At 40.2% G+C, this 136,080-nt stretch overlaps 1 protein-coding gene across 2 annotated transcripts; it reads right to left on the bottom strand.

The window, feature by feature from the left end:
• Positions 1-14,470: 14,470 nt before the first annotated feature.
• Positions 14,471-107,309, bottom strand: LOC124788106 (histone-lysine N-methyltransferase E(z)). Of its 2 annotated transcripts, none has more exons than XM_047255224.1 (14): positions 107,175-107,309; positions 106,367-106,505; positions 103,139-103,347; positions 92,104-92,295; positions 84,589-84,854; positions 80,839-81,002; positions 61,211-61,311; positions 52,863-53,040; positions 39,924-40,144; positions 31,777-32,038; positions 24,092-24,262; positions 21,850-22,032; positions 16,101-16,266; positions 14,471-15,536 (listed from the first exon to the last, which is right to left on the bottom strand). In XM_047255224.1, exons 2-14 carry the CDS (start codon positions 106,500-106,502, stop codon positions 15,476-15,478), a joined length of 2,310 nt encoding a protein of 769 aa, XP_047111180.1. In that variant the 5' UTR covers positions 106,503-106,505; positions 107,175-107,309; the 3' UTR covers positions 14,471-15,475. The 2 variants fall into 2 exon arrangements, with proteins under 2 accessions (XP_047111180.1, XP_047111181.1); XM_047255225.1 differs by lacking the exon at positions 107,175-107,309 and adding an exon at positions 107,010-107,028.
• Between the last annotated feature and the right edge of the window lie 28,771 nt (positions 107,310-136,080).

The following is a 136,080-nucleotide window of genomic DNA, read 5'->3' as shown; positions in this document are numbered from 1 at the left end:
CTATGTGTAAGTCGTTATTTCTATCTTGGATTTCCCCACGGATCTATCAGCTGCTATCTCAGTTAGCCCCTCTGCGGGAACCTGCCTCTCTGTCCTTCCAAGAAATGTGTGACTTATTGTCTAACTATTACCGAAAAAACACCCACGTCATTGCCGCCCGCATGGCGTTCTACCGGTGTCGTAAACAGCCCCATCAATCTTACCGGGCTCGGGCGGCGGAACTACACGATCTGAGTAGGAAATGTCAGTTTGTCACGGACACTCATCATGAGTCTTATGCTGATTCAATGGTTAGGGATGCTATTCTATGGCTTGCTCCTGATAAAGAAGTTCGGTAACGTGCCCTACAACTGCCAAACACGTTGTTGTCGGAAGTTCTAAGCATCGCTCAATCCTTTGAAGTGTCTCACGCTGCTGGCGCACAAATAGACACGTGGTGTGATGTAGGCGCTGTACAGTCAACTTTCGACATGGACAATTTGCCTGTTTCACAGGAGAATGAAGATGTGGCGGCGGTTCACTCGTGTAAACAACGTCGCGTTGGGCCGCAATGCTCGCAGCGAAAACAGCAACCACAGAAGCAGGTTCGTTCCACACCTCCTTCTTGTCCACATTGTTTCGTACAGCATGACAGGGCCGCATGTCCAAAACATTGGGCCACGGGTAATTCATGTAGGAAAAAAGGCCACATTGCTTCCGTGTGTCAGTCCGCTAAAGTTCCTGTCGACGAGGACGAGGCATCGGACATGGATGTTAACTGTGTGCTTTCTCAAACAAATAAGTTGTTTGTTACTGTTCGTGTTCTGGATAAAGACATTCGCATGCAAGTGGACACTGGCTCTGCAGTAACTCTCATTAATTCTCACACGTATTTGGAGTTGGGCTCCCCTCCCTTGTCTCCAGTTACACAAAATCTGAGAACTTATAATAAACAGAAAATTCCTATCATTGGCCAGTTTGATGCTTCCACTGCCTACAAGTCTGTTGTTAGGCCCCTCACGTTTTATGTGGTGGATCATGCGGGCACTGAAAACCTGTTCAGTTATGATGCTTTCCAGTTGTTCGGGTTCTTCATTGATGATGATGTGCACCTCATATCTGAGGATATTCCGTATCAACAGCTGGATGGATTGTGTTCTGAATTTTCGTCCGTGTTCTCTGCTGGTCTGGGTCGTGCCAAAGATTTTGAAGCCCACATTACTCTTAAACCTACAGCTCGCCCTAAGTTTTTCCAGGCACGCCCTATTCCGGTGGCGTTGCGTGCACCTGTCAAGGCTGAGATAGACAGGTTAACAGCTTCAGGGATTCTCCTTCCTGTTACCTCCAGCGAATGGGCATCGCCAGTCGTGGTGGTTTCTAAACCAAACGGGAGTCTGCAATTGTGTGGTGATTTTAAAGCCACTGTCAACGCTCAGAGCCTCATTGACACTTATCCTCTTCCCCGTCCTGAGGAGTTATTTACCAAGCTCGCTGGGGGCCAGTTCTTTTCCAAACTTGACTTTTCGGAGGCGTACCATCAGTTGCTGTTGGATGCTTCTTCCAAGGAATTTCTCGTCATCAACACTCCTTGTGGGCTGTATCAGTACCAGTGGTTACCATTTGGCGTCGCTAGTGCGCCGGCCATTTTTCAGCGGTTTTTGGACCAGCTCACAGCTTCCGTTCCCGGCTGCATAAACTATCTGGATGACATTGTTGCCACGGGGGCCTCCACTGAGGAGCACCTTCGCAATTTGCGTTCACCGTTTCGGGTTTTGCATTTGGCTGGGTTGAGGTGCAATCTGGACAAGTCACAGTTCTTCCAACCCTCCATTGTGTATCTTGGTTTCCACTTGTCCCGTGAGGGTGTACGTCCTATATGTCAGCACGTTGCGGCCATTAACGCTCTACCCCGGCTGTCTACGGTCAAAGAACTTCAGGCGTTTCTAGGCAAGATTGCTTATAATCACAAATTCATTCCAAACGCGGCGGCGATAGCTCATCCTCTGCATCAGCTGTTATGCAAAAACGTCCCTTTCTGTTGGTCCGACGAGTGTGAGCAGGCTTTTGTCCGCCTGAAGGCTCATTTGCAGTCGGCGCCTTGTCTTGCCACATTCTGTCCTGGTCAGCACTTGGTTCTGGCGACTGACGCGTCACAGTATGGCCTAGGGGCTGTTCTCGCCCATCGGTATGAGGATTGGTCGGAACGACCCATCGCCTATGCTTCCAAGACCCTCACCGATGCGCAATGGCATTACTCTCAAATCGAAAAGGAGGTGCTCGCTATCATTTATGCTCTAAAAAAGTTCAGCGTTCTTTTGTATGGTTCTAAGTTTCACCTCATCACCGACCACAAGCCGCTGGTTTCTCTGTTCAGCCCATCGGCGTCACTTCTGGATAAGGCAGCTCACCGCCTACAACGTTGGGCCTTATATTTGTCTCGTTTTCACTATGAGATTCACTATCGCCACACGGCCCAGCATGCCAACGCTGACGCATTGTCGCGATTGCCGATGGACCCTGACCTGGTTTTCGATCATGAGGAACTACTCTGTTTCCACATTGATGAGGAAGAACGTTGTGCGGTCGAGGGTTTTCCACTTACAGGTTCACAGGTCACGTCGGCTACTGCGCGGGACCCGGTCCTGCGTCAGGTGATGGGTTTTGCTCAACGGGGTTGGCCGGACAGGACCAAGGGCTGGGCATCGGATCCCCTTCGCAACTACCATGCCTTGCTCCTTCATCTGTCTGTTCATGATGGTGTTGTTCTTCTGGCCACGGATGGTGCATCTCCACGGGTCGTGGTGCCAGCCTCTCTTCGCAAAGATGTTCTCAAACTGTTGCATGAAGACCATTGGGGTATTTCTCGGACTAAGTCCCTGGCCTGCAGGCACGTTTATTGACCTGGTATTGACTCGGACATCGCCCACATGGTTGCTGCGTGTGGTCAGTGTGCACAACAACTGGCTGCACCTTGTACAATGCCCTCTCCGTGGCCTGATCCGGCGCAGCCATGGGAACGGGTGCACGCTGACTTTGCCGGCCCCTTCCTCGGTACTTATTGGCTACTGTTGATTGACGCCTTCTCGAAGTTTCCATTTGTTGTTCGGTGTCCGTCGCCCACCACTGCAGCGATGACGCTGGCTTTGTCCAAAATCTTTGCGCTAGAAGGTCTTCCATCCACGATCATCACAGACAATGGCCCTCAGTTCTCTTCGCAGGCCTTCCGTGATTTTTGTACTGGACAAGGGATTCATCATGTTACAGCACCGCCCTTCCATCTGCAATCAAATGGGGAGGTCGAGCGCCTTGTCCGCACTTTCAAAAGCCAGATGAAAAAATTCCCTAGTGATTTTTCCACAGATGACGCTCTGCTGCAATTTTTGAGTTCTTATCGCTTCATGTCTCTGGGTGATCGCAGCCCTGCTGAACTCTTGCATGGCCGCCAACCGCGCACTCTACTGCACCTGCTTCACCCTGTCAGGCCTTGTGCTGTGTCCCCTAGTGCGGGAAAATACTCGGTGCGCGCCGACGTGTGGGCACGAGGGTATGGATCTCGCCCTAAATGGATTCCAGGGGTGGTCAAGGCTCTTCGCGGCCGCCGGCATTGTGAAATACGTATGGACGACGGCATGGTTGTTCACCATTACGACCAGATGCACCCACGAGTGGTGGCCACGCCGGTGCCACCGCCCCTTCCTTCACCTCCACCAGCCCGAGAAGCCAGTCCTGTCGCTGCTGCCGATCTACCGCACGTGTTGATGCAGCCGACGTCGCTACCGCTTCCAAGTACGGCGGAACCGGCCCCCAATCGCGACGCCGCCTTCTCTGGGACCCATCTCACTGGAGCACACCCCCAGGTCCACGACACCTATGGATGCTGATCCGGAGTTTTCACCCATCATCTCGTCCAGGAGGCACATTCCGCGCACGAGCTTCCGTACTGGACATTTTCGACCATACTCTCATGTCTCTCCGCGGGATCTTCTCGGGGCCTCACAAGAGGCCATGGATGTCTCCGCACAGTCCATGTCTCCAAGGAAGTGAGTGTTTTTTTTTTTCAAGGGGGGAAAAGTGTTGTGACACTATTAAGACACATTGCAGAAACGGTAGCACACTATAATGTCAAAACACCCAGGGATGCCTTGGATGGAATCATCCAGTTGTACAATAATCCCCACCCGCACACTGCCAATCGAATGAAGGCTGACTGATGACATCAGAAGTTAAGTCCCATAGTGCTCAGAGCCATTTGAACCATTTGAATGAAGGCTACACTTCATTGATTTGGTTGGGAAAGACAGCTACATCCTCTGTGCTGCCTGTACGTTTCACCAAGTGATTTTCACACATTTGGCACCCTGAAGAAAGACATGCATGGACATCAAACAAAGAAGTGCAAGAGTGGGTGCAGTTGTGGGTCCGCCTGCAGCTGACCACGATCTACAAAACATGAATTGATTGTCTCATCTCCCAGCGGGATAAATGTATTAATCTTTGTGGTGATTACTTTTAAATGGAACCATTCCATGGTCCCGTGTGATGGGTGTTCGGTTTACATTTGACTGCCACTTGTTTGTGACATGTCATATGTATATTTCACATTTCATTAATCATATTCCATTTACATTATCTTCCTTGTACGTACTGTAATAAAATCCTTTAAGCGCTTCATACATGTCACTGCAGACGTAAAAGACTATCAGATATATAGCACCTACTGAAATATGAAACAGTTCTTAAAATGAATGTCTCCAGTTGCTGTAATAATAAACAAGTGATGTTAGTGTTCTGCTTACAAATTTTGTCCTCAGTCATAATGAGAAGCCAGCAAAAAGCATCAAACTACATATGTAGTGCGAAGGAAAGCTGGATCTGCAATTCAGTGTTAAGTACACTACCTCCATGGATTTCACGTTTACTACACTTCCCGATACTGCACCAGAACAAACCACATTAAAAATGATGCATCTCGGAGAGATCTTTCATGCAGTGTATCACTAAAACTGTGCATTTTCATAAAACATGAGTACAAATACTTAAACCACCAAATATGGCATGTTAGCTTTGCAAACACTGTAATCAACAGGTTGGTTGATCAGTTACCTAGTGTTCTCTTCTGTCCACTCCATTGCAAATGCCTGTTCACAGGTAGAAGTATGGAAAGCTCATACTAGCGATCCTTGTGCAATATTCATGGGAATGCACATTTGCTTGTTTCACTTGTGATCAGTTTAGTGTAAAAGGAGTTTTATGATACAGAAGTAGAGATTGACAGCAGGGCTCCTTGTGGTCTGGCAGTGAACTTTGAATACACAAAAATATGATGCAAAAATCTGCATTTCTACTTCTTTCATTTACACTTTATGGTTAGCCTAGTAATCTGGTAGTGAGGTACATGTCTGAAAACTTTGAGGTTTTTGTTACCTTGCAAACAATAGTATATCTGAGAACTCTCAATCAAAAACCAGGATCAAGTTCTTGGGGCAGGGATTCACAGTCATGTAAACTTTCATAAATAACAGCATCGTTGCTGTAAAGTTGTTTATTTGTAAAATTCAAAATTGCAATTTCAACTGTGTGGCCATTATCAAGTGGAAATAATTACATCTTAACCGATGTGAAAACCTGAAAGTCATCAGATGTCACATGACAGAGAATGATTATGACTTCTTATGTATATGCTCTATTTGAATAGTGTTTTGAATGTTGCTCATACTCTGCTTTATTTCTGCTCGCATCCACTAGTATTTGGTGAAGTAATTGGTTCCACATTTCTATGTCTACATACATACTCCGCAACCCACCACACGGTGCGTGGCGGAGGGTACCTCGTACCACAACTAGCATCTTCTCTCCCAAGCTCCACTCCCAAACAGAACGAGGGAAAAATGACCGTCTATATGCCTCTGTACGAACCCTAATCTCTCTTAGCTTATCTTGGTGGTCTTTCCGTGAAATGTAAGTTGGTGGCAGTAAAATTGTACTGCAGTCAGCCTCAAATGCTGGTTCTCTAAATTTCCTCAGTAGCGATTCACAAAAAGAACGCCTCCTTTCCTCCAGAGACTCCCACCCGAGTTCCTGAAGCATTTCCGTAACACTCGTGTGATGATCAAACCTACCAGTAACAAATCTAGCAGCCCGCCTCTCAATTGCTTCTATGTCCGCCCTCAATCCGACCTGATAGGGATCCCAAACGCTCGAGCAGTACTCAAGAATAGGTCATATTAGTGTTTTATAAGTGGTCTCCCTTACAGATGAACCACGTCTTCCCAAAATTCTACCAATGAACCGAAGACGACTATCTGCCTTCCCCACAACTGCCATTATATGCTTGTCCCACTTCATATCGCTCTGCAATGTTATGCCCAAATATTTAATCGATGTGACAGTGTCAAGGGCTACACTACTAATGGAGTATTCAAACATTACGGGATTCTTTTTCCTATTCATCTGAATTAATTTACATTTATCTATATTTATAGTTAGCTTCCATTCTTTACACCAATCACAAATCCTGTCCAAGTCATCTTGTATCCTCCTACAGTCACTCAATGACGACACCTTCCCGTACACCACAGCATCATCAGCAAACAGCCGCACAGTGCTATCCACCCAATCCAAAAGATCATTTATGTAGATAGAAAACAACAGCGGACCTACCACACTTCCCTGGGGCACTCCAGATGATAGCCTCACCTCCAATGAACACTCACCATCGAGGACAACGTACTGGGTTCTATTACTTAAGAAGTCTTCGAGCCACTCACATACTTGGGAACCAATCCCATATGCTCGTTCCTTAATTAGGAGTCTGCAGCAGGGCACCGAGTCAAATGCTTTCTGGAAGTCGAGGAATATGGCATCTGTCTGATGTCCTTCATCCATGGTTTGCAAGATATCATGTGAAAAATGGGCAAGTTGCGTTTCGCAGGAGCGATGCTTTCTAAAGCCGTGCTGATGCATGGACAGCAACTTCTCTGTCTCAAGGAAATTCATTATATTTGAACTGAGAATATGTTCGAGAATCTTGCAACAAACCGATGTTAAGGATATTGGTCTGTAATTTTGAAGATCTGTCTTTCTACCCTCCTTATATACAGGCATCACCTGCGCTTTTTTCCAGTCGCTCGGGACTTTACACTGGGCAAGAGATTCGTGATAAATGCAAGCTAAGGAGCCAATGCAGTAGAGTACTCTCTGTAAAACCGAATTGGAATCCCATCAGGACCTGGCGATTTATTCGTTTTCAACCCATTCAGCTGCTTCACAACCCCAGGGATGTCTATCACTATGTCCTCCATACGGGAATCTGTACGAGAATCAAACGGCGGTATGTCTGTACGACCCTCCTGCGTGAAAGATTTCTCAAATGCTTAATTTAAAATTTCAGCTTTCATTTTGCTGTCTTCCATTGTCAGGCCAGACTGATCAGTGAGCGACTGGATGGAAGCCTTCGACCCGCTTACCGATTTTAGGTAAGACCAGAATTTCCTTGGGTTTTCAGCAAGATCTTTTGCTAAGGTATGACGGTGGTAGTGGTCGAATGCTTCGCACATTGCTCTTTTTACAGCAGCACAAATCTCCACTAACTTTTGCCTGTCCTCATTCTCCCGATTTTTCTTGCACTGCGAGTGCAACTGCCTTTGCTTCCTGAGCATTCTTTGAATTGCGTTGTTAAACCACGGTGGGTCTTTTCCGTCCGTAACCCACTTTTTCGGCACATACTTGTCCAATGCGTGATTTACAATGTGTTTAAAATTTTCCCATAATTCTTCCACGTTCATAGTATCGGAAGCAAATGAAGTCGATTCATTTACTAGGTGGGATGCTAACAACTGCTTATCTGCTCTTTCTGGTAAGAATACTCTCCTAGCTTTCTTGACTGACTTTTTAACTTTCGTAACCATAGTCGTAATGACAACATCATGATCACTAATCCCTGTCTCAACACTGACACCGTTGATGAGGTCTGGTCTATTCGGGGCTACCAGATCTAAAATATTTCCATTACCCGTTGGTTGTCGATTTAGCTGCTCAAGACAGTATTCGGATAATGTGTTCAAAAGTAATTCGCACGACGGCTTGTCTGTACAACCTGTAATGAATCCATAGACATTCCAGTCTATACTAGCTAGGTTGAGGTCGCCTTCGACTAGTATAGCATGATCCGGGTACTTCTGCGATACAGAATGTAGACTCCCATTGAATGATTTTAGAACTGTCACGATGGAACCTGGTGGCCGGTAATAACACCCCACAATTTACTTTATTTCCCCTAGCCCTGTTAAACGTATCCAGATAACTTCACAATCACACTCTACTTCGACCTCAGTAGACACAATATTTTTGTCAACTGCAATGAAGACACCACCTCTGTCTTTCCGATAAATGTTCCAACCCTCACTAAATATTTCAGAACTTCCTATCTCAGGGTTCAGCCAGGTCTCAGTCCCGAGAATAATTTGCGCCCCACACGCTTCCTGGAGGGCAGTAAATTCAGGAACTGTATTCCGAATACTCTGAAAATTTACTGCTTATATCTTTATAGCTGAAGTGTCTTTACACTGACCACGTCCTGATTTCCCTGCCTGCATGTCGACTAGTGAGTGATCATCAGGACACCTCGCACTACTGCCTAGCCTGAAAAATCCCCATGTGCACGCCATTTCAGTTCATATAAAACAGAAGCTGGTTTTGTCATATAGTGTTCTGTGAGTTCATGTACATTTGTTACTGCTTATGAATCAGTATGTGAACTGTTCAATTTAAATGTGTTGGAAGTATACTGTTCATATTCAATTTTTTTTTATATTTTTTTTTATTTCCCCACATCTGTTTTCCGTACTTTCTTGCATTTGATAGAGAACTGCATGTTAAAAGCTTTTGAGACAATTGGTATCCTGCCACGGAATGACTACACATTTATACTTTGTATTGTGTTGCTTCTTGCCACTAGGTGTTAAGACAAAGGCGTTTTTCATTGCAAGTGCTAGAAAAGCAACAGTAGTTACACAAATGTGTTCACATGATACTGGCAGGTGCTACAAAAGTACATCAGCAGATGTCAGTTTAAAAGCAAATAATACACACTCTCGTGCTTTCATCATAGGATAATTGGAGTTTACTAAATTCAGTAGCATTTACAGTGGTGGTAGTACATTGAAAGGAAGAAAACTGCAACTACTCCATCTTTCACATTGTGATTTACTTTACCTAGACACCACTGGGTCAGTAAGTGAGAGATGAATACTGCAGCCACTCACCAATTCTGAATTAATGTGGTTGCTTGTAAAGTGTGTGTCAAGTCTTGCAGAAGGCCAGATTTTTAGCTGTTCTGCTACAGAGCAACAAGCAGACACATCAAAAATCAGTACGGAAATGTTAAGAAAACTTCTCCATCAAAAGTCATCTTGCTCAAACAGTCCACGGGTGTACTGCCAGTCAATAGTGTCCAACGAGCACAATATTTCGGTAATCAGACATGTCGCCATCAAGTGCGCTGACGAACTGAGTTCCTGATGGCGGGTGGCCATCTTAAATCCCCTCCCCTCACAAGGCGTTCTCTCCGCAGTCTTTGCATCAGCAGTCGGTGAGTCGCTGGCGTCGGCATCTTTGGTGGCGTCGGCATCTGTGGTAGCGTTGGTGTAATTGCCTTGTCCGCCCTAGTCTTTTGCTCACCAAATAAAACGCGAGCGTCATTGGGAAGTGTCAAAGATGATCTCGGTTTGAGGAAGGCCGGCATATAACATATTCCGTGTCAATGGGGGAAGACTTATATTGGACAGACAGTGCGCACCATCGAAGATTGTTGCTGAGAACATCCATAGGCACACTGGACTTTGGTACTGCAACAAGTCGGCGGTCGCAAAGCACCGTTTGTCTGAAAAACACAAAATGGATGACCAACATACCAGGGTCTTAGCACAGACATCTAAATACTGGAACAGCATCGTTAGAGATGCTATCGATATTCGTACCAGGGACGGACTTGTCAACCGAGATTGTGGCTACAACCTCAGCAGGGCACGGGAACCAGCACTGAGTCTAAATAAAAAGACGCTCAGCAAAGGAAACGAATGGGCGACTAGGGCGGACGAGGCAATTACACCGACGCCACCACAGATGCCGATGCCAGCGTCTCACCAACCACTGACGCACGCGCGCAGACAGCGGAGTGAATGCCTCGTGAGGGGAGGAGATTTAAGACGGCCGCCCGCCCTCAGGAGCTCAGTTCGTCAGCGCACCTGACGATGGTGACATGTCTGATCGCCAAAATATTGGCCCGTTGGACACTATGGATCGGCAGTACACCTGTGGACTGTGAGCAAGAAATATGCTGAGAGAAACTGAAGAATCACAAATATCATCTTGCTGCTTACCATACCTCATAGTGTAAGAGCAACAAACTTACAATATTATACAACTGATAATGCCTCTTTCCGTTTCTAAATGGCTCTAAGCACTATGGGACTTAACATCTGAGGTCATCAGTCCCCTAGACTAAGAACTACTTAAACCTAACTAACCTAAGGACATCACACACATCCATGTCCGAGGTTGGATTCGAACCTGCGACTGTAGCAGCAGCGCCCTTCCGGACTGAAGTGCCTAAAACCACTCGGCTAATGCAGCCGACTCTTTCTGTTTCCGCCAGCATAATTTTTGGTTTTTGTGAAAACATAATTTTATTTATGAAGTGCCACATTTACAACCTACTTGAGTATGATACAGGATAGCAACTAAACACAGATCATTTTGAAGCACCAAGTGAGTAATATCTTACTAATTCATGCCAATATAGGCACACTTGTGTTTCAGGTATGTTGCATTTAATTTGTATTAGTATGGAGTATATTGTAAAGGTGTTTCCACTAGTTTATTGGCCAAAACAGTAACCATCAGAGAGAAATTAATCATCAACAATGTATGCTCTCACATTATCTGAAACAGTCTGACAAAGCTCAGATAGTTTACTGATTCCATAAATGTAGAAACCTCCTAGTTCTGAGTTAAAGATGTTGTCAAACCAGGTTTGCAGAGCATTTTTGTCCGGCAATGAATTTTCTTGTCGGTTGTTTAATAAGGAGTGGGAAAGGTAGGCATTTGACAGCTTAAGATCAAAATAATAAGTGTGTGAGGGATGACTTCCCAAACAACTTGCTGGATAGTTTTGTTTGTGCAACCAGCAGAGTGTATTAAAGTGTAGCAGCAATGTGTGATGATGGCTTGTTGGTTATTTTTCTTACACTATGAGCCAAGGTGTCTTAGTAGTTGGTAACAAATAACTGCTGCGATGGACAAACACCTGTGGAGGAGTTTGTAGTCCACAATACTTTTTTTGAACCATCAAATGCAAAATATTATGTTCACACTGACTTTTGCTCGAGTACATGTCTTTTGTTAGGGCACATATGTTAACTACTTCTTAAGAAGTTAACATAACTCATCACAAGTAACTACACTGCACAGGAATGATCAGTGAACTGATGACTTTCAAACAAAAATGTAGTAATAGTCTCCTCTTTGCTTTTTGTTGCTTTGAAACTGAGTATGCAATACTCAAACACCCAACTTCTAAAACTTGCCTACTGAATGCAAATGTCACATGACGGTTAAATGACTGCAGGTCATTACGTTTTATCAAAGACGTCTTGAATGTGGAAAATCATTCATTCCAGAACGATCTTTCTTCAAACAAAAAAATCCTTTTGTGATGTGTTTTGTGCAAAATCATTCGCCTTACACAATACAACAGTTTTGAGCTGCTTTCACCCTTCTATTAAATCCAAAGTGAACATGCCATGTCTGTTAGACCTTTTTCCACTTGTGATTCTATTTTACATGGTTTAGACAATGTTCATAAGTTTCAAGTAAGCAAACTCCAACGTGTAACTGCAAGATAAATATTACAATTTCAAGGAAGAAAATTACAGTTGATAAATATACCCATGCCACCACAGTCAACTGGATGGACAGTGCCTGACAGGTGGCATACGGCTGAAGGTCACCGTAGGGCGAGCAAAATCTCTAGGGTGAACTGTTCTGATCTAGACACAGCCACAAGCTGATTTGTGAAATTATTTCTTGAAGTTTCTGCTGCTACTATTGTGTTAGAATATGAAGCGAATTATCTTTGGCATTCCATCAGATTGAGAACTTAAGCGGAGGAGTGGACTCGAACTCATGCCTTGCATCTACATTGAGCGACTCTTACCACTGGATTACGAGCTGATACAGCAGACAATTCCTCATCCACCAGTGTTGCCAGACTGTGTATGTGGCCAGAATTAGAATTCTGAGGGGCAGCTGGTTTTGTTGGACCTCTTAAGTGAACTTAGTTCCTGCAGCGGCTGGCCGAAGGACAGATTTTATGTCTAAGACTGTACATTCCTGTCCGTGGATGTCTTGGTGGCTGGACAGTTTCCTAAGTATGAGGTCCTGATAGCAGACCTAACTTCATCTGCCACTCTCTTTAAATCTAATTGACTTCTTCTCGAAGTTTTTACATACATGACACTGCATCCTCGAATAACTACAGTGAAGCTTTTTTTATCATTTGTTGACACATAATGCTTGATTAACACAGACATTATGATAATGATGTTGAAACATCAGTGCTATGGTGGAAGTCTGACAATCCTGTGACTATTCTTTAATCACATCCACAACATATTGTGGAAATTATATCTTGCTTTATTTCACAAGTTATCCAAGTTCTCTGCCTTCCCCATATCATCCTGAACATGCACATGGTGATATATTAACCAGTTAAAAATGCTGCCTCTTTTCACTGGCATCATCAGACCTCCCTGATTAATAACTGTATAATATGGGCCAATATCTATAACAATTACAGACTTTTATAGTAATTGCCCTTTGAACAAATTATGAAGTTATCATGATTGCTTTCTTTATGATGGTCTTTGTTTTCCTTGATTTTTATATGAATCTGGAAGAACTTCCAGCATGCAGGATACCTCTCTTCACGGAACAGCAGAACATCTGCCTACTACCATTTGTCCAATCTTTTATAATAGAATGACTGGCATTAATTCGGACTTAATACAACCACACAATGTCCCCAAAAAGTACATTCAAAATTTCTCTTTAAATATGGGCAGTACCAGACAATGATGTCACTTCATTCCATAATGATCCTGTGACCATTAATTTTCTTCGATAGGGAATCTGGAGACTTCACAACTGTTAAGAAATAATTCTTGTTGCCACCGAATAATTCAGCCTCGTACACAGTACCACTCAGATTATTTAAGTCTGATGTTTCTTTTTTTGATAACAAGATACATTACATCCCACTGTGTGTTGCTGAAATGAATCCTAATTCTTCTGCCTTCCTCTTTTTAGTTGGTGTCTTAGCTGTTCCACAAAGTATTTTGCTTTTTCACTACAGTGTATTGATGCATCTTCAAAGCTTCTGCAATTCTTATCACTAATCTTGTCAGATGCAGCAGAGGTGTTATATGGTATCTCTCTCCCTTTTTGTTTTTAAATATTCTCAGACTGAGCACACTAACTCACATTTATGAACAAACAAAACATGAGCACATCACTGAATTTCTGGTTTAGCAACTGTATTTTTCTGTCGTGATTAACTTCACATACTGTAAAATTAATCCACTGGCAAAATAAACAAAGCAAATAATGATAACAATTCATAACAGTTACACTTCAAGCTGCAACTGCCATCCAAAAGTGTCTTAATGGGGATCTGAAGAGGAGGGTCACAGCCACTTGATGACAGGGAATAGAAGACAGGATCAACTGTACTCTCTGAATAGCTTTTGCTACAATAGCTGCCCTGGAACCCACTTACCATCAGTCACTTAGTAATTTTGATCAAAGTATAGTTAATCACCCTTTCATGCAGCAGACATGATTTGTATCTAGTTAAAAAAAAGAGGATAGGAGTTTAATGTCCCACGGATGTTGGGGTCATCGGATATGAAGCACAAGCTCAGACAGTGAATGGAACTGCCTACGTATAGTTAAGAAGAATCTCTCCAGCATTCATTTTAATCAATTTCAGGAAACAATTAATGAAACCGCAGAAAATTTAAATCTGTATGGGGAAGTGATCCCCCCTGCTCCACATAAGAGTCCAGTGCTTAACCACAGCACCATCTCTCTCTCAGCGTATCATCTCTGAATGTTGGTTCCGTATGAAACTGTTCTCTACCTGCTGCACTTTACACGACCTTGCAGTCTGTAACGGGAATTCATAATCATCATGTAGAAGACAAAATAAAATACTGCAGGATCAGAAAAAGTGAGAAAGGGTACAGGCTGAATAATGACGAAGGCTGATTGAACTGGATAATTAACTCTTCAAAAAAAGTATAAAACAAGTAAGACTAGAAAGTAAAGTTCTAATAAACAAACTACAATGCAGTTTGCGGCTTTTTAGCTGTTGGCAAAACAGGTGTAATAGGAAAACCAACTTTAGAAAAACATTTATTTTATTTGTGGTCATGAAAGTACACTAAAATGACATCTTTGGATTATGACTACAATTCAACATTAATATTTTCTTTACAAAAGTAACTATGTATTCTTACTGGCAAAAACTTCTTGTAAAAATATAAAATTAAATATGAATCAGCAGTGAAACTTGTACACACACATTTCAAGTTCCATAAAAAGGCTAATTCTTAATAATTTAACAATTGTTCAACCTAGTATTTATTTCCATGTTTATCAGCTGTGGACACATTTTTGTGTGTAGACCAAAAACAAGAACAGAACCAAAAATTAAATAAATATGAACACTGATTATTAATATTCACTTAGTTTAGCACATCTGTTTTACAAATTGGGTGCATAAGTCATGATTTTGTACAAAAAAAACTGACACTTCATTCAGGAACTCTCAGGCTGGTGATAAGTATGTACCAACTTCTATCAACTGCATTCTGCAGGAATTTTTATACTGTATGATAACACTCCATGACCTAATTTGTTATCTCATACAGACTTTGTACACTATGGCACAGTAACTAACCAAATGTGCACATACCAGAGAGCATTACTGTTTCTGTAACTGCAACAGTAACACTTCTGATTCACTACTACAAATGCTACCTTCAGGAGCCTAGTCCTAAATAATCCAAAGAAATAAAAGCAACATCATAGTAAATAAATGCAGTAAAAAAAATGCTCTGATGGTTTCCCAGAAGCTTCACACAAATTGCTATAACATTTAACAACACACAGTTTGAAAGGAACTCCCAGACATACATTTTGACAATATATAACAAACATAGGTTACAACTTGGTATGACAACCATAAAAATTTTCTGTTATGGCTTATGCAGATACTGCCAACAATGTAATTATTATTTACATTCAATTTGTTCATTAATTCAATGCCTACATATAAGGTGTCCACTTCTCAAAGGGTCACAACAATAAATATGAATACATAGCAATTCAAATTCAATTGCAAAACTAAATGCAGCTGTCAAAAAAGATCAATATTTTATAAGAATTCCATCTCTCGCTCAATTCCCACAAACTTCAACTGTTCAGTTGGTCCATACCTGCAAAAATGGTAAAGGGGAAAAGTCATAAGTTGTCTTTAAACTCAGAAAACAGAAATTTCAACAAGGCAGGTGAAATTTAAAATACTGCTACGAGTGCCCCTGTCAAGACAAATCACATTACATTTGATATTATAATGGTTTAAAACTGGAGGACATTCATTCCATGATTAATGTCTAATTTGTAACCTCTGTTTCAATTCTGTTCTTGTTTCCTTTTTTTCTTAATGTATGTTCTGTTATATTATGCAATTATTTTCAAGTAGGTTATTAACAGCAATTATTTTGGATAGATTTCTGAGTCAATGGCCAAATCCAAATCTCTTTATTTGTGAAATATTTACTATTTTGTGAAAAAATGCAATGTGGACATGCAAGAATTACTTAGCTCTTGGAATTATTAAATTAATAGTGCCCCTAAAAGCCTTTTACGCACATCGTGTTTTGCTCAAAAACAGTGCATCGTGCTCACCTTAAGTATGGCATAAAATGATGAATGAATAAATAAATAAAAGGATGAGTGCTCAAAACAGTTAATAACTTTGAACAATTCATATTTCTAACCTGTAATCAAAGAACAGTTCTTCTCCAGGCTGTATGGCACGTTTAGCAAAAATACCAATTCTGTGGTCCCCATTCACCATCATAACTTTTGCGTAACAATTAGGGTTTATAGAATGATTAGCAAAGCGTATTTTATTTCCTTTGCGGGTTGCATCAACCACAAAATCTGAAACAAAATTAGTGTACATATATTACTTTTAAGGAATGTGAAACCAATAATTTAGCATATTAGGTTTGCGCTAAAATGAATTAAAATAAACGCTGAGAGGAAATACAATGAACATCATATTCACAATCTAGTCTTACTTATAACTGTAACTTTCAATCTCTTCATTTAAATTTGCTATTCCTTATGCATTATGGTTCCTGGAGAAGCCAAAATGTCTTTCCATAACCCTTGTTCTGTCCTGATCAAGAAGAAAGTTACTTTCTGTAAATGACATGCAGAAACCATGACATAGTAATTACACACAAACGGCAAAAACCCTTGTCAGCATATTCTTCAGTGATCAACAAATGTAGAAGCAGGTGATGTCAAAAGACACATACTTATTTGCACAACAGAACTGTTTATTTTACTACTCAAAACATCTCTTACAATTTCTTAAAAAATCTGCTTATTCATGAGAATAAAAAATTAGTTTCATGAAATATTTATGCTTTATGCTCAACTAACTAATCAATACACAATTAAGATATTTAAAAAGTATATAACGCAGTAATCAATTCAAGGTTTGCATGACTTACTAATGCAGGAGGCTACTACCTTCACAACTGTAGCTGATCACAATTCAACCTCACCCCTCTTCCCCCCAAAAAGGAATTCACATCTCACATCACTGCCACACATATGATATAAAACATATCTGAAATACAAATTTCTCCCTAGTATGATGACCTGCTTTGCAGTTATGTTGTGGTATCTGAGAAGATTGTACAGGTGTACAAATTATAATGGCTGAGAAATGGAAACAAAAATCAGTCAAATTATTTCAGGCTAATGAAATTGAGAAAATGACATCAACCCAACCAAGTTCAGTGACTCAAAAAATATGAGGGGCTGTAAGGGGCACTTCTATCAATACTCAGTCCACCCTTTACAAATCGCAGGTTCTCTGCAACATTTGAAGCTGAGAATGTGTTTTCCAGCAGGAGGCACTGTCTTCTTGTTTTGTTCAACAATGCACAAGCCCTACTATTCATGCCTTTTAAATGATGTGAAGTTAGTTGACACAGGTGGTTTTTTGTTGAAAAATCGCATGCAGTCAAGTTGCATAAAAAAATATGAACAGTTTGCAGAAGTTGACAAAATACAAGTCTGGAAATTTTCTGAGAAATGGTGGCACAACAGTGAATGATAACTGGTTAATTCACAAAGCGTGTGTGTTATTACACATGAACAAAGTGTAAGAATCAGTATGTCATTCTTCGCCAGTAGCATTTGTTGGTGGGTTATATTATTACTTGACCAATTACTGGGACACCTGTAAATTTTTATAGTGTGATAATTTAATTTGGGAAATCAATACAATAACGGCAAACTCCAGTGTGACTAAATTTAACTACTAATATGAGAATGGTGGGGTCTAACCACTGTTAGGAACTGTGTTACTTACAATCTCAATAAACTAAGTAATTATATGAACTGTTGTCCTTATATATAAAAAGAGCTGCTGTTATTTCAGGCAACACAGATTTCGCATGATGTGAGTTCTCCCTGTTAACCTCTCCTAACCCACATCTCACTGCTGCAAAGAAAACTGTTTCAATTAAGTATCAACAAAATATAGAGTGAGGGAGCTTGCAATGCTACAGAATATTGTAAAAAAATGAAAGTGGGAAACAAGCACTGTTTCTCATTTACAGGCACCAATACAGCATCATAAAGATGAGAACATTTCATTTTTCTAAACACCCAAGAACACTTGTCCACTTGGCATTCTTTGCTATTTCTGAGTGTTCTGTGGCTGTTTTGTATGTAGTGGTGCAGCCAACAAGAGAAAATCATCAGCCAGACCTAGCAATACACTTCACTAATCCTCAGTTGCTACCATGTATGACATTCTTTTTCTACATACTTGTAAAAATACCATTAGAAATATCTGAGTTATCAACTACTTTGAGAACCAAGCTCTTTTGAACCTGAACTTCAAATGTATTCCAATATTTTAAAAATATTATTAATGTGGCATGAATGTAAGGCTCAGTATGTTGCAGAGGTGTTACAGTAAACTCTGGTTTCTGAAGGGATCCAATAAACTTACATCTACAGTAGGCAACTGATACAAATACCTGTGAGGGATGATACTGGAAAACAATCCTCCTTACTCTCACTCCCTCTGCCCTGCAGTTACCCATGACCTTTGCTATAACACACAAAACATATTACCTTACCAGCACACCTCCTCATTGTCAGCCCTGTTGTGTTTCAATGTATGCTGTTTGTGGTTAACCATTTTCTTTTTTATTTTTATTTTTTTTTTTTATGCGCAACATGACTGACAAAGGGAAAAATCCTAGTGAAAAGTGCATGATGCTTACATGTCATTGTATGACAGAAACAAATGGGTTTTAACTGAATAAAATGGAATATATTATCAGGATGAAAAATTACATTTCCATTATTGCATATGAAGTGCCAATATTAATGAAACTATTTCTAAAGCAACTGCTGAAATCCTGTAAGCAAAAATGGAGAATTTGACTAATATTATTGTGGAAGTATCAGTGCACTATGAGGTGAGACCATCTGAGATATTTATGGCACTTGAACCTCATCTACTGAGTCACACATACAATTTAAATGGGGTGAAATTTATGTATTTTTTAACAGTGCAAATTATTCTGCTCTAGAGTACATCACAATGAACCCCTACTCATTGCTGCGTGCATTCTTCTCAGCAGCGGACAGTACGCACATCTTGAAGCAAGACATGACAAAACCAGTAAAACTATGATATTTAATGAGGTTGTTATAAGTTACACATTTTTCACTAGATTATCTATGGACAAACCAGAGGATAAACAATATGTTATATAAGATACAAAAAATACATCATTTGTGAACAGCAACGTGAGGCGTAAAATTTTAGATGTCCATCTACTACAAAACTAGTTATCTCTGAAATTTCACGAACTGCAGATCTGAGTCACTTTTTGTGTGAGACATTGATAATTACTCAAATTCTTTCTTAAGCCATACCATACAAAGTGATCTTGCAGAAGCACTTTCTTCATATCTTAAAGCTGCCATTTCTTGTCACACTAAGACAAAGGCACTAAAAGAAAAACAACATTTAAAAAAATGTCACTTTCCATAAGAGGTGAAACCTTCCGTTGGCAAGAGAGAACTACAAATTACTCACAGAATTATGAAAAGTAATACAGGACAAAGGAGAGAAAGTGAGACACAATAAGAGAGAATCCTAGCTTTTAATGACTTCCCATTTGTGACTGAATCCATTCCAACATTGTTGTTGTTGTCTTCACTCCTGAGACTGGTTTGATGCAGCTGTCCATGCTAATCTATCCTGTGCAAGCTCCTTCATCTCCCAGTACCTACTGCAATCTACATCCTTCTGAATCTGCTTAGTGTATTCATCTCTTGGTCTCCCTCTACAATTTTTACCCTCCACGCTGCCCTCCAATGCTAAATTTGCGATCCCTTGATGCCTCAGGACATGTCCTACCAGCCGATCCCTTCTTCTAGACAAGTTGTGCCACGAACTTCTCTTCCCCCCAATCCTATTCAATACCTCCTCATTAGTTACGTGATCTACCCACCTAATCTTCAACATTCTTCTGTAGCACCACATTTCGAAAGCTTCTGTTCTCTTCTTGTCCATGTTCCACTTCCATACATGGCTACAAACCATACAAATACTTTCAGAAACGACTTCCTAACACTTAAATCTATACTCCATGTTAACAAATTTCTCTCCTTCTGAAACGTTTTCCTTGCCATTGCCAGTCTACATTTTACATCCTCTCTACTTCGACCATCATCAGTTATTTTGCTCCCCAAATAGCAAAACTCCTTTACTACTTTAAGTGTCTCATTTCTTAATCTAATTCCCTCAGCATCGCCCGACTTAATTTGACTACATTCCATTATCCTCGTTTTGCTTTTGTTGATGTTCATCTTATATCCTCCTTTCAAGACTGTCCATTCCATTCAGCTGCTCTTCCAAGTCCTTTGCAGTCTCTGACAGAATTACGATGTCATCGGCGAACCTCAAAGTTTTCATTTCTTCTCCATGGATTTTAATACCTACACCAAATTTTTCTTTTGTTTCCTTCACTGCTTGCTCAATATACAGAATGAATAACATCGGGGAGAGGCTACAACCCTGTCTCACTCCCTTCCCAACCACTGCTTCCCTTTCATGCCCCTCGACTCTTATAACTGCCATCTGCTTTCTGTACAAATTGTAAATAGCCTTTCGCTCCCTGTATTTTACCCCTGCCACCTTCAGAATTTGAAAGAGAGTATTCCAGTTAACATTGTCAAAAGCTTTCTCTAAGTCTACAACTGCTAGAATATATAATGGAATATATAATGGAATGTTGTCTACTCCCGGGGAATTGTTACGACTCAGGTCTTTCAGTGCTCTGTCAAACTCTTCACGCAGTATCATATCTCCCATTTCATCTTCATCTACATCCTCTTCCATTTCCATAATATTGTCCTCAAGTACATCGCCCTTGTATAGACCCTCTGTATACTCCTTCCACCTTTCTGCCTTCCCTTCTTTGCTTAGAACTGGGTTTCCATCTGAGCTCTTGATATTCATACAAGTGGCTCTCTTTTCTCCAAAGGTCTCTTTAATTTTCCTGTAGGCTGTATCTATCTTACCCCTAGTGAGATAAGCCTCCACATCCTTACATTTGTCCTCTAGCCATGCCTGCTTAGCCATTTTGCACTTCCTGTCAATTTCATTTTTGAGACGTTTGTATTCCTTCTTGCCTGCTTCATTTACTGCATTTTTATATTTTCTCCTTTCATCAATTAAATTCAATATTTCTTCTGTTACCCAAGGATTTCTACTAGCCCTCGTCTTTTTACCTACTCGATCCTCTGCTGCCTTCACTACTTCAACCCTCAGAGCTACCCATTCGTTTTCTACTGTATTTCTTTTCCCCATTCCTGTCAATTGTTCCCTTATGCTCTCCCTGAAACTCTGTACAACCTCTGGTTTAGTCAGTTTATCCAGGTCCCATCTCCTTAAATTCCCACCTTTTTGCAATTTCTTCAGTTTCAAATCTACAGTTCATAACCAATAGATTGTGGTCAGAGTCCACATCTGCCCCTGGAAATGTCCTACAATTTAAAACCTGGTTCCTAAATCTGTCTTACCATTATATAATCTATCTGATACCTTTTAGTATCTCCAGGATTCTTCCATGTATACAACCTTCTTTTATGATTCTTGAACCAAGTGTTAGCTATGATTAAGTTATGCTCTGTGCAAAATTCTAAAAGACGGCTTCCTCTTTCATTTCTTCCCCCAAATCCATATTCACCTACTATGTTTCCTTCTCTCCTTTTTCCAGCTTAGTATGTTAGAAATTTCCTCTACTTATTTTCAATTGTACTTGTATGTTACTGATGATTTATTTCTTACATAAAAAGAATTAGTAATGAAAAATTATCAAACACTGGAACCAAAGATTATATATAAAATTATAATGAAGATACAATATGAGTGTTGACTATTATATGCTAAATGGTCTGCAAAGAGAAGCTCACCATTATTCAAATTAAAGAGGAAGCTACACATATACTTGTCATAAACTTTTCCTCTCCGATCTGCTTCATCCTGTGATATGATTTCGCCACAATATTCCGAAATAAATTCATTTTTCTGTGCACTGTCTTTAAGAAATATCCCCCATCCAGCAACGTCAGATGGTGCCATAAGCAGGTGTTTATCTGTAAATATACCAGATATTTTGACAATCAGAATGATAGCACGTTAACAAAAATGTAAGCTAAATCTCAGGTACTTAAACTTTAATTTTCTCCAATTATATTTGTTTTAACACCGCTCACTTCATACTGTTTCAATCAATCTGGATAGGTTTTATTACTGTTGATTTACTTGCACAATACATCACTATATAGTAACTGTGGTCATTGTAATGCACTCATTGCTACTTGATTTCAATTATGTAATAGCTAACCAGACAAATTTCCTCATCTTTGTGCACAAGGTTATATGCAAGGTACGATTTGTCATCATAGATTCTAAAAAATGGTTTCTGATAACATGGTCATACAATTACACATCAACAACAGAGGGTTGGTAGCCCAATTTTATCTGATCACTGAGCAGATGAAATCAAGATAACATTACAAGAAAACACAAAATACTATGCTTCAGGAAGCTGTGGAAATACTTCTATACCTGGCACGAATTCCTGGAAGATAAATTTGTCTTGCGGAAAATTTGAACTTTTGGAGCCTCCAGTTTTTCAGACAGCAGTTGACCTACAGAAGCTTCTTTGAACTAATGTTATCTCTGTATTGAAACAAAAACCACACTGTTGAATAGCTTCTCTACAATCTAGTCCGACAGACAAAGCAGCTCATCAGAATTCCTTTTTATCAGTTAACACTTTCACCCATCATCCATGTGATCCCCAAAAATGAAAGTCCCAAAATCAGCTACTTCTTCACTTCATGGTGTACACTTGTAGCCCGTTCAGTTTTTCACTGAAGCCATCTGTTCAGCAGTCATTCAACATCTCTCATTCCTACTTGTTTATCTCATCTCAGTTTCACCAATAAAATCAACAGTGCAAAGGCACTCACCACATGCAATTAAAACAATCACTAACATCTCGAAAATAACTTATCAACCATACATGCATAGCAACTTCTTTTATACCGAGTTGTGAACAGAACGCTCGTATTCGCTATCTCAGGTCAAGTCAGTAGCCATCATGTAAGTAAACTTTCCAAGACATCAGGCCAACTGGTCTGAACAAGATTCACATGTCTGATTCATAAAGTATACTACCGGTTCTCACTATCTCAACAACACAGAGAGACAACAATATTCACCTTATGACTGTATGGTAGATGATGGTTGAGCTACAAGTGGTGAAATTTCTCTGGATACCAGCACAACAAATGAGCATGTAGACTCCCTAATGAGGACGTGACATACAATGAGCAATTCAGCCCATCTGGCAACATCTCTGAACTTAAACGGAGGACATATAATGCATGGAAGTAAAATTGAGAAGAAATAGCATCGCTGCCAGTACAACAATCTGACCGTGTTTCTTTCCGCAAATGGTGCTATATATATTCAATATGCAGTAGATGACTTCTAATGGCAACAATGAAAGATATGCTTCAGTTACAGAAACTCCCTTCATGACTTCCATACGATAGGCATCAGAGACTCCCCAACTAATTAGTGGGACACAACATTGTAAGGCACTTCTATTGTTCTATATCTTTCTACCCCTTCTGTAATCAGCTAAAATTGTTTTTGTTGCCATTACTGCAATATTTTATCAACTATTATGATCTCTGTATGTGCTGACAGAACATTTTTAAATAGATGTAACACATATGTAATAAGGTGGTGACTGCATGTTATACACGACAAACACTAATACAAAATAATCAAAATAAAATGAATATGGGTTAAAATCAGGCATTATTAAAATCAAAGTTTCCTGACAAGCCTATAAAGCTGCCAATTAAGCACAAGAGACTGACTTAACAGTTCAGTCCTCCTGAAGGTATGTGGAAGACCAAAGTTTGAATCATCACAAGTGGGGCAATTTTATGTTAAAATCAAAATTCCACTTCTATACCAACATTTAATATAACAGAAGGGACTGAGAATGCCTAACATCTTCATTCTATCACGTAAACATAAATTTAATAAGTTCTTCAGTTATCTGCACAAATATTATTTACAAGAGGAGAATATAGTGAAGAACAGTGATTAATCATGTTCAAAAAAACTTACGTAATCCACGCTGAACACTGACATTTTTACAAGAAATTTTGGAAATATCAAATTGCTCAGCTCCACATGTAACACACAAATCTGGATCACATTCACGAACAGCTAAGTAACATGGGCATTGTTTTGTGTTACACTGTGCCTTACAACGGCAACCAGGGAAGCGGTTCTGGCCTAGAAACATAAACAAGTAAAAAACTTAGAGAGTATACTGACAGGAATATGTATATTCTTAATGACAATACTGTAGTGACAATATTATAAGACATGAAATAGTTCAAACCATACAACACCAACACGAATTTTCCAAATGACTTAACCCTACAAAATAGAGATGGCATTATCAGATATGAGAAAAGTTAAATGTGTCACCAATGAACAAAAAGAAAGAAACAATAACAAAAATAACAGACAAATGATGTTTGTATGTAATCTAAGAATAAAAGGGACAGTGGGCAAACAGATACAAGATACAATAAACTAAATACGTGCATTTAATACTCAAACACATTAGTTTAACTTCACGGGAATTATCTCGTCTGTTTGGCCAGAAGGTAATATAAATGTATATGGATTTCATAGGGACAGAAAACATGACGTAAGTATTTTATGTGACGTAGTGAATTGGATATCAGTCAAAACTTGACTCAAATATCATGAATACTTCAATAATTTAATAGGAGTATTTATGAATATCAATCAATACAATTAATTATTAATATATACAATCTATAGCTAGTCTTATAAGAAATTTTGTTTTGGTGGTTAAAATGAACTTCACAAATGGAAATTCATCAGATTTGTTAAAAATTCAATGTTACAGAGTAATTCAGAATCCATTCTGAAGCAGACACAATGCTTGTAAATGAAATACTTTGTACAGTGTCAGAATAAGTCTTTAACTGCACTTTAAGTAATAAGAAACAATATAACACTAAATGTGGAAGAGAAGTCAGTGGAAACAAAAAGATACATATAGGGTGAACCAATCTTTGATAACTTGAATATTTAACAACAATGGAAATTCCATGGCCACAGCAAGTGCATTTGGGTGTGTGTGTGTGGTTGTGTACATGAATGTATCTGCTTCTACTAGAGAAAGAGCAAGAGCTCAAAAGCTACTATTCAACAGTTTTCTGTTACCTGTTTCTATGCATCACATTTCAATCAGTTATATGTGAGTGGTTGTCTTAATGTATGAATATTTAATGAATCATTCAAGCTAGTGAAACAGTGTTTCCAGCAAATGTTATGTAAAAGACCAAATAATTTGCTGTACTGTTGACAACTGCATCGTCTTTATGGGCGAGTATATATTTTTTTTTGCTAAATAGAATTACATACTTTTTTTCAACAGCGCTCAAAACCTTTTAGATATAGTTCAGCAATATAATTTTTGTTATGGTCTTTACTGAAGTTTTCTCAAAAACATGTAGGTAAATTTGAAACACAAATGTCAACGGAAAGATCAAATTGCTTTTTCTCTGCCGAAGGACTAAGCAACATTGAGCGAGATTTGCCTCAAAGCTGGAAACAGAGGCACAAACTCCACCCTTGTAAGGAGAGAGTGTATCTTGCTGCCTACCTTGGCGCTTGTATTTGGTATATTATTTAGCTAACTTTGTGAACATATCACTATATACTGAAACAAATCCACCAAAAATATACAAAAAATATACCTATTCCAGAAAGCAGATAACAATTCGTCTGACATCTTCTTGAGAGGCAATCTCCATTCGTTCCAAATTAAAAAATGTAAGTGTAGACCAGACGTGGCTTGAATTCAAAGAAATATTATTGACAGCAACTACGAGATTTATACCAAATAAATTAACAATATACAGAGCTGATCCCCTTGGTACCCAAAATGGGTCAGAACACTGTTGAAGAATCAACGAAAAAAGCATGCCAAATTTAAACAAATGTAAAATCCCCAAGATTGATGATCTTTTACAGAAGCTCAAAATTTAGCAAGGACTTCAATGAGCAATGCTTGTAATAGTTTCCACAACGATACTTTGTCTTGAAACTTTGCAGAAAGTCCAAAGAGATTCTGGTCATATGTAAAGTATGCTAGTGGCAAGGCACAATGAATGCCTTCTCTGCATGACTGTCGATGACAGTGCTCCTAAAGCACAGTTATTAGACACAGCCTTCCCGAAATTCCTTCTCCATAGAAGGTGATGTAAATATTCCAGAATTCAAAGCAAGAACAGCTGCCAACATGAGTAACTTAGAAGTACATAACCTCAGAGTAATGAAGCAACTTAAATGACTTCATAAAAGCAGACTGCAAACCAATTAGTTTACCTTCAGAGTATGCTGATGCGACAGCCCAATAATTAACAATCATATACAATCACTCATTCAATGAAAGATCCATACTCAAAGACTGGAAAGTTGCACAGGTCATAGCATTATTCAAGAATGGCAATAGGAGTAATCCACTAAATTACAGGTCTGTATTGTCAACGTCGAAATGCAGTAGGGTTTTGGAATGATATTGTGTTCAAACATTATGAAGTAACTCAAAAAGAATGGTCTATTGACACACAACTAGCTCTTTACCCACATGAAGTGCTGAGTGATATTGGCAAGATATTTCCAATTGATTCCATATTTCTTGATTTGCAGAAGGCTTCTGACACTTACCTCACAAGCAGCTTGTAATCAAATTGTGTGCTTATGGAATATTGTCTCAGTTATGCGACTGGATTCCTGATCTCCTGTCAGAGAGGTCGCAGTTTGCAGTAATTGATGGAAAGTTGTCAAGTAAAACAGAAGAGATTTCTGGAGTTTCCCAGGGTAGTGTTATAGGCCCTCTGCTGTTCCTTATCTATATAAATGATTTAGGAGACAATCTGAAGAGCTGTCATGGTTGTTTGCAGATGATGCTGTTGTTTATCATCTCATAGTCATCAGAAGATCAAAACGAGCTGCAAAACAATTTAGATAAGATATCTGTTCGGTGAGAAAATTGGCAATTGACCCTAAATAATGAAATGTGTGAAGTCATCCACACATGCTAAAAGGAATCTGTTAAACTTCTGTTACATGATAAATCAATAAAATTCAACTAACCATGGCTGGTTTCAGCACTTTCACTGCACTACATACGCCAGCGCATCTGCCTCCATTGTGGTGTCCAGTGCTAAATGCTTCCCCTCCTGAAAAGGCCTCGCAGGGCCAAAAACAGCCAGGCTTGGATCGCAACCTCTGACACAGAATCAGACAGGCTGCCAGGCAGGAGACCAACCCCCGAGGGAGGCAATATCAAGGCCACCTCGACCGTCGAAGGGAAATGGGGGGAGGGGAGGACAAATGGAAGGGAAAGAGGATGGGTCAAAACTCAAGGGCTCTATTTCGGCAGGTGTATCGTGAGCCTGTCTGGGACTTGAGGCTGCAGGCAAAGGGAGAGTGGGGGAAGGCACGGCAATGTTAGGCATACTGCTTCACGTGAGAGCCCACTCCTGGAACAGCGTCGAGACCAGCCTGCTGCAGAGTTAATCAGAACACTATGGCTGCAATGCCCCAACAGGGCACGGACGAATGATTTGCACGATGGATACAATGGTGCCTAATGAGATCCATAACAAACAACTGATGACATTCCTGGCCCATGAAGACACCTGGCAACCACCCCTGCCATCAGCTGAAGGACCGGGCCCAAACGACATCTCCAGGAGAAAAACGTGTTGGGCCAAGATAGTTTGTGGCATGTGACTTAGGGTGCAACAAATCTAGGAGATCCCGTGGCTGGTACTCGTGCAAATGTTCTGCTGGACTGCACCCCCTGACTGGCATTGCCCAGTATGTAGCCAGAAAACGTGACAATGCATAGTCACGGGGAAAGGCAGACAAAGACTTCTTGATTCGGTTCTTGAATGTCTGTGCCCCAACAGGGCACGGACGAATGATTTGCACGATGGATACAATGGTGCCTAATGAGATCCATAACAAACAACTGATGACATTCCTGGCCCATGAAGACACCTGGCAACCACCCCTGCCATCAGCTGAAGGACCGGGCCCAAACGACATCTCCAGGAGAAAAACGTGTTGGGCCAAGATAGTTTGTGGCATGTGACTTAGGGTGCAACAAATCTAGGAGACCCAGTGGCTGGTACTCGTGCAAATGTTCTGCTGGACTGCACCCCCTGACTGGCATTGCCCAGTATGTAGCCAGAAAACGTGACAATGCATAGTCACGGGGAAAGGCAGACAAAGACTTCTTGATTCGGTTCTTGAATGTCTGTATGAAGCGCCCCATCTCTGATTTAGAAGCTGAGTGAAAGAGGGCAGTAGTCAGATGCTGGATAGCACTGCGAATACAAAATTCTTCAAACTATCTCGACACACACTGCCTACCGCTATCAGACACAAGGGTCCTAAAGGATTCCTCAACGGCAAAAATAGCCGACAATGTGTGAATAGCGGCAGTCTACGATGTGGATGACAGCTCGGCTATTTACAGGAAACTGGACAATGCCTGCCCACCACCAACCACAAGTTGCACAAAACTGGAGCAGTAAAACAAACATGAACGCTTCCAAAAGGTTGCTCCAGGATCGGTCAAGAGAACTGGAATGGTAGTGTATCAGGTTTTGTCCATGGGCCCCACAAGCCCATACTGGATGTTTGATGCCGCAACTGATTGTCGGCCAGTAGACGTGATGTAGAAGCAATGCCTCCATACCAGTCATACCCAGTGTGACAAAGCACATTGCAACTGGAGTATGTGAAGATGCAATTTTGGAGGGACAATCACTTGACAGCAATGCTCCCCCACGGCAAGCATGAGGATCTTATGGAAAATGTTGAGTCAAGCATGTCAAACCAACTGGACAGCTGAAATAAATTTCTGGAAACGTGGGTCTTGTGTTGTAACAGAAAACCTGACAGGGTTTGCAGCAAGGTATAATCAACAAAAAGCCTCCTGCCGATCGAACTCTGGATTGGACCCCACCAGTAGCCGCAACAGTGCATCAGCAGTGGGCAGTGGAATTGTAACAAATGCCATAGCAATAGTTACTAAAAAAAAAAAAAAAAAAAAAAAAAAAAAAAAAAAAAAAAAAAAAAAAAAAAAGAGGGCCCACCTCTGCAATCCTTGGGTAGTCCTGTCCAGCAGCTTGAAATGAGGGGCACATAAGGAAACGAGCGACTTGTGGTCAGTAATGAGAAGGACTCTCACCCCCATAAGGGAAAATGTTAAACTTTTTAACTCTGAAAATAATAGCTAGCACCTTTTCCACTTATGAATAATTACACTGTACAATGGAAAGTATCTCCAATGTGCAAGCGATGGGGTGTTCACTGCCATCCAAGTTCTAATGGAATTGGATGACACCAATGCCAGTTATGAAGATGCCAAACGTGTGTGGACTGGGGAATGAAATATGCATTACACAAAATCTTGCCCAAAAAGACTGGAGCTCCTTCAGGTTCTTGGGTGCTAGTAGGTTGACAATGCTTTTGATGTGGTTGTCCTCGGAGACAAGACCAGCTTTACTAAGCACATAACCCAAAAAACTGCACTTTTCCAGCTTGCTAGGTCATTCTGCAGGAGGCATTGGAAAACTGACTGAAGGTTTTGTAAATGCTTCTCTCGAGTAGACTCCATTACCTACATGTCATCAAGGCAAGTTCCACAACAGGGAATGTCCTGAATCAACTGCTCCAAATACCATGGATAAATTTGGGCACAAACGAGTTTCCAAAAAGCAAGTGATTAAACTGATAAAGCCCAAAAGGGGTGTTGAGGACCAAGGAAGTCCAAGAAACTGTGTCCAACAGCAACTGTAGGCAAGCAACATGCAAGCTGATGCGTGAAAAATCTGGCCCTACGACAACGTCACAAACAAATCCACACGGCACGGAATTGGATATGAATCTCAGCCACACTGCATGTTAAGTGTTAGTTTGAAATCTCTGCAAAGGTACATGATGGTGTCGGGCTTCTGAATTACCATCAAAGGGGTGGCCAAGTGGCTCAACAAAGTAGGAGGACCGATACCCTGATCCTGCAAATGATGCAACTCAGCCTTTACCTTGTTGTGAGTGGTGGAGGAAAGCATGACAATATTTAGGTACTGCAATGGCTTAATTGCCTCAGAATTTTCTTCCTGGTCCAAGGTATTCTCAAGCAGCAGGCTGTATGACCACAGTAAGTGAGTACAGTTCATGACAAGGAACAGATTGAGGCACTAAATGCACTTTGTCAGTGATCTGGAAGGCAAACACAAAAAAAAAGGGTCAAGACAAAAAATATTTTGCACTTACAGTGAAATCACTACCGACAATGTAAGTGCTTTTCCAGATTATTATAACATGCGAGGATGGAGTATAGCACCCTGTCAGCAATGCAGAAATGCCATGTCTGTGGTGCCCAAAATTAAGACTGGGCAAAGAGAAACAAAAAATCAGGAGCGTCACATGTATGACAATATCCTTTGATGCCACTTTACTATCTGCACAGGTTTGACAATCCTGCTACACTACACTGTCAGCACGGGTGCTTCATGGGCCGATGGTGGCTCGATAATAACTAAGGACGAGAACCCCATGACAGGAAACAAAATTCGCTTTGCTAGTCGACCTAGAGGAAGCAGAGACCCTGAAACCACATACAAAAGTACATCAGAATAAACTTAGCACATGGCTGGCACAACCAGCCAACAGCTCAGCACTCGGAAACAACACTGGCATGAAGTGCAATGTGAGGTCTGCAGTGGTTGAACTCAGGGTAGGCACTGGTCCACTTGGCTTACAGTCACCCACAGGTAAACACTTCTGTCAGCAGGTCTGCCATTACTACACATTGCATATGCTCTCCATGGACAGTTATCATATTATTCGGCTGCCCTACCCATGCCAGTTCAGCTGCCTCGATCGTGATGTCCGCTGGTGAGGATATTAAACTTTCATACACTGCTAAACAACAAAACATAAGCTATCAGAGGCAACAGGCATTTTTTCTAAAAGATTGTTCATTAGTATTCCTGTGAATCAATTCGAGCAGCTTCTTTCTGTAACTCATGGATGACAATCTCAGTTCACCAAGGATGGTATATAGTATCAACTAGAATCTTACTGTAAGTCTTGGTTCTAACTTTGTTAACAAGACTGGGTTAAAATTCTATTCTCTGTGTGTTTTGATGACATGGTAGTTCACTGAATGATATTTTTCATTTCAATAAAAAGTGAGGTTTTTGCCAAGCCATGAAGGCCCAACGGATGTCTACCAGCTGCCGTGACATCCTCTGCCTCGCAGCATCATGCAGGTGCAGTATGGGTATGCATGAGGTCAGCATACTTCTCTCACAGCCATGTTGCAGACTATCCAGACTGCAGAGCTGCTACTATTCAGTCAAGTAGTTCCTCAATTGGCATCATGAGGCTGAGTGCAACCTGTACAATTCTCCCACCCTTTTCAGTAAAAGCCAAACTCAAAATAACTCTTACACCTGTGACAAAACACTTTGAACAGATACTGTGCTTGCTAGTTTGGAAACAAAAAAATATGCCTTTCACAAATGCCAGTATACTGAAATGGATAAATTAGAACAGATTAAGGATTCGAGGAAATGGGTAAATACCTCAGTGGCACCTTGTCATTGTTTCCAGCTTGAATTCAAATTACTCTTAATTGACAAATACAGAACAAATTAATGTAAACAAAGTAAACTTACAGTCAGAGCTACATTGGCAAAACTTTTCACAGAAGTTCTGGGCACCAATACAGGGACACAACTGGTCACACGGTTGATTGGGATGATCACAGGGTGTAAAGTTATAAACATGGTTTGAGCTGGAATCTTTCTTCAGCTGAATCTTCCGGCAATGCATTGACCACAATCTATGCTTCTTCTTCTTCTTGCGTGGTGGCGTGAAATCTTTAAGCGATTCTTCTGTAATTATATCAGCTGATTCCTTCTGAGCAAATTCATATACCTATAACAAGACAAGTCAACACTACAACACACAAATTTCTGTTTTAGTAAAATTCTGCCCATAATTTTTCTCAAAGTAAAGCTTTCACAAAAAATTATATTAATAAAGAGTGAGAAACAAGGTTGAGTAAGAGCAATGCTATGAAGTTACTGAAGCTGATAGAAGACAATGGATACTTTATAAATTAGAACTTCCCACAGAGGCAACTGCCACTGCATATTTCTTCACAGTCACCAATATGCTTGAAATCAGTTTCAAATTTACAAGAAACCTTCTCCTCTTTGCCAGTAAACACTATTTCTCTAACAATATTATTATATTCTTATCTTTCCAATTAACGTTAACTTCATGAACACTGGGGAGTATTTTTTTGCACTCTGTTAAAAAATATTTTAACAAATTAAACACCATACTGAGAGGATGCATAAAATGACTTAAATTACCACAGAGCAATATGCCAGCAGAACAAGTTAATATCATGCTGTACATGGTTTCTGTCTTTGTATTATCCACCAAACTCAAAACAGGTAGTCTTAAAATTACATAAAGTACCACCTCTTAGTCCTGGATTATAGTGGAGCGGCACAACAGAGCAGCAAGTTTCCTTTAATTTATGTCTATGGTCACAAACTTTTTGTAACAGATTACCGGTTTCGGTCTTTAATGACCATCATCAGATCTGCAGCAAAAATGGGAAAAACATAAATACACTCGCAAACTGTCTACAGCTTAAGAACAACACACAGACCATAATGAAAAGTAGTACTGACAAAATTTACATTTGTGTGCTTTAAATATGAAGAGGCATACTGTTTCATAAAAACAAAGTCCTAATGTACTGGTGGCACTGTCAATTGTTAAATGCGGATTCAGCACCAGCATCGTAAATACATATAAATAACATCACATGCACAACTCATGTTGTCGGTAGTACTACTGTTTAAAACAAGATGCCGTACAGTAGCCACAAGATGTTGGTGTTGTAAGTTCACCAGATGTTGCTAATGTCGGCATATACTAGTTCTCAATAATTCATTGAAACAGCGAAAAATAAAGGGGGTTACAATAGTTGAAGTCTGTAATAAGCTTATAACGTATAAAAGGCATTACAGTAATAAAAAGCAATAAAAAGAAGAACACGACAAAAGAAAGATTGTTAAAAAGAGGAAGAGTTAAGAAACAGTGGTTGACATGTGCTCTAATGCCAATATTCTAGTTAATGACCTGAATATTAAACACCGTTGATAGTGCACCGGGTAATATTAAACAACCATAAAACAAATCGCTAAAGGAGTCACAAATGAAAGAAAACTTAGTGCTGCACATAATCAGTGCCCTCTGTTAGCGCTAATGTGAGAATTCCACATAGGCGGGAAGTGGTTGGAGGAACGCGACCGGCAGAGGGCCCCTCGTACCCTGCGGCACTCCGTTGCAAGAAAAGAATTATAAAATTCCATAACAGTGGATGATCCACATTATCTGATTAATGCAGTCTATGAAATGAATTGAGAAGGAACAAGAACATACTAGAGTAAGGCGTAAAATGTATGAAAATGAAATAAATATGTGAGGCACTCAATACTAGGTGAAATTATCAACACACTATATACAACAGAGGCGTGCAGTGATTAGAGTAAAACATTGTCAAATAAAGCAAAGTAGGCATTGGGCACAAAGTCATTTTGCCAGTTAAGCAGTTTAGTTGGTTCTTTATTTTTTGCTTTATAAATTTAAAGCTCCTCTAACAAATTAGGAGCATAGCCTTTTTCCACTCTGTGAAGAATACACGTACGATTCTCAATGCTCCCTATGGAATGACCAGTATCAGATAATTTCTGTCCCAAAGCCGTTTTGTGTCATGGCTGTGAGTTTTCTTTAAATCTCAATTTAAAAGAGCGGCCTGTTTGACCGATATAATATTTGTCACAGCTAATGCAGTCAATCCTGTATACTCCAGAGCCATCAAATTTATCATAGTTCCCTTTCAGTTTATATTTTATTCGCAGTTTTAGGGTGTTATTAACCTGAAAGCCACATCTGACATCAGACTTTTAAAACATTTTTCTATTTGCAGGGACATTTTGCCGTTAAATTTCATAGGAATGGTTTTCATTCTATCTTTTCGTCAGTACTACTTTTCATTATGGACTATGTATTGTTCTTAAGCTGTAGATAGTTTGCGAGTGTATTTATGTTTTTCCCATTTTTGCTGCAGATCTGATGATGGTCATTGAAGACCGAAACCGGTAATCTGTTAACAAAAAGTTTGTGACCATAGGCGTAAATTAAAGGAAACTTATTACATATACGGGCCACTGTTTTTTGGCGACAATGTCGCAGCCTGTGAAACAACAGAGCAGGTTGGAGCTGCACGTTAGGCAATTACCGCAGCAGAGCTTTGGGCCCAGGTATAGTGAGGACAGGCAGTGGTGCGGCAGCAGGCAGGCCTGTGACGAACTGCTTATCATTTACTGAATCATCACAGTTATTGTGATATTTCAAAATTAAGCAAGCTACTGCAAAAAACTCAAATAGTTTGGAATGAAAAGCAGAGGTTGCTATACATTTGTGTTTGGTGCGTGTCTGGTGCAAGTTAAGTCATCTGTTGCTGCATACCAAATAAAGTTAATATATTGCACTATTTTTAAACTTGGGATGGACTCTATAGCTCACTCTATTCTCAATATTCATAACATACTTGTGTCTCGTAAACAGTCTACGGTATCATAATGAGATTTTGGCAAATGATAGCATGCAAAGAGGAGAGTCGATTGCCATTCATAACATCCTAGTATCTCATAAACAGTCTGAGATATCGAAACAAGATTTTGGTACACAATAACCTGCAAAGAGGAGCGTAGGTTGCATATTGTTACTATGTGTAACTTCCTTATCTAGTGCGACATAAAAGTAACTACAGATTTTTTTTGCAATGGAATAATGTAATTTTTTAAGGGTCATCAACAACTCATGAAACAAGAATTGTTACAGGTTTGTGGAAACCAGGCGGAGTTTTCGAGACATGGCTCTGACATTCACAACAGGATTCATAACCACTGTAGTAAGACTTGTGCACTCACCTAACAAAGTGTGTATGGCTGTCTCCAGCCATGAGACATGAGTGCCTTCTGAAAATGATTTTCTAAATACTGTAAATGATTTATACATCAGAACTTCCCAAATACAGTCAGTAATCTTGACAGAAATCATATTCATCTAAAATACTCAGAAAATTATGGTAAAATGTTTATAACTCTAAAACATATTCTTTCAATAATTCTACAAGTAGTTGCAGATCCTCACAGGAAATTCATTATAACCCATGTTGGGTGACACGGGATGGAAAGAGAAGACGGTGATTTCATTCTTCTAGTGTATTTCGCTTAATGCAAGAAGGGGAGGTTAATATACTGTCAGACTCTCCACTATTAAAGACGTCAGGTGTGTTGCCTTTTGCGTTCTTTGGAGATGAGGCATATTCATTGTTGAGGCATTTCAGCGGCTCTTACAGTCAATGAGTCGTAAAACCAGGGAAAGAATATTTGGACAAATGCTTTTCCAGACCACGACAAATAACTGAATGTGCTTTAGGAATAATGAGAGCGAAGTGAAGCATATTTTGGATGCCAAGAGAAACTTCAGCAGACTTTGCTGAAGTTATTGTGAAATGTACATGTTCTCCACAACATTGTCATTGACCTAGGATTCCTAAGTTTCAACGAGCAACATGTAGTAGATATTGAGCATTCTATACAAGGCACATACCAGGCAGGATAAAACTTAAACAGAGCTTCAAATAAGACTGTTTCAAAAACACTTTTAATTTTTTTGTATAATAAAACATGATTTTCACATATTTGTTTGCTGTGCTATTTCAACTTTATTATAGCCTATCATTTTAAGGCAAGAAAAGAAATAAAAGATTACAGAAATGTATTCTGTACTTGAAGTTTGTAATTCTGCTGCCACCTACTCAGATAACTTTTCCAAAATGAATAAGTTGTGATGATGCTTGTTTCAGTGGTTCCATAAAGGACAAAGTGTAAACACAACTGCTATCAAGGCTTATGCTGATGCTATTTTCTCAACAGTACAAGAAAGTAAACACAAGTGCCAGAACAGTACTGACTCTGCTACCCACAGCAACATCCAAATGCTGCTGGCATTGCCCGAATGCAGCTGGAAACACTCGAACGCTCTGTTCGCCGCACTCAGAAGCAAACATGTTTGACACACTCAGTGCAGCTCTGTGCTGCTCTGCTTTGCACTGCCCTGCACACAGCGTCACTATAAACGTGCGCACTCAGCAGCACTGGTTTGTTTTGTCGTCGCTGTTCTGCTCACCACGCACTGCTCTGACTGTGCCACTCCACTGTAACCGCAGCCTTAGAATGACATAACATGGTCTAAGACATTTGCTACAGGAATCTTGGCATTCTTTTTTGCAGTTACCATAAATTAGATATTTCTCATTTACTTTCAGCTTAACACAGCAAGCACTACATGTATCTCAGCACCTACTGGCAGATAGATCTCAAGTAGCATTGATCTACAACATACAAAACACATTTGTAAATATCCATCACCTCATTGGAAAAGCATAACTTAAGTTTAAAATGTTAAGCAAAAAATGGGGGAAAAAATTAAACCTTGTACGCCGAAATAAAAACCCTCCAATTGTATCATATAAAGATTCAAGCAGTTTGTGTCACTGTCAATAGCCGCACACTATGTCAGGGAACAATATTAATCACCATCTCATATCTTGGGGCTATTCCACAGGTGCAAAAACTAACCTCATGTTTTGAGTCATATAGATAATACACTATAACCCATTTTTATATTCCCACAAAGTTTTCCTGTCATTTACAACATTTTCATTTATCGCACCCATCAAGTTTCCTAAGCTCACAACCTTAATTTGCACTCATTTTGTGTTAACATATTTAAAATTTTCCCATGATTTGTGCTTAATGAAACAATGTTTGTGGAGAGAAAACGACATAATGTTGTTGGCCTCCAAGTGTTATTTACAAGCATTACACACAAGGTTAAGCAGTTAAGTTTCTTGACACCGGGGTGCCCTACTCAGCAGGTCTGAAACAGTAAAAGACAGAGCAATTCACGCTTTGTCTCCTGTTGCTGCCAAGCTCTACTCAGCATGGTTGCTGATAGGAGTAATTAGGTTCATTTGAATAAGTTATCATGGCTGATTACAACTGATTTCAAACTGTCACTACTGTGCATGTGAAATTTCACAATGGTCATGACCTTTGCGTTACCTGAACGCATATTTCGCTGTTTGGCTACTTGTAGCACTAGTTGATACCTTAGCTCCCTTGACATTGCTCAAATGTTTCTTGCTTGGATAATAATGAAATATTACACCTGTTACAAATTTTTCACGCTTAGCATGGCATGTCTAGAGAATTTTTTCTCACTGCCAAGGGCCAATATTTACGTAAGTAGTTTTTGGGATATTCCAAAAACATAGTGAGTAATGGTTTGCAATTGTGTGGTTTTCTGCATAATGGAGGAGGCACAGTATAGCTTATAACCTTACAAAGGATGACTATGGTGCAAGAGAGGCAGAACACCACCGGAAAAATATGAAACTGGTGCAATGTTTCATTCTTTAAAATGCAAGGATGCTATACATAACTTTTACTGCTTAAAAAGTTATTTCCCACATTTTACAACACTTTTTTGAAGTCCCTTGAAAAGTGTAAACGTAGAGTTCCACTGTAAGTATTGAGTGTACAGTTCAATATCGTTATCTGGAAGTATGTTGCTTAGGTATATCAGAGTCAATTAAATGCTTGTCATTGCATAATATGTGGTCTCATCTGATCCCCTAGTTATCCGTATGTGTAAATATAAAAGTTAATTGAATTAAACTCACTGAAATTACATGTATGAAAAGACTAGGATGAAATCAAAGAATATGTTGTAGGTACTGAAAATTTGTGCCAGACCAAGACTCTAATCCTTTTTTTAACTAATTTACGTGGGACACTGGAGTATCTGACCACACATCAAAATTCTTATTGTTGGTGATATTTCCAAATTCTACAGAGATGGGTTCAGGGCATGTGGTAACAGCAAGACTGAGTGAATGGTTTTGGTGCAGGACTGTGGCTTACCCTGTCAATGGACATGAAATCAGTGAAGAACTTAATTAAGTTGGTATATATAAAAGGTGCGGTAGTGAAACAGGCGATTTGGCAACCATGGAAATAGTATGTTACATTAGGAATCAGAAAATGGGAGTGGTGCCATCTGGACAACTTTAACGTTTGCCACTGATCAGAATTTCGATATTCAGCTGTGAAGGCATTTCACAAAAACAAGTCACATGGCTGCACAGTGTTTTACTTAGTGCTCATTACTGTCTCGCACACTGTGTCCCAGTCCCTTCGGCACATGCTATCAAAGTGGGGTAAAGAACTTTGAGGAAATGGGTGATACAGTGAGAAAGAGGGGTGGAAAAAGCCTGCACTGAAATCTGACAATTCGAATCGCAGTGTACAGCAAATATCGCACAAGGAACTGCTATACCACCCTTACAAAATTAAGATAGTGCAAACTAAACGCAGATGACCTTCCAGAGAGACTATGCTTTTGTGGGAGCTATTGGAATTCATGAACAACAACCCAGGCCTCTGCATCAATCTGATTGTGAGCCAAGAGGCCAATTTTTGTGTGTCAGGCTTTGTTAGCAAGAAAAACTTTAGATACTGGTCACATGAAAATCCTGAAATGCTACATGGAACAACACTCAATGAGGGAGTGGTGGTGTGGTGCAGTATATCATAAGGTCTTTTCTTAAGACGATCATGGCAATGTTGTTGCTCTGAATACAGAATATTATGTTCACATGCCTGCTAATCTTTCTATAACTGCAAACACGTTCTTCCAACATGCAATCATTTTCCAACAACACGCGACCACACATTCCATCAGCGTGCAACAGAACATCTTTCCTGGTCATCTCACCTCTAAGAACAATGACATTTCCTGGCCTCCAAGATCCCCTAAATATTTCAGAGTGTGACTGCTTCCTTTGGGGTCACTTGAAATCTCAGATATTCCGGTGTGACTCACCATACACCATGCAGAAACTGAAGGATCAAATCTAGGAGAAGTCAATCGTATTTCACTGCCAGTCTTGTAAGATCTGACGTCTAACTTCTGTAAAAGAGCTGAAATGTGTGCGAAGAACAGCAGCGGCCACCTACGAGATCTCTTTTTCAAGTGTGGGCATTTTAAATTGAAAGCATTGTAAATTCATGTTGTACTTCTTTTATATCACTCTGAATAATTTTTTATCGCTAGTGGAGGTTTCAAAATCACCTGTCTCACTGCAGCACCTGTTATCAACAGCAGGGCAAGGCATGGTTCTCCAATTTCACTTGCACATGTGCTATTCCCAACATATCTTGGTCGAGAACTTCTGGTAGCAGTGTTTCAAATAACTATAAGCCATATCAATGGCAATGAGAGTTTGATTCGCACCTGGAAGGAGTCCAGATGTTCTAATGGCTAATGCAACTTCTTGTGAAAATCAGGAAATCCAAATCAGAAGCTTTGTCTGGCATAAATTATCATTAATCACACTGCAAAAGTATTGCTTCAGGTGATTACAATACAAATAGTTGTCAGGAAACAACCAAAAAAGTAGAAAATAAAAGGCTTACTTAATACAAAGTGATTCTGCAGACGTGAGTGGTTTACAGTTGTTGGTTATATGCTTTTACATGTTTAATAAGGAGAATGTATAGGGTGATATTAGGTTGATGAGCGTAACATGTAACAATGGCTTTTCGCAATGTTACAGAAAAATATCTTCCAAGAAACTGTACTAGTCACAAAATAGAAACATCACCTGTTGACATGTTTTTGTGAGCATGATCTGTGCAATAGCACAATAATTATTTAGGAAAACTTTGTGCAAAGCACGGAACAGAGACTGGTCTGCGCCTGTCCACTCTGCTGTCTCCTCAGGACCCATGAGACCCAGAAGTGAGAATGAGGTCCTTGTAGAGGTGGGCTGGCTGACTGTGTCAGCTGGAGGTGGCTTCCCATCCTTCGAGCCACGTTTGAATTCTGAAACACATGAAAGTGAAATTAAAACAACAGAATCATTAGAAAAGGTGGCAAAGTTAAGAATCAAATTCAGTACTTCCCTCATGGCTAAATGTCCTGACCAGCATTAAGGAACATAATGTAACAAGGAGCTCACTTAATACAGTCTAGATTAAGGTAAAATACAACATTGACAAAATTAATGAAGTGTATCAGATCTGAAAATATAAGTCACATAATCATAATAATTTTATAAAAAAATAATTTTATAAAAATCAACAACTGAGGCAACTGTGAGATGCTAGCAAAATAAGCTCACTGGACAAAATATTAGTTATTCTCTTAAAAGAGCACAATGGCCAGTTTTGAATACTGCAGCTGGCACAGAAATGGTACCAGTTGGTACTCTGACATACCACCAGTGACAGAAGCCAGGCAGTAGGTGTGTGTGTGTGTGTGTGTGTGTGTGTGTGTGTGTGTGTGTGTGTGTGTGTGTGCACAATTTGGTGGAAATAGGTGTTGAGGTGTTCAGACACACCTATGATTACACCATGAAAGCTGTACTACTCACAGCCAGGCAACACGGCGTACGAACAGTGGTCATAAACAGGTTCTAACAGGGACTGGAGACAAGTGTCACACCTTGTGTATGTTGACTGGTTTCAAATCCGGCAGGTCCACCTCAATCAGTTTCCAAGCAGGCACTGCAAAGGTATCTCCATGCAATGGACATGTGGAATCCTACATTTTGCATAAGGCCAAGCTGTAGCTGACTGGAGGCTCGTAGCATTGTCAGATGAGCTGTGGTTTCAGTTATTTTCAAGTGACACAAAGTGTTGAGTGCACTACGAACTCAAAGAGCTGTTTAATCCACAATGTGTGTAGAGGGTTGTAGTCCACGGCTGGTGTGGTTCTAAGATTTTTTGTGGGTGCTTTTCTTATCATGACTTGGGCCCTTTTATCCAGTTTGCCATGAAGTTAATTTTAGCATTCTCAGTGCACAGGCATTGTCCCTTACTTCTACATCTCCGTGGTGAGTATGTTGTGGATACACCAATTTTCTGCATGCATACAATCTTGGTTTGACCACAATGAAGCATACTACCACACCTCTGCTTGCCTGCTAAATCATCTGCTCTCAATCCTGTACAAAACATATAAGAATATTTGTAAGAGTGGGTGAAACACAATAATCAACATCCATGTAACTCGGTAGCACTAATGGATCTACGCACAAAAGAGTGGCTTCTGCTCGATATGGCATACCTGAAGCAACTTGTGGACTCCCTTCCTCGCCAAACTGAGGCTATTATTAGGGCAAGAAGCAGTGTTACACAACATTCTCATGATTTACTTTGCGGGTGGTTTTTGTCCAATGTGCTTATTTTAACGGGTTTCAATTACGAGAAATGTATTAAACACACACACACACACACACACACACACACACACACACACACACACAAACACATACATTTCTATGTTAATGATCTGCAGCTTCACACAAGTTCCACACATGCAAGAGGTATCAATACTGTCATTATTCAGATAAATGATGATCTGTCTCTCATGGTTAGATGAGCATAAAACTTGGCACTTAAAGAAAATGTGAAGAAATCCCAAAAAATTTATAATCCCATCATAAATTAATTAGTTCTGAACTCCACAAACAAACAACTGCCCCCTACTCTTCTTAAGGCTGTCCAAACACTGCATTTGAAAAAAATCAGTATATTGTTGACACACTTGACTATTTTTCCACATAATCACCATCCCATTCAATGCATCTGGTGGACCGTGCTGCCAGTTTCTTATGCTCTCCTCGAAGAACTCTGCTGCCAGACCCTTCTCCCACTTCAGAACCTCTTTGTGCAACTGCTCATCAACTGAAAATTTAATTCCACTCATGCGTGCCTTCAGCGGGGTGAAAAGATGACCGTCTGAAGGTGCCAAGTCAGAGGAATGCAGTGGAGGGGGGAGAGGGAGTTGAAAACATCCCAACCAAATGAGTCCAAGAGCACAAAGTATCCACAAACCAGAGAAGAGAACGGAAATGCAGTCAGACTGGGCAGAAAAGTAGCACCAATACACACTAACGAGGAATGTAAACAGCTTGGAAAAAAGCAACAGTTCAGCAAGTATGATGGTTTTTAACGTAGAGAGTGGAAATTGGCGCAGGAATGATAGTGCCAGCATAGTTAAAGGAGGAAGTACTACATGAAATGCACAGTCCAGTGTTGTTTGGCCATGGAGGTTGTAGAGGGATGAATTGGAGAGTGGCGGAAAAATACTGTTGGTGAGAAGCAAAAATGATGTCTATCAACACTTGAGAAATTGTATTAAGTGTGCTCAACATGGGGGTTTTGATCGAAAACAGGTGCTGCTACAAAGATTGCCAGAGGCAAAAGAACTGTTTAGTTTTAATGGGATACACATGTTAGGACTTTTCAATCATACACCAACAGGTAATTGGTATGTACTAATCATAATAGGTCATTTTTCACTTTACATCGAGATGGTGCCGATACCTGATCAGCAAGCAACTACAGTTGCACAAGAATTGGTTAGTAGGTGGATGTTGATATTTGGACCAGTGGAGACAATAATTACAGACCAAGGGAAAAGCTTCATGTCAGACATAAAGAGGATGTGTTGATTACCGAGAGTGAGAAAGTTAAGAATGAGTCCAGTTCATACTCAAACTAATGGAAGAACGGAGCTAGTTCACTGGATGACTGATGGTATGCTTAGCTATTATGTGAGCACACATACCAGGTGTATAAGTATCAAACCAGAATTTCCCTACAGATGGTGCTAGCCATCAGTGTAAGGCTCATGAGACTGCATTGGCAGCGCCATCTGCTTCCTGTAACAGCTGATGACAAATTTCAACAATGTTTCAAAAACCTGTAAACATGTAAAGTTTTGTGCCTACGAACTATGATTTGTGGTTTTCTGTTAGCATTTGAAGAAAACGGCTACAGAATCGCATTGAATGCTTGTCGAAGCTTTTGGCAAACTTGTTCTTGGGAAAAGCGTTTCAAGTGGTTCAAAAAATTCAAAAATGGTGATTTTGACATGAGAAACGACGAGCGCGCGAAACCAACAAGACAGTTCGAAGACAACAAATAGCAGGCTTTATTGGATGAAGTTGATACTCAAACTTAGCAAGAACTCACGGAACAACTGAATGTGACACAGAAAGCTGTTTCTCTCTGATTGATGGGAAAGGTGCATGAAGTGGGAAAATGGGTTCCGCATGAACTGATGAAAGACAGCAAACAAATCAAAAGGCCACTTATGAAACGCTGCTCGCCAGATACAAAAGAAAGTAGTTTCTGCATCGAATAGTGACAGGTGATGAAAGATGGATATATTTTGAAAATTCTAAGCATTGTAAATTATGGGTGAATCCAGGCAAAGCATTGACATCCACTGCAAGATCAAATCGCTTTGAGAAGAAGACAATGCTCTGTGTTTGGTGGAATCAGAAGGGTGTCCTCTGTTATGAGCTGATAATATCTGGTGAAACTGTGGACACTGATCGCTACCAACATCAAACGATTGATTTAAATCGAGAATTATGTGAAAAACAACCATACTATGGAAAAAGGCAACACAAAGTCATATTGCTCCATGATAACGCCCCATCACAAACAGCAAAACAGGTCAGGTAAACGATACAGAAATTTAATAGGGAAATACTAGTGCATGTGGCTTATTCTCCAGACTTGGCTACGTTCGGTTATGATCTATTTGCATCACTGGGACATGCTCTGTATGAAAATGGCTCGCTGACTAGTTCGTTCGAAAGAAAAACTGTTTTCTTGGTGTGCCATTCATAGCCTGCCGGAGAGGTGGGAGAAATGTATAAATAGCAATGGAGATTATTTTGAATAAAATATTGTTTATCAGTTTCAAAGAAAAACGTGGAATTATTGCAACCAAATTCTGGTTTCATACTTCTACACCTGGCAATTCAGACTGATGCACACATTTATCCTCTTTAGTGAATGCATGCGACTCGTAAGTACACCCTAGTATAGAACTGCCATCATTCCAGGTTGTGTATGCGAAGAAAATGCCTCTGCCATTGCCATTCCAAACGATTAGGTAGAAGGGTAGACATGGAAAGTACGTCCAAGGATTTGCTAGAAAACTGAAGGAAACGTGGAACAAGGTACAACCAGAAAATACCAAAGTGCTTCCATAACAAGAACAAACAGTGAGGCGCACATCCGTACCTGCTGAAGGGAAAAACAGAGAATGGCCGATTTGCTAATTGTGAGTAGCTGAAGTGGACCAAGGAGTGAGGTCATCAGACACAAGATCTAAGGTGGCAGAAACGAAGGGAGGAACAACACCAACAACACAGTTCAGTCGATGGGAAAGGAAAATGGGCAAACAAAGAGGCAGAAGGAAAGTCGGGATGGCAGGAAGAGTAAAGACCGGGAGAGGGGCTAGCAGGGAGAGGGAAGAGGGCAGGAAATGCTCCAGAGAAGCTATGCGCAATGGGGTGCCAGCACCACTGCCCGTGTAGAGGCAAGGTCGAAGGCCTCCCAAATGTACGCCAATGCCAATACTAACTGATGGACTTTAATTTCAGAAGGAAATTAGGTACTTAGATTTGAGAGGACAAACCACTTTCGTGAAGAAACCTGAGGATCATGTGAGGGTTGTATGCTAACACCCAGGACAAGGAAAGTGGGAGGCCATATTTAATGCGAAGAGCCACAAGATAGGGGCAGTCCAGTAAAATATGGATCACAGCAACTACAAAAGGTGTGAGGGGGTCATTACGGAGTAAAAACCACAGGTCAAACTACGGTCAACCTGATACGAAGACAACAGAGGTGGGTTGATTCCTTCTGGGAAAGGCAGAGGTAAGAACGTCATGTGGCAGGAGTGCCCCAATGAGTAGGCCCCCAACTGAATAAAAAGGAACTTTATGTGATGTCGCAAATATGCCCCCAAAGCAGTCATGGAGAATGGTGTCAGGTGGCTGCCTCCCTAGCCAGACGATCAGCAGGCTTGTTACCTGGAGGATACCCACGTGGCTGGGAAATCAATTGAACAAGCAGCAGGTCAAGATTGGTGAGAAGGCCACGGATGGCAGAGACCAAGTGGTGGTGGGTAAAACATCAAGTGACAGGCCACTCACTGAATCGGTGAGAGAAGGCCGTTTAATAAAGCAGAATGCCTGGCAAATGGCAGTTAGTTATGCGGTAACACCCCATGTGTGGCATGGAAGAGATGGTGTCTTCAGCCAGCAGAAGATGTGAAGGCATATCCCACATGATCAGTGGATTTAGAGCCACTGGTGTCAAAAATAATAGCATCCCAAAACTCTTGTAAGAGCGGCTGGAACAGACAACAAAACACTATCGGAGCAACAGAGGCTTTAAGATCCCAGAAGAGATCCATCCGAATCTGAGGAACTAAATGAGTTGGGGGAATGTTTGAGAGAGAAAATTGGGAACAGGACAACGAGGGAAGATGGAAATCGCAGTTGAGAAACACCCAAGGGCAGGCAGCAGGCAGGCGACATCGGAAGCTGCAAAAAGAACAGAATTGCGGGGTGAATAGGAAAAAACAGATAATGATAGCACAGGAAACCAAGAGCTGGGACTGCCAAACTGAAAGATGGTGTGATTCCATGTCAACCAGAAGACCATTGACAGGGCCAGTATGAAAGGCCCAAGGGACCAAATGGATAGTACGATGGTGAACCAGGTTCGAGAGGAACAGTGTGGAAGGGCAGCTGAGCCATAAACTTGACAGCCAGAGTCCATACGGAACAGAACTATGGATAGATAAGGGCGGAGAAGAGTCGAATGGTCCGCACCCCAACAGGTGTGGACAAGAAAGCAAAGGACATTGGGTTGACAGAAACAGCCAGTCTTGTGAAGGTGGATGGGGCAACCAAGTAAGCTTATTGTCAAAAAGAAGATCTGAGAAATGGAACTGGGGGACCACAGTCAGGCACTGGGTGCCAAGGTAATGCTGCGAATCATGCCAAGGTAATGCTGCGGATCAGTATGGACCATAGTACGGAAACAGAATTGCATCATGAGAATCGAAAAAAGTGTAGAGTGACCATGCTGAAATGTGCTGGATGGCACCCTGGAGCTGTAGCTCTGTAGAGGCCACTGAGTGGGAAATAGCCCAGATACAGAAAACATCCACATACAGACCAGGGGGTACCAATGGTCTGACACAGGCCACGAGTCCATTAATAGCGATGAAGAAAAGCAGGACATTCAATACGGAACCCTGTATCCTGGGTCTGCAGATGAGAACGGTGCCAATGCAAACTCGGAACACCAGTTGGACAGGAACTGGCATATAAAAATCAGTAGAGGGCCCCAAAGATCCCACTCATGGAGTATAACTAATATGTGATGGTGCCAAGCCATGTCATATGCCTTACAAACATCGAAGAAAACTTATGGCGGTGCTGAGAAAAAGGACTGCTGAACAGCGGCCTGTAACAAAAGTAGATGATTGATTGGAGACTGTCCTTCACTGAAAGCTGCACTGGAGAGGAGACAAAAGTTCCTGCTATTTGAGGATCCAAAAGAGCTGATGAGCCACCATCTGTCCAAACAACTTTCAGGGGATGACGGACAGAGATGGCTGGTAACTATTGAATGATGACAGATCCTTACTGGGCTTAAGCACAGGAACCATAATACTGTCCCTCCACTAAGAGGTGAAACACTTGGGAGGCAGACACAGTTACATACCCAGAAGACGCAGTCTTGTAGTGGGAGACTGACATTTTGAAGCAATTGGTTATGGATGAAATCAGGGCCAGGGGCTGAATTGTGGGAAGAGGAGAGGGCCAGAGGTAGTTTCCATTCAGTAAAAGGTGAACAGTAAGATTCTGTCTGACAACAGATACACTGAATTGCCAAAAACACTGGTACAGGCACGCATATTCAAATGCAGAGATATGTATACAGGCAGAATACGGTACTGTGGTTGGCAATGTCTATATAAGACAACTAGTGTCTGGGACAGTTGTTACAACGGTTACTGCTGCTACAATGACAGGTTATCAAAATTTAAGTGAGTTTGAAAGTGGTGTTATAGTCAGCACATAAGTGATGGGACACAGCATCTCCGAGGTAGTGATAAAGTGAGGATTTTTCCGTACGACCATTTCACAAGTGCACAGTGAATATCAGGAACCCAGTAAAACTTCATATCTCAAACATCGCTGCAGCTGGAAAAAGATCCTGCAAGAACAGGATCAACGACGGCTGAAGAGAACCGTTCAACATGACAGAAGTGCAACCCTTCGGCAAATCGCTGCAGATTTCAATGCTGGGCCATTAACAACTGTCAGCATGCAAACCATTCAACGAAACATCATCGATATGGGCTTTCAGAGCCGAAGGCGCATCCTTGATGACTGCATGACACAAAGCTTTATGCCTCACCTGGGCCCATCAACACCAACATTGGATTGTTGATGACTGGAAACATGTTGCCTGGTCGGACAAGTCTCATTTCAAATTGTATCGAGCAGATGGAAGTGTACGGGTATGGAAACAGCCTCGTGAATCCGTGGACCCTGCATGTCAGCAGCGGACTGTTCAAGCTGGTGGAGGCTCTGTAATGATGTGGGGCGTGTTCAGTTGGAGTGATATGGGACCCCTGATGGATGTACATACGACTGACAGGTGACATGTACATAAGCATCCTGTCTAATCACCTGCATCCATTCATGCCCATTGTGCATTTCGACAGACTTGGTCAATTCCAGCAGGAGAATGCAACACCAAACTAGTCCAGAATTGCTACAGAGCTATTCCAGGAACACTCTTCTGAGTTTAAACACTTCCGCTGGCAACCAAATTCCCACACATGAACATTATGGAGCATATCTGGAATGCTTTGCAACATGCTGTTCAGAAGAGATCTCCACCACTTCGTACTCTTACGGATTTATGGACAGCACTGCAAGATTCATGGTGTTGATTCCTTCCAGTACTACTTCAGACATTAGTCAAGTCCATGACACGTCATGCTGCAGCACTACTGTGTGCTCGTGGGGGCCCTACACGGTATTAGGCAGGTGTACCAGTTTCTTTGGCTCTTCAGTGGAAAACGTAAGTGAGAATCTTCAATCCGCTGTTTCCGGATGAGGGAGGCAGCCAGATAGGAGGCTACCAGTTGTACAACCTCATCGCCAGTTTTGTACAGGCCTTGTTGCTACTGCCGTGGAGGCAGAGTTCATGAAACGGCTTCTGGTGCAGTACACAACTAGGACAATCTCCCCCTGTCACTGTTACACAGCTAAGCCCCAGGGTCAGATAACAGGATAGGAGAATGAAGGTTCAACAACACTTGTAACAAATTAGTATCAAAGTCACACAAAAAGGGTTACTTCTCTTTGTGTCTTGTTAAATGACTAAGTCTACTACACTGCAAAAATTTACAACTACTATCTGTTCACTTCTACGAATTCACTAAACGACATTCCCTGTATAAGTCAGCCCAGGATGATGGTCTATAACTACGTGGGTTAGAGCTGCTCTTTTATCTTCCAAGTAGGCTTTTGTCCGATGTCCGGTCATTGGCAGATTGTACTCGGCCGGCAACTGACTGAGGCGAAGTCGATATCTTCATCCTCAGCACTGCCTGTGGCACTAGTGGAACCCGCGCAGGTGGCGAGTCTCTATGGCACTGGCACCAGCTCACTTCTTTGCGCCTATGGTGCTTTTGCCCTGGCTGTGTCTTGTTCAGATGACACGGCACTGACGTTGATGCCATCAGAAAATGTGTTGCAAGGTGTTCCGCAAGAATCAATGGATCCATACAAAGACAACGCGGGAGGGCAAGGTCCAGGATGGAAGACGGCTGTTGGCAACCTTGAAGGGAGCCATTTGTAGACGACACCTGTGAAGAAGGGACAGATGAATTTATGGAGGAGACAAAGTATTCCCAACACACCCACTTGCTCTGTTTGATTGAGTAATGGGTTTTGGCGGGAAGATGTTTAAAGGTAATAAGATCGGTGCAGGATGGGTGCCGCATAATGCATCGCAAGGCTTGACGGTGATCACAGATGGTGATGGCAATGACTGTGCTCCACCAAGGGACCAGCCAGCAGCAAAAGGGGCTTGTGGAGTGGGAGACGTCAGTCGCTGCAGCACAAATAACTGTAGCAGACAAGTCATGGACGATTCCATCAATACAGCCTGATAGAGAGAGGGTAAACACGACCTGAGAGGAGCATAAGGCCAATCAGCATGGCAGAAAGACCAGTGGGGCAATCTGATCTTTATGAAAAAGTACTCCCCCCCCCCCCCCCCCCCCAAGGACTGATGATCATTAAAATCCCTAAGGAGGAGGAAAGGAGGGGGGAGTTGCTAAAGGAGGGCAGTTAGGGCAGTGGGCGCAGGTGGCCTGTTAGGAGGGGGATTGCAAACTGTGACCACAGAGACCAGGTGGAACCAGACAGCAACTGTTTCCAATGTGGTATGAAGAGGGATCCACATGCTAACAACATCCCCACGGAACAATGGGCAAATGCCACCAGAAGCCCTCAAAGGGCAAAGTGCAGAACCCAAGAAGGGTCAGTGAGTGAGCATCAGTTAAATTAGGTTCCTGGAGAATGATACAATCTGGAGAGTAAAAGAAAATAAGGGATTGCAACACGGAAGGCGATGGTACTATCCATTACAACTCCACTGAATAAGTGCAGAACTGGAATCCAAATAGGAAGCAAACAGGCATAAGGGGGCATGAACTGGTCCTATCATGAGGTCACCATCTGTAACCAACAAGGACAGGGTGACGTCCATAAAAAAGAGGTCAGACTCAGGTTGTGAGGAGCATTTGGCACTTCTGGAGGCACCAGAGGGGCCTTGTACCAAGGCTTCTTCTTCTTCTTCTTCAAGGAGGGCAGGGCTTGGAGAGTCTGCAAGCTTCAGTAAGATCTGACCTTGGGGGCGCACGGGCTGTGAGTCATGTGGTCGACTTGTGGCAGGAGGCCTCCAGTCGACACATCGCTGAACTGTCATTAGTGTGTGTGTACTGCAGAACGACATGTGCAGTAGCCATGGTGATGATGTCAAAGCAGCACTGTGAGGTAAGGATGGTGTTATGCTCTCTTGTTGAACTCATATGATTTGATATAGATACCGGTGGGGACAAGGAACATTTCCATTTCAGACATATTTGGATTGGATACTACTACCAATGCCTCAGACATGGAATGTGCACCTGGCCGATTCAGCCAGCCTGCAAGTGGTACAGTGGACAAGTCATGTGTCATGTTAGGACAGCCCAATCTACCCGTTACATCGAAGGATACCACACCCACTACATCAACCGTGGATGTATCGGAGGGGGATCGTAGTACTGCAACGAGGAAGAAAATGGGTCCGGAATGCACACCTGTGGGCATGAACATTTGAAAAGAAACCCAATCAACAGGGGAAGAATACATTAGCGTGAAGGGAAATTTAGTGTCAGAAATGTCCCACCCTTGGAGCAAGCGTGTGCCAAAAGGAATGTGGTCGACATCTTTCACCTGAACACCAGCAACAATATTTGATTCATTCTATGCATTAGGTAGTTTCGACTTGCAGTTGGCGTACATTTTTGCTATGGTGAAGGTAGTCCCTATGGCAAGTGCATATTCCTCTTATACTACAGAGTCGTGACGAGGAACAATATTCCTATAACATTTCCAGAATGAAGTGGGCGTGGATGTGAAGGAATGTCAAAGGTTCTTTAAGAACATTTTGCAGATATCAGATAGTAGGATTACAAGGGTTCTTTCACTCAAAGTGCAGCACCTGACCCTAGGCAAGGTGCATGCCCTGCTAAAAACAAAACACAAATTACAAAGGCGGTTGCGGTAGAGAACTTCATGAAACGGTTTCCAGCATATCGTAGCCATTATGCACAGATGAATGAAACAGTGGATCAGAAGTATTAGTCACCAGACTTGAGCATGGGGAAGTTATACCATTTATATAAAGCCGTGCATGATGATCCAATCTCATACTTCATGTTTGGTCAGATATTTAATACACGATTTAATCTGTCCTATCATCCCCCTGTAAGTGATTCCTGCCGTAAATGTGACCTCTATAACATCAAACATGTCAAACATGCTGTTGCTGACACTGCGGAAGAGAAGGGCAAATGGGAATGTGAAAGAGAGTTACATCAATGTATGGCCGAGAGCGTGCAGACGAGAATGCATTGCGATGCAGCAGAAGGGAGGCATCAGGACAACGATATGACTGTGATTGTCTTTGATTTGATGAGGGCTTTACTGACACCGGTACTTACGACAGGTATCTGTTACTACAAGTGGCAACTGTAGACATATTGCCTTGGAAAGCACGACCTACATACCATGAAATCAACTGTGTATGCATGTAGGGAGTGAGGGCAAAGCATCCCGAGGACCACAAGAAACTGGATCATGTCTCATGCATTACACTGAACATACCATCCAAACAAAGCAACTGATTACGAACTCGGATCGATGTGGCAGGCAAAATAGGAATATAAAAATGGCCTTACTGTGCCAATTCATGGTTCTGCATGAAGACTTCCATCAAAAGTAATCCATCATAAATTCCTAATCAGTGGACATTCATACCTACCACATGATCAGGACTTCGGTATCATCGCGAAGAACAGGAAATTTCACCCGAACATATACAAACCCTCTGACTGGATGAATGTCATAATCACTGCATGAAAACAACAACCCTTCACCACTTTACTAATGACAAGGAATGATTTCATGTCCATAGTACGTTTAGAAAGAAACATACATAATCATAAAGTGTAGACACAAAATACCAGGATGAAATGGATCCATATTCAGTGGTTTCAGTATAAAGCATCCTCTTTCCACATCATGTTTTATAAGTACTCCAATGAGTCAGATGTCCCATTTGCTGATTTCAGTTTTGCTAAATGAGGGTCAAAAGTAATTGAGACTCTGGACGTATTATATCCCAATGGACACACTATTAACATGTTGAAAAAGACCGACTTAAAGACCTTGCTGCAATTCGTACCCCGGTGTACTATGGTTATTACCGTAACTTGAAGACATCTGCACAGCCGTGTGGAGACACCATCCCTGTAAATGACGACACGGATGATGAACATTAATGCCTCATGTGTATCTTGTCCAATGTTTGACTACAGTGTGTAAAGCAATAACGGCCTATCCCACATGGTTCGTGATTTACGGCCAAGTGCACCGAAACAATAGTGGCCTAACCCACACAAAAAACGGTCTAAAAACACTATTACGATTAACTCCACGTATACTCAATTACCGGACACCATACCACGTTATGTATACCACACTCGCTACTATATGCCGCAATCACTACCTTACACATCAATTCTGCCAATGTCAATATCTTTGAGTGGCCGTTCCCACAAACCAGTGTGCTGTGGGTTAGGCCACAATAGTGCTGATAGCCCCATATATCACATGCAATGAAAAATTTTACTTAATATAAATGTGTGAAATTTTCATTAAAATTCCTTGTTGCCATCTAACAATGAGTCCAGGCCCAAAACAACTTAATAAGAAATAAATTGTTCATTCAAAAGTAGTGTGGCTGGTTGTAGTTTACTTCTTTATTGACATGTCAAAAACAACAAGTGTTTTGAATTCATCATGGATAAATTATGTCTATATGAGGCCTTTATGCAGCAGTGAAATATGAATGGCTGTACATACCTTTATCATATTTGTTACTGTCATTGCTGTCTTCAGAGCTTGCTTCATTTCCAGAATCAACAGACGCCTGTTTGCGTACTTTACGAGGACGCTGACTAGTATTTTGTGCATCAGCAGCAACGTCACTCTCTTCCTTGCTCCTCTCTGCTATAGCTGCCAATTTCTCTCGCATGCCCTCCTGAATTAGAGAAATAAGAGATTAAATGGAAATTCAATCCCAAATTATAAAATATGTGTAACTACACTCACGCTCATAAATTAAGGATAACTGCAGAATCTGCTGCCACACAACATGGCACTACACAAAACTGGCACTAATAGCATAGGCACATAGGGAACACACACGACACAGATCTGTAAGTCCACGCTATTGGTAATAAGTTGAGAAAACCATCCCAAAAGACGTGATACAAAACACCACTGTTTCCTGCACATGTACCCCGACATCAATATGGGATATGATCACCACGCACACGTACACAGGCCGCACAACAGGTTGGCATACTCTGGATCAGGTGGTCAAGCAGCTGCTGGGGTATAGCCTGCCATTCTTGCACCAGAGCCTGTCGAAGCTCCTGAGGTGTCGTAGGGGTTTGAAGATGTGCAGCGATATATCGACCAAGAGCATCCCAAACATGCTTGATGGGGTTTAGGTCTGGAGAACAGGCAGGCCACTCCATTCACCTGATATCTTCTGTTTCAAGATACTCCTCCATGATGGCAGTTTGGTGGGGCCGTGCATTATCATCCATCACGAGGAAGGTGGGACCCAATGCACCCCTGAAAAGGCGGACATACTGGTGCAAAATGATGTCTCCATACACCCAACCTGTTACAGTTTCTCTGTCAAAGACAAGCACAAGTGTATGTGCACCAAACATAATCCCACCCCACACTATCAAACCACGACCTCCATACAGGTCCCTTTCAAGGACATTAAGGGGTTAGTATCTGGTTCCTGGTTAACACCAGATGAAAATCTGGCAAGAATCACTATTCAGGCTATACCTGGACTCATCCATGAACTTAACCTGGGACCACTGTTCCAATGACAATGTACTGTGTTCTTGACACCATGCTTTACGGGCTCTCCTGTGATCAGGGGTCAGTGGACTGTACCTTGCAGGTCTCCGGGCGAATAAACCATGTCTGTTCAGTCGTCTGTAGACTGTATGGCTGGAGACAACTGTAAGGTCCTGCAGTACTCCATGGCAGTCTGCAGGCACTGATGGTGAGATATCGGTTTCTTGTGGTGTTGTACACTGTGGACGTCCCATACTGTAGCGCCTGGACACGTTTCCTGTCTGCTGGAATCATTGCCATAATCTTGAGCTCACACTTTGTGGCACAAGGAGGGCCCGTGCTATGACCTGCTGGTGTTTGACCAGCCTCCAGTCGCCCTAGTATTCTACCCCTCATAATGTCATCCATATATGTTCTTCGAGCCATTTTCAACACATAGTCACCATTAGCACGTCTGAAAACATCTGCACACTTACTCGCTGCACCATACTCTGACATGCACCAACACACCTCAACGTATGTGGACTGCTGCCAGCACCACTGTGCGACGACTGCAGGTCAAATGCACTGCATGGTCATACCACGAGGTGATTTAAGCCAGCAAACCGCCCACCAGAGTATTGTTTCACCATGTATCAGCATTATCCTTAATTTATGAGCACGAGTGTAGATATGACCATTTCAGTCACCCATATGCACAAGTACAAAACAATGTAATTCTTATTTTGTAATGTGCACTTGCAACTGGTACTCCCTTATCAACTGCCAGACAAAGACAGCCATGAGAATTTGCCTGGCAATACATTGCCCTGCAAAATATCCTCTCTCTAACATCATAAACTTTAATTATGAAAATCCTATAAGAACCACTGGCAAATTATAAAAGTTAACATATATTTACGACATTGGTGCAACCTGAATGGAACACAAGCAATGAATGGATGCACACATTAACAAGAAACTCAACATTCAAGCTTAGGATATGGCCTTATATCATTCTCCAGAGTGCACAGACAGATAGGTATACTGTTCTGGCCCTGTGACCCAAATGGGAACAACAACACAGCAATAATCAAACAGATGTGAGACTGAAGTCTTTCTTGGCTGTATCTTGAAGGGAGCCTTCTCAGATAACATACGAGGGTTAAAGTGGCACAATATTTTGATGTCAAACTTAGATGCCATAGTCAGGTCATTTGGTGTGCGCTGTCTCCACTCCAGTTGGCCTCTCTGTTAGCATGTGTCTTCAGATGCCCCAACTAATCTCCTTGCTCAGCAGTCACTAGTGTGCTGATATGAAATACACAACAGTTTCAATGCTAGGTCCCATACTTTACTGATGAAGTTCACAATGTCCTTGCCCATGAGGTTGTGAGAAAGGCAGATAATAACAAAGTCCCAATAGGAGGCAGTCATATGTGTGTCCAGGGTCACTTTGTTTTGTATGGGACAGGGGGAGGAGGGTAGAGCTGAATACACATTTCATATTCTTTTTCTTTTGAATGTAACTGATTCTTCTTGATGTATGAGAAATGTGCAATAGGAAGGCTGTGGTGCAAGATTTGTTTGCCTTCAAAGTCTGGGTCAGAAAGCATATCTTTCTGACTATAATATACATAAAAACAAAGATGAGGTGACTTACCGAACAAAAGTGCTGGCAGGTCGATAGACACACAAACAAACACAAACATACACACAAAATTCAAGCTTTCACAACAAACTGTTGCCTCATCAGGAAAGAGGGAAGGAGAGGGGAAGACGAAAGGAAGTGGGTTTTAAGGGAGAGGGTAAGGAGTCATTCCAATCCCGGGAGCGGAAAGACTTACCTTAGGGGGAAAAAAGGACAGGTATACACTCGCACACACGCACATATCCATCCACACATACATACACAAGCAGACATATTTAAAGATGTCTGCTTGTGTCTGTATGTGTGGATGGATATGTGCGTGTGTGCGAGTGTATACCTGTCCTTTTTTCCCCCTAAGGTAAGTCTTTCCGCTCCCGGGATTGGAATGACTCCTTACCCTCTCCCTTAAAACCCACTTCCTTTCGTCTTCCCCTCTCCTTCCCTCTTTCCTGATGAGGCAACAGTTTGTTGTGAAAGCTTGAATTTTGTGTGTATGTTTGTGTTTGTTTGTGTGTCTATCGACCTGCCAGCACTTTTGTTCGGTAAGTCACCTCATCTTTGTTTTTATATATAATTTTTCCCACGTGGAATGTTTCCTTCCATTATATTGAATGACTATAATATACGTTTCTCTTTAACAAAGTTTTCATATATTACAACTCATGCTGGGGACTTTCCTGGTCAAAAAGAACGAGTGTTCTGTGAACAAGTATACATAGTACATCATTTTTCCGTGCCCAATGTTGACGAATGGGCACATGTAGATACAAGACATCAAAGGTGGACTTTTTATTGATACTGTGGCCATAGCAAGTAGAAGAGAAATGTGCTGACTCGCTGTGTATTAAGACAGGTAGCATAGTACAGTCAGCATGCCCACGAACTACAACCAGCACTACCGCTTGTGACTCAAGTTGATACGATTTTGCCATATCGGAAAGTGTGCGTTGATACTGTAGTGTCTGCGCTTATTTTGTGAGTTCGTTGAGGGTTGTGAGTGAATGTTGGAGAGTTGTATGCTACTGTGATAACGCGGTGTTAAGAGTTATAGTTACCTGTATTAAAAAAAGAAGAAGAACAAAAAATGTCTGCATGTTTTGTTACAGTGTGTGGATCTAGCTACAGAGAAAATAAAAGTAAACATTTTTTCAGACCTCCAAAAAATGAAGTATGGTTTTCCAAATGGATGAGAGCAATACCTCAGAAAGACAAGAGCGCTGATTCACAGTTGTTTTGTGTGTGATTCACATTTCTGTGAAAAACTTATCACAAAAGCAGACTTTTTTGTCATCAATGGTAAACAAGTTACAATTCCAAGACAAAGGTGGTCTCTAAAACCAGGAGTGGTTTCTCATTTATTTCCCAGTTTACCAAAATATGCATAAAAAGTATTACACAACAGAAAATCGACAGTAAAACACTCACAAGAGAGAAGTCATGGCAAAGAAAATATTGAGCAAGAAGTTACAATCTCTCTCAGTGCTTCATCTGTCAAGGAAAATTTGTGGAATGAAACTGTACCATATGCAGCAATAATTTCATTAAGAAGAACAGTAAAGTGTAAGAAACTGGGAGTTGTGTGATTACGTAACCAAATTAAGAACAGCGAATGCCAAAATAAACTTCTGCAAAAGTTGCTCTCAGACAAAAAGAGTATGAGGTCTCAGTCAAATCTCCTAGATCATTTCTAAACTCAGTAAGAAACTGAAAAATATAGTAGACACTCTAATAAGGAATGGAAATTGAGAAACAATAAGGGAATGTGATATGATAGAGTTTCTTCTCGACAGTGTGCTTTTAAAAATTACATCATCCAAAGGATACAGATATTGTTTGAAGCATGGACTGTTGCCGCTTCCTTCCAAAACACATCTACAAAATTTAGTAAAGGGCCTCAGATGCTCATACGGAATCAATATGCATGCTGTGGAAGCAATTAAGAATTATTTTTCAGAAGAATGGTGTTAAAAACAAACACTTAGGTGTGTTCGAGTTTTGATGAAGTTAAGCTCCAAGAACTGCATTTCAATTGCACTTCGTTCAATGTTGATGGTTTTATCAATTTAGGGGGAATACACTCCAGAAAACCGTAAGAATAAACTTACAAATTATGTTCTGGTGTTTATGTTTGTCCCTCTACTGCGTAACTGGATCCAATGTGTTATTTTGTATGCTAGTCACAATGTAACTCCCGGTGACATCATCTCACAGATATTGATTCAAGTAATTATCCAGCAAGAGCAAACCGGAACAAAAATTACTGCATTCACTTCCAATGGCAGTTAACCGAATAAAAAGGTCTGGCAATGTCTAGGAATTAGTGGCAGAGAAAATAAAGTTACTTGCTCTGTATCAAATCCAGTTAATGAAACCAGAAGAATTTTGGTATTTTCAGACACTATTCATGTAATAAAATGCATAAGGTATAATATTTGTGATAAATTGGAGGTACTTTCCAATAATGAGATCACTAACTACAATTTTTATTGAAGAGTTTATGAACAAGATAATTAATTCCCCAGATTAAAAGTTTGCCACAAGTTAACTTCCACCCACTTGGATCTGTCGTCATTTCAACTGATGAATGTAAGATTAGCTCTGCAGTTATTCAGTAACTCAGTAGCCAATGGAATAAAATTCTTCAGGGAGACTGAAATGGCAGGATTTGAAGGCAGTGAATCAACAAAATCATTCACTAGAGGTATCAACAACTTAGTGGATGCTCTTAACTCTTCATTTCCAAAGGAATACAAAAACTTGGAGGTTCACAAAAATTTAATGATTTGAAAAGCATTCTTGTCGACAGAAGTAACAGCTTTGCTTCCAAAAGAATGCTTCAGTCTCCAAGAGTAACAATTGAAAGTACATTAGGAATATCTGTTTACTTGTGGAATAGAGGTTTCAGCTACGTCCTGACAGCAAAATTTAATCATGATCATTTTGAACGTCATTTCAGTATCATAAGGTCTCCGAGTTGCAATGATTATCCATCAGTAATAGACTTCCTCACTTTGCACATGTTTTCAGTGTGTTTACATCATTCCTGTTAAACTTTCATTATCTTCCGGTGGAAACTGTGAAAGTATATGTGAATTTTCTTTGATATCAGCAGTAACACAGATGCATGTGTTAGCTAGAGATTGGAAATAAAAATTGTGTGTGTGTGTGTGTGTGAGTGAGTGAGAGAGAGAGAGAGAGAGAGAGAGAGAGAGAGAGAGAGAAGAAGAAGAAGAAGAAGAACAAGAAGAAGAAGAGAGACAGAGTTGTGGTGGTGGTGGTGGTAAATGTTGTGTTTTGTATAACTTCACAGAGGCTCAACCCAATCCACAACATATGCTGGAGACCCTTGAAAGCTCCTCAGTAGAAGAATGTTTAGTTTATTATCTGGCATGTTACATGGTGCATCAAGCAAGAAGATTCACAAAATGCCTTTAGTGTTTATGCCTTCTAAATGGGAATTTGTTTGACATGCCATTCTCTTTACTGACGTCTATTAGAGATTATAGCTCTTCTACAGGAAAAGACATTTCTCATGCACCCATTGAAAGGCATCTCCAATATTCCTATCCAGGTGGAAAATATCATTACGGTGAAACTTCTTGAGGCCAGTTTATGGGGCGAATTTTTTTTACAAATGTTTAAATAGTATGTATCACATTAATGTTGAAATATCAAACGTTGGATGCTGTGAAGATCATGTGATGGACATCGTTCATATGCTGGTTCTTCTTTATACGATATGCCAGTTTTACATGGGCATTAAACACATTTGGGAGGAGCTGAAGTCTTCAAAAAGTTCAAAGGTTGTCCAGAAACTGTCTAAACTAGCAGGCAACTGATGTTTACTGAAGTAAGTTAATTATATCCACATACTTTTCAATTAGTGGCATAAATTTCTTGAAATTATGAGTTCATGTGTTGTCACTGCCATAGTAAAATGTACTTCCATGGGTCGCAAGTGGAGCAGTTGATATCTTGTGGCGGAACTGGTAAACTAGGAGAGTCAGCACATTTTATCTTCTACTTGCTATGCTATTGCCAAGCTACACATCACTCTTCTGATTCATCAGGAAGTCCAGAAAAGATAAATGTCATCTTTTCACAGCACTGGAGGCTGGGTAGAGCACCTGTGAGCATAGTGGAGGTGCAACTGTTGCTCCATGAAGCTTTCCTGGAGTGTGGGAAAATGGTAGCGGAATTGATATCATTGATTGATGGATGACTCAGTTTATTTCTCTGTTGCCTTTCGACACCAAGCAACGATTTTCATTAACTACTGAGGGTATAGCTGCTGTCCTCGTTACAGTTGCTGTTACACACGCTGATTCCAACGGGTTCTTTGATCACAGAATCCCACTAGGTGGATGCACTGGGATAGTATTTCCAAAGTCATCAAATATAATTGTATTTTTATTAATGACACTGTGTTCAGCAATAGGAAATTTGTCGAAAATGCTATATTCAATATGGCACTCTAAGCAACATTCTAAAATTGTTCGTACTGACTGACCAATGTAACTGCTACTATATTCACAAGGAATTTTATAAATTCAAAGAACACCAAGCTGACTGTTTTTCTTTACTAGGTGCTGCTCAAGAATGCCTATTTTATTTGGCAGGGGTGCTACAGGCTAATCATCTTCTGATGCCTGATTGTGTGTGTTTTTGTTTCTTAGAGATGGCCAATGTACTATCTCATTCAATATAGCCACTCTTCTGGAATATGTTTCTCAGATATCTGGGAACAAGATATTAAATGTAGCCATCTCTATGAAACAAAAACACAGATGCTCATATTACCAGAAGATGATAAGCTTATAGCACTCCTTCCTTTCTTCAGAGCTACAAGAAATAAAATAGGGAGTCTTGGATAGATATGGTATTAAATACTTTTCAACCACCCAAGAAAATTAGAGAGATGCTGTGTCCACTAAAAGACAGCCCTGATCTGACTGTAGCTGGAATTTATAAAATTCCTCATGAGTGTAGTATCAGTTACATTAGTCAGTCAATGTGAATGATTTCAGAACACTGCATAGAGCACCATATCAAATACTCCATCTTTGACAAATCTGCTATTGCTGAACGCAGTTTCATAAATAAACATACAATTATATTTGATGGATATGGAAATACTATCCCAATGGATCTACCTAGTGGGATTTTGTTATCAAAGAAAGCATTGGAATCAGAATATATAACAACAATTTTAACCAGGACAGTGGCTATACCCTCAGCAGTCCATGGAAATGGGTACTCAATGCTGAAAGGCAACAGAAAAATAAACTGAGTCATCCATCGTCCAATGATATCAATATTGTTAACAATGATCTTTCATCATAAGATATCAACATCATCTCTGGTAACATATGGAAGTTCCTTGGCCTTGTGATATCTCCATGACATAATTTGGCCAACTAAATCATGTAGTAATGGCTTAACAGAAATCTCCTGGTGTAAATGATGGAGAAAGTCATTGAAAGCTTGAGGCTGTACAAATTTGATGTAGCAAGAGCACATTACCTTAACAGTTCAACAGATATCTTTTCAGATACACATCAATGAGATAAAATGCACAACTGTAAAGCCATAGTGAGAATGCCAAACAAAAACACATATTACTACCTTGAAAATCACTGAAATAAGAGTTAAACTCCACATACAATAAACTAAATTCCTTCTTCTAATTACTTACTAGGAGCATGTAACAATCTGGTCCACATGGCTCTGAGAATGGTTTGAGATCAGGACCTTTCCTTTTCTGCAAATTGGGCCCTGGATGGTATGCTTGAAGTCCTAAAACAACAATTATTATCAGATTACTGTTTCTAAATTCCTGAGGTTTCATCTGTCAATTTGATCACATCTAAATTGAGATCATAAAATGTTAAATATAAGATTACCTATCTACAAAAGGGGCCCCAAAAGCAGAAAAAATGCCTACTAACAAAGTGGCAGCAGATGCAGCCTCAGGAAATAAAAGATTCATTAATCTGGCAAAAGACAGGAAGGATTGGAGGTAAATAGCCTAATCAATTACTTTCCCTTGACCAGCAGACCCTCATAACTTGCCTTCCTAATTATCAATTAAAATCATTTACTGGAATATGTTCTACTCTTTTGACTATTTCTATGTTCGAGTTGTACATTTCTCTTTCTGTTATCTAGCAATTATAATTTTTTTCTGCCCCTATCTGATATCAAGTTAAGAGGAGAGTGAGAAACTGTTGGGGAGGGAAGAGTTCAGAACCAACAAATCTTTAGGCCTGCAGAAAAATTTCTCAAAGGCAATGTGACTTTCAGAGGACTAAATCACATCCAAAGACCAACAGGTATTCTAATGAAAAATAACACTAAATGCAACATCTCTCCCTCTCCCCCTCCCATCTCCCTCAATATTCTATTTGTTCATTTGTGTTTGTATTATCAGCAAAGTGAACTGAAGACCATCATGTTCATACCTAAGAAATAGGGAGAATGGGTAGTAATAGCATACACTCCCAATATGCTTAAAATGGGAGTGCTGACAATTGCTACAAGTGTATCACTGTTTACCTGTGACAAAACTTGCAGAAGACAAAAATCTGATTTTAAAATCCTAATATGATGTTCACTGTCTTGTTTACATGCTAAGCCTGAATCAATTTTGCTAACCCAATTAAATATCAGTTTCCCAAGTGTCACGTGTCTGCTACAAGTGGTGTATATAAATCAGCTGCTCCAATTCAGTCAACATAGTGAAATTAGTTCATCAGTGTCTTCATAATTTTTAATAAAATCTCAGGTTGACAGCCGATTCAATGTGTCGTTCACCAGGAATGCTATCTTCAGGCAAACTGTTGGATTCATGTCTTGTCTGGGTCTTTATAGCTGCTGAACCATGGGCTGCTCTGCATCCTTGGTGCTGGTGGGACCAATGAGGCGCAAATGGAATCGGTGCAACAGCACGTGGCGTGGGGGTGGTGGGGAGGGTGAGGCAGAGGCAGCGCTGCAGGTCCTGGTGTCTCATGTGTTAAGAGAGGCACTTTGTGATGCAAAGCTGTGTGTGTCCGATATATTGTTTTCCACATTCACAGGAAATGCTGTAGAACCCCAGTGTTCTTAAACCCAAGTTTTTATTCTTTGATCCCAGCATATTCCTGATTTTTTCTGGAAGACAGAAGATGGTTTTGATCTTGTTCATCTCCAGTATCCTGGCAATCTTATCCATGGGTGGCCCTGTGTATGGGTGGAACGCAGAGCCCTTGTTGTCCACTTCTTCCTGAAGGTGGTGGTGGTGGCCGCCATCATTGTCCTCCTCTTCCTGCTGCTTCTTCTTTCTCATCCTGAGAGCACATCTAATCTGTGTTTCAGTCTAGCCCTTCTTCTGGAAGGTTTTCTTCAGGTGCTGCATCTCAGTAGGTGGACTGTCCTTGTCCCATATGTTGTGTGCTCTGTGGACAAGGGTATTGAGTGCGGAATTCCATTGTGCTATGTGATGGCAGCGGTTGGAATTGAGCTACAGATCCGTATGTGTTTTCTTTCGGTAGACCGAATGTTCCTGTGTGCCATCCATTTTCTTCTTTATTAGGATATTGAGGAAGCGTAGGCACCCATTTTTTTCTAATTCCATTGTGAACTTTATGTTCTCGTGTATGCTGTTCAGATGGTTGAGAAATTCTTCAGGGTGTCCTTGCCATGTGGCAAGACCACGAAAGTATCGTCCACGTAATGATAAAAGACATTGGGATTAAGGAGGGCTGTTTCTGATGTTATGCCCTCAAAGTATTCCATGTGCAGGTTAGCAATACAGGGTGCAAGTAGGGATCCCATAGCAGCTCCATCCACCCATTGGTAAAACTTGCACCCCCACACTGGAAATACATGGTTGTGAGTGAATGGTGGAATAATTCCACTGTGTCTTCATTGAAATGGTTCTCAAGTAATTTCAAGGAGTCCTCTAGCAGTAAGTAACCTTTTGAAGAGGGATGTGACATCAAAGCTGACCATAACATAATTTTTGTCCAGACAACTCCTTGAGTGTCTTAGCAAGCTCCGTGGAATTCTTGATGTATGGGGACATTTGCCCACGAGAGGCTTCAGTAGTTGTGCCAGGTGTTTGGCTATACCATAGGTGGGAGAATTTATAGTGTCTATTAACGGACGTAGTGGTACCTCCCTCTTGTTTATCTTGGGGAGCCTGTATAACCGTGGTGGAACCAGAGCTCTGGGGTAAAGCCTTTTTACCAGATCCTGGCCCAGACCCGAGTTGTTGAGAAGAGCGATGGTCTCTCTAGTCAGACCTATTGTGCTGTCCTCCTCCAATTGTTTGTAGGCCTTGTCCTGCAGCAGTGAACTGACCTGGTAAAAAGGCTTTACCCCAGAGCTCCAGTTCCACCACAGTTATATGGACTCCCAAGACACTCAAGAGGGAGGCACCACTATGTCTGGTAGTAGACACAATAAAGTGTCCTACCTATGGTATATTCAAACACCTGGCACAACTACTCGAGCCTCTTATGGATAAATTTCCCCACCACATCAAGAATTCCATGGAGTTCGTTAAGACACTCACGGAATGGCATCTTGACAAAAATGATATTATGGTCAGCTTTGACTTCACATTCCTATTTATGAGGTTACTGACAGAGGACTACTTGAAACTACTTGAGGATCATTTCAGCAAAGACACAGTGGAATTATTCCGCCATGCACTCACAACCACGTATTTCCAGTGTGGGGGCATATCCTCACTGACAACACGTATCGCCAGCCTGCAAATGGAATACTTTGAGGATATCATATTCGAAACAGCCCACCTAAAACCCAAGGTCTTCTATATGTGGACGATACTTTTGTGGTCTGACCGCACGGCGACGACACCCTAAAAGAATTTCTCTACCATCTGAACAACATACATGTGGACATCAAGTTCACAATGGAATTAGAAAAAAAATGTGTGCCTACCCTTCCATGATATCCTAATAAAGAAGAAAATGGACTGCACACTGGGTCACTTGGTCTACTGAAAGAAGACACATACAGATCTGTGCCTCAATTCCAACAGCTGCTATGACCCAGCAACTCCAACAGCTGCTATGACCCAGCAGAATGGAACTCTGTGGTCACTACCTTTGTCCGCAGAGCGCAAGACATACGACAAGGACGGTCTACCTACTGAGATGCAGTACCTGAAGAAAACCTTCCAGAAGAAAGGCTACACTGAAATGTACATTAGATACACTCTCAAGACAAGCAAGAAGAAGGAGGACAAGCAAGAAGGAGGAGGACCTTCAGGAAGAAGAGGACAACAAGGGCATGGAATTCCTCCTGTAAGAGGGTCGACCCCAGCACAGATTGCCAGGATACTGGAGAAGAACAAAATCAAAACCATCTTCTGTCCAGCAAAAATCAGGAATATTCTGGGATCAATGAAGGACAACTTGGGTTTAAGAACACCGCGTGTCTACAGCATTTCCTGTGAATGTGGAAAACAATATATCGGACAGACACAGTGTTGCATTACACAACGTCTCTCTCAACACACGAGAAGTGGTTCACCTTGGACAAACGGAAAAATCCTTGATAGCAGAGCACAGCCTCAGGGAGCACATGGTTCAATTTGAACTGGGACTTTATTATTAAAGACGCAGTGGAGATACGAGTCAATGATAACCTGGTCAACCGGGATAGCTGCTTCCAACTTAGCACCACATGGGACACAACATTAGCAATAATATAAGGAGAGCGCACCAATGGAAGCATGATGGTGTCGCGGCTTATGGAATAAACAGGTCGACTGAGATGAGACACTGGGACCTGCCGCATGCCTCCCCCCCCCCCCCCCCCCCCCATGTGCCGTCGCACCAATTCCACTCGCGTCTGTCTGGTCTAACTGGTGCCGAGGATGTAGAGAAGCCCATGGTCCAATGGCTATAAAGACCCACACGAGATGTGAACCCAATACTCCGCCCGAAGATGGCAAGTAAGAAACTTGCTAAAATGTTGCCGCAGAATGACGCACTGACTTGGCTGTCAACTCAAGAAGACTTTATCATCGTGATCTGCCAAGGATGCCTGCATTTCATAATTTTTGTAACAATAAGGAACCAAGATTATTTATGGATGTCAGTGAACTCTAAAGCAGGAGGAGGATGAGGAGAAGGTTGCTCAAAAATAGGTGTTTATAACTCTTATCCACAAGACACTTGCATTACACCTGCCAAGATTATGAACTTTATACAAAGAATTGCAAAGTGGTCATGGCTGGAAATTTACTGTAATCCAGTTGCTTGGAGACTTGCAATAGCTTGCAAAATTCCAAATCTGTTAAGACACATTCAAACTACTATGCACAGTTAGCAAATGTTTTATCACCAACAAATGATTGTGGATAACGGTGTGCGGGTGTAGTAGTTTACAAATTAGTCAGCTGTGTAGGACAATACAATTGTTACCCATCAGTTTTGTTCCACTAATTGAGAAAATATATCGGCACTTATGTACGTCATTTTTTCACGGAAAGATAAAATGTTACTCTCTTCAAATAAATAAAGGAAAAGAATATCTTTGTGGTCACTAGAATACTTTTTTCCCTTCACTCAACACAAAATAACAACATCTAAATAACCTACAGTTTAGAGACCAAGTAGTATCCCAATAACCCAAACATGCCTTAAATGGTGGTAGGCCTTTCAAGAACTGATATTTGAGCATTTAGATGACCAGCTAGAAACATTAGTGGGAAATCGGTTCACAGAAAACCAAATTCAGGAGCCTACATAATCACAATGTGTATGCCAATGCTCTGTACAATGTGGATGTGGTTGTTGCCAGAGGTACAGAAATCATCTATTACTTCTCTGCAGCGACTGATAGGTATGCCTTATAGCTACTGTGTAATATCCATCTTGCTAGACACCTGCAAAGAAAACCTGAGTCAATATGGCAAAAAAGGTAACTTCCTAAGAATAAAGAGATACTCGACCAGTCGTCTGGCATCTTTGTGAATTTCTGTCCGTAAGAGGTGACACTGTTCACTTTGCAGGTTGCCAGATTGACCCCCCCCCCCCCCTCCACCACACACACACACACACACACACACACACACACACACACACACACATATGCACGCATGATTCACAATCTCTCCCATGCCCATAGCGGATTCTCGTGCCTGGTACCCCAGCAGTCTTGAACCAAAGTGGAAATACTCCATGAGGCAGAGCCAACAGTGCAGAGACTGGTACTATGTGGGCCTGTGCTATATGTGCACCACTGAATTAAATAAACATTTTGAACAGAAACATAAAGTACAGTATATTTACATTACCACAACTGCTCACAAAGCTTTTGTGGCAGTATCCTTCCACATTTATGTCATTATCTTCAGCTTTTCTCCTCTATTCGCCTGTCATTACAATGGCAGATGATAATGATGGCTCTTCCCTCGATCCATGCCAACTCATACAAGTCAGCTGACTTGTTCATCAAAGCATTTCTCCTGTCGTCGTAGTGAAAAACTTTTTTTTTATGAGACTTAATCCTTTTTTCAACTTCTAATGTCACAGCAGCAAAAGCACCAACTGACCCCCCCCCCCCCCCCCCACACACACACACACACTCTCCACTCCCAAGGGCAAGGAGCTTGACATATTATAGAACTTCCGAATCTTTTTATGGGGTTTATGTGTGGATAGTATTATAGCAGTCAGAGGACAACAAATCCATTTTCTTGCAGAAGCTTGTTTATACAATAAACAGGAGAAGGTTGGTGCTTCTTAACTAAAGGCAGACAAAATTTCACTTGATCTGGCTTTTAATGTAAGTTATTACTGGCCATCAAGGACTGTACTTCACTTTTTAGCCAACTAGAGTTTTTTGTGATGTGATGCGATCATCTAGTGACAACACTTTTTGGATGTATTCCTGTAATAATTGGCGACTCCACAAATTTTTTAAAATTTTGCTGCCAATTTTTGAATAACAGTATAAAGTTTTGCTTTTTGGGTGACATATGAGATGCTGACCTAAACAAAATCCATGTCATCCCATGCATGCCCAACAATTTAACACTCACTTTTGTTCCGACAATACTCATCATGCACAGTCACTCTGCCAAAATTTATTTATGTTTCATGTAAATAAGCCACTGGCTACTTTAATTTCAATGTTTAATTCTTTTATAAAAACCCATGACCTTTTTGAAATTATGTTCTTTCATTCGCATGTGCTGATCAGTTTATTCTGACCCCCCCCCCTCCCCCCCCCCATACCCCCCCTTTAACTGAATTTCACAGACAGAACAATTTTCCTGAATGTTTTCTTGCTGATTTGTTTCTTCACAAAAGGTGTGTGATTGTGTGATATTTGTAAAGATGGTATTTCTTTATACTATCCATAATATTGCAGAATCTGCTGCCTAAGAAGACATTTAAACATATTGGCAAAGGAATATTTATTGTGTGGACCTTCTTTCTTCTCCTTTGGCCGAAGTACATGAATTCCACTTCCTCTTGTAATTTGCAAATGACTGCTGTGCTCAACTAACATTTTGCTAGCACATTCCATAACTTTTTCTGTTTATGTATTTATCAGTTTCTACGGGACAACGTAAGCCAAAGCAACTTAGTCGTCGAATAAGTTAGTACCAAGTTAACAGAATGCTGATCAGAAAATTTATAACCAAATATCAGTCAATTAATTAAACATGAAAAAAGAAAGTATAGGAATAAATAACACATTACAGAGAGAAGTTCTCAACTACCGTGAGGAACTCCTGTTCTGAACAGGAGTGTACACTAAGTAAATCTTTCAACTTGATTAGAATACTTGGGGTTATCACTTAATTCTTTCAGTTCTGCTGGAAGCCTATTGAGAATGAAATCTGCTGAACAGCGCACACTTTTTTGTACAGTGCTTAAGGAAGTACTATCCAAGTTTCTATCATTTTTCCATCTTGTGTTCACTGAATGAATGTTGAAGTTTCTTCTGAAAGAGTCAATATTGTCAACATATCCCATGATATAACATACGTACAGCGACACTGAGTTAGAATTCAGACACTTGAACAATGGCTGTTTGAATTCTGCAACTTACTCCAAGTGTCATCTAGTAGCAGCTTCCAAAATGGGCAGGTCAGACTGTCCAGCATAGTCTGCTCCCTGTCAGGAGACCTTGCAACCTACACGTGGAAGTGGATCTCCCAGGTCTTTTGTGCGTGCAGGTACGATTAGCCACGAGACACCATAGTGGACGGGCGTGTATGTCTCCCAGCTAAGCCAGGAGCCACAATTGGAGCGCTGCCTGTGCACATTGTAAGCTTTATTCTAATAAACACTTATATCATATAATTTGTTCCATCCAATTATTGTGAGTGGAAATAAGGGAAGGACAGTGGGTCCTCTCACACTATACACTCACATTCCAATGTACCACCACTGGAGGAAGAGCCTGTGCATACATTCTTTGGTCCTCTGGGCCGGATACAGTGACCATGTGGAATTTACGTTCATGTGGATTTATTTTTCGGTATTTGTGAACTTCTAAAAAACTACGTGTGAGCTGGGCACATTATCGGTTTCATTGTTGATCGCTTTCGAGTGTCCCAAGACCTGTTCGGGACTTCGACGGTAACAGCCTTAACAACAGTGATCGGGGACATATTTGTGAACGTTTAATGTGTCTCATACTCAAACACGAGAAGCACAGAAACATGTCAGCGCCAGGTGATGTCACCTCCTGCTCCCGCCGAAATTTTGTGCCTACGGAGACTGCGATGCCTGCCACGCCAGCTGTCAGTGTCCGTGATGCAGCTGCTGTTCCAGTTCGTACTGCCTCATATTGCCGCTGCGACCTGGTAAATGCAACTGTTGGCTTCCTGCTACCATTTTCCCGGTCCTAAAACGGAGCCCTCAGAGAAAACAAAATTAGTCAAGCAGAGAGGTGTAACAAAGGCCGCCCTCGTGCACTTAGCGAGTTTTGTTCAGTCTGCAGACAGTGCCAGCATCGAAATGCTGGAATCAAAATTAAGTCGACTGACTCCGATTCAGTCTGATTTTGAGTCGTCTCAAACATGGAAGGAAACTGAAAATGAATCAGCAGGTCATAGTAAGGACAGGGCAGAATTCGAAGATTTGTGGGACTTCACTGAATCCGCTATCAAGGGTTCAATGAAGAGGTACACCCAGCTTTTGCAGCAGCCTTTGGGCTCCAATCCGTCAGGCAGTGTTAGTTCTTTGAAACTACCCGCTATTAACCTGACAAATTTTGAAGGTGACTACCTTAAGTGGTCATCATATAGGGAGTCTCATTATGAATAACATTTCAATTTATGATGTTCAAAAACTTCATTACCTTAATTTGTCTTTGCGAGGTGAAGCTAGAGACCTATTGAAACATATACCTGCCACAGCAGGAACCTATCGACAGCCTGGGGACTTATTACGCAAAGGTGTAACAACACTAAAATAATTGCTGCCAGACATGCTAAGGCTTTGTTGGCCTTACCTACAGCCATAGGGCAGCGTGCGATTACAGGCAACTACTTAATCACGTATGTAGCCATTTGGAGGCCTTAGAAGCTCTCAAATCTGATGTTCCACTTCATGAAGTTATTCTTTCAGAAGAAATTCTGTCTAGTATGTGACCCATGGATCGTCAAGAGTGGGAGGTAAAGATGCCTGGGTTGACATTCACCACATTAAATCAACTGATAGATTTTCTGGAAACAAAATGTCAGGCCCACGAGTTGATCAGGTTCAGGGATAACACCTCAAGGGACCCACAAGGAAATGCCAATAATTCAAATGAAACGAGACCTGAAGAGGGCTCATCTGGCTAATTCTGAAATTGAAGAGCCATGTAATTTTTGTAGTGAACCTCATACTATCACTAAATGCAAGGGGTTTCAATCACTAAATGTTGATGAGCGGAGGGCATATGTATCAAAAAATAAGCTTTGTTTTTTGTGCATCCATTCTGGTCATTTCTCGACTAAATGCAAGATTTCTCCTTGTAAGACCTGTAAAGGAAGCCAGAACATACTGCTCCACAAGCCTGCTGAACCAAGGAATGGGCAGAACAGTGAATCAGGAGGCCATTCCTTGGCCTATCAAGCTACAAACAGGAAATGTTTTGTTGGCAACAGCTGTTGTCAACATTAAGGACAGCAGGTTTGCGGAGTTCTGCTAGATAGTGCGAGTCAGCTATCCTTTATATCTAAGGGCATGTCAGAGAAATTAAAACTGAAACGAAGTAAACATTCGTTTCCTGTGAAAGGCATAAACAATGCCTTTGCAGCCTCAGTGTCTTACACCGGTAATGTTGAACTGTCGTCTAAACTCAACGACTTTCATGTTAAAACCACTTGTGTTATCGGAGACCATGTCACCAGTGACCTACCAGTGAGCATGACAGACACAAGGTCCTGGAGTGTCCCATGTAATCTTCTGCTCGCTGATCCAGAATTCAACAAGCCTGCCACAGTAGATTTAATTCTTGGTGCTGAGGTTTTCTTTGATGTTGTTTGTAAAAGAAAGGCTGGTGAAACCAAGTCATCCTTCACTGGTCGAAACAAAATTTGGTTGGATTTTGTCTGGTAGGGTGCCTTCAACTGCATGCAAAATGCCTCATTACACAGTGGCCTCGTGCTTTGTTAGAGGTGACAGTTTAGATACCAAACTGCAAAGGTTTTGGGAGTTAGAGGAGCTGTCTACGAAAACAATGAGTAAGCACGATAAAATATGTGATGCTCAGTTTCAGCGCAACATGGCACGAGATGAAGAAGGGAGATTTGTGGCTTGACTACCAGTGAAACCTGACTGTTAACCCTTAGGTGAATCACAACAAGCCTCTCCAAAACTGGTGCATCTTGAGAGGAGATTTAAAAGGCAACCGAATCTGCAGAAGGAATATTCTGCATTCATGCATGAAAATGTCACACTGGGACACACTGAGATCTCTAATTCTCAAGGTATTACTGGTCCAAGGTGTTTCCTTCCACATCATGCTGTCTTCAAAGAATGCAGCTCCACTACTAAGTTGAGGGTAGTATTTGATGGGTTGCCAATTTTAATGGAGTATCTCTCAATCATATCTTGATGGTTGGTCCCATGATCCAGCCAGATTTATTTTCCATTATTATAAAATTTCGCTCCTTTAATGTGGCTCTGTCAGCTGACATAGCAAAAATGTACCACCAAGTCTTTCTCCATCCTGATGATAAGAACTTCTGGAGAATTCTGTGGTGGGAATCACCATCTGAACAGATACAAGAGTATAGGCTGTGTCCACTCACTTATGGAACTGCTCCTGCTGCCTTTCTTGCTACCAGATATATTTAATAGTTGGCTTTGGAAAATCAAACAGGTTTCCAACGGCATCGCAAGTGTTGATGTCTAGCTTTTATGTGTACGACTTCTTAGGTGGATCAGCTACAGAAACTGAAGCTCAGGAACTTCAAACCCAGCTGACTCAACTACTTGCTTCTGGGGGGTTTCTACTGAGAAAATGGTGTTCCAATAGTCACAAGGTCATGGAAAAAAATTCCTGTGCAGGACAGAGAAACGTCTTCACCTTGTCATCTTACTGGTGAACAAGCCATAAAAACATTAGGGATATTATGGCACGCAGACTCTGACACATTCCACTGCCATGAGCAGCTGAAGAGTCATCGGCTCTCAAAGGTTACCAAGTGCAATGTCCTGTCTACAATAACATCAATCTATGACCCACTGGGGCTTCTAGGTCCAGCAGTCATAAGATGTGATTTGTTCTTGCAGCACTTGTGGCAACTAAGCCATGATTGGAACGAAATTCTTCCCTCCAACCTCACTGATGAATGGAATGCTGTTTGTGTGCAACTGCCTTCCCTAAATGGTATTTTGATTAACAGGAAGATCATTTCTTGCCCCCAGTATGTTAAATTACAAATTCATGGTTTTTGTGATGCTTCACAGTCGGCATATGGTGCGTGTGTATATGTCAGATGTGTTCTTCCCAATAATAGTGTGTTGGTCTCATTGGCTGCAGCCAAATCTCGGGTTGCCTCTGTAAAACAACAGCTCTTCCACGACTGGAATTATGAGTGCTCTGCTTCTTGCTCAACTCATTCACAAGGGGGCCAATGCCTTAGACATCATAGATAGTGGCGACAATCATATTTGGACAGACTCCACAATAGTTCTTCACTGGCTGCAGCGTAGTCCTGGTCATTGGAAATTTTTGTTGCCAACAGAGTCTCTCAAATCCAGGAACTGAGTTCAGCTGCCAACTGGAGACATGTCAAATCAGAGGATAATCCTCCTGACCACCTATCATGTGGTATTAATCAGCTGCTATGAGTTCACTTGTTCAGTGGTGGTCTGGCCCATCATGGCCTAGATTCTCCCTCTGCTGTCCTAACTGGACAGCCCCTTTGTGCTACTCCTGAACCCTCTGTCCTTGAGATCCCCGCCAACATATTGCATAGATGGCAACTTGTACAGCAGTTGCATCAGTCGTTTTGGAAGAGGTGGTACACAGAAAATACACATGATCTGCAACAACGCAGAAAATGGACATTGGAAGCAGCATGGCAACCCCAGATCGGTGATCATGTGCTGGTCAACGAGGATAATTTTCCTCCCTTGGTGTGGAGGGTAGGTGTCACTGACCAGCTGTTCCCCGGTCCTGGTGTGTGTGTGTGTGTGTGTGTGTGTGTGTGTGTGTGTGGTGGTAAAAACTGCTAATGGGCAGATTAAGAGGCCCATAGTAAAATTGTGTCCCCTACCTAAGCAGTGAATCATTAAGTGTTCCCTCAGATCTGTGTAGTGGTATATGATACACGGCCACTGCCAAATTGCCATTTACTGGAACAACCTCTTAATTGATAAGATAAGCTTGGGAGGCTGTGGATGTTTCTTGAGGACTAACTGCTGTTACTACTGATTTTCATGTTTTATGTATTATGATATTAACACTTTATTGTTTTGTGCCCAACATGTTAGTACCCATCGTGTTTCACATGCAGTGTGACAGTAGTATTGGCATCCCAAATGTTAGTGTATTCTTGTTTTATGTGCATTGATATTGAGTCTAGTTACATTTTTGTTGTTTTCCTTGTTTTGATTTTGTTGTTTGTTAAAATTTGGTTATTTGTAAAATGAGAAAACTCATTTTAGAGTGGGAGGTTTGGACTCTGTAACTTACTCCCAGTGCCATCTAGTGGCAGCTTCCAAGATGGGCAGGTCAGACTGTCCAGTATAGTCTACTCCCTGTCGGGAACCTTGCAACCTTCATGCGGAAGTGGATCTCCCAGGTTCTTTGTGCGTGCACACAGGATTAGCCGCGAGACCCCATAGCGGACGGGCGTGTATGTCTCCCAGCTAAGCCAGGAGCCACAGTTTGCGTGCTGCCTGTGCACGTTGTAAGCTTTATTCTAATAAACACTTATACCATATAATTTGTTCTGTCCAATTATTGTGAGTGAATATAAGGGGAGGACAGTGAGTCCTCTTGCACTATATACTCACACTCTAATGTACCACCAGGGGAGGAAGATCCCGTGTGTACAGTGGCCTACATAAATTTTGTAAACTGACAGTGCAGATCAGTTTGACTGCTCATTTCTGGGCTAAGAATATTATTGGTGAGCACACAGAGTTACCCCAAAATAAAGGAGAGTGAAAGTAAGCAAAGTAGATAAACCTTTATGTTTTAGTGTCAGATGCAGTGGGGATTGGTCTTACAATGAACAAGGAGCATTCACTTTTTGGAACATGATACTTCCAAGAAAGCCTTCTGTCTGCCCTCAGTCCTAAGAACTTAAAAAGGACGACTTCACTGACTGACTGAACAGATTAGGACAATAAAAATTTCACTTCTACAAGAGCTTTGTGTCAGAAACTGTATACATTGTGTTTTGATACAGTTAAGCATTAATCTGTTCTCTGAAAGTGATGCGCTGATATTACCGACTATCCTTTTAGCTATAGCGTTTATATTACATTCCACATCTTTTGCAATAATACTTTGGTTATCTGCAAGAGAACAATATTTTGTCATCTGTCATGTTTAGTGACGGATCATTGAAATACACCTAAAAAGGGAATAGTCTCAAGATAAAACCCTGTGATATCCCCCACTTTGCTTGACCCCAATTTGATTTAAACCTCTTCCCTCTCCGTTGACACCAAAGGAAAACATGCTGTTTCCTACTTTCCAGATATGAAGTGAACCCCTGATGATGCTTTCCCTAATCCCTTAATTTTCCAACTTATTATGCCATACAAAAATAAGTGCTTTTACTAAATCTATCTACAGTCTAGCCCTGCTCGTGCCTTACACACGAAAGAATTAATAGCATTTTCTGTGGGATACTCCCTTCCTAAAGCCAAATTGAGAGTCTGATAGCATACCATGTTTACTGGGACGTGCCACCACTCTCCTATACATTGCTGTCTCCACTTCTGAAAACACTGACAGCGAAGAAACTGGTCAGCAACTGTCTATATTATCTCGTTCACTCTTTTTTATAAAGTGGTTTCAGTAACGAGTATTTCAATCTGTCAAGAAATTGACCATACCTGATGACTGTACATTTGAAACAGAACTGGAGACATCAGAAAGTTTCAGATATGTTACATAATGGTATGAGAGGTTCCAAACCCAGATTTTCAAGTACAAAACATGCAGATTCTGAGTATAATTTATTGGTTGTTAACTGCAGATTAAAATGAAGAAATGCAGGACATTAAGATGGAGTCTCGATAAACTGAAAGAACCATAGGTTGTTGAGAGTTTCAATAGAAGAATTAGCCAATAATTGGCTGACACAGGGGGAAAGGAATACAACAGAAAACAGATAGGTAAATTAGAGATATGAAGTAGTGGAGGCAGCAAATGATCAGAGATAAAAAGACTACATCCAACACTTATCCTTGGATGACACATGAGAGAGACGATGATATGAGTAAATATAAAAATGCAGCAAATGAAGCAGGTGAAAAGGAATAAAGACATCTTAAGAATGAAGAGGACAGGATGTGCAAACTGGCAGAGCAGGAATGGCTAGATGAGGAATGCAAGGCTCTGGAAGCATGAATGACTATGGGAAACATAGATGCAGCACGCAGGAAACATAATGAGGCGTTTGGAGGAAATAGAAGCAAGTCTCCGCTGTTGCCTCTGTAACTGAAAACTTGTCACTTGAATCTGTTGTTAGATAGAAGTGGACTGTACTAGCATAGACAGGAGAGCAAGTACACAAGGTTGCAGGTATAACTGAGGACTCATGGTATTGCTGCTACTTGGGCACAATGATTGTTATAGACCAATACAATGACTTATAAGTTAGCTTTTAATTACACATACATTTACAAGTAGAGGTGTGTGTGTGTGTGTGTGTGTGTGTGTGTGTGTGGGCCCACGTGCATGTGTGGATGGGTACCTATATGAATGCATGTACATACATGTGTGTGTATATGTTTGTATGTATGTAGATATAAAAAACTTTTTCACATACTGCTGCAAATTTATTTTAATATGTATTCTCAATTCAGACGATGTATAACAATTATGTTGACATACACACACTTTCTGACAGGTCACAGAGGCTACGGTGACAATACAATGAAACAGGGCACAAGGATGAAGTGTATTCTCTACACGGAAATTAATTATTAGCAGTCCTCAAAAAGTTTATAGAAACAAAGGATAACCTACACAAATTACTATCCGCCCATAAACCCAGTTTGCCGTTACCTAAAGAATAAAGAAATAGCATGCTCTTTGCTTGCAGGAACATAGCAGTGCATTGCTTTGTGCCCAGTTTCCGTTTGATGGAGCACATTATGTTTCCTCATGTTTGAGATAGAATTTTTTTTTTTTGATTGAAGTGTGGTCTACAGCATCAAACTGTTTCTGGACATCACTCTTCTTCTAATGGCATACATCTGCAATTGTATACACTGTAGCACTTAATTTTCATCTCACACACTTCACAGTCTCACAAAACACAGCTTTATTAGAGGCCACCTGATACCAACAATTGATCATTTCACCCTGTCAGTGCTACTTTACAACAGGATGAGTGTGCACTCAGTTCCCTTATTCACTAACAGCCTCACTCCAGCATGCTTTTGTAAGAGAGAACAAGTTGATGTGTAGGAAGCAACTGCAGCACCACTGTTCTCAAATTAATCATACTTGTGGAACTACAGTGGGAAGAAAAGAAGCCAACATATCACTGACATAACAGTGGTGCCTTGATTTCTAGTGTATCCAACCCATGACATTACATTTGTAATTGCTCCATTTCTGACCTCTCATGGAATGGATACATAAAGGGTCTCTAAAGGAAAACAACCTTGTGGACAGTATTACAGAAGGAGACGAGGAAGCACATGAAGATGAGATAGAAAATACAATACTGAGATTGACAGAGCACTGAAAGAGTTAATTCCAAACAAGGCTCCTAGAGTAAACGACATTCCCTCAAAATCACTGAAATCCTTGGGAGTCAGCCACAACAAAGCCGTTCAACTTGGTGAGTAAGATACATGAGATAGCATGCATAAGAGAGAGAGAGAGAGAGAGAGAGAGAGAGAGAGAGAGAGAGAGAGAGAGAGAGAGAGACCTGTGTTTATAGTATTTGTAGATCTTATGATGACTTTTAACAATGCTGACTGGAAAACATTCTTTTAAATTCTGAAGGTAGCAGGGTTAAAATACAGGAAGCAAAAGATTATTCACAACTTGCACAGAAATCAGACTGCATTTATAGGATTCTAAAAGTATGAAAGAAAGACCGTGATTGCAAATGGAGGGGCACAAGGTTATACCCCACTCCCCTTTTTATTGAACCTATAAATTGAACAAGCAGTAAATGAAACTAAGGAAAAATTTAGAAGGGAAATTAATGATCAGGGAGAAGAAGTAAAAACCCTGAGGTTTGCTAGTGACACTGTAATTGTGTCAGAGATAGCAAATGACTTGGAAGAGAAGTTGAATGGAATGGACAGAGTTGAAAAGAGTTTATCAAGAAGAACATCAACAAATTTAAACTTGTGTAATGGAATGTAGGTGAATTAAATCAGGTGATGCAGAGGAAATTGGATTAGGAAGTGAAACACTAGAAGCAGTGGATGGGTTTTGCTATTTGAGTAGGAAAATAACCGGTGATGGCTTAAGTATAAGACATAAAAACTTTCTAAAGCCAAGATTGCATAAATTTTCTTTATTTACTCTATTTACGAACAACCAGTTTTGACAGACACTAATCTCATCTTCAGGTCTTCAAGAATTTGTTATAAAATGTGTTCATTTTGAGCTGACCTCATGCCAACCCAAAATGAACATGTTTTATAACACAAATTTTTGAAGACATGAAGATGGCAGCAAAGTCTGTCAAAAGGTTGTTTGTAAATAAAGAAATATTTGTGTGGTCTTTGGCTTTAGAAAGGTTTTTACCAGATAAAACAGATCACTCCTTCCAATTTCTCAGTATGAGAAAATTCAACTAAAAGACATAACATACATGTGAGCAATAGCAAGAAAAGCAATTCTGAAGAAGATAAAGTTACCATCAAATGTAAATTTAAGTGTCAAGAAATCTTTTCTGAAAGCTTTTGTGGGGAATGTAGCCTTGCACAGAAGTGAAATGTTGGCAATAATCATTACAGACAATAAGAGACTAGAAGCTTTTGAAACGTGGTATTAAAGAATAATGCTGAAGAATAAATGAGCAGATGGAAAATTAATAAGACACTGAAATAAATTGGTGAAAAAAGAAATTTATGGCACAACCTGCCTAAAAGAGGGACTCAATTGATGGGACACACCCTGAGATGTTACGGGATTGTGTGGAGTAAAAATTGTAGTGGGAGATCAAGGTCAAGGCCAGACTACAGTAACTACGTTCAAATTGATGTAGGCTGCAGCAGTTATATAGAGATGAACAGACTTGCACAGGATAGTTTATTAAAAAGAATAAACCACAGAAAAAAGTTAGCTACGGATCATACACAAGCATGTTAAATTTCTACATTTTACTGCAACCTGCATAAGACACTATATTCTTTGAGCTATGTAAAACCTTACAGTGACACAATCTTTTTAAAAAATATATGTAATCTCTGTTCAAAAGCCTGAGATCATCTGTTTCTAACAGCACTTACTCAAGGCAAGTATTTTAGCTCTTCTCGCCAGAAAGGTTAATAAACATATGCATATAAATATTATCTGTTGAACTTGGGCAACAAGTCATGCTCAATGACTTGATTGGAAACAGTAAAATATGTGTTCAAAGTACAACTGGACAAGGGAGGAGACGAAAAGGTTCCTTCCATCACCGTGAGACAGTCATCAGATGTAAGAGTGTACAGATAGGTACTTTTAACACCTTTTCCTATTCGTTCCTGAAAGGTCTACTCAAAAATGTCACTAAAAGTTATTTTGGAAGTTTATGCAGTGAAACGTTGGTTTCATGGTCACAAGAAAAACAGTTATATTTAATTCCCTCACTTATAGATAAACAAAAGAGAAAACAACAATAACAAATAAACCTTCATCACATTAAAATAATTAATTTTAATAAAACAACACATTATAAAGTTAACAACACATCACAGAATAGGGTCCTTTTCTTATACGAACAGCTTTTCTTTTAAAATGAAGTTTTTTTCCTTCCTTCAAATTAGGAACAAAAAAATTAGAAGTTTATACATTAAACGGTACAACACATTTTGCTTGAAGTAATGTGGTGTTAAAACAAATCATGACTGCAGTGTAAGCAAATTATGCTAGATTACACAGAATCAATTCCCAAAATTCTAAATGTATCATACGATAAAATTAAGCCAAGTGTTGGAGTATCATTCAAGTTTCAGAGAGGGAATAAAATTAAAGTAATACAAAGTTATTTAGAAATGTGTTGTAAGTAAACATGTGCATTGATAGTATTTCAACTCCACGATTGTCCTAATTTCTTCAAACACTAGAAACAACTTTCTTCTATAGCTGTCATATTATTGATTATAGCTTTTGATACGACTACTTCTTGTATGAGGCAGCTTTTCAAAAATGGAATAACTTCACCTCCAAAAAATAAGATCATGACAATAATTGCAACCAGTTTTTTCACTTCTAAAACTATGTCTTTAAAAAAGGATCTAAGAAAACTAATGCGCACTGCTTACTGTTACTAATAAAGGATATTTCTGAGAAATTTCTACCTAGATTCCCTACATATGAACAGTGAAAGACAAGTATACACCTAAAAAGAAGGCACCTTTCAAAGCCAGTCAGAAAAATCTGTAAACCTTACTTCAAGTGCAGAAATTCTGCTTTATAGTTAGACTGATTCTTCTCACATGCAGTGTGCATTTCAGTAAATAATACACTACTTTATGTAGGAATAATAATGAGCACAGACAATGATGAAATCTTCTCGAATAATCTATTAACAGTGAGGTAAGAGGAAAAGGAGTCTTACCTCGACTTGTGGCTGGACTTCCTGCCACTTTGCATGCTGCATACAAACAAAATACTCTCAATCAACAAAGTAAGTCTGAATTCAGTCTCACCCTGCCTAAAGTAGGCAATTTTTCCACCACCAAGTTCTCAGTTTCCACCAGGAACTACGCATGCTAGAAGTGTGTGTGGAAAAAAACCCATTGGAAGAGCTGCAAATTCAGCTCTTCTGATAAAATATGTAAACCGGTACAAAATATATCTAGCCTGTGATCACTGCTCCTCCCATCTCACTCTTTACATGTAGAATTAAAATTTCAAACCACCTGAGATTTTACTTTGTTGGCAATTGTTTTATAAAGTAATATTTAAAACTTTATCGGCGATCACAATAATCATGTTATCAATTGTCATGTTATGGAACTAGAAAGGCTTAACACCGTACAAACTATACAATAATTTAATAACGAGAACCAAACTCGAACACAAACATCTCTATGTTCCCAAACTATATTTGAAACCAGAAAGAAATTTTTTGGTGTACTAACAAGCTAGCACGAATTCTCTCCAAGATCAACAGCATGATGCCATTTAACATTCTCTATACATTTAAACTGGAAAAACAGACAAGGAAGTTTTATTTGAAGTGTGCACTGTGTTATGTCATCAGCTGGTGAAGGATTCAAAACTATCCCATCTGTGATGAGTTTCCATTTCCAAACAGTTCGAACAATTTCAATTTTGAACAGTTTGAGAACGCTGAACTCATCAGATGTTCAGTTCAAGTTGATTCATGAAAGAAAGTTTGCAGTTCCAGCATGGGGCAGTAGCTTCCACACACGCTCATACGCAATCCCGCGGAAACCGAGTCATCACACAGAATTTTGTACTCACGATGGAGGAAACAATCATATTTGAAGCAGCGACGACAAAACAGCGTGTGAAATGAGTGCATTGTCTGTTCACGTGGTACAGACTCTGCATTTGGTCCATCAATATTTGGAGTGCACTCTGGAGGAAGGGCATTTGGATCAAGTCGTTCCGTGAGTTCAATGTACCTGGAAGCATCATATAACCACAGTTAACTACAAAACACTGCATAATGACCAATATCAAGTCCAGAAACTAATAAAAAACTACATACTGAAATTTGTTGTTAGTAATGTAGGGAAAGATAGATCACTACTTATTGTAAGGAAGAAATGTTAAGTTGCAGACAGGCACAATTAAAAGACACTTTTACAAAGATTTTGCTAGAGTCTTAATCAGCAAAAGAGAAACACAGAACATTCTGGCCTGATCTGCTGAGTTGGCTATCATGTGTGTGAGATGTGCCTGCTTGTGTGTATGAACGGTGTGTTTCTGTTTCTCTTTTGCCGTTGAAAGGTTGTGGCCGAAACTTTTTTGTAAGTGCCATTCAATTGGGCCTATCTGTAACTTAATGTGTCTTCTTTAAGGTAAGTCACAATCTATCTTCCTCTACATTGTTGATATTCCTATGTGGATTTTCCATTGTTTGAAAATTATTATCAGGCAGAGAAACAAGGTGTGATCAAAGAGTAACGGGAATTTTTATTGTTCTTCAAGAATTTTTATTTATTCAACATCAACTTTGTTCCCTTCAAAGTAACCACCCCCAACCTCCACCCTCCAGATAGCATACATTTGTGCCAGCACCTCTCTCATCTTGGAAGCATTTCTGGAACTCACTTTTTGTTATGGTGCTCAGCTCCTTCTGCGATTCTGTTTTTATGGTGATACAGCAGTTTTCTAGAAACATTTTCTGCCTTCTTCCACATTGTCGTCAGTAACTGATGTGCTAGGGCATCCAAGGTGGTTGTCATTTTCAATGTCTTCTCGACCCTCTCTGAAATGTTTGTACCTCTTGTAAACTCTTGTCTTACTCACAGTAGATTTGCCTGGAGCCACAATCAACATTTTGAATGCAGTGCTGCACTTCATTTCATTTTCCAAGCAAAATTTAATACAAATTTTTGACCCATCTTTTTTGAAAGTAAAAATTCGCCAAGCACTCAAAAACACGTTTAATCTTATTGGCTGTCAACAATAAATTAAACATTAAAAACAGCTGACAATGCATACATAACACCAGGAACACATGTACCAACATTTTTCTTTTCTTTTCTTTTTTTAAATTGGCAGTATACTGCCAGCGAAATTTAAAAAAAATTCCCATTACTTTTTGATCACACCTTGTATCTGCCAAAGATTACCACATTTGGCAATTTACGTAAGTATCCAAACAATATGTATAATATGCAAATGATGTTTTTATACACTACTGGCCATTAAACACCATGAAGATGACGTGCTACAGATGCGAAATTTAACCGACAGGAAGAAGATGCTGTGATATGCAAATGATTAGCTTTTCAGAGTATTCACACGAGGTTAGCACCGGTGGCGACACCTACAATGTGCTGACATGAGGAAAGTTCCCAATCGATTTCTCATACACAAACAGCAGTTGACCAGCGTTGCTTGGTGAAACATTGTTGTGATGCCTCGTGTAAGGAGGAGAAATGCGTACCATCACATTTCCGACTTAGATAAAGGTCGGATTATAGCCTATTGCGATTGCAGTTTATCGTATCACGACATTTCTGCTCGCGTTGGTCAAAATCCAATGACTGTTAGCAGCATATGGAATCGGTGGGTTCAGGAGGGTAATACGGAACACTGTGTTGGATCCCAATGGCCTCGCATCACTAGCAGTCGAGATGACAGGCATCTTATCCGCATGGCTGTAATGGATCGTGCAGCCACGTTTCGATCCCCGAGTCAACAGATGGGGACGTTTGCAAGACAACAACCATCTGCACGAACAGTTCGACAACATTTGCAGCAGCATGGACTATCAGCTCGGAGACCATGGCTGCGGTTAGCCTTGACGCTGCATCACAGACAGGAGCGCCTGCAATGGTGTACTCAACGATGAACCTGGCTGCATGAATGACAAAATGTCATTTTTTCAGATGAATCCAGGTTCTGTTTACAGCATCATGATAGTCGCATCCGTGTTTGGTGACATTGCGGTGAACACACATTGGAAGCGTGTATTCGTCATCGCCATACTGGCGTATCACCCGGCGTAATGGTACAGGGTGCCATTGGTTACAAGTCTCGGGCACCTCTTGTTCGCATTGACGGCAATTTGAACAGTGGATGTTACATTTCAGATGTGTTACGACCCGTGGCTCTACCCTTCATTCGGTCCCTGCGAAACCCTACATTTCAGCAGGAGAATGCACGACGGCATGTTGCAGATCCTGTATGGGCCTTTCTGGATACAGGAAATTTCGACTGCTGCCCTGGCCAGCACATTCCCCAGATCTCTCACCAACTGAAAACATCTGGTCAATGGTGGCCAAGCAACTGGCTAGTCACAATACACCAGTCACTACTCTTGATGAACTGGGGTATCGTGTTGAAACTGCATGGGCAGCTGTACCTGTACACGTCATCCAAGCTCTGTTTGACTCAATGCCCAGGTGTACCAAGGCCGTTGTTACGGCCACAGGTGGTTGTTCTGGGTACTGATGTCTCAGGATCTATGCACCCAATTTGCGTGAAGATGTAATCACATGTCAGTTCTAGCATAATATATTTGTCCAATGAATACCCGTTTATCATCTGCATTTCTTCTTGGTGTAGCAATTTTAATGGCCAGTAGTGTATAAGAATTTTTCTGCTGGTGGACTTTTTTTTTCTTTGCATCAGTTATCTTTAAGCACACCGCAGACTGCTGAAGCAAGCCTATCAAACAAAGAAATGGAGTGAGTGATGTGTGAGAGATTGAATATCAGCAAAGAAAAGTGAAAATTCTGTTTCGAAAGTATGTTAAAAGTCACAAGCAGAAATATGAACTGGATAGTGCTAAACTTCTAGAGGTACTTCTCAGTACTGTTGACGACAATAACATTAAAACAGTTAACAGCACTCCTATCTTTTGATACCTTCATATTCTTTCTTTAATGAGGGGCTGGTTGGAAGAGGATGGTCAGATGTGGGAAGGAAGGGTGGAAAAAGAGGGAGAGATAAGGAGGCCACACACAACCTACATCAAGGAAATACATTATGGAACGATGGAATAGAAGCCTCAATATCATGCATGATGTTCGTAGACACATGTACGATGTGAGAGTATGCATTGAAAGATGGTACTAGGTCTGATGAGAGATGATAGATTGTGCAATCGTCACACGTAAAGGCCCAATTTGACAAGCTGACCACACAAAGGCCCACAATTATGCGTCTTTCAAGCTCTATTTTGTGTTGGTAACATTGTGTCAACTGAGTGTGTGGCACTGTTCATGGTGTTACCTAGTGCTCACTGTTTGATGCATTGCACATCCATTATCTACCATTCAGATATGATAACATGATAACATGGTGACAGCACTAACATACTGTTGTGACCTATGCTTCAATTAAAATCACTTTGTGATTAATGTTTCAGAGAGTCAAGTGATAGGGGCCAGCAGCCTGCCAACTGTCAGTCTCCCCTGAGTATACATGTCACTGTGTTACAGGTTTTTCTCACTGATGCTCCACTGAAATTTTTCTGTTTTCTTTCTTAAAAAGTAAGTCATTCTTACTTAAATTTGGTCCAATGTCACTCACTTTTCCCTGAGTTCATCTGGCTGCCCTTTATCAGGAAACATGGCAGAAATAGCCTGGAAGATAACCATTGCTGGGAATGCCTTTGGTTGCTTATCTGCAGAGCGTCGCTCTGGACCCGTGCCATTGCTATTTGACGAGTTGAATCCACTACTATGACGGTTGTTGTTCCCACTGCTATTATTGTGAGCACTTCCGCCATTCACCGAAGCACGGCTGCCTTTGTCCTTTGTTTCTTTCTCTGCGTGTTTATCACCAGCAGCTTCATCCTGGAAAATGGGGACAATGCTAACAATCATACTAGATATATTAAGAAAACACAAACAAATAATTCTGAAAAAGACTAATCATACATTCCTCTCCATTTTTCCCTAATTTCTGTTTGCTTTATTTTGCTGTTTAACATGGCACCATGGTCAAAAGACTCAGACATCCCATTTACTCAGCTTCCAAACTAATTTTTTTCTTGAGCTAGTACATAGTTTGGCAGGTGGACGGGGGTGGCTAGGAATGTGGGAGGGAGTTGTGGCAGTTGGCATCGGCTATGCATGTGAGGTGCAGGTGCGAGAGCCATAGGAGAGAGGTGCATGATGAAGTGAGATCAAAATGTGAATCGAGAGGGGATGATAGGATGGAGGGAAGAGAAATTGTCAGGTGGAGTGCGTGGGGACAGTGGTGTAACAGAAACTGAGGCCAGGAGGGTTACGGGATCAAAGGATGTGTTGTAAGGATAACTCTGACCTGTATAGTTTGGGAAAACCACTCACCATTCCTCACACATAGCTCCCGTCAGAATTTTATGTCTTTACTTTTTCTTTCCCATTTGTGTTTACTTTTTGTTTCCCATTCGTAACAAAAACTTATGCATGATCAAATATCCTAATAGCCTCAGTACAATTTCTTTAGTCCTTTTCATTCGCCAAATTGTCCTCCAGTTCCCTTTACAACCACCTAAGGCTTTCATTCATGCATTTCTCATTTTTCCTATCACCATCTCAAGCCAAAAGGGCCCACGCTCCCTCTATCTATGTCAGTTCAGAAAAGTATCCCTTTCTCTAGCTAAATCCAAGTACCACATCCTGTTTCCCAAATTCTGGTTGGCCATGGTGTCCCTCTGAATGGCCTAACCATAAATATTCCATTTTCTGGTTCCCATGACTTCTTTCACAATGGTCTTCACCTTTTTAAATTCCACCAACCCCTATATCTCACAAACCTGGTACTGCAGAAACACATCTCCATGGCACAGGCACCTAACACCACCTCTGTTTCCTCTGCAAAATAATGCTTCTGTGTAATCCTACTAAACAGCTCATCTCCTAAATTAAAAATCTTGCCCACCAACACTTGGAAGAGTATTCCAGACAGCACCTCCATGCACTCCTGCCTTGGGGAACCACTATTCATCAACATCTATCCTAACCACAGTGGACTCTCTTGGTAACACTTCACAGAGAACAGACCCTGCCTAAGTGATCTATTCAATTTAAACATCTTCCAAAGCTCCCTCCCAACATTCTGCACAATCCAGAAACCAAAACACTGTTGTTAACCTTTTCACCAAAAACTTCAATCCCACAGAAGTTTGAAACCTATCCAAAGGCCTCACGTTCAGCTCCAGACTCAAGATTAACTATTTTGGACTTGTCAAAGGCCTACTCTCCTTTTCCTGACCCCAAAGTGGAAACACTTTTTTGCCACCAGTCCCTCCAACCAAGGCCAACTTAACCCCACTTTATACCACCATCCAACCACAACCAAACCCCATTCCCACCTAACCATCCCCTAGCCACCATTTAAAAATTCCTTACATCCAACGTGGCCTCACCATCCTTCCCTAGGTCCCTTCCTATGACCACTAAGCTTTCAGCCACATACAACCTTAAAACAGTCCCTGACCTTATCATCCTCCCTGCAGGCAAAGGTTCCAATCCTGCTGTGATGAATCGCAGAGACTACCTGATGGAAAGCATCTGCCAACTGTCTGGGTCCTCTATCTACAAGCTCTACCACAGAGATACCATCCCAGAAGTCCAACATAACCTCTAATCCCTACTGAAATCAATAGGCCTATTCCATAACTTCTCGCTCAAGTCCATGTCCGTCCTCACCTCGATGACACCCCGCAACCCTCCTACATGCTTCCAAAAATTAACAACCCCAACAATCCCAGATGCCCCATTGCAGCTGGTTATTGTGCTCCTATTTAAAGAATTTCAGCTCTTGTTGAGCAACATCTCCAACCAATTGCCTGAAACCTAGCCTCTCACATCAAAGATACTAACCACTTCCTTCTGCAACTCTCTGCTGTACCTATCACTTTACCTACCAAATCCCTAATCTCACTGTTGATGCCACCACCCCATACACCATCTTCTGTCATGCACACGGCCTTGTCGCTGCCAAATACTACCTCTCCCAAATTACCAATTATATCCTCACATACAACACCTTCTTCTTTGAGAGGAAATTATATAACCAAATTCAACACACAGCCATGAGCACCCACATGGTGCCACTGTTTGCCAAGCTTTTTATGGGCTACCTAGAGGATACCATTCTAGCCACCCCAACCTCTGTCTGGTTCAGGTTCACAGATGATACCTTCATGATAAGAATCAGGGCCAAGACACACTATCCTCATTCCCCCACAACCTCAACACCTCCTCTCCGATCCAATTCACCTAGTCCTCTTCAACTCAATATGCCAAACTCACCAACCACTAACCAGATCTGCATTTTGACGGATGTCTTCCCTCCCACATAGCCTCCCAGCCATGGATGGTATATCTGCATATCTGCAGTGATGAGAACTCCCTTAACCAGTATGCTGAAGGTCTCAAAAGGGCCTTCACTCACTCACTCACTCACTCTCTCTCTCTCTCTCTCTCTCTCTCTCTCTCTCTCTCTCTCTCTCTCACACACACACACACACACACACAGAGTGCTTTAAACCAAAAACTAAAAAGAATTCTTTCCAAGACGAAAGGTCAAAACAAAATTGAGAATCACTCCCTACTCAGCCAAAGAGTGTACAAGGTATCACTAATGAGATGCCATAATATCTCACGATGACATACGAAAAGCAATTGGAAACTCATACTATGCAATATTCCCACTGCCCACAGTCATCAGTTTTAGTTTATGTGAGTAGTAGTAGGCTATTGTTTGCCAGTCAGAAGTGCCTTAATACCAAAAAGGCTAAACTATTCTCTTCTACAATCCTCTTATGTCTTGCAGAGTTTAATAGGATCCGGCTATTACATGGTACAAGTGACTAATATGCAGTAAAAAGAATTTATTCACATCTTAAAAAATGCTCCCTTTTTACAATCTCTTACAATATACTCCCTTCACTATCATGACCAATTACATAATGTGATTTTGTTTGCACTTCTATGGCAAAATCTCAGTGCTGTGATAGTTCTATGGTTTTACAGTTTTCAGGCAGTACTGATGACAGTACAGGAACTAGATTTCAATTACACGAGTTGATGGGCACAAAGGGAGGCAGCAGTTGACAAAGGAGCGTAAAAGGTTTGAAGCCTATCCCCCAAGTTATTCAGTCGCTACACTGAGCAAGCAGTAAAGGACACCAAAGAGAGTTTTGGAAAGGGAATTGAAGTTCAGAGAGAAGAAATATAAGGGGTGATCAAAGTTTCCATTCGAAGGCCGTACAGTCCTGAGCCAGTATGCCAATCAGGCAAAATCGCTGTGAGCAATGCGGCAATCATCCCACAAATGCATCAGGTTGAAGATACCCGTTTGGTAAAACAATGCGTCTTCCTGCATGAAGAAGTCCAAAACTGTCTGCAGCATATCCTTGTCCAACAAGAATTGTCATCCCTTAAAAGCCTTATTTCAAGGGACCGAAGATGTGATAATTGCAGGGTTAGAGATTTGGACTATAAGATGAGTGCTTGAGTGTCTCCCACTTGAGTTTGCATAACTTTTGTGTTACAATATTTGCAATATGGAGACATGCATTATAATGAAGCAGCAGCAGCATCCCCTGTCTTAGTTTTCCTGGACATCTCTCCCTAATTTTAGACTTGCTGCCTCATTTCTTCACTCTCCAATGGATGTCTACCAGTGTTTGTCCTTCAGCAGCCAAGAAAAGAATAATAGTATTTTGTTCCTGTTCGGATGTATTTTGTAATAATGTTACCATAGTTCATGTTTCCATATTTACTGCACACATCAGAAAGACATGAATACCACACTAATCCCTTGACTACGCATTGGTGTTTATATATCTGCATTGGTGTTGAATTATGTTGCATATACACAGCACCAAGGCCCTTAAATGGAAACTTTCTGATCACCTAAAAGCTATGTTCTACCAATGACATTGTAATTCTGCCAGAGACGGCACTGGACTTCTAAACAGTTCAATTGAATGGATAGTCTTGAAAGGAGGTTATAAGGTTAAAAAAAGGTGTGTGTGTGGGAGGGGGGGGGGGGGGGGGGGGGTTGGGTTGGGTTGGGGGAAGAGACCAAACAGCGATGTCATCGAATGCAAGTCCAGTGTGCTACCACTGCGCCACTCGCTCGGTGGGGGGCAGGGGGAACATTACACAGGAACCACACGATTGATGGAGCAGGCACAACATACAACAGGAGCGGAACACATGTTCAATGTCAGTATCAGTGCCATACCAATATCAATGCTGCAGGACCAATGCCTCCATGTGTCACATGCCAATGTGAAGCACGAAGGAGCTTGAGGATGCATGGCCAAAGTGAGGGCAGAATGACAAACTGACATTCAAGTCCTTTGTGGTCAACATTAAGAGGCCCTTCATGGCACTGAATTGGTAGGGCAACACAAAATAAATTGGAAAGGTCAGGTCGGCATAGCTGGAAAGATAGTCTGGCCATTCATTCTGCACCACAGATAAAATTTGGGCAAAACAGACAGCTTCCTGGTGATTGAATTCTGTTGGGGTGAAGGGGAGGCAGGAGAGGGCCTCTGCATTGGTGTGTTGGGTATCTTTTCAGGAGCATCGAACAATGCCCAAATAACAAACTGAAGGGTTGGTGGTCTGTCAATAGATGAAATTTTTGCCATACAAATACAATATGAAATTTCTTGACCCCCACAAATGATTGCTGAAGCCTCCTCCTCAGTCTGTGGCTAGTTGAGCAGCACTGCAATCAACATTTTGGAGGAGAAGGCATTTGGCTGTTCAGAACCAACCAAAATTGACAGGACAAAACCATAGTAATGCCATACTGGGATGTGTCCACTGTGAGCACTGGAAGTGTCAACGGTAGACCTGGTTTCACCTTGACACTGTCCTTACGGTAGCCAACCACAAAAATTTGATGTCCTTCTTGTGCAGATGATTCAAGGAGTATACAATTTGCACCACTAGGAGAATAAAACTTGGCATAGTATGTGATTTTACCCAGGAATGATTGCAATTGTTTAAGGTTAGTAGGGATCGCCATATCAGTGCCATTTTCATGAAGCAGTTTGAAAAGGGATTCAAGGCTCCTGTCCAGCAGCCATTCTGCGTAATAGTGTCCATGTTGTTTATGACACTAATTACACTGCAGCCTAACAACAAGGTACCTCTGATGATCATAGTACCCATTTAACAGGGGACAGGGATAATGAAAGATAAAGCACTAGGGTCCAAGAGTGATTGCAACTCCTGTACCACTTTGTACAACTAGAAGATAAGAGGGAAGCACTTTGTCGCGTACCAAAAATGCTATAAGCAAAACAGGGCAGTTCAAAACGACCACAGTAAACTTCCTGCTCTCTATAGACTCGTCAAAGGTAGAGAATGGCAATGCGGGTGCAGGAGTGACTACCAACTGCGCCAACAACAAGACAGGCCCGAAAGCAACATGGAGTTCTCGCTGTTGCTGCCATTGCCCCTGGCAGTGGTGCTGTTCCAGTAACAGCTGTTGTTGATCTTTTCCTCTTGAGCTACAAACAGTTGCTGTTATTGTTGGAAATGTTGGAGTCAAAGTTCCAAAAACTCGGGGAACATAACACCGGCACTAGATGAAAACATGTCCCCGAAAGTACAATAGGGTAAGACCTCACGCCACTATTTTGTCGACTCCCGTTATGAATGCATAACATGTAACAAAGACAAGTCCTCAGAAGTAGAGTGCTGAATGAAAGCCAATAATGGGAACAAGAAAATCCCAGTACAAAGCAGGATTTAATCCAGTAAATAGAGCAGTTGACTGGTAGTAGGTTATGCAATGGACTTATGCAATGGACTGTAAAAGACTTAACCACACTAGCTGTTTCGCCCTATTACTGCGAGCTGCTTGGCCCACATTACATTGTTTGATTGTTCCTCGCACGCCCCTGGTGGTGGTCATCCACCACAATGTGTAGCACCTCTGAACTGCATTCAGTATCAGCCACTGGTGAGGATATTCATTGATGAGCCAGTAGTTGGTCGACAATCATCTGATGGTAGAGACAGGGTATGGATAAGGCCTACAGATGGTATTCTCCTCACACATCATAATGCAGGACATCTTCTCATGATGGTTCTATGATGGTGTGGGCAGGAATCAGCACGACTGTGTGGACAGATTTGTTCGTTGTGTAGCATGGGAGCCTTACAGCACATCAATATCTGGATACATTTTGGAGCATGTTGTGCCTTCCAGTCCATTTACTGAAGTTGGGTTTACAAAAATGCACAACAATGCTTGCCTACATGTAGCAGAATTTTGCATGGATTCTTGGATGAAGTGGAGATTCACACTATGGCTTGGCCAGCTCAAAGCCTTGATTTAAACCCACTGAACATGTAAGGGAGCAGATGCGAAAAGGCCTGTCGGGGGACTTCTTTAAAGAATGGAAGATGATTCCTCAAGACACATTGCAGTATTAATCACGAGCATGCCAGAAAGATTGGATGCTGTGACTGATATGAGAGGAGGTAATATTCTGTGAAGTGTGAAGCACAGAAAATCAAAACAAAGGTGTGTTACTTTCATGTGCTTCCTCAAAATTTGCTTGAAATGTGAATTCATTCATGTTACTTTTGCAACTCTGACTTAATTTGTTTATAATAGTCTTTTTTCGTTGTTGGACATCTAGATAGGACCATACCACAATATTTTATTGTAAAATACTAAATTAGTATCATAAAATGACTGAAATTTAAATTAAAAAATATAAAATAAATTTTAAAAAATCAAAGTGTTGTATTTTTCGTGCCAGTCAGTGACAACAACTTTCTAACAAATGTTGAAAACTAACATCATAATTTTAAAAAATCTCAAAATGAAATAATTTAAATTAGAACTAAACGAAGAAAGAGCTACTTAACAAAGAAGTATTATACGAGTGTCACTACTAGGAGCCATAGCCACTCTAAAGAGCATAAACCATAGCCAGACAAAACGCTTCCTGAAAAGTTACCCCTCATAAATATGATAGCACCATATACTTGCTTTTCATGAATACAAAATATGTAATTATTGCAGGAAAGGAACATTGGGATTTGCCTTAGTAGAAGGAAAAAAAAATCTTACCTCTTTGGTCTGATACTGCATTAAAGCATTAACAAGCTCCACAAAAATTGTGTCGTCAATGAATCCTGATTCTCGGTCGCCATGAACTTTTCCATCGTAGTTTTTTATCAGCTCTTCAATAAATGTCCCATCTTGATCCAAAATCTCATCTCCCATGTAAGGAATGTTATGCAAGACAGTTTCATCTTCCACCTGCAAAAGATTGAAATTGGCAATTTAACATAAGATGTGAGAATTCAATATGTGAATATTATATACATTTAAAATACTGATACAACCCAATAAAAATTAAAAGGTATAATGGAAAAGGATATATAAATAAATATACTTCATTACAACGAACAAAATTATCAGAAAATGACCTTCCGATTTCTGTATTGTGACGGTTTTTCCCATACTGAAATTAACATTTGAAAATGATTACCAATGTTAGTAACAATCAAGTTCCGTTTTTTTTTTCTCACTCAAATTCTGAACACTCAATACTGGTACTGTTCAGAGCGACGGAATTAATGGAGTGTCTCTTTATGCATTTTATTTGTGCATTCATTGCTTTAGGAGTATTTTTGTGATGTTTAATTATGTTTTCACATTTGCACCCCATATGTAGGTAACCTACAACTGGCTGGGTGACCTGGATCTCAAGCTGGAAGATGTCTTGAAGAAACAACCTATAATTAGAACCAGGCCAATGAAGCACTGCAGTGAAGCCATTCTCTGTCATCCTCTCTCTCTTAAGAGGTACCAATCAGTACCAATCAGCTGAAGCAGTGGAAAAATAATTCAGATGGCAAGAACATTTCCTGTGAAAGGTAGGCTAAAGGTCATGTTCCAAACTATGGTTTGTATTAAGGGGAGGTTTGCAGGCAAAAATTCGAAAATTTTCACATTTTACAAAACATGCCCTATAATATGATGAACTCTTTCCTGCACAAAATAGTGCATAAATTATCTGTGTGTGATGTTTAGAAGTATTTTATTTTTAATTTTGAAGTCTTACATGCATATCTGAGAGACCACCAAATTTCGGACATGCATCTGTTTATATATCAATATCTCGGAAACTACATTTTATAGAAGGCTGTGATTTTCATCTCTGACAGAAAACACGTGGCGCTCGATGTTAGTCACACTGCTATTTTGCAGTCGCTTGGCATTGTTTGTTTGTTTTGATTGAAACAGTGACTTTCAACGTAATCTGGTGCAGTTTGACATAATATAAACATACCTTGAAGTGCTAGTCTACTCAAGAAACTTAAGTTCGGTGGAAACCAACACACTAGATGTGTAAAACTGTGTGTTGTTCAAGAGTTGGAACCCACAAGCAATGAAAAATCAAATTATCTTTATGTGCCACCAGAGAACAAGGGAGATGCGACATCACCCAATGCAAGTAAAACTAAATTACATAAACAATTTGAGGAACTAGGATTACTGCAGGATAATTTAGAAAATAGTATTTCTGGTCTGGGCTATGTTTTGTGTGATATGAACATTTTAATTCAGATGTTGTGAGATACATTGTGCTGTAATATTTGTGGCGGAAAAGTAATTATTGAAGAAGATTTTTCTGCAAGAATTGGACTCTCTATGACAATAGTAATTATTTGCACTGGATGTGACAGCAAAAAGTCATTTGTAACGTCAAATGAATGCAAGAATAATCTTTATGAGGTATTTGTTAGACTTTTCTATGCCATGAGAGCTATCGGAAAAGGTCTTAGTGCAGCTCAGTATTTCTGTTCGGTTATGAATCTACCACCATCACCTACGAAAATTCAGAGGTATACTGAAGTTATAGGGGAAGCTGTTGAATCTGTCCATTCCCTGTCAATGAAGGCTGCAGCAAATGAAGCTGTTGAAGTGAACGAAGGCAACATTGATATACCAGTTGCGCGTGATGGGACATGGCAAAAGCTTGGTCACACGCTGAAAAACTCAGTTGCCACAATCACAAGTGTAGACACAGGCAAAGTAATTGATTTTGAGGCACTTACAAAACATTGCTATTGCTCCTGTGACAAAAACGGAAAAAATGAACATGAAAACTGCCAGAAAAATTATGAAGGAACTAGCGGAGGAACAGAAGCTGATGCCGCAATGAAAATGTTTAGCAGATCACTGCAGGAAAAGGGTGTGTGCTACACCCAGTTCCTTGGGGATGGAGATTCTAAGGTGTATAAGTGTGTTGTTGAAGCAAATCCATATGAAAATGTTGTGACAAAGAAATTGGAATGTGATGGGCATGTGCAAAAGAGGACGAGCACACGTCTCAGAAAATTAAAACAATCTCTTCGCACCACCACATTGTCTGATGGCAAGCCACTTAGAGGTCAGCTGACTGATAAAACAATAGATCAGCTCCATAAGTATTATGGAATGGCCATCAGAAATAACAGAAATGATTTAGGAGGTATGAGAAAAGCAGTCTGGGCCACATACTTCCACAAGCTTTCAAATGACAGAAAACCGACACATGCACTCTTGCTCACCTGGACCTGAATCGTGGTGTAAATTCCAGCCGGAAGGCTGAAGTTTCAGGAGTGTCTTTTGAACACAAGAACTCTATTCCTGAAGCTGTTACGGAAGCAATAAAATCAATTTATAGGGACCTAGCTCACCCAGACCTCCTCCGAAAGTGCCTACATGGGCGAACACAGAATCCTAATGTATCATTCAATGACAATAGCAGGACACGAGTGCCCAAAAATGTTTTTGTAGGCCTCAATACACTAAAATGGGGAATTAGTGATGCTGTATTAACATTTAATGATGGAAATATGGGAAGAAAAAGAGTTCTAAAACACCTTAACATCACTCTGGGCTACCATACTTTACAGGGCTTGAAGTTATTGGAGAAGATAAGACTCGCCAGGGCACAGCATGCAGCTCAGTTCACCACCAAAGAAGCAAGATCAATCAAGATAAAGGAGCTTTTGGAGGAGGAAGCTGGCAAAGATGGTGATGCTGACTATGCTGCTGGCTGTTTTTGCGATTTAATTTAAAATTACAAGTCAATTTTTATCATTTTATACTTTCAAAGGGATTTTCTCAAAATGACATTTTTTATGCTTTATGTTCCTATATATACTTGTGATAGCTATATGAAACTTCGGCACCTATTTCATTATAATATATTGTACCTACTGAAGCACAACCATAGCAATAACTTGAATAGATGGCCATCTAGGGCATTACGTGTAAAATTATTTCTAAAAAAAATTGCATAACTGAAAATACATATATATCTCTCCTTTTGTACCTCATCTCTTAATTCTGGTTCAGTAGGCATAAATAGCACGGATAAGACAACTGTAAAAATTGTACAATGTTATCTTTATTGGTTCCAGAGATAAAGGTACATGAAGTAGGCTAATTTAACATTGCCCGCATAGGCCCAGCAAACTCCCCTTAATTCAAGAGGGGTGCATAAAGCACAGTAAGATTCTTCAGTTTCAAGTTAACGCAATGACAACTGTAAGTGATCCACATGCAAAAGCAGCAATAGTACTTTTCCAGAAATCCGATCAAGTAATACAAATATTCCAGCTTTGTGACATACATGCTGTGTCAATAACTTGGTACACTAATGAGCATTTATGTGCAATACTCACATAGCACTGAACCATACATCAATAGGCTGAGAGATACGGCTCCTTATGCTGATGACTCACGACATATAATAGCGGTGGACGATAATATAAAGTCTGTACTGTGGCACTGTTGTGTGACAGATGAGCATGGCATACAAATAGAGGAAGCAATTGATGCATTAAACCTCCATGTACTGAATAGGGTAGATGTCTAGGCATATTTAAAAACAGTGCTGGTACCACAGCCAACATTGACAGAACACCCAACAAATCAGTACACAGCTACAAAAATCAACTTTTGGAGAATCTTTCAGCATGATACTGGAAAAGGAGGAGATTAGTATTAAATGTCACATTGACAACACAGTCATTAGAGACGGAGCACAAGCTCAGATTAGGGAAGGATGGGGAAGGAAATCAAGCATGCCCTATCATAGATCCTGGCATTTGCTGAAGCGATTTAAGAACATCGCAGAAAAAGTAAGTCAGGATAGCTGGACGCAGATTTGGACTGTTGTTCTCCCGAATGTGAATCCAGTGTGCTAATCACTGTGCCACCTTGCTCGGTTGTTACTGGAAGAGGCCACAATGTGATGACACATTTGTTAGATCCTGGTTTACAATGGAGGAATATGGGACAGGAACACAATCACTTTCGATATAATTGTAAAAGACTTACTGAGAAAAATGAAGTGCAGAAATTGACCTTCAAATACTACATGCTAACCAGAGCATAGACTACATGGCATAGACACTTACAATAATCTTGCAAAATCCACAAAATGTGGCCTTTCCAGTACAGAAAATTACTAGACATTGTGGCTTGCCTTGAAGTGCAGAGCTTACAAATCTGAAAAAAATGGCGTACAACTATGCAAATTTTATGAAAGAGGTTGTACAACATGAGAAGAGAAAAACTAGATTACTGTTATATAGATCAGTCAAAATCAAATACACAGCTATCATAGATACCACAAAGAAAAGACATTGAGAACAATATGTTCCGAAGCAACTGCAGCCTGATTAAAATTATTTGACAGCTGACATCTGTTGCTTACCAGTACAGTGTTGCCACATCGGCTGCCACTTGGGTAAAGGTGACAAGTACTGAAGTGCTGTTCATGTTATGTGAAGCAGTGTTGGAAGCAACTGCCATCAGGTATGGTAGAAACATCAGTTTGTTTTAAGAGACAAATGACTGAACTGTGGCAGGTGATGCTTCTGTAGTCCTGAACTTACTGTCATTTCCTAACCTAACCGCAACCCCATGATAAGCAATGTAGCTGAGAAAATGGTGGTAAGCATCCTGCAGCAGACAAGTTAATCATGCTCAATTTGAAACTTTCTTGCAGATTAAAACTGTGTGCCGCACCGAGACGAACTCGGGACCTCTGCGGGTAAGTGCTCTACCAACTGAGCTACCAAAGCACAACTCATGCCCCGTCCTCACAGCTTTAATTCCGCCAGTATCTTCGTCTCCTACCTTCGAAACTTCACAGGAATTAAGGCTGTGAGGACGGGGCATGAGTCTTGCTTGGGTACCTCAGTTGGTAGAGCAGTTGCCCGCAAAAGGCAAAAGGTCCCGAGTTCGAGTCTCAGTCCGGCACACAGTTTCAGTCTGCCAGGAAGTTTCATATCAGCGCACACTCCACTGCAGAGTGAAAATCTCATTCTGCATGATCACTTTGTTGACGGTGATTAAAGTTGACTTCTATGAGCTAAGTACAGACAGAAAAATTACAGTTTAAGTACTAAAAGCAAAATGTAATTTCTTGTTTTCATTAGTTATCTGAAACTACCCCCACACTGGCTACATGTGCTGACACGATACCAACCAACGAGCAGTTCTAGTTGGCACTTGGTTGTAGGTCATATATGGCACAATCTGATCCCGAATGAAAACAGAACAATGGGAAAAAAATAAGAGCTAGTAAAAAAGTCAATACGATGATGAAAATGATGCAACAAAACATTAAAAATAAAAATCTACATTTAAGCCAATCATTTGAAAACAATAATAAACAGTTCACCTGATAAAGATTTAAGTCCAACAAATAGGTGTGCATATGGTGACGCTGGTACACCAGACCATACTGCATAAAAGTGTCCAGTCTACGAAGATTTGTGGACTCAAATAACTGACATGGGTACAATAAGTAAAAAATTGATAGACAAGGACAACTGGCATCTGGTGAATGAGGTAGCAAACAAGATACCTGGCAGAGAACTTAGAAAATATTTACATCATCATCATTATCATTTAAGACTAATTATGCCTTTCAGCGTTCAGTCTGGAGCATAGTCCCCCTTATAAAATTCTTCCATGATCCCCTATTCAGTGCTAACATTGGTGCCTCTTCTGATGTTAAGCCTATTACTTCAAAATCATTCTTAACCGAATCCAGGTACCTTCTCCTTGGTACCCTCTACTGCTGAACCCATGAGTCTCTTGGGTAACCTTGCTTCTCCCATGCAAGTAACACGACCCCACCATCTAAGCCTGTTCGCCCCGACTGCTACATCTGTTCATTCCCAGTTTTTCTTCGATTTCCTCATTGTGGACACCCTCCTGCCATTGTTCCCATCTACTAGTACCTGCAACCACCCTAGCTACTTTCATATCCGTAACCTCAACCTTACTGATAAGGTAACCTGAATCAACCCAGCTTTCGCTCCCATACAACAAAGTTGGTCGAAAGATTGAACGGTGCACAGATAACTTAGTCTTGGTACTGACTTCCTTCTTGCAGAAGAGAGTAGATCGTAGCTGAGCGCTCACTGCATTAGCTTTGCTACACCTCGCTTCCAGTTCTTTCACTGTGTTGCCATTCTGTGAGAATATGCATCTTAAGTACTTGAAAACGTCCACCTGTTCTAACTTTGTTCCTCCTATTTGGCACTCAATCCATTTATATCTCTTTCCCACTGACATTACTTTCGTTTTGGAGATGCTAATCTTCATACCATAGTCCTTACATTTCTGATCTAGCTCTGAAATATTACTTTGCAAACTTTCAATCGAATCTGCCATCACAACTAAGCAAGACTGCTTATTTTGTGTTCACAAATCTTAATCTCACCCAGCCAGTCTATTGTTTTCAACATATGATCCATAAATAATATGAACAACAGTGGAGACAGGTTGCAGCCTTGTCTTACCCTTGAAACTACTCTGAACCCTGAACTCAATTTACCATCAACTTTAACTGCTGCCAGACTATCCATGTAAAGACCTTTAATTGCTTGCAAAAGTTTGCCTCCTATTCCATAATCTCGTAGAACAGACAATAACTTCCTCCTAGAAACCCGGTCAAACGCCTTTTCTAGATCTATGAAGCATAGATACAATTCCCTGTTCCACTCATAACACTTCTCCATTATTTGCCGTAAGCTAAAGATCTGGTCCTGACAACCTCTAAGAGGCCTAAACCCACACTGATTTTCATCCAAATGGTCCTCAACTAATACTCGCACTTTCCTTTCAACAATACCTGAGAAGATTTTACCCACAACGCCGATTAAAGAGATACCTCTGTAGTTGTTACAATCTTTTCTGTTTCCATGTTTAAAGATTGGTGTGATTACTGCTTTTGTCCAGTCTGATGGAACCTGTCCCAACTCCCAGGCCATTTCAATTATCCTGTGTAGCCATTTAAGACTTGACATTCCACTGTATATGATGAGTTCCGACTTAATTTCATCCACCCCAGCCGCTTTATTGCACTGCTATCTATTGACCATTTTCTCCACTTCCTCAAATGTGATCCTATTTCCATCATCATTCCTATCCCATTGTACATCGAAATCTGAAACATTACTGATTGTATTTTCACCTACATTGAGCAACTCTTCAAAATATTCCCTCCATCTGACCAAGGAATCCACAGGATTCACCAGCAGTTTTCCTGACCTGTCCAAAATACTTGTCATTTCCTTCTTACCTCCCTTTTGAAGACTGCTAATTACACTCCAGAATGGTTTCCCGGAAGCTTGACCCAAAGTCTCCAACCTGTTTCCAAAGTCTTCCCAAGATTTATTCTTTGATGCTGCAATTATCTGTTTGGCTCTGTTTCTTTCTTCAACATAACTTTCTCTGTCTACCTGCGTTCTAGTATGTAGCCATTTTTGATATGCCTTCTCTTTCCTTTTACAGGCTGCCTTGACTGTGTCATTCCACCAAGCTGTTTGCTTCATCCTACCTTTACACACTACTGTTCCAAGACATTCTTTAGCCACTTCTAGTACTGTGTCCCTGTACCTTGTCCATTCCTTTTCCAATGACTGTAATTGACTACATTCAACTAACTGGTACCTTTCTGAGATCACTGTTATGTACTTGTGCCTGATTTCCTTATTCTGAAGTTTCTCCACTCTTATCCTCCTATATATGGACCTGACCTCCTGCACTTTCGGCCTCACAATACCAATTTCACTGCAGATTAAATAATGATCAGTGTCATCAAAGAATCCCCTGAATACACATGTGTCCTTCGCAGCCTTCCTGAATTCCTGATCTGTTATTATATAGTCAATGACAGATCTGGTTCCCCTGCCTTCCCAAGTATACCGGTAAATGTTCTTATGTTTAAAAAAGGAGTTTGTGATTACTAAGCCCATACTGGCACAGAAATCAAAGAGTTGTTTCCCGTTCCTGTTGGCCTCCATATCCTCTCCAAATTGACCCATAACCTTTTCATACTCTTCTGTTCGATTTCCAATCCTAGAATTAAAATCACCCATGAGCAGAACATTGTCCTTGTCCTTTACTCTAACAACTACACAACTACATCACTGAGTGCATCATAAAAACTATCCATCTTATCTTGATCTGTCCCTTCACAATGCGAATATACTGGCACAATCCTAATTTTCTTGCTAGACACTGTCAAATCTATCCACATCAGTCGTTCGTTTACATACCTTATTGAAACTATGCTGGGTTCCATTTCTTTCCTGATGTAAAGCCCTACACCCCATTGTGCTATTCCTGCTTTGACTCCTGACAGGTAGACCTTGCATTCTTCCACCTCCTCTTCCTTCTCACCCCTTACCCGAATGTCACTAACAGCTAAAACGTCCAGCCTCGTCTTACTTGCAGCCTCTGCCAGCTCTATCTTCTTCCCACAGTAGCCCCCATTGATATTAATAGCTCCCCATCTCATTACCATTTGTTTGCCAAGTCGTATCTTAGGAGTCCCTGGTTTGTCAGTTGGAGGTGGGACTCCGTCACCTCCAAAGGTCCGAGGCATTTTGCTCTGATTGTTGCCAGCACCATATTTAAAGTACCAGAGAAGCAGGTTACTAGCCTTACTTACCCCGAGTCCCATTGAGTTTTAGCCGTAACGGTTGAGGGACTAACTGGTGGATTTGGTAGTCTTCGCCGTATGAGCACAAAGGTGACCACGACTCAGAATATGTCCGAGATGCCCAGCCTTATTCCAAAGTAACTGGTATATTTACAATCTAAGAAAAACCCAACTGTAAATCATAATGCTGAAGTCAAGACTGTGAGTGAGTGAATGAACATCACCATGGATTCACTGACCCAGGAATTAATTTTTACATAGAGGGCAAACAGAAGCAGTGGCTATGTAACTAACAATGTAGGAACTACGGCGGAATGAACAGGAACCTGCAAGTGACCAATATGGGTCTAACAGAAAGAGTAGGCTGTGGGAGGGTGGTGCAGTTGATCCATTAGGTTCCACTAGTAGACTCCACTGGGACTGCGGGTGACAGCACAACTCATCTGTGGCTAGGTTGATATGCAATGGATTTCGGATTGTTTGGGTTTCCTGGAATTCCGGTTCTAGAGATTACAATCATGGACTCATTCGTATACAAGTAAGTACTGGTAGCATGGGTCAAGAATGTATGGGTGCTGATAATCTCAATGTTGAGCATCCCTAAACCACACAGATACAGAATTCCAGAGAAGGTACTTCCTGAACAAAATATCTTCTGCAACCCTGATGTTTCCCATGTGGTTAAGATTATGAAATGCCACTAGGCCATCCGTTGTGGTGGTAGTGTAGATGAGTAACAAATGTAGTATCCCAGGTTAGGGGTTTTGGTGTTTTTACTTTTCATTTAACATTTTATACATTTTCTATTTCGTTTATAAATAATTTTACTAGCTACTGAAAATGTTTAAATCATAAATCTTGAACTGAATGTTAATAAAAGTCAAACACAACTTTCTGTAGCTACGGAAAATACAACTCGCATTAGATTCCAGGAGGTTGGTGTCAAAGTTGTACGCAATAATAAATAAATCCAGATTCATGCTAGGAAGTTTCACTTCAAGATACTCTTGCTGCAGAGGGAAAGAGTCTGGGAAAATAAAACATTTAAATGGTGGCATAAAATCAAGCATATTTTTCATACTCTGCCCTACACTACATTATTTTCATGAAAGTGGCATCGTAAAAAATTTGAAGGGGTGAAGAATCATTGGTTTATCTCTTATTCATCTAAGAATATGTCTAGAGCTAAGGGGCGAAGAATCATTGGTTTACCTCATATTCAACTAAGAATATGTCTAGAGTTAACTCTGAGAGTTACATCTGTGTGTGTGTGTGTGTGTGTGTGTGTGTGTGTGTGTGTGTGACCATTATATTTTTATGTACATGTTTTAATATAACATCACCCTATCTTAATTAAAACAGCTAATAGCATTTAGAGGGAGGTACCAACATAAGCCGCAATTGGGCACTGAAATAATTCAGAGGCAAAAAAGTTGAAAATTTGTGCTGGACTGGGGCCCGGACTGTGATTTACTATTTATGCAAGCTGTCGCCTCAACCACTTCAGTTACCCAAACCTGTTCTTCATACGACTCAAATGTTCACCTTATTGCACATTATAAAGAAGCAGCCCTGTCCACTTACCTCATTGCTCGCAGCATTACCCAAAAGAACAGACACAGCACATATATAGTACATCTGTAAGCTTCACTGCTATTATACCCTCAGTGCATCTGTGCGAAAGGATCTGAACCTCTTGCGAGAATATAGGAAAAATTTAGTAAATGAGGTAAGTAGATAGGAAAGCCACTTCACAGTGTGTGATAAGTTGAGAATTTGGGTTGGATGGAGAGCATGCTCAGATAGACAAAGGGGTTAACGTGACCACTTGCTTAAAGCAGGAAATCCAGGTTCGAGTCCTGGTGCAGCATGAATTTTCAACCTTTGCCACCAAATTATTTCAGTGTCTAATTGCAGTTGATGTCAGTACCTCCCTTGAAATACTGGTGTTTACAGCAACTGTTTTTATCAAAAACAATGGTTTCTGTTCTGTCGGACACGTCGAACAACACACACACTGCACATATATAGTAAAAGAGTTACATCTACTTAAAAATAATGAGAAGTGAAATATAAAAAGTGACAGCCACTAATGCATATACAGTTTTAGACCATTATGTTTATGATGTGACTTACCATGAAATTTTGCTGTATAGGAGCCCATGTGTACATAGTTGGAATAGGTGTAACAGCATTTATAATCTTGACAGGACTATTTTGCACTTCTCCATCACAGCAAACTACTTCTGCTTTTTTCATACAGTTTGCATGAGGTGGTGCTTCAGCCAAAACAACCCATATGGCTTTGCTTTCTTGCCAGCGTTTCTGTTCAGCGATAAGTATATCTAAATAGTAAAGAACTTTAATTTGGTTATTATTGTACACAATCACATAACATATAGAAACAGAATACAAATTTTCCCTACATTCCCAGTTTTACAAATTATTTGATAGCAGATCAGTATGTTATCAAATACTGGACACTTTCTGTAATCCCTTTGTAGTTATATTTGTATTTAACACCCATATAGTCATGATACTGACACTTGATTTGTCAAGATCATTTCAAAACATACAAGATTTACACAGTCATTATGATAAACATCATACATACAAACCTGAATACAAAATATGAATGAAATTAAGAATAACAATGGGTGTTTTTTAAATCTCAAACATATGAAATAAAATCTCAAGTTATTATGCTGCTTCAAGACTCAGCAACTTCAGTCAGTTCCATTACTTCACCACACTGCAACACTTCACCCGTGACACCATGAGGCCATATGACTGAAGAAATTTAATTGTAGAGGCCATATCTTTGCCTATAACAGCAACATAATATCACTCATCAACTTCACTGTGTGATCCGTGACTATAACAAACAAACCAAATTTGCAGTACCGCCTGTAGAATTTGACTCTTAACTTAGTTATGTTGTGTTACATGATGTCATGTTTGCGAAGCGTATTTGGAATGCATCATGTTTGATGGAATTTTGTCACCTATGATGGTGCTCTCTAGGTCAGAATGTTTATGTTTGTGAGTTGTATGTAAGTGATGTTAGTGAGGCATTGGACTTACTTTTACTATGTGCTCTGAAAGTTTGTTTTTGTTGGCTTGTCAAGTGAGTTATTTCATCATCATTAGTTTCTGGTTATTAATTTGTTTTCAGTTTTGAAACTGTTAGTTCACCATGTTGTTAATTGTTGGAAATTTAATATTTTATTTAGGACTACTAAACGTTGCAATTCCACCTGTCTGCTTTGACCCATAACTTTCTCAAGATGGCAAGGGTGCACTACATGGTGACCAAGATGCTGCTCATTACCCTCAAAAACAATCATAAACAACTCATGAAATAATTAACACCAGCAATAAAATGAAGCTAATATGTCAACTGTGGGAAGTAGACAGTTGTGGATGGGAAGAAACTAAACAAACGACAACAAGAATATCGACACCATTTAAAAGTTCTTAACATTCAACACAACCAAAAAATGAAAACCATTGGTCTTACATAGTCAGCTAAAAACAAAGTCCTCAACATAAGGAAAAACCCATTTTCACAAATTTCACTTTACCTATATAGCTCAAACTAAGCTCTCAATACTAGGAACCCAAATATAATTCAAAAACCTGATACTGTACGTTTAAGTTGACCTGCTAACTCAAAGCCTGCAGTATCAAAAGCGAACACACATCCAAATTGTTATCAAATCCATTATACGGACCTTTACTTACAATATCTATCCACAGTAAAACAAACTAAAACTCACATATCTAATATTTTAAATGTAACAAAATCATCTGCAACCAGTCTAAATAACTGTTAGAACTTGCATAGGTACAACACGGTCAAAGCATGGTGCTACTACTTTTGGATGACCTGAAAATTATCAGCAGGCTTATAAAACAGAACAAAAAGGATAGCAAATGAGAGAGAGAGAGAGAGAGAGAGAGAGATGTAGAACTGTGTTTTATAAGGGGGAAACATCAGAATTCGAAAATAACCTCACTGAAAGGACAACTGTATTATCATAGTCTAGAAAAATGGCAAATAAATTCACACATGTAACTGAAAATCTTGTACAGCGAAATTCACAGCCCTATAATGAGTTAGTCCACATATAGGCAAAATCCTAAAAAGCTCTCTACACCCTGCTAATGAGAAGGAAATGCTACACATGATCACTGATAGTATTACATCATATTAAAGGATGGTTCCTTGGTATCTAGTACATTATTACCATCGGTTGCAGCAGCTGTCGCTTATACGTGCGCTCGCTGGCTTATACATTTTTCTACTAGTCACTAAGTGCACCTATTGACAATCCATTGCAGTGTTTGACCAACTGTTTCATAAACTAGTTTATGATATGACTTCAGATTAGTGGACCCTCCATGTGACCATCAGCATCTTTGTTCAATGGTTATTTATCAATAACCAAGTCTATAATTTAACTGCTCCACAGTTTTAATTGCTCTGATTTATCTACAAGTTTCTGTTACTTTCAATGACTTTTGCTACGACATTTCAATGTATTATGAGTTACAGCCGTTACAATCCTATGTTGAATAAACTGCCAAATTACTCTGAAGTTGGCTAGGTCATTTATTTGCATTTATCTGTTCTTCCTCTGCTCCTCCTTTTTCTTCCTGATGGCTTTTTGTGGTATCATTAGCTGTTTTACAGTCTTCTTAAAGTGCCTTATTTTCACTTAACATAAGATGTGGTTGGCTGTCCATTATTTTCTCTTCTGATACGTTTGAAAAACTAGGTGGTCTAATACTTTCGCTATGAGTGTCTCCTGAAGCTGTTTTCAAAGTTACAGTGGCACCTGGAATATGTTGTTTTTATACCTGCAATCCTACCTCCGGGTGTGAAAAAGTACTTCAAAAAGACGAAAATCCACTTAAATGAATACAACACACTAATCGCTTCCACCAAGTAATGGCATATATTGAAGGCCCTGAAGAGTGAACTACTTGGAAAAGAATTCACTAATATGAAAGTAGGTAGTTATAGAATGTCAAAATGTTTGATTATATCACTGGGTCTCCAACGTAAATTAATCAGAACTATTCTATGGAAAGTACTTTAACCTAAATGTCGAACAAAAATTTTTAAATAGGGTTTATACACACAAACCCTCTCACTCTATACCACATACACCAGTGTCCTAACTGTGAACAAAACAGTTGGTGCTTAGTAGTATCCTGTTTACTGTGGATGTACACCGCAGACCTCAGTTAAATATAGCTGCTATTTCTCTTGTGCACCTACAAATTTTTGTCTTTTGCCAATGAAGACACATCAATTTCTAGTTAACCACAGCACATGGTATTCCTCTGTTTACATACCGTTCATCTGTTTTCGGTTCTGATTCCAAGCAACTTTAACTTCATCTGCACGTTTGAAACGTTTCATCTGACGCAATCTCATGTACTCAGATTTCACACGTTTCTTCCATTCTGCTGAAATCTTCACTTTGGACATGGTCTGTGGAAGAAAAAGTAGCATTACAACATTGTCAACATAAACAAATTGCCATATCTACATACACAACTTTTTCGTCCCTATGGTTAACAACATACAGCAACCCTGTTTTATCAATATTACACCTGAGTTACATTTCAACATAAGGATTTTGAAACACAAAAAATAAAACGACTAAATCAAAACAGTGGCAATTTCTGCCGTACCATTTAAGTAAAGGCATATTATGAAAGACATTTACTAATTTACAATTTTCAACGAGTTGCTCGATAACACCACATAGCTATGCTATGGAAAACTTATTCTACGTTTTCTCCATCTGCGAACGCTGGTACTTTAACAACATGACAATTTGTCACAGCATTCACAATATCTGTGCTAAAACCGGATCGGGCGAGTTTAAAAAGGAGACTAAAGCAAATCCTTACTGTAACGCAAACAAAACTACTGAAGGATAGTGTCAGTCTTCAAATAACTATTAGGCTTCGTATGCATCACTGTCTTAACCTGGAGATGGGCGGCACTAAATCGTCGAGTTTGATACAGTTTTCGAAGCTCGAGCTACTGACCAATACCTTACTTGTCTTCATATGTGAAATGCTATTTTTTATTTCGTGCGACTGGAAACGATGAGGAAGAAAGATATGTTCCAAATTCAAACTGTTTACTTACTTTCTTTGGCTATTAACACGGCAACATAAAATTTAAACAAATAACTGTCACTGGATATTGACAAACATTTAAACCTATGTCACAAACATCCGAACACCCCCACAAGCACACTGCACAACACTCCATTGGCGGGTTTCTCAGACGTTGCAAATCGTTGGTATCGAATCGTTCCGTTTTTGGCAGTAATCTCTACCTGCTATAAATGTTATCTATGATAGACCAGAATGAGAATTCACGTAGATCTTCAGGTGAACGGAAACTAGACAAACGAAAAATAAAGTACGAAATTTGTTTAAAGCGTATTTTGTGACTGACGGTGACGTCAAACTCTTACATGCCTTCAAGAATATATTCGCGAAAAACTGAAGGCGCTGAAGTTGAGACCGCTGTTCAGGAATAAAGATAAGACAGACGTTAAGAATTATCGACCAATCTCTTGGTTACCAGGTTTCTCTAAAATTTTAGAAAAAATTCTAGAAAAGTCAGAAATTTCAAAGAAAAATGATATTTTCTACGTCACAATATGCTTTTCAGAAATGTCAGAACACACGAAGCGCAGTAAACTGTGTATTAACTTTTTAGCCATTTCTGTACGGTAAGTACATCATGAGTTTGGACAGGTCAAGTTTTAATGAAATGCTGTACATATTCTATAACAATCAAAAGTAATAATGAGGATAATAATAATAATAATTTATTTAGTTTTGGTCGTGTGACATCTTATAAAGATATAGGACAGGTCTATAAATGACACAGAAAGTTAAAAATTACACACACACACACACACACACACACACATATATATATATATATATATATATATATATATATATATATATATATATATATATAAGATCAATACAATGCTGTGGACTACAAATATCTAAATTATTAAAACATTACATGTACAACTAGTACACTTTAATAAACAAATAATTGCCATAAATTGTTTATTAATTTAAAGCACTCCGTCTTCAGGCCACGAGTGTCCTACCGGGACCATCCGACCACAGTGTCATCCTCAGTGGAGGATGTGGATAGGAGGGGCGTGGGGTCAGCACACCCCTCTCCCGGTCATAAGATGGTATTCTTGACCAAAGCGCCTACTATTCGGTCGAGTAGCTCCTCAATTGGCACCACGAGGCTGAGTGCATTCCGAAAGATGGGAACAGGTGGCCTGGATGGTCACCTATCCAAGTGCCGACCACGCCCGACAGTGCTTAACTTCTAAACTAATCTAAATCTCACGGGAACTGCTGTATCCACTGCGGCAAGGCCGTTGCCCTGTTTATTAATTTAACATTATAAAATTCTGTTTTGTTCTGAGAGGTATTCATTTACAGAGTAGAAACTGTGGTCCCTTAGAAATAACTTCAACTTTTTTGCTGTTGAACAAGCTGTCTTGCTTTACCAACTTGATGTTGTTAGGAAGGTGGTTATACAACTGTGTGTCTCTATGAAGGACGCGCTTCTGGTAGGCTGATGTTCTGGCATATGACTGTTATTGCCATTTCTTGTTGTGTAATTGCACACAGAGCTGTTCAGCTGATAGGCTGTTCTCTTACAAAGACTATTGTTTCAAATATATACAGGCATGGGAGGTTCAGTATATTTAGAGTAGCAAAAAGAGAGCGGCATGAATCTTGCCTCTTTATGTTGCAGATGATTCTGATAGCTCGTTTCTGCGTTTTGAAAACAGATTGACTACAGGGTGCATTCCCCCAAAATATTTTTCCATATCGGATTGCTGACTGGAAATGTGCGTGATATTCTTGTATTACTATTTCTCTATTACAGCTTGAACTTAGCATCCGTAGCATGTAACAAATTGATGATAGCTTGGTTGTAAGAGCTTTAATATGTGTATTCCACTTGTGATCACTCTGCAGATATATTCCTAGGAACTCAATATCATCAACTAATTTTACAATGTTGTTGTTTACTTTCAATGCATGTTCATTTTGTTGTTTACAATGGGATATATGAAAGTTCATGGCCACCGTTTTCCCGGTGTTAATTACAAGTTTTTTTTCAAACCAGTGTGATAGCTCCAGCAATGATGCATGTGTAGTTAATTGAAGCTCTTTTTGGTCTGACCCTGTAATCAAAATACTGGCGTCATCTGCAAATAAAGTTTTCTGTTTGGCATGGACAGTGTCATTCAGGCCATCAATATACAAAAGAAGCAGGATAGGACCTAATGTTGATCCTTGTGGCACACCATATTTGATAGTAGTTTTTTTCTGATGTGTATGTTGTTCTTCTTGAAATGTTTTCAGTTATTGTGTCTTGTTTGAAAACAACTTTTTGTTGCTGGCTAGTAAGATATGATCAAATCCATTCATTTGAAATACCTCTAATTCCCTTTCTTTTCAACTTACATAGTAGGAAACCATGATCTAAAATGTCAAATGCTTTGGATAGGTCCAAGAATATTCCAGTAGCCATTTCCTTTTCATCTACAGCTTTTAGAATGGAGTGCAAATATTCATAGACTGCTGTGGTTGTGGATCTAGATTGCCTGAAGCCATGCTGATGATTTGACTGCAATAAGTTTTTGTTAACAAATTCTAGCAATCAATTATAAAAGGGCTTCTCAAAGATCTTTGAGAAGCCACTAAGCTGTACTACAGGTCTGTAATTGTTAACATCATCTGTGGCTCCCTTTTTCTGCAAGGGGGTTACTTTTGCTATCTTTAGAAGATTTGGAAAGGTACCTGTGGAAAAGGAGTGATTAACAATATGCTTCAGAGGTTCTACAATATGATATCAATGTTGAATGATTCATTTCATATGTACAAAAACAGGTTACAGTTCTTGATTAACAGTAATGCATACTTCTGAATATGTCAGTGATAACAAAATTATTAGATTACAAATAAAATCAGTTGCTTAACTCTCTTTACGTATTTTTTCGAAACACCTCTTGTTCTGCATGTAAGTATGGTATTCTTCTAATGTGTAACACGAATTTCTTTAGCTGAAATTTAAGCTTCATTGTGGGAAGGATCATAATTATACTAGGCAATGCATTGGCTCATTTTAAATCTGCATGTTGTGGGCCCTTTTCATAGAGTGCAGTTCTGTGGCTGCTGATGTTAAATTTTTCTATATTTCTGGTATTGTGCTGATGTGAATCAGCTCAAATGTTGAGCTGCAGTCTTTTAACAAGTAATATGGCTTTTAGAATGTACATGTTTACTACAATTAGCACACCAGTTTTTGGAAGCAAGCCAAGTCATGATTCCTGATATTTTGCTCCACAGCTGGTTGTTACAGACCTTTTTAAAGTAACAATAGCTTATTTAGATTCGCTTTCGTTGTTACTCCCCAGAGTTCTATTCCATAATTCAGATGAGAGGAAAATAATGTATGGTATGCAGTCTATAGGACAACAGTGTCTTTGTAGAACTTACTAATCATATTAATGGTAAATACATTCTTAGACAACTTACGTGCTATTATGTCAACAAGTGTGTTCCATTTTAGATTGCTTTGAATTGTTAGACCGAAGAATTTTACAGTAAACTTTTTTTACTAATTCATTGCCAACATGTAGTTTAATTTCATCATTAAAACCACCGTTGTTGATTCTCATGAAACTTGTTTCACCAGTACTTACAATCAAGTGGCTTTCCAATGATTCCTTTTTATACACAATGGACGTATCATCCACATAGAGAACCACTTTGGAACTGTGAGTGCAGTCTTTTATGTTATTTATGTAAATAAAAAACAGATGATGACCTAATATTGAGCCCTGTGGCGCTACGTATTTTATTTTATTGATTTGGATTTGTGAACACCACTTTCAGTTATAAGCTGCACAAACTGTTTTCAGTTAACTATGCAATACTTTATTAGGTCATAAGCCGTGACTCTGATGCCAATCTTTCATAGCATAACTAATAGGATAGTAGCTTTCACACAGTCAAAAGCTTTCTCAAGGTCTGGGTATATACCTGCAACATGTTGCTTCTTCTCAATGCCACTTATTACCTCTTCAATTAACTGAGCAGCTGCTGCGCTAGTTCATTCACATTCACATTCATTCACATTTTAAGAATCCATTTTGATTTTCAAACATTAGATGGCGCTTTTTGAGAAAGGTTATAAATATGTTATATACGTCTTTTTCAACTATTTTGGAAAAGATGGGAAGTACTGACATTGGTCTCAAGTTTTCAATTTTGTATTCGACACCTTTTTTAAAAATCGGTGTTACCTGGGCTAGTTTTAATCTATCTGATTCTATTGTATTGTTTACTCCTAGAGACAGAGGTACAGAGACATTTTGTCTACACACTTTTAACCCTTTGACTGCTGTTGACGAGTTTACTCGTCAAGCTGCCTGCTGCTCCTTGGATGCTAATGACGAGATTATTCGCAGCCGCTGCTTATCTCCTCAGCGCTGCTGATGAGATAAGTCACACCCATTTGCTGGCCCCTGAGTTCTGATTACCAGTTAGACGCACCGCTACCTGAGAACTGATGACGAGGTAAGTCGCATGGCGGAATTCCCGACCTGTGTCTCAGTAGCCTTTCGCAGTTCTGGCAACTAGCTTGTCATCCAATTATTTGTCCGTTTTGTACTAAATTGGTGATCCCTTGATGCCTCAGAACATGTCCTACCAACTGTTCCCTTCTTCTGGTCAAGTTGTGCCACGAACTCCTCTTCTCCCCAATTCTATTCAATACCTCCTCATTAGTTATGTGATCTACCCATCTAATCTTCAGCATTCTTCTGTAGCACCACATTTCTAAAGCTTCTATGCTCTTCTTGTCTAAACTATTTATCGTCCATGTTTCACTTCCATACATGGCTACACTCCACACAAATACTTTCAGAAACGACTTCCCGACTCTTCAATCTATGCTCGATGTTAACAAATTTCTCTTCTTCAGAAACGCTTTTCTTGCCATTGCCAGTCTACATTTTATATCCTCTCTACTTCGACCATGATCACTTTAAGTGTCTCATTTCCTGATCTAATTCCCTCAGCATCACCCGACTTAATTCGATTACATTCCATTATCCTTGTTTTGTTTTTGTTAATGTTGATCTTATACCCTCCTTTCAAGACACTAACGATTCCAAGTCCTTTGCTGTCTCTGACAGAATTACAATGTCATCGGTGAACCTCAAGGTCTTTATTTCTTCTCCATGGATTTTAATTCCTATGCCGAATTTTTCTTTTGTTTTCTTTACTGCTTGCTCAATATACAGAGTGAATAACATCAGGGATAGGCTACAACCCTGTCTCATTCCCTTCCCAACCACTGCTTCCCTTTCATGTCCCTTGACTCTTATAACTGCCATCTGGTTTCTGTACAAATTGTAAATAGCCTTTCGCTCCCCGTATTTTACCCCTGCCACCTTTAGAATTTGAAAGAGAGTACTCCAGTCAACATTGTCAAAACCTTTCTCTAAGCCTACAAACGCTTGAAATGTAGGTTTGCCTTTCCTTAATCTTTCTTCTAAGATAAGTCATAAGGTCAGTATTGCCTCACGTGTTCCAACATTTCTATAGAATCCAAACTGATCTTCCCTGAGGTCGGCTTCTACCAGTTTTACCATTCGTCTCTAAGGATTCGCGTTAGTATTTTGCAGCTGTGACTTATTAAACTGATAGTTCGGTAATTTTCACATCTGTCAACACCTGCTTTCTTTGGGATTGGAATTATTATATTCTTCTTGAAGCCTGAGGGTATTTCGCCTGTCGCCTACATCTTGCTCACCAGATGGTAGAGTTTTGTCAGGACTGGCTCTGCCAAGGCTGTCAGTAGTTCTAATGGAATGTTGTCTACTCCCGGGGCCTTGTTTTGACTTAGCTCTTTCAGTGCTCTGTCAAACTCTTCAAGCAGTATCATATCTCCCATTCCATCTTCATCTTACTCCTCTTCCATTTCCATAATATTGTCCTCAAGAACATCGCCCCTGCATAGACCCTCTATATACTCCTTCCACCTTTCTGCTTTCCCTTCTTTGCTTAGAACTGGGTTTCCATCTGAGCTCTTGATATTCATGCAAGTGGTTCTCTTTTCTCCAAAGGTCTCTTTAATTTTCCTGTAGGCAGTATCTATCCTACCCCTCGTGAGATATGCCTCTACATCCTTACATTTGTCCTCTAGCCATTCCTGCTTAGCCATTTTGCACTTCCTGTCGATTTCATTTTTGAGACATTTTTGTTCCCTTTTGTCTACCTCACTCACTGCACTTTTGTATTTTCTCCTTTCATCAATTAAATTCAGTATCTCCTCTGTTACCCAAGGATTTCTACTAGCCCTCGTCTTTTCACCTACTTCATCCTCTGCTGCCTTCACTATATCATTCCTCTAAGCTACCCATTCTTCTTCTTCTGTATTTCTTTTCCCCATTCCTTTCAATTGTTCCCTTATGCTCTCCCTAAAACTCTGTACGACCTCTGGTTCTTTCAGTTTATCCAGGTCCCATCTCCTTAAATTGCCACCTTTTTGCAGTTTCTTCTGTTTTAATTTACAGTTCATAAACAATATATTGTGGTCAGAGTCCACATCTGCCCCTGGAAATGTTTTACAATTTAAAATCTGGTTCCTAAATCTCTGTCTTACCATTATATAATCTATCTGAAACCTTTTAGTACCTCCAGGGATCTTCCATGTATACAACCTTCTTTCATGATTCTTGAACCAAGTGTTAGCTATGATTAAGTTATGCTCTGTGCAAAATTCTACCAGGCGGCTTCCTCTTGCATTTCTTAGCGCCAATCCATATTCACCTACTATGTTTCCTTCTCTTCCTTTTCGTACTGTCGAGTTCCAGTCACCCATGACTATTAAATTTTCGTCTCCCTTCACTGCCTGAATAATTTCTTTTATCTCATCAATTTCTTCATCATCTGCGGAGCTAGTTGGCATATAAACTTGTACTACTGTAGTAAGCATGGGCTTCGTGTCTATCTTTTCCACAATAATGCGTTCACTGTGCTGTTTGTAGTAGCTTACCTGCACTCCTAGATTTTTATTCATTATTAAACCTACTCCTGCATTACCCCTATTTGATTTTGTATTTATAACCTTGTATTCACCTGACCAAAAGTCTTGTTCCTCCTGCCACCGAACTTCACAAATTCCCACTATATCTAACTTTAACCTATCCTATTCCCTTTTTAAATTTTCTAACCTACCTGCCCGATTAAGGGATCTGACATTCCACACTCTGATCCGTAGAACGCCAGTTTTCTTTCTCCTGATAACGACGTCCTCTCGAGTAGTCCCCGCCTGAAGATCTGAATGGGGGACTATTTTACCACCGTAATATTTTACCCAAGAGGACGCCATCATCATTTAATCATGCAGTAAAGCTGCATGCATTCGGGAAAAATTACGGCTGTAGTTTTCCCTTGCTTTCAGCCATTCACAGTACCAGCACAGCAAGGCCGTTTTGGTTATTGTTACAAGGCCAGGTCAGTCAATCATCCAGACTGTTGCCCCTACAACTACTAAAAGGCTGCTGCCCCTCTTCAGGAACTACAGGTTTGTCTGACCTCTCAACAGATACCTCTCCATTGTGGTTGCACCTACGGTACAGCTATGTGTATCGTTGAGGCACGCAAGCCTCCCCACCAACGGCAAGGTCCATGGTTCATTGGGGGGGGGGGGGGGAAGGTATAAACGGGTATGCAAGAAAAAATAGTAAACTGTAGAGGTAAATCTAACAAATCACGTCGCTTATGCATATGCTAGAAAAATTGTGTAAAAAACTAGGCACAAGAGTTAATTCTTAATGATAGAAAATAGTTTTGATGATTCAGTTTGATTCTGCAGTAGTTCATCTCAGAGAAACTATGCAGTGAGAGCATTTATTCTGTATCAGCTATGAGAGGGCACAGTGTTTCACCTAGAGTCATAGTCACTTCAGGAATATTCAGCAGGTGGGGCAGCACGGGCCGCACCAGCTCCAGTGGCAACTTGAGGAACAGGCGCTCAGCGCAGTTAACTGGATTACGCCGCAGGCTGCAGCGTCTCAGCGCTCCAAGCAGATGGTGCACCTCCAGCTATCAAAGGGTTGATATATTAATATTGAGGCCATCATGCCCTTCAGAACTGGAAGATTTTCAAGAGCTAATGACGCACATTATTTCTTTGCAATTTGTGGGAGCTAGATATATGCAATGCTTAGATGTAGTGACTTTAAAATTACACTGCAGGTTATTATGTTTGTCATCGACAGGTTCCCCTGTTGAAGAAAACCACTCATTGAAAATTTTTGCAATTTCAAGTTGGTTTTCACGACTATCCCACTGTGATCAATAATAATGTCCATACAGGATTTGTCTCTGCCTATTCTAAACCTGTTTATCACTCCCCATGTGTCAGTAGCAACATTGTGTGAAGTCTGAAGTTTATTTGCAACATAGTTGCTGCTGGCCTGTATCAACAAATCTTTATAGTATTCTTGATAAATTCTGAAGGCTTCCTTTAGCTTGAGATTTTGCCTATTATTCAAATTGCAATATGGAGTAATTTTAATTTTTCCTTTGCTTCAATGACATCATTATTTTTCCAGATACTTTCGTTTATTTTTTGTGTGTTTAGCTTTTGTAGCCACAACTGGGTATGTGGCATGAAAAAAGTAATAGAAATCAGCTGCAAAGTTATCACATGAAAAGCTTTGTGTTAGTCCTGTTGGTTGATTTTGGAATAACCGTACTGGGAGGCATTTCTGTTGGTTGACTTTGGAGTAACCATGCTGGGAAGCAGCCAAACAGCTAACACAAAGAGTATGAACTGGCATGAAATTTACATAATGAGAGATAATTACTACTTGGAGTACTGAAATTAAGGCATGAACTCTTATTGTAAGTAAATTGGTGCCATCAACAGTCTTCCTCACAGTGTAAGAAAAATACAATGCAATGTACCCACACTGAAGTCACACAAACTCTATTTTGCAGCATGCTTGATGCTTAACAAAATGTCAGTTGTTCGATTACTACATACATGTACATATTTAATAGAAGTCACTGTTAAGTTATGGTAACTTTGCCTCTACTTTTCTGTGGTTGCCGACCATACAGTCCATCCACTAAATCGTGATGATTAGCATACATACATTTTGAAATTTCTTGCAGTATGGAAGAAATTAATGCGTCTTCTTATGATTGAAGACAAAAGTCAAGCTTGTGAATAAATCTTGGCGTAATAAATGAAAATATTCTTGCATTTATGATAGCTCTTAATATCTGCATTTTCTTGATTTTTTTGTATCACACATATCACTTACTACTACCATATTGATGAACCAGTAAAAATTACATGTCCTTTTTGTGTGAGATCTAAAATGTAAAACTGAAACAAAAGTTTAAAAAAAATTGAATATTCTCCTGAATTGCTCTTCTTTTGCAAAGATAATTTTAAAAGCCTATCTTTGCCATCTTCTACAGCGATGTACCAATTTCTTATTACTAATGAGGAAAAGAAAACATTCACATTGTGAGAAAAAATCGAAAGGTAATACATAGCTATCATTCCAAAACCATGGTCTGTGTGTTAACATGCAATTCAGTCTCTTGATATTATCATTATAAACAATTTTTTCGTTTACACATAGTTCCTTTTTAGTGACAAACGGCATCTCATTTATCTGTAACTGAAGCTGATGGATAGTTGTAGAACAGATGCACTGTAGGAAAGACAGATTACATTTGTTATCATGTTATCCAGACACGTTTTGGTGTTACAAATTTCTCTAGATGGCTCATGGATAAGTGGGTCAGATTGAATTCATAAAACAGGCACACCACTCTGGAGTTGGCATTATTGGTTAATTAGTCTATAGTTATATATGCTGTTATTATAATAATTTAACCCCTATATATATATATCAGAAAGTCAGATAATGTTTGAAGAAGATATCCATACACCCATATATATATAAACATTATGGTCATAACCTAACAAGTAAATTTCTTAAACACACACACACACACAATTTTTATTGTAGCATTACAATAGCGGTCATGCAGCTGTTCTACCTGCGCTATTTACCCAGGATGTAACAAATGAAAATATTTGACACTTAACAAAATCTATGCATATTTTCTACTATAATTATTTTTTACAATAATAATATACACAATTAGATTGTTAGCCTACTAGATACTAAAAAAATCTATATAACACTTATGAAGGAGCTAGGGAAAAACTGATGTTTTAAATGCTGATATATCTGTTGTCATTTTATGTCACTATGTATTTTTTGTACCATTTGTTTCCTTTTTAGAGTGAGCCTCTTTGTTTTAGTGTTGAATTTGAATGTAGATGCATATATCTTGGCTCATGTTGTCACTATATAGTTTACTGTACTGTTTGTTTCCTCTTCAGACTGGTTCTTTTTGTTTCAGTGTTGTGTTTGAATATTGGATGCATATATCTTGGCTCATGTTAAGTGGATGAAACCTTTATTCCCCGATTTTTAACTACAAATATAGACTGGTTAACATTTTTCTAGTGAGAATATTTGCTTGCAAAACAAGGCAAAGGAAGGCATGAAGTACATATTTTTTGTTTGTGCTTTGATATATGGCTATATAAAACTTTTATGCAGTAATAGAAGGAAGTCGGTTTACTGTTTACACAATTTGTATATTTGATCCATCTCAGATACTGCTGGATCCATACCCCAGGAATGTCTGCAATGCTTCAATTTTCCTGGAATAACTTTATAGAAAGGATGCTTATTGTCTTCAGATTCGTAATAACTGTATTTGTGTAGTAGTTCTTAGTTTGTATCCAAAAAAACAAGTTTAATGTTGAGGTGTACATTTTAATGTCATTCCATAAGTCTCGTTCACTCATTACTTTTATCAGCATATTTGTATCATCCGCAAATTTAATGTACTTATGATGTGTGCTCATTCACAAAGAGCAAAAATTAAATGAGTTCCAGAATGAAGCCTTGTGGCACACCATATTTAATACATTGTTTTATGAGTAACATGATTTTTATCTTATTCCCAGCTTGGTATGTGAGTTCAAATATTTGCTCTTTATTATGTAGGTTTGAATTTAGTCACTTATGGCCTGGATGCCTAACACCTAAACTAAACTAAAGTGAAGCAACACATCCCAGTTTCATTAGGAAGATTTTGTGGCTTATGACACCACAAGATAGCTATCAATCGGTGACCCCACAAACAAAAAATAACATGCACGGAAGAAACTATATGAAGTAATACATTGTTGTCATATGAGATGCAAACCAAAGTCAACTTGAAATGCAGCTGCATGAGATGCAAGAAGAATTACAGAAGCAAACAGAAGAACTACAAGGGGAATTATATAGGCAGGATAATGGAGCCAGCTGCGCTATTAATGGGAGAAAACAGAAATTTGATGAATGAAGGATCCGAGGAACACGCAGCAATGGTCATGCCATAGATGAAGGTGCAAGACCCACACTTCTTACCAGGTAAACCAGAAATATGCTTTGCCACACTAGATCAGCATGACCAGTGAGAACACAAAATTCTTGGTGATGGTCCACACTTTAGACACTAGAGTGAAAACTAAAGCATGAAGCTGGCACAAGACGAACAATATTTCCATGTGACGAAAACGCAAATCAGTGGTCTATCAAGCTGGTGGAACAATGTCTGCAGCAAGTGCTACATAGTAAGCAGATGGGGGACAAAGACCTACAGAACTCTGGCGCCACTTATGGGGAATTGAAGAGTAGTTGTCAGATATACTGTTGTGGCAGGTGAGCGGAGCACAACTCCCAGTAATGGTCAAAGTGGCTGTGGTCATATAATAAGTAACCGGCATCACCTCCTTGATTGCAGTAGCAGACTATATGTATGCAAACTGGGCCCAGCGACCATGTCAAGTGTGATGAAAACGACCTTAGAAGGCGACACCCACGAGACTGCATCAGTCCAGAAAGAACAACAAACAAATATCGTTAAGTAATTAACCAGTCTTAAAAAGCAGGTAGAAGCATTGCAGAAAGAGATAAAGATGTTGGTGCTGGATAAGAAGACTATGCCCAAGCAGGACACTAAGAACAGTGACAAGATGTTACAAAAGAAGCAAAAAGAATCGATTAGTTGGTACCACTGACGTTTTGAAAAATGGGCCACAAGGTGTACGTCCCTGTGTACCTACCCAGCCAGAAATAGCCGTGACAGGTCGCAGGAGCCAGCAGAAGTGCCACTACCAGAGAATCAAGGATTCTTCGGACACCAGGCATGTGAGTAGTCAATCCAACTTGCTAACGATCAGAGGTTGTACATCAGAGTATATAGGACAGGTCGTTGTTTTCTGGTTGACACCGGTTCAGAGATTAGCACATTGCCAGCTACTCATGTAAAGAGTGGAACACCATCCAGCCTCGTCCACCTCACAGCAGCCAACAGTTGCTTTATAGCAACTTATGTAGAGTGCGAAATAGAAGTGGATCTCGGTCTTAGTAGAAAGTGCCGATGGAATTTTGTGCTAGTGGATATGCCAGAACCCACATTAGGCATGGATTTGATCAGTCACTGGTGGCTTGAGATAGACCTCAGTGCAGGGAAGATTAAGATGAATATAAGTCATGACAGGTTTGTAAGCACAGAGTGCTCAGAGCACTGCGAAACCAAGGTTCAGATTGATAAACAAAGAGGGGACCACGATACTGGAAGATGAAGTAAGAGTGCGGTGCATAACACAGTCCACCACATTCAGACTTTATCTGGTCAACTGGTATAGCAGTGGCCACGAAGGTTAACACCCAATCACTTTTCCATGGTGAAGGTGGAATTCGAGAATATTCTGAAAGCTGGGGTTGTGCACAGGTCAGGAAAATGAATGGTACATGGAGGCCCTCCAGGGAATACTGCAAGTGAAACCCAAGCACAATTCCAGATTGGTATCCAGTGCCCAATATTAAAGAGTTCACCAGCATACTAGTGGGAGCCATGATCTTCAGCATCATAGATTACAAGAAGGCTTACAATCAAATACCGGTGGCAGAAGAAGATGTACCAAAGACTGCTGTAATGACTCCTTTCGGGTTATTCGAATATTTACGAATGACATTCAGGCTGAAAAACGGCACACAAACATAGCAGCGTTTCATAGATGACGTCCTCCGAGGGCTAGATTTCTGCATTGCGTACTTCGATGATTTATTGGTATTATCAACTAATCTGATGGTGTATGGGGAACATCTAAAGGCAGTATTTGACCAGATTGGCAAGTATGGCATAGTGATCAACAAGGCAAAATGTAATCTGTGGTAGGAACAAGTACTGTTTTTAGGCACTCAGTGTCATTTGCCTCTAAACGACAGGATCAATGTTATAAAAGAAATACCATGACTGATGGATTATCTTCAATTAAGAAGATTACTAGGGGTCTATTGTTGACACCTACTGGGAGCAGCCAAAGTGCAAGCACCACTGACGGCAGTGCTGGCACATAGAGATTCCATCCGACGACGACCACTGCCATAGACGTTGGACTCAGCAGCCAGATACAGTATTCTAGCGTGTGTGAGATGCGCTTGTGTGAATGTGTGTGTTTTCAGCTTCAGGAGAAGACCTTTCGGCCAAAAACTCCAATCTAATACAGTCTTTTTGTTGTGCCTGTGTGCGACTCAACATCTCCTCTATGTGGTGAGTAGCACTCTATTCTTTTCCTAATATAGTTGTTATTCCATTCTAGACTTTCCATTGTTAGAATTGTAGAACTTTTAGATTTGGTTGTCAATCAGTTTTCACATTTTAGGTTAATATCAGATAATAGATCAGAAATCAAAAGAGGTCTTTATAGAAATTCTCACCAATCATAACATAAAGTAAAAATGCTTTTTAATATGGGAGGCACAAACTCTGGATTCTGAATTCTGAATAGGAAGCTGTAAATGAGATTACAGAAATAAGCAATGGGTGTGAATAATTACATAATCAGTTATATATTTAACTTGCAAACTTCTGTCAATATTCTGACAAAATATGTACTTTCATCATTAGAGTAACAATATGAAGGCTTCAGCTCCAGTTACATGAAGAGACATGAAAAAATCGAAATTACACAATTAACTTGGCATAATGACTCACTTTCAACAAAAATTTTCTCTGTTATCATGTGAAAGATTTTAAATCACTGACTGGAAATGGAGAAGAGCTATATATCAGTAAATCATATCTGAAGTACCTTGTATTGGTGAATTACATTGTTCTGCTTGCTTCATATACAGGAGAACGTGAACAATTTTCTGATGAATTCACATGAGAAAATGTGGAAATTCACAAAAATAAGACCCAAATTGAGTACTGCTACAATTTTTTATTTATAAAATGTCAGAGATGTTAACCAAGATACCCATGATAATAAAACAAAAGTATTAATTGTCATTTACAATTTGAAACAGTCTAGAACTGATATGCTTATATGGCTTATTGCACAGTTTGATAGCTTTCATGAGAGATGAAGTAAGTCAGAAGTGGGTGGAAACATGCACTGGATTAACAAGGAAGGTCTGCTATGACACCCATACTTGGTGTGGTTTATAGGCATATTTAGATACTTATCTAGGACTATGCTGGTGTGCTTCCCCTTCTAGACTTCATAAAAATTAAAATATGAGTACACACACAGAAAACAAAGTGCACAGAACTCATAGGCTGGTGGTGCCCATGATTAACCTCCTTTATACAGACAAGTGTAGTGACAGGAAGAGCAACTGGCCACAAAAAAAAATCTAACCGCCATATCATAGAATCCATCATTAGTGAATACTGCCACTGAAATAACTAACACCACAATAAAATAATGAGAAGAAATAATTTTACATGTACTTGCAAAAAACATCCAATTTCAGGGAGTGCAGAGTTTTCTACAATCAGAATTTACTTTTTAACTATGTTTATAAAGCACCCAGCCATGTATGCATAACCAATAACCTGAAAGTACACCCCAAAAAGTTAACAATGATGTAATGAACAAGTCAGTTGATTTAATGACAAACATAATGAGAAAATACAATCGAGATTAAGAATGACATGAGCATCATTGGAAAAATCGACTACTTGTAGAGGTCATGTACCTTCATACATAATATTTCTATGTAATATTATTTATTTTTATGTTTCATACTTTCAAATATTAGTTAGAAGGAGATCTAACATGTTATCTCAAGAGCCAGTTCTCTATCTGTTCAAAGCAATTTTCAGATGAGACAAGCAGAACGATTTTATATAAATCTCTGTTGCTGGCACCAGTTCTAATTACATGACTCTTCTGTTCGACAGCTAGCAACCTGAAGTCTGGTCCTGCTGCAATAGGAGGAAACTTACTTTTGGCATTTTCCTTGTTTTCTCTGCAGTACTCTGCAACTACATTCATTGAAGCAGGTGACCTACAAAAGCATCCAATTACCTTGTTTGATTCATGTTTGATGCTCACTTTCAACTACATTATTTCAGATATGGAATTTGTAATAACGTCATTAGATGTCACTAAGTCCTTTATGGCAATAAGTTCGCTGCCACCTTTAGTGTCTACACATTCCAATCTGAATTTAGGATTTTGCTGCTCTTTGGTTCCAGTTTCAGACAGTTCTCTGTTCATGATACTATGTGGACATTATTACCTATAATAAACATAATTAATTCTATGACTGCATCATAGATATTCCTACAGTTTACTTATAGTAAAGCAATATTTTCATTTCTGGTTCAAAGAATGAAACATCTCCTCCAAGAGTAACATTGCTGACATTTCTCCAATTATGTGAGTAATGCAACATTAACCCTTTGGAGGGGCTCTAACCTTTATTATTGGGAGGTGGATAATGTTTGATTCTGTAAATTACTTACTGGTTAATCCTACTTAATTCAGCAGTCTAGATATGCAACATTGTATAAAAACATTCAGTTCTTAGTTCTCCCTCTTTAGAATTACCATACTTCAATGAGTCATTTTGTTTTTAAATTAATCCTGCACAGTTTTGAGAATGAATATACATGAAATCAAAGGTATTTCTTCCACCTGACCATTTCAAGCCTTCACCAGATGACTACAACTGCATTTCAACAATCAGCAATGAATTGTAGTGGTACCACAGTTTAAGATAGGAGTGTTAGATTTGGTGCAACATTTCTGAGCACACAAGTTACAGCCAGGTGCGGTCCAGATTGCAGTGAGTTACACATACCAACGGTTGCAAAGTAGAACGGAGGCCACAGGGCCGTCGAACCACTGAAAAGCATAAATGCAGCGGTTTGCATGGCGCAAGTTACAGGCAGAAGGGGCCCGCTGGCACAACCTAGGTGTGGTGAGTACGTGACTCGGAGCGGCACATTAACAAAACAGGGCGCACAGCCGAGTATAAATAGCTGCTGTTTGCTAACAAGAGTTATTCAAGTATAGCAGCTCTCCTGGACAGCAGGGCATGACACACCAACAGCTACACACAGAAGCAGATGGGGCACCAGCATACCAGTCCACGGTGTGTCACTGGTTCGACCCTCTGAGGCCAACGCAGGGTCCGTAACCAGCCAGCCAGTGGCGGGCCACTCCACAGCTCACTACCGCGGGCAGTTGTCTTGGCTCCTCGCATGCACCAGAGACATCCAGGGTGAGGGCTGCAGATTCGGATGCCAGATTGCGGGCACTCATTGTCACCACATTCATAGCAATGCCAGCAAGAAGGATGCAGCTGGGCGCCAGCGGCTCACACTGAGTGGTGCTGAGTCAGCAGGGACGCAGACTGCCGAGTCAACAGCTGGCATCCTGACGGCGCAGCACTCCACTGGCGTACAAGGCTCAACACAGCATTGCATTGCACGGGCCACTGGGGTGTTTCCTCACCATTGCGGGGCCTTGTGACACAGACAAGGTGTACGAAGGCACTGTAGTTGGAAACAATAAATCACTTGGAAAGCTCAGACGAGTCTCAATACGTTGCTTTCTATCTCTTCCCACTACATTTGGACATCCTGATACATTTGGTGGAAAGAAGTCACCACTACAGAATGTAGCTGTGGCGTCTGTGGATAACTTACTGCTGTCGAATAGAGCAACAACAGACTAGTATTACTTTGACTGAGCATTTCAAATAAACGAGGGTCCAGACGACTTGTACGCTAATACCATTAACACAATGACATAAGACATCATAGAGATTGTTCAGATTTTTCAAATATCACAACTACTAAAAGTTGTTAATATTGTAAATAATTTTGGCATATATTTGTCCATTAGATGCTAATTTATAAGGCAAAGTTATAACCTATATATATTATTATTATTATTATAACGATTGTTCCCCTTTAGGAGAGCGATTGAACTTGAATTCGAAATTTCATCTTCGGATGTTTTTCTTCTTTGCTTCCCAAAACCTCCTCATCCTCTCAGAATGCTACTTCTTCCATTCCTCTGTCCATTTTTTACCAGGCTGACGCGATGTTCTTTTCCCAAACTTCACACTTGTGATTTTATGCCAGCGCTCCGTGCGATCTTCGAGATTTTTTATGTTGATCTGCTGTAGATCCCTCTGGACTTCTTTCAGCCATTCCGTGCCACATTTACTCCTTGTTATAATATTGGATAATTTCTTTGCTGTTCTGGAGTCTTCCATCCTGTAGATGTGTGTATAAAATTTGGCTCGACGCTTTCTGATTTCATCTGTTACTATGTTGATCTTTCTATAGAGCTCGTTTTGTGGTCTTTTCATCCAAATGCCATTTTTGTTGATTGGACCGTAAATCTTCATGAGAATTTTTCTTTCCTGCTTTTCTATTTCCTTAATTTTAGAATGACCATCAATCACCATTGTTTCAGCTGCATAGATTGCTTCTGGAAGAGTCACTGTTGTATAGTGCCTTAATTTTGCGTCTGTCGAAATGCACTTCTTGTTGTAATGCGTCCATGTTAGCTTGTAGGCTTTCTGGAGCTTGGTGATTCTTTGTTCATTGACAATTCAGTTTAATCCTGAGGACTGTATAGTTTCACCGAGGTATTTAAAATGGCAGACTTGTGCAATTTTACCATATTTTGTTATTAAAGGGGATTTATTTTCTGGCTGCCTTTCCATATATTGGGTTTTTTCATAAGATATCTGTAGTCCGGTTTTTTGTGAAATTTCATGTAGTTTTTCCGCTGCGTGAATTGCTTCTGTTCTGTTATTGGTGATAATTGCAATATCGTCAGCGAAAACAAGGCACTTGACTTTAATTCGGTTCTCTTTCTTGATACCAATTTGGATACCCTTTACGTGAGGTTCCCATTCCCTGATTATCTTTTCTAGAACAATATTGAAAAGGATTGGGGATAGTCCGTCCCCCTGTCGGACTCCAGATTTGATTTCGAAGGGTTCTGATACTTCGCCCATGAATTTCACTTTGGCCGTTGTTCCTGTAAGTGTCTGTTCTGTGAATTTTCGTGTCTTTCGGTCGATCCCAAATTCTTCCATACATAACCTATATATAGTGATATAATTTAATATCTTTGAAATCATATAATTAAATATCTGGTTAAGTAACTAAAAGTATCAACACATTTTAGAATAATGTAATAACTATGGCATGAATGGTCAAACAGGGTACTAGTTACAAGTGCCATTGTTAAAACACAGTAGGCATATAACAAAAACAACAGCATCCTCTGGGAGAAATTGCCATGAAGATATTGTCAAAAAGTGAGCATGGTCGACCTAATTTTAATCGTAGCAAAGTAGGTTGCCTACCCAGTTGGTGACATGAGCTCTTTTTGTTCGATAAGTTACTATTTGAATATATCAATCAAAACTGATGAAATATCCGGAGTAATATAGTAACGAAAAGAAATTAATGTACCGTCCAACTCTTACAGTTGCTCCATATTCTTAAATAATCAGCCACAACAGTTAGTCACGCAAGGAAATATAGAAAAAAAAATTACGTGTTATTGTATGGGATTAAATTTACTTAACTTCAGACACATAATGTTTGCACTAATCAATAATATGTTTTCATTTACGCACAACGCCATTAGATTACAAGGAAACACAAATAATGTATACCTAACAAACTCATGTAAAAATTTAAGAAAACAGCAAACTACTTGTCCACCAGCTGTCATGTTGAAATACAGTACTGCACTTGTTGGCTCTTGGCCAATGAGAACACACCGTTTAATCATGGAGTAGAAATATCTATGGAGTGAGCATAGTGTGCTGTTATGTTGCAAACATCAAAAGGTAATTGGGCGTTTGGTATAATGTTGTTATTTTACATTTTGTGCTAAGAAAGAATATTTAATATTAGACATATTTGAACTGTTTTTATGCACTTGTTTATTGTTAACACGAAGGATGAGTAACTGTACCTGCTACAGGAACAAATCAAACTAAGTATGACACTAAAATAATTATTGGAAACCTCAATGCACAGGTGGGTAAAGAAGAACAATACCTCCCAGCAATAGAAAAGGACAGCCTCCGTGAATACACAAATGACAATGGCCACAGAGTCATTCAGTTTGCACTGTCACATAACATGGCTGTACGTAGCACTATGTTCCCACACAAAATGGTTCATAAAGCAATATGGTATAGCCCTGATCAGTGTACATTCAACAGAATTCATCATGTAATTATTTATGGCACACATTCCTCAAACTTACTAGATGTACAAACTTACAGAGGACTTAATGTAGATTCAGACCACTACCTTGTAATTGAGAAACTAAGAGCTCAAATATGCAATGCAAGAAAAGTCAAGGGAACACCTCAAAGTAAGTATGCTATTGAAGTTTAAAAATGAAGACATCTCTAAAACGTACTCTGAGAAGATTGCTGAGAATCTTGCATTATACACCCCTAGTGTAAGTGATAATGTGGATCAGGAATGGAACACTTGCAGGAATGCAGTCATTAAAGCAGCAGAACAACTGCTAGGGAAAGAAGGAAACAACCAAGGAATTCCTGGTTTGATGAAGAATGTAAGAGAATAAGTCAGGAGAAAAATCTGGCATACAGGAAAATGCTTGAGAAATCATATACTCGTTTAGTGGTAAGAAATTATCAAGATAAAAGGAAATAGGAGAAGAAACTGCATTGGAGAAAGAAAAGGGAGTGGAGAAGAAAGTAGATTGAAGAACTGGAGACAATTGGAAAAACAAATGATGTTAGAAAATTTTATCAGAAAATTAATAGTCAAAGAAGAGCATTTAAGTTGCGCATCAACCTGTGTAAAAGTAAAATTGGGACACTACTAACAGATGACCAAGAGGTATTGGACCGTTGGGTAGAGTATTTCAGTGAACTGTTGGATGCTGCAGAGTCCCCTATTGAAGATATCCCAGTCGCTCCAGAAGATGATGCCATAGTACCTTACCCTTCCCAAGGAGAAGTGAACAAAGCAATTGCCCAATTGGAGAACAATGAAGCACCAGAGACTGACAATATAACTTCTGAACTATTGAAAGCTGGAGGAGCTGAGCTAAATCGTAGGATCTACAAGATTGTGGGCCTCATCTGAGAAAAGGAAGAGTTACCAGAATGAAATGTAGGGATAGTGTGTCTGGTGCATAAGAAAGGAGATCTATTTGAATGCAGCAACTACAGAGGCATAACACTTTTAAATATTATATCTAAAGTACTATCAAATATCCTGTTTAGTAGACTTTCACTAATAGCATAAGATATTATTGAACGCTATCAATGCGAGTTCAGACCAGGAAAGTCAACTGTAAACCAGGTATTTACTCTCTGACAAATAGTAGAAAACACCAATGAATTCAACGTTGGTGTGAACCATCTTTTCATTGACTTTAAATCTGCGTATGACACAATAAACAGGGCAAAACTTTATGAGGCAATGTGGGAATTTCGAGTACCTCAAAAACTGGTGCGTTTAATAGAGGTCACCCTAAAGTATCCCCAGTGTACCGTGCAAGTGCAGTCAAGGCTATCACCTCAGTTTCCCACTCGAATTGGACTAAGACAAGGAGATGGGATTTCCTGTCTACTTTTCAACCTGGCCCTTGAAAAAGTGGTACATGAATCGGGTATCCAGACAAAAGGAACTATCTATTACAAGTCTATACAATTGCTGGGATATGCAGATGTCATGGATTTAATGAGCAGAACACTTAGAGATCTAAAAAGTGCATTTTCAGCTCTAAAACTGAGTGCAGAGAAGATAGGCCTGAGAATTAATGAAGGAAAGACTAAGTATACGTATAATGTCACTAACCAACCCTTACAGCGCACAATAACCCTTGATGGAATGACATTTGAGCGAGTGGCATGTTTCACCTATCTGGGCTCAAAGGCAGAAGCATATGGCACCACCTTTACTGAAATTATGATTCGCATAAGTGCTTCTGACCGATGCTACTTTGGAATGTTGCGACATTTTAAATACAAGCTTATATCACGAGGGACTAAGTGCCGACTTTACAAAATGCTGATACGCCCAGTACTTAATATGGCTCAGAAACATGGACAATTACGAAGCAGGGTGAACACAAACTGAGATCACGTGAAAGAGGTATATTGAGGAGGATTTTTTGGATCTGTATATGAAAATGGGATCTGGAAAAGGCGAAGAAATGACGAACTTTATGACTGCTACAAGGAGGATGATGTGGTAAAGTTCATAAAGCTGTGTAGACTGAGATGGGCTGGACATGTAATGCGACTCGATGAGACGGATCCCACAAGGAAAACCTGCTGCAGTGAACCTGGAGGAAGAAGAGCGAGAGGACGACCTAGGGTGAGACGGAGCGACAAGGTTCGAGAGGACGCTGTCAGAGTTGGCTGCCATAATGGGAGGTCCATGGCGAAGTCCAGAGAGGAATGGCAGAAAATTATTGAGGAGGCCAAGTCCGATCCTGGGATGAAGTGCCAACTGAAGAAGAAGTTTACATTTTGTGCTAAGAAAGACTATTTAATATTACATGTATTCTAACTGTTTTTAAGCATTTGTTTGTTGTTAAAACCAAGGATGAGTAACTGTACCTGCTAGAGGAACAAATCAAACTATCTAAAAGGAGGAACTATTATTTTTCAGAGGTAAATCACATGGCTTTTGGTGGCAATGTACATTGATGACAGATTTGTTCTATGTATCTGAATCACCACTCCATAAATATTCGTTCTCTCTGCAGAAAATGACAGACAGTAACGTTCACATCTTCGAACTGAGACATACTTACTACACACAAAGTTGTTTCATAGCGTTTTTATAATCTGCATTAAACGATTGGGTGTATTGCCTTTTCTTATTTGTTCTTGTTATTTGTATTTGTATGGCTTCTAGCTGATTTTTAAATTAAGGTTGTTTTGCCCTTAAGGCGTAAGATTGTTTGGGCCTCTAGCCTAATTTAAAGAACTGTTTTAAACAAGGCCTTTAGCCTTTTTAAAAATTTAATTTTGCTGAGTCTTAAGTGATGGGCCTACAGCCGATTTTGAATTAAAGTTGTTTTGCCCTTAAGATGTGAGATTGTTTGGGCCTTCAGCCAAATTAAAGAACTGTTTTAAGATAAGGCCTTTTGCCTTTTTAAAAATTTAATTTTCGTTTGAGTCTTAAGAGATGGGCCTTCAGCCGATTTTTTTAAAATTAAAGTGGTCTTTCCCTGAAGGCATGAGATTTTACGGCGCATTCAGCAGGTAAATTAATGCTGTGTTTTTTTTAATATTTTGGTTCTTGTAATGTTTGGTTAAATAAATAAAGTTGTATGTTCGAGTGTAACTGACAGTCGCTTATTTTGGCCCCTTTCCACAGCTTAAACTACCTGTCCTGCCCTGCGGGTTTAGCAGGGCGTCTCACCCTGTGAGTTTCCGTACTGATTTAGTTCTGATGCAGAACTCATTTTCCTGTCTTCTCGTAAGTACTTGTTGAGATCTGTTAAAACTAGCGTAAATGCCTCCAGGTCTTTCTTCTCAACACAGTCTTCATTTGGCATTACATTAATGAGGAGTTGAATCATCTCGCCATTACTATAGGGATGGTTGAGATTTTGATTCCGTTTTAAAATCTCCTCGAGATAATGTAGATTGAAAGCGTGTTGCTGCCAGAGGAGGGACTTTTGTGATACGTACTCTTACCCTATTTTGTTCTGCAGTCGAACAGCACAACTTCATGATACCGGATTCGAATTATGCAAAGATCGTACAGTGTCTTGTGACCGACAATACTTTCGCAATATCCTCTCCGCAGACTTGATTATTCAGAAATTCTAAATTTGTTTGGATTGGCCAGTAGTTTTGCACTATTGTAGTCTTAATATGTAAGTCTCTGCCAGTGGTACTGGTGAGAAATTTTCTTAGTGAAAAGAAGTATTTATCATCAAACTGATGCTTTGAACATTGACCTCAATGCTTGATATGTTTCCCTCACAATGATCCTATCTGGCGGTGCGCTACTATACATAAAATTATCAAAAACATGCCGTTCACTATTAACTCTTGTCCTGCTCTGCAGCAATGGCTCTGCAACTCGTGAAGGCTCTGTTCCTTTCTTAGGTTGTCAAGACCTCGTTTAAGTTCCTTGGTTTCCGAGAATCGCATGAGTTGTGTTGTTTCACATTCCGTGCGCTCCTCAATAGCCTGCAAGTCGTTCAAAAATGGTTCAAATGGCTCTGAGCACTATGGGACTCAACTTCTGAGGTCATTAGTCCCCTAGAACCTAGAACTAGTTAAACCTAACTAACCTAAGGACATCACAAACAGCCATACCCGAAGCAGGATTCGAACCTGCGACCGTAGCGGTCTTGCGGTTCCAGACTGCAGCGCCTTTAACCGCACGGCCACTTCGGCCGGCGTAAGTCGTTCGCTTCCTCCATTTTCTTCAGATTTGTCTCAGCTTGGACCAGCCTGGTCCTGTTGCTTTCGACTGTCTTACAAAACCTCAACAACCTTTTGGTCTACCGAATTAATACGCTCATCGGATTTCCCTCGCAACACTGCCACCTCTTCCCTAAATTGTTTTTTCTGCTTTTGCTTTTTCTCTGTCTGTCTCTGTTGATTTTCTATCTTCCTCAGCTGTTCTGCCTCTTTCGTCTGCATGTTTCCTGTCTGCTTTGGGTTTTCTGTTTCTTTACTCTGCATTTTTTCTGTCTACTTCTACTTTTTCTGGGTCTTCTTCTGTTTTCTCTAGCATCTGCTTTATTCAGAATATCCCCCATGTTTCCAGAGACTGACTGCTCTGTGCTACTGTCAGTTTCGTTTCACAAATCTCGCTAATTTCGCTGTGTTCACTAGGCACTACTGTTTACTGCGTTTCAGGCAACACAACCACTGCTGACGCCTCTCCCACAGAAATTTACTGTACGGCTTGCTCTAATTCCACTGAACCTCCTGACTAAAAACATTACTTGTTTCTCTACTTTACTGCTGACCAGGCCTTTCCATGTAAGGAGGAGTTGAAACTAGAAATTATCTCACAAAATCTGACATGAACAAATAAACCTACACACAAGAACACCTTCACAAAAAAATACAAACTCTTCACATGCAATACAAAAATCTCAGTAAAATCCCCCATAATATAAGTACATACAAAGCACCAATATTCAACAAGAACTTTGCATGTGGCATGCAGTCATATGCTGCATGTGCTGGCCCAGGTTGACATGAATGTAAAATGGGACAAAGTGGTCGCTACAACTTTTTGTGCCATCCTAACTTCAGGAAACTCAAAGAAACTAAAAATAAGATCGTGGATCAGGTTTGGTGGTTATATTGTGATTTAATGCCAGCCCGCGGCCAACTTATACTTCTAGGGGAAGTAGACTCAGCTCTCCCTAGTTAACGAAACCAAATCGTTCTGATACAAGATGAGTGAGTGCAGTTCTCGTTACTTTCTCAAAATAATAAGTAAATTATCCTTTTGTCGTTGTTGAGGTGGCTTGCGTGCCTCAGCGATACAAATAGCTGAACTGTAGGCGCAGCCACAATTTGTTGAGAGGCCAGGCAAATGTGTGTGTTTCCTGAAGAGGGGCCGAAGCTTTTTCAGCAGTTGCAGGAGTAACAGCCCCAACGACTGACTGATCCAGCCTTGTAACATCAATCGAAACAGCCTTGCTGTGCTGATACTGCAAACGGCTGAAGACAAGGGGAAACTGCTGCTGTTATATTTATGCAGAACTTCTTGTCTGCATTAAGTTGTATATGGTTGCAGATGACAAACTGTAAAGGAAAACAGATACTGTAAAAACGTCATACAGCAGGAAAATCACACCATGTGGTAAGAAGGTATGAATACATAATTTTACATGCTCCTCAAAAGTCTGTAATTACGATTTAAAAACTAATATTTACATGTATATAAACAGTAAAGAACATTCCTTATGTTTAACAGCCATGAAAAACTCACTGATGATGCTGCACCTGCAGTGAAACGTGTTTGGGACAAAAAACAAAATTGTGTTTTGCTGAAGGCGGACCCCATCCAAGAACATATGATAAATACAATGTTGTCCTCAACACATTTCTCATGCTCTTTGAAAGTTGTTAGTGTTAGAACGTTCAAAACAGGGTAGTGGCACTAACAAGTTGCCTGGGTAGCAAACTAGGGGAAAGAGAATATCATATAGAACAGACTGGGAATTATACCAAAATGTTGGAAGCAGCACAAACGAGCTGCAGCAGCCCATTACAAACAGTGTTGCAAAGTGGTTAAAAATTTTATTAGGAAGGAAAAAGAATGCGGTATACAACTAGAATAGCTAATTATTGGGATAAAATTGAAACCATATGGTCAGCCGTGAAGGAACTTTCTGGTCGACAGTACAAAGTTGAGGATATAAAATCAGTGTATAGCATAAATGTTTCAGTTACTGATAAGTCGGATATATGTGCAGTATTAAATAATCACTTTCTGAATATGACAAGTGAATTAAATAGAAGCTTAGTTCCTACAGGGAATCATATAACTCTCTTTGACAATAGCTCTCTGAGACTGTTTTCTGAAATTCTCCTCCATCGTAATGAGAAAAGGGAGATTGAGTCAATAATTAAATCACTAAAGGATAAGGACTGTCATGGATATGACTGGATATCTAGCAGAATACTTATGGACATTATGCTCATGTTAGCCCAGTAATCAGTTGTATCTGTAACTTTTCCTCTCGATGGTCAGTTTCCTGGCCGTTTTAAGTACTCAGTAGTGAAGCCTCTTTATAACAAAGTAGAAAGGGACAATGTATACAATTTAGACCTATTTCTACACCATCGGTTTTTGCTAAAGTTACTTGAAAGGCTAATCATTTCAATTCACATAATTTGCTGTCAAATGTACAGTTTGGTATTAGAAGTAGCTCCGCAAGCGAAATTACTATCCTTCTTTTCTCTGTGAGGCTCTGGACGGATTAAATAAAAGGTTGTTAATGCTAGGCGTCTTCTTTGATTTAACTAAGGGATTTGATTGTGTCGATCACAAGTATTACTGCACAAGTTGGACTGTTATGGAATAAGGGGTATAGCTCACAAATGATTCACCTCTTACTTCAAGAACAGACATCAGAAGGTCATTTTGTGCAGTATTGAGAATGGCTACGACATGTACTCCCAGTGGAGCGTAGTTATGAGGGGATGCCCCAGGGATCGGTGCTGGGGCCACTACTGTCTCTTATTTTGTATAAGATTTCTGTTTGCTGATGACACCAGCTTGGTAGTGAAGAATGTTGTGTGCAATATTGACACAGTATCAAATAATGCAGTCAAAGACATAAGTTCATGGCTTGTAGAAAATAAACTCTTGCTAAATCACAGTAAGACATAGTTTTTACAGTTTCTAACATATAATTCAACAAAAATTATCATTTTGATTACACAGAATGGACATATGATTAGTAAGACTGAACAGTTCATATCCTGAGCGCTTGGATAGACAGCTGTTGTGGAATACTCATGTTCTGAATCTTGTTGAATAACTAAATGCTCCTTTATTTACCATTAGAATAGTATCTGAAATAAGTGATAGTTCAACACGAAAACTAGTCTACTTTGCTTATTTTCATTCGCTTATTACATTTAGTGTTCTTTTTTTTCGGTAGCTCTCCTGGCTCAAAAAGCGTATTTTTGGCCCAGAAATTGGAGGTTCGAGCAATATGTGCTGCATGTGCCTGAACAACTTGTCGACCACTGTTCATTAGTCTGAGAATTCAAATGGCTCTGAGCACTATGGGACTTAACATCTGTGGTCATCAGTCGCCTAGAACTTAGAACTACTTAAACCTAACTAACCTAAGGACATCACACACATCCATGCCCGAGGCAGGATTCGAACCTGCGACCGTAGCGGTCGCATGGTTCCAAACTTAAGCGCCTAGAACCGCTCGGCCAGTCCGGCCAGCAGTTTGAGAATTCTAACATTGGCCTCTCAGTACATATTTGCTTTAAAGTCGTTTGTTATTAACAGTATCATATTATTCCCAAGAGTTAGTAGCTTTCACTCAGTTAATACTCGGCAGAAATCTAATCTGCATTTGTAACACAACTCCTTGAAGCTTGTGCAGAAAAGTATGCAGTATTCTGCTGCATCCATTTTCAATAAACTGCAACAAGAATTCAAAAATCTTGGTAGTAATCCTTGCACTTTCATGGATCAGTCTTTATATTTTACTGAGGATTGCTTGGAAAAGTTGTAAAGTGATTCCTGAGTTATGTTGATGATTATGTTTATTTAAACTTACTGTTTGTCGTCTGCGTAGGATTCATATACGTTTAATTTTATCTATAATTATTCTTCTGTTATAATTTCATGTACTGACCACGGAGGCTTGCTCCTCAGTTTGGTCCTATGGAACATGACACATTAAATAAAATAAATTAAAAAAAAAAAACATACAGACAATTGTCGTCTGCCAAGACTGTCACCACGACAAAGACCCACACAAGTACTATTGCCAAAAATTGCCCCTGCTGCTGGGAATGCTGCTTTTAAGCTAATGATTAGTGACGTCATTCTGATGGCGTCAGACAAGTCCTACATCAGTCCTTATGACTCAAATGTCGTGTAAATTTAAGTTACTTTGGTGGCTAGTAATACGCATAGCACAGTGCAGTCAAACAACGTTGGGAACCCCTCACAAATCGTCGGTTCTGGTTGCACGTAGGTTACATTTATAACAAACTGACAGAACGGGACTGACAGGAGTTGGAATGGCTAAAAACGTACAGATACAACAAAAAAAATCATTAAATCACTAGAAAAATACGGAAACAAAAATCGATAAAATGCTACTGGTTAATATTCTTGTAAGAGTCTTGATGTCAATAAAAATTAATATAACTATTTATTGATTGCTGGTTTCGGATGATTAACAATCGTCTCCAGATCATGCTTACAGTGTTGGCCATAACATCATCTTTGCATGTATAAACTGAAGTTGCCCTTTCGCGTTCTTTTGTATGTGCAGGCTGATCTCAGGAACTACTGAAGGGATTGTGATTTGGTTTTCACTAACAGATACACTGATTCACGAGGAAGGCTTTTGTATATGATTCGTAAATATTTCGCAGAAATTTTTTGAATTGTGATGAATTAAAATTGTGTCAACGATTCCACTGCCACCTAGCGGCCAGCCGCCATAACCCGAGAGAGCAGCAGTGACCCGACCCGAGAGCGCAGCAAGCGTGACTGAATTCACGTCTGCTTTGGCGGTTTAGCAGTAGAGCATGTGGATGGAAAACGAGACGCTGTGGGACTGAATCCAGCCAGCACGGTAGCTCAGCGTGTTCGGTCAGACGGTTAGCCGCCGTCTGTGCTAAAATGACTGAGTTAATGGAACGACGATGAACTTGAACAGATGTCTACATCTACAACTACGTGATTACTCTGCTATTCACAATAAAGTGCCTGGCAGAGGGTTCAATGAAGCACCTTCAAGCTGTCTCTCTACCGTTCCACTCTCGAACGGCACGCGGGAAAAACGAGCACTTAAATTT

The sequence above is a fragment of the Schistocerca piceifrons genome, chromosome 3 (assembly GCF_021461385.2).
Source record: "Schistocerca piceifrons isolate TAMUIC-IGC-003096 chromosome 3, iqSchPice1.1, whole genome shotgun sequence".
Lineage (NCBI taxonomy): Eukaryota > Metazoa > Arthropoda > Insecta > Orthoptera > Acrididae > Schistocerca > Schistocerca piceifrons.
This window is presented reverse-complemented; position numbering and strand designations above follow the sequence as displayed.

Bases quoted from the DNA above. Each gene is read 5' to 3' on its own strand.
- LOC124788106 (XM_047255224.1), bottom strand. From the start codon at position 106,502: ATGTCCAAAGTGAAGATTTCAGCAGAATGGAAGAAACGTGTGAAATCT. The intron at 84,855-92,103 runs GTAAGATTTTTT...CCCATTTTCCAG, and splicing joins TGCAGTATCAGACCAAAGAG to GATGAAGCTGCTGGTGATAA. The intron at 81,003-84,588 runs GTGAGTGACATT...TGATGCTTCCAG, and splicing joins CCAGATGAACTCAGGGAAAA to GTACATTGAACTCACGGAAC.